At 47.1% G+C, this 144,179-nt stretch overlaps 1 protein-coding gene and 1 long non-coding RNA gene across 2 annotated transcripts; both read right to left on the bottom strand.

The window, feature by feature from the left end:
• Window positions 1–12,863: 12,863 nt before the first annotated feature.
• LOC147737405 (uncharacterized) lies at window positions 12,864–15,162 on the bottom strand. Its single transcript, XM_086928358.1, has one exon. The coding sequence runs from the start codon at window positions 15,160–15,162 to the stop codon at window positions 13,129–13,131; it is 2,034 nt and encodes a 677-aa protein (XP_086784484.1). The 3' UTR covers window positions 12,864–13,128.
• Window positions 15,163–15,776: 614 nt separating this feature from the next.
• LOC147737406 (uncharacterized) lies at window positions 15,777–108,412 on the bottom strand. Its single transcript, XR_015297314.1, has 4 exons — window positions 108,261–108,412; window positions 105,582–105,700; window positions 74,721–74,789; window positions 15,777–16,508 (listed from the first exon to the last, which is right to left on the bottom strand). It is a non-coding gene; the product is annotated as an uncharacterized LOC147737406 (long non-coding RNA).
• Between the last annotated feature and the right edge of the window lie 35,767 nt (window positions 108,413–144,179).

Raw genomic sequence — 144,179 nt, forward strand, 5'->3', positions numbered from 1 at the left:
AAGTACACCAGGCAGAAGTAAATAGTACTGTTGTAAATGAAGAGAGGGGTGTTAATATGTTTAGAAGGATTTATATTAATTTATGGACCTTGTCGATTTACACGAAAGTAATGGATAGATAGACAGAACCCTAACGCTCTAATGAATTGTTGTAGAGCCAAGGGGTAGTGTCAACAATTTCTATAGAGACGATGATCATTCCGTACGCCACTGGTCAATGTGTACGCCAACACGGAAAAGGAGGATATTTATCAAAGAAATCTGCTTTGAGAAAGCACCTATATATTTTATCAGAACACCAAACGCAAAGCATCACGTGTTTGTTAAAAACACGCATCTCGTGTTATAGCGGTAATTATAACACGTTTCTTAATGAGTGTGGGTTGTACTTTAGGGTGAGGCCAAGTTTAAGTTTTAGTCCCTGACAGTAAATGAGACACAACTACAAAACTCACCCTCTTGAAAGAAAAAGCCGGAAGTGGTGATGTGGCCAACGCCCGAGGGGGCGAAATATGGGTGATGAACTTAATTCGCGTAGTTTGATGGTTCCTATAAGTATACATAATATGTATCATAAATGGTAATAAACAGAGACAGTAATGTATATCGTGCCACGAAAACCCCGATGGGGGCTGGTATCCATAGGAAGAAAACGTAGATCAGTAAAAAACGGCGCCGGGAACCACAGGAGGGGGAACGAATCTAGTCAGGTAAATTATCTCGCGTCTCATACCGATCAATTCCCTTCTCTAAAATACACCGAAATAGAAAGAAGGAGGATTACACCACACCCCTTGGTTTGTCTTTACTCCCTCTACAGGTGTATCCGCCTGTCAACCCTAATTTGAGCGCCACAGCTTCAATCTCTTCTCCTCCCTGTTATGGCCTCCTTATGACCACACTAAGGTATGAGTACTGATCTACGTTTTCTTCCTATGGATACCAGCCCCCATCAGGGTTTTCGTGGCACGATATACATTACTGTCTACGCGAATTAAGTTCATCACCCATATTTCGCCCCCTCGGGCGTTGGCCACATCACCACTTCCGGCTTTTTCTTTCAAGAGGGTGAGTTTTGTAGTTGTGTCTCATTTACTGTCAGGGACTAAAACTTAAACTTGGCCTCACCCTAAAGTACAACCCACACTCATTAAGAAACGTGTTATAATTACCGCTATAACACGAAATGCGTGTTTTTAACAAACACGTGATGCTTTGCGTTTGGTGTTCTGATAAAATATATAGGTGCTTTCTCAAAGCAGATTTCTTTGATAAATATCCTCCTTTTCCGTGTTGGCGTACACATTGACCAGTGGCGTACGGAATGATCATCGTCTCTATAGAAATTGTTGACACTACCCCTTGGCTCTACAACAATTCATTAGAGCGTTAGGGTTCTGTCTATCTATCCATTACTTTCGTGTAAATCGACAAGGTCCATAAATTAATATAAATCCTTCTAAACATATTAACACCCCTCTCTTCATTTACAACAGTACTATTTACTTCTGCCTGGTGTACTTTATAAAATTGTCGATATATTCCACAAAAGTTTTTGTAAATATATTTGTTCAAATAAACTCACTAAATAGTCACTACAAGTCACATTGGGGTGTGTACCTGATAAAAAGCACAGACACTTTTTACTCAACTTCGCCACCTTTGTAGTTTTAATTTTAATTTTATCTTCGCACACTGGTCAGTGTGCCTGCATTTAAGAAGTAGCAATACATTAGATTGTTGAAGTTACATCCACGCAAACTGTATACTCACGATAAAAAGATTATCACCATTCACCTACACTGAAGTCACCAGTACAACAGATTTCAAGTCACTCGTGTATGACACAATGTCACTCCATGGCATGCCCGATTTTTTGTCACCAGGGGTTCACCAACCACTTTTCATTTTCACTCATGTAGAACAACCATACAAATGCGTCTTTTGTATCTATACCCAGCTCTGAAGATTCGCAGTCTGTTTCCCTGCGATGAAACACGTGTTGGCCAGAACAAGAGGAACAATAAACTGGTTTTTTATACCAAGGATTCTACTTCATTGAAATTCCTTTCTCGGCACTTTGCAATCTATTGACTTTGAAACACTGTCGATGTGCACATTTTACTGATGTTACCACAACTAGAAATCACTCAGACTCTATTGTAAATTTCCTAGTGCAGGGGCTTTTGTTGTTTTTGTGCAATTTGTGTGGATTTGTGATCCACCTTTGAGCGGTTACGAGGGATTACCGCCCGCCCTTTTGCCTGGAATCTGATACCTTATAACACTACAATACTCTGCGGTTACTCGGTTGCGCGCCTTTCCAATTCTGGAATACCTCAAACCCTCCCAGTAGATCAATAGCTTATTGATTTCCAGTAAAGGCTGCCCCCTGCCTTCTTATTCTTCAAAAATCACATCTTTTCATCAAGCACATCGACTTGGAACCAACCTACAATATCTCTACACCAACATGGATAGAGATAAAATAGCAGCAGATTTGTTCGAAAATCTAGCAAAAGGCATGCCTACTCACACTGCTACGGCGAATGCTGGTCCCCCCCGAGTGGAGGGCCTTAAAGATAAATTCAAAAAATTAGAGAGACTTAAAAAACAAGAGAACTCACGCTGGTGGGACTCTACGACCTTGAAACAATATATGCGTTTAAAACAAATACCGAGAGGCTTGCGCTCCAATACGTTCCCAACATATGATGATCTCGATCTAGATCTAGTGAAAAAATGGGAAGAGTCCGTGACTAATAACTCTTTTGCCCTTATGGACATTCTGATAGAAAGTGCAGATCGCAAGTCCAGTAAACTACTGGGGGAAATTGCGATACTAGAGCAAGAAATTAAAGACCTCAACCTACCTGAACCAACTGTAAAAAATTACACCATTTTGGATGAGGTATTATTTAAACATCAGGAGGAAATAAAAAACAGGAAGGCCAGGCAAATAAAAAGAGATGACGCAGATTACCGTAATGGTCGGATTTTTACTTATGATCGCAAATATGACTCTCTAATTCGACCCAATAACCCCAAAAAAAGTGGCAACATCTCATCCGCCCCAAGTTCTGTCTCATCCAGCAATGCATCCCTAAATTCTGCAGGTGTAAGCGAACCCGAACGGGACTTACAAGATACCAACAGTACCCCTTTTTTAGTGGAGCTAGAACGGATGCGCAAAGGGAACAAGACCCAACCCCAAAGAGATACAACAGATCAAAGACCCACAGAGGCAGTAGGGGTGGCAAACGAAGACTACTGAAAAAAACTGAGGTCAGGAACAGCAAGGAAATAGGGACCGGACACAATGAGGTCCAAGTAGTCAACCTTTCCTCTTTTCCACTAACTCCCGATATGACTAATCTCCTTTCCAAGGGCCTGAATTTCAATCCCTATTCAATAGGAGATACATGCCAAACGAAAATAGACCTCTTTAAATTTGTACGGAGCCTCAAATTAAAAAAGTATTTTGCTGGAAAAACTACCAACACTAGAAATGTTAAAAATATTCCTGATGTATTAACAGACAATGTGACTACAATAAAAGATATACAAGCAATTCACCTATTGTTATCTATTACTGAATGTGAAGACAGCCCCCTAGAGATGGGACAACTTTTAGAGGAATTGAACATAGACACAGATCTGGGGGTTGTTAGTGGTTTGAAAAATAAATCCACTTGGACACCAACACTACCAGGTGGTAACAACATTGACACTTTCTACAAGCGAGTTCTCGATGACATCAACAAAATCAACACGAAAAAACTCAATGAAACATTTACCTTTAAAGATAACCTCACCAAAGGAGAGCGTCTTGCCCTCGCCACACTCACACAGACTTCCACCATTGTGATCCGTGAAGCGGATAAAGGAGGGAACATTGTGATCATGAACGCAGACGATTATAACAACGAAGTACTAAGCCAATTGGCAGATACCTCTTGTTACGAACCGATCACACTTAACCCCATGGGCACCTTAACAACGTCCATTAACGACCACCTACACAAATGGAAAGAAGATGGCCTTCTGAATGAAGAAGAATACCTGTACCTTAAAGTACACAAACCGACATTTCCATGGCTTTACACCCTCCCAAAAATCCACAAAGATCTCCCCTTCCCACCAGGCAGACCCATTGTCTCTGGCATAGGGGGCCCAACTGAGAGACTGGCAGAGTATGTGGATTTGTTTCTAGGCCCACTGGTCAAAAACCTACCCTCATTTATTCAGGACTCCAAACATATACTGAGTGTATTAAGTGACCTGGAATGGCAACCAAATACCACCATAGTGACAATGGATGTGGTTGCCCTGTATACGAGCATTAATCCTGTCCTAGGTATAGAGGCTATAACACGGGTTCTATCCAACAGACCGGCATCCCTGTGGGCACATACCCAAATGTTAACATCCATGATGACCCTAATTCTCAACAACAACTTCTTTATGTTTCAAAAAAACTGGTATCGACAAAAACGCGGAGTAGCCATGGGCTCCAAGTTCTCGCCATCTTTTGCCAATCTGTTCATGGGTGCGTTTGAAACCGACCACATCTGGGGCACAAAAGGCAGCGAATACACCGACTCCATACTATTTTGGGGACGTTATATTGATGACTGTATCTTACTGTGGACAGGCTCAGACGAACTACTCCAAATCTTCTTTGATCACCTTAACCACAACGACTGGGAATTGAACTTTACTATGAAGTCAAGTAAAACCAAAATGGAGTTTCTAGACTTGGAATTCTACGTCCTTGACAACAAATTACACAGTAAACTATACAGGAAGCCCACGTCATGTAATGCCATTCTTCGAGCTGACAGCTATCATCCGCCACACCAGGTCAGATCCATACCTTTTGGTGAATTTCTCAGAGCCAGGAGAAACTGCAGCAAGGACAGCGACCTGGCAGATACCGTACAAGACATGGAACGGAGATTCGAAAGACGTGGATATCCCCAATCCATCCTGTCCACAGCCAAAAAGAGATTAACTAAAATCACGAGACCAGAGACACTAAAATGCAACAACTCTAACAAGGCGAAAGACTCCACAGTGAGGATGATCACTGAATTTAATAGTCTACACAGATCACTTCGCACCAGCATGACCAAACACTGGAGTCTGCTAAAAAATGATTCAGTACTTAAGGATCTAATTCCTCCAATTCCCCAAATAACTTTCCGCAGAGGAAGAACTCTGAGAAACAGACTCAGTCCCACTGTTCCACGAACAGACACAACTCCTGACTGGCTGACACAACGCAGTAAAGGGTTCTTCAAATGCGGCTTTTGTGTAATGTGCAAATGGGCGAAACATAAGACAACGAAATTCAATGGTCCAAATGGAGATACTTATGACATCAGAGTGAATATCAACTGCACTACGAAATATGTAATATACATAATTGAGTGTCAATGCGGTAAACAGTATGTGGGCAGCACAATAAGGTATCTAAAGGACAGGATCTCTGAACACATGAGAGCCATACAAAAACAAGACCCTAAGTATCCTGTTGCCCTACATGTAGCCAAATGTCAATCAACCATTGAAGCTTTCCGCATCAGTTTTTATGGCATTGAAACAGTACCCATCCACATAAGGGGTGGAAACCGTGAGCTGGCTCTAAGACGCAAAGAAGCGACTTGGATTATGCGTCTGCGCAGCATAGAATTCGGTTTGAACTACGACCCTGAGATGCAATATTTCTTAGGCAACTAAACTAGGACAAGTCCATACAGACATGTACAATGCTATAAACCCAACTCCACATTACAACAATAGCAAAAATGTTCTCATAAAGACACAACCCTACTACTATACCACACCATGTCTTTGAAAATATGTGGATACAAACGCCTGTCTTATCGTCTTATTGTTATTTGTTGCTTGTTGAACTGTGTTTACTTAACTATATATACTCACTTGATAACTTTGTTTTACAATCATGTACTTTGTTGTTAAATCGCCTGCTGATTGACACACCAGATAACTCTAAATACCCCTATCCTCAAAACCAGGAATCAACTTAATTAACCTCTGTCTCACCACCGCTCACTGATTCTTGGTTTCCTTATTAACTGCATTCCCTGTCAGAACTCCGACTTGATGACAAACTGGTATTTCTTCCATCAACCCCATCACCAGTTGTTCACTTACTCCTTAAAATGGAGTTTTATAGTATTTCTTCTAAACACAGTCAAGTTTCAACTTGAAGCTTTACACTTCGCCGCTCTAGTTCTTTAAGAACGGAGAGAAGAAAAAAACGGAAGTTAAGCATAAAAGACGTCCCCACTTCCTGTCAGGTGACCGTCTTTGAAAAACGGCGCCGGGAACCACAGGAGGGGGAACGAATCTAGTCAGGTAAATTATCTCGCGTCTCATACCGATCAATTCCCTTCTCTAAAATACACCGAAATAGAAAGAAGAAGGATTACACCACACCCCTTGGTTTGTCTTTACTCCCTCTACAGGTGTATCCGCCTGTCAACCCTAATTTGAGCGCCACAGCTTCAATCTCTTCTCCTCCCGGTTATGGCCTCCTTATGACCACACTAAGGTATGAGTACTGATCTACGTTTTCTTCCTATGGATACCAGCCCCCATCGGGGTTTTCGTGGCACGATATACATTACTGTCTCTGTTTATTACCATTTATGATACATATTATGTATACTTATAGGAACCATCAAACTACGCGAATTAAGTTCATCACCCATATTTCGCCCCCTCGGGCGTTGGCCACATCACCACTTCCGGCTTTTTCTTTCAAGAGGGTGAGTTTTGTAGTTGTGTCTCATTTACTGTCAGGGACTAAAACTTAAACTTGGCCTCACCCTAAAGTACAACCCACACTCATTAAGAAACGTGTTATAATTACGCTATAACACGAAATGCGTGTTTTTAACAAACACGTGATGCTTTGCGTTTGGTGTTCTGATAAAATATATAGGTGCTTTCTCAAAGCAGATTTCTTTGATAAATATCCTCCTTTTCCGTGTTGGCGTACACATTGACCAGTGGCGTACGGAATGATCATCGTCTCTATAGAAATTGTTGACACTACCCCTTGGCTCTACAACAATTCATTAGAGCGTTAGGGTTCTGTCTATCTATCCATTACTTTCGTGTAAATCGACAAGGTCCATAAATTAATATAAATCCTTCTAAACATATTAACACCCCTCTCTTCATTTACAACAGTACTATTTACTTCTGCCTGGTGTACTTTATAAAATTGTCGATATATTCCACAAAAGTTTTTGTAAATATATTTGTTCAAATAAACTCACTAAATAGTCACTACAAGTCACATTGAGGTGTGTACCTGATAACAAGCACAGACACTTTTTACTCAACTTCGCCACCTTTGTAGTTTTAATCTTAATTTTATCTTCGCACACTGGTCAGTGTGCCTGCATTTAAGAAGTAGCAATACTTTAGATTGTTGAAGTTACATCCACGCAAACTGTATACTCACGATAAAAAGATTATCACCATTCACCTACACTGAAGTCACCAGTACAACAGATTTCAAGTCACTCGTGTATGACACAATGTCATTCCATGGCATGCCCGATTTTTTGTCACCAGGGGTTCACCAACCACTTTTCATTTTCACTCATGTAGAACAGCCATACAAATGCGTCTTTTGTATCTATACCCAGCCCTGAAGATTCGCAGTCTGTTTCCCTGCGATGAAACACGTGTTGGCCAGAACAAGAGGAACAATAAACTGGTTTTTTATACCAAGGATTCTACTTCATTGAAATTCCTTTCTCGGCACTTTGCAATCTATTGACTTTGAAACACTGTCGATGTGCACATTTTACTGATGTTACCACAACTAGAAATCACTCAGACTCTATTGTAAATTTCCTAGTGCAGGGGCTTTTGTTGTTTTTGTGCAATTTGTGTGGATTTGTGATCCACCTTTGAGCGGTTACGAGGGATTACCGCCCGCCCTTTTGCCTGGAATCTGATACCTTATAACACTACAATACTCTGCGGTTACTCGGTTGCGCGCCTTTCCAATTCTGGAATACCTCAAACCCTCCCAGTAGATCAATAACCTCCTGCTTTCTTTGTCTGGTGGTGGGCCTGATGTTGTCAGCACAGTTGCCCTTTTTCTAGTAGTTGCCGCAATAATGGAGTCTACTGTGACGGATCCTTGGATGTACGGGGTTCTTTGGAGGCGTGCTTGTACTTCTTCTCCGTCCTTGGCGTGACGGACCTGCATGTTACTGGGTCTTTGAAAGCCTCCCTCCTTTGGTCCACGACACTCTGAAACATGGGGAGGAACTAGCTTCTGGTCTGAGTGGGGAGCAGGGTCTCCAAGAGGAAGTCTGCCTTTGGCTTTTCCTCCTCCAATCTGACTCCAAAACCTGTTGCCGCGTTCCTGATGACCATATTATAGGCTCCAATGTCTTCTGGCGGCGAAGGCCTCGAAGGGCACATGTCCACGGCCTCTTGTGGCCTTTCAGTTGCGAGGTCCTGCCATTCCAGGTCCTGTGTCCCCGAGGATGCCGAGCCGAGGGTTGTCCGCTGGTCATCGTCCAGCTCCTCCTCGTAGTATAGGGCCTCCTCCTCTAGGTGTTCCTTGGGCTTGGGAGTTTTCGGAGGCCCTTCGGCGTCAAACTCCTCTTTTTCTTCTATTTTGACGATCGGCGTCTACGGCTTCGACAAAATCGTGAACCTCTTCATTTTTTTGTCAAACTCTTTTTTCCTTTGCAGGTGCTATCCATTTCGGCCTCGAGCCGTCTCTTCCTCCCCTGGAGCTTGGCGGCCTGTTCGGCGTCGACCGTTTCGGCCGATCTTTTCCTCGCCGCCATCAGCGTCGGCGTCGACCCGGTCTTCGGGTCATTCTCTCTCGACGTCGAGCAGTCCTTTTCGGGGACTTGCTTCGATGACCTTGGCATTTCGCCGGTCTTCGCCGACTGGGAGTCCTTTTCGAAGGATCCATCCGCTGGGCTGTTTGTCCTTGGATGCAGCTGCAGCCGTCGAGATTTTCGGCGCCAGTGCTCCCTTTGAGGACTTAAGACTCTGTTTTTTGAGAGTCTGACTCAGACCTTCAAGGGTCTGTCAGGGGTTTGGGGGTCAATGACTCTCCTACCTCTTTAGAAGTGTTCTTATTGGACTCACCGACCGTGTAGTCATTGGCTTCACCGGTGACGTTATCCTCCTTATTGCTGGAGAGTCCCAGGTCCCGAAGCGACGGCGGTTTGCCCTTGCCTTGCATGTTGTAGTTGGCCCTTCTCTGTCTCTCTCTAACCCGGAGAGTCTTCGGTGAGAAGGCCGAGCAGGCGTTGCAGTCCTTGCTCTCATTGTCGACAGGCAGGCAAGGTTATAAACCAGGTGCTGCTCCTTCTGTGCGTATTTGTGGTAGCAGTTATGGCAGAATTTAAAGGGTGTCTTGTCCATTCCTGTGCTCAGGGGGCCCCCTGTGTGCGCATTCTCCGTTGGACGTCGAAGTTCTCCTTCATCGTCCCGGCTTGGTGGTCTAGTCCCTTGTTGACTTCTCCAAAATTTTCTGTTGAAAATTCGCCTTTTCTGCGTCTTCTTTCCTCCAAAAATTCTGGAGCTCCTAAGAGACGATCCAGACCCAACGGCGGAAAATAGAATCTGAAGATGGCGCCCAAAGGTGGGAGCTTCCGCAGGAAGCAGGCCGGCGTCACAGGAAGTAACACCAGAAGGTGGGACGTCAGCGCCCACCTGGGCTACAAAAAAAAAAAAAAGAAAGAAAAGACTACGATTCCGGACCCAACCACTAGACCGCGGAATAATGCACAGCATAGTGAGTCCAGAAAGATCCACTCTGCAAAAATTGTAGTTACCAGACAGCTCAAGAGCTCTAGAACGAGCCGAATCTACCCTCCAAGACTCTACATAAGAATAAAATGGAGTTAGAATAACCAAGTCCTTTTCCATTCCACCCTACCCCACAGCACTGCCACCAACTCCACCACAATAACCTTGAAAACCATAGCTCCTATCCCCAAAGCACCGTCATCTGTTCCCACAAAACACTGGCCCTTTCTGCTTGTCCTAAAGCTACTCCCCCACACTGCCACCTACCCTCAAAAGAATACATGGCTACACTGTCTGGATAGATGTGTTGCAGCAAAGTTTGTACTATGTTGTGACTTGGACACAGCCAATCGCTTTGGTCAGGCGATTGACATGAGTGTGGAACTTCGATGCATTGCCTGGATTAGGTCTATATGCTTCTCTAAAGATACCCAAGCATCGTTAATGGACAAGCTATTTGATGGCGCTCGCCTTTTAAGCAAGAAAGTGGACTAGGCCCCAGACAGATTCCTTGGGTCTGTCTGCCTCCGCCACGCAATTTCATCACAAATCTCATCCCCTTTTGGCTACAGTAGGGTTTTTCAACTCTGCCAGCGACAGACCCTGCTACAAACCCAACAGGTCTCCCAGTTCTTTCATGGCCATGGCACACAAAGGCAACGTCCAAGACATCATGCAACTGAGTGACCTGCTGCTACAACTGGTGCAGCTGCAAAACCTCTTGGTGTCCTTCCAGACACTGACTCACCCCATTGTAGGCAGTATCCAACATTTTCTCCAGTGAATTAGATTATGCCAGTGGCAGACCCCTCTCCCTATTCCACTCAGACTTAACAGTGGTGACGGATGTATCAATTCTGGGTTGGGAAGGTCATATGGGAGACAGAGATTAGGGAACTCTCGTCACCGACAGAGCCCCAACTCCACATCAAGCTGTTGGAGTAGGGAGAATTTCACTTGGCGATGCAGGTCTTCTGGCCCACCATCACAGGAGGGCTGGTGCAGCTTCTCACAGACAAGACTGTCAATGACGATGGTCTCATCAGGAAATGTCACACAAACGTGTTTGACAGCGAGCCGAGGATTCACTGGCTGCCGTTGTTTGGCCCGACGAACGGGCGCTGGAACTGCTTAGTTGAATTTGACTTCCTCCCAGGTACGCTGCCCGAAGATACAGAAGAATCCTTACTCTGTTGTATTGAATATAGTTAAGAAGCATATGGGAGAGACGGCGATCTACCATCCTGATGAGACCATGGTAATTAACTGGAACGGTCGAAACATTGACTATACAGGGATTATGTCTTCTGAGAATCGCCTTTGCTTAACTTGTATTGTACAATGGTAATTTACAGCCCTGCTTTTGTGTACAAAATGTGGATCGGACTGTTTTATCATCATATCACTTTCATCTTGAGCACTGCGCAGTCATCATTCAACAATTTATATATACACTTGCTGCTGAGAATACAATTAGAATTTTGGGAAATGAAAAGGCCTCATCTGAATTCTAATCATGATAAAAAAAGGTGTATTAATATCTGCCCAGGGCCTGCATATGTGATACAGACCTGTGAGATAATGAACTCATAGACCTCTATTGTTGTTCACAGTGCTCTGGGAAGTGCTTTTATGCGTCTACGCTTGTCACTTCTGGAGCACAATGACGTCAACACTGAGCTGCATGATACCTCCTGCGTGCAGCAGGACTGCTTTAAAGTTTGAGGATTCAGTCTGGCGTGTGGGAAATATTCATAAGGTGAGGAATCTGCAGGTAAAGGAGTATCCACCAGAAAGAGCGTTACCGACGGCAAGTAACTGGTTTGTTATGTTTTCCTGCTGTTGTATTTTATCTAATTCCGGGTGGTGAACTCCGCTCGCAGAGATTTCCATACTCCGCGGAGCTTGCGGAGTTCCTAAATAATCCGTACCGTGAAGCGTAGCAAGGTTTTTTTCCACACCCGCGCTCTTCAACGTCATGTACTGGAGTAAGGAAAATCCACCTCCTGATGAGATTTTTCCTTACTCGCGATTGCCAAGGTCTAGTTGGTGAGCAAAAGCATCTTCCTGGCGAGATTCGTCGTCGGATTTCTCAATGCAAGTGGTCGCCGCAGGTCACAACCACTCGCGTTGAGAAACTTTCCTTCGCATTGACAAAGCTGCAGCTCAAGTAGAAGCAGCTGCACCCTCTTGCACTACACATGGTGCCATTCACGATAAATTTTACAGGGCGGGACAAACAATCGGAGATTAAAATCACCACGAACGGCATGACCCTAACGCACTCCGCTGCTCGTAGAACTCCGCATAGTGCGGCGCAGTTTTTTGACACTTCGCAGAGTTCTTCATTGAGGACCACCACCTAGGCTTAATCTTATCATGAAAATCTAGATTTCAGTCATATGTTAAGAAACAAGGGTGAGTAGAAACCTTTTGGGTGGAGAAAATTTAAGACATTTATATTGTGAATGTTTTGGTAATTAGTTGATTTTTGCAAGTACTAACACTTCTCTTTGTAAAATAAATACCTTGAGATTTTTTAAACTTTCAGATACTCAAATTGTGGATTTTGTTGCAATTAAAACATTTTCGAGGCCTGAAATATCTTTGGAGGTTGCATGCTGGCAGCCTAAGTTATCCTGCAAGAGTTGCTTGATTAAACCACAATATGTGCTATCTCATGTAGTCAGGTTGTTAGAAGCTTTTCTGCAACTCAAGATATGCCTTACTTTTTGCCTGGTTTGGATGCATTTCTCATGTTTAGTGAGATTTCCTTTCTGAGTATAACGTTTCCGGCTTTCCCCTCCTGTAGAAGGCTTTAGTCCAGTGTGAATTCTCTCATGTCAAGTGACATTGTATTCATGATTAAACCTTATCTGACATTCAGAACACACATAAGGCTTTTTTCTCCCGTGTGAGTTCGCTCATGACAAGTGAGAAGTAATTTGCAAACAAAACTTTGCTTGCATTTCGAGCACTCATAAGGCTTTTCCCCAGAGTGGGATCTCTCATGAAGCATAACACTGTCTTTCGGATACAAGCTTTTATAGCATAAGGATTCTCTCCAGTGTGGAGTTTCTCATGGTAAGATAGCGTTTTTCTCTGCAGCTTTTCTGTCATTCAGAGCACTCATAAGGTTTTTCATCAGTATGGAGTCGCTTATGGTTAGCGAGGCTGTGCCTATCAAATAGGAATTTCTGGCATTCACAGCGTTGGTAATGTTTTTCCCTGTGTGCGTCTGCTCATGTAGTGTGAGATTGCATTTAAAATTGATGCTTTTCTGGCATTTGGAGCACTAAATTATTTTTGATGGTGAGTTTTCTTATGGTGCATGTAACCATCTCTACCTCTGAATCTTTTCTGACATTTAGAACACTGATAATGTTTTTCCCCAGTGTGGATTCTCACATGTGCAGTGAGATAATATTTTTGGCTGAAACATTTTTGGCATTCGGAGCACTGATAAGGTTTTTCCCCAGTGTGTGTTCTTATATGCTGAATGAGACGTCTTTTTTCACTGAAACATTTCTGGCATTCCAAGCACCTATAAGGTTTTTCCCCAGTGTGGGTTCTTACATGCTGAATGAGACGTCTTTTTTGACTGAAACATATCTGGCATTCAGAGCACCTAAAAGGTTTTTCCCCAGTGTGGGTTCTTATATGGTGATTGAGACTGATTTTTTCACTGAAACATTTGTGGCATTCAGAGCACTGATAAGGTTTTTCTCCAGTGTGGGTTCTTATATGCTGAGTGAGATAGCATTTTTCACTGAAACATTTGTCGCATTCAAAGCACTTATAAGGTTTTTCCCCAGTGTGGGTCCTTGTATGTTTAATGAGTCTTCTTTTCTCAGAGAAACATTTCTGGCATTCAGAGCACTGATAAGGTTTTTCCCCAGTGTGGAATCGCACATGTGCCATTAGAAGTGATTTAACTTTGAAATCTTTTGGGCATTCAGAGCACTGATAAGGTTTTTCCCCAGTGTGGAATCTCACATGTGCATTTAGAAGTGATTTAAGTTTGAAATCTTTTGGGCATTCAGAGCACTGATAAGGTTTTTCCCCAGTGTGGGTTCTTATATGCTGAGTGAGACTGAGTTTGTTTATGAAACATTTCTGACATTCAGAGCATGAATAAGGTTTTTCCCCAGTGTGGGATATTGTATGTCGAGAAAGTCTTCTTTTGTCACGGAAACATTTCTGGCATTCAGAGCACTGATAAGGGTTTTCCCCAGTGTGGTTTTTTATATGCAGCGTGAGATGCCTTTTTTCATTGAAACATTCCTGGCATTCAGAGCACTGATAAGGTTTTTCCCCAGTGTGGGTTCTTATGTGCTGTGTGAGACTACTTTTTACACTGAAACATTTCTGGCATTCAGAGCACTGATAAGGGTGTTCCACAGAATGGGTTATTGCATGTCGAGAAAGACTTTGTTTGTGACAAAACCTTTCTTGGCATTCAGAGCACTGATAAGGTTTTTCCCCAGTGTGGATTCTCACATGTGCAGTTAGAACTGATTTAAATTTGAAATGCTTTGGGCATTCAGAGCACTGATAAGGCTTTTCCCCAGAGTGGATTCTTGTATGTTCAGTGAGTCTGCTTTTGTAAATAAAACATTTCTGGCATTCAGAGCACTGAAAAGGTTTTTCTCCATTGTGGGTTTTTCTATGATGAGTGAGATTGTTTTTGTCAATGAAACATTTCTGGCAATCCGTGCACTGATAAGGTTTATACCCAGTGTGGGTTCTTCTATGCCGAGTGAGACTGCTTTTGTCAATGAAACATTTCTGGCAATCCGTGCACTGATAAGGTTTTTCCCCAGTGTGGGTCCTTGTATGTATAGTAAGTCCTCTTTTGTTACTAAAATATTTCTGGCATTCCGAGCACTGGTAAGGTTTTTCCACAGAGTGGGTTAATACATGTCGAGAAAGATTTTGTTTGTTACAAAACCTTTTCTGGCATTCAGAGCACTGATAAGGTTTTTCCCCAGAGTGGATTCTCATATGGTCAGTGAAATAAGATTTACGGCTGAAACTTTTTTGGCATTCAAAGCACTGGTAAGGGTTTTCCACAGAGTGGGTTAATACATGTCGAGAAAGACTTGGTTTGTTACAAAACCTTTTCTGGCATTCAGAGCACTGATGAGGTTTTTCCCCAGTGTGGATTCTCATATGCTCAGCGAGATAAGATTTACGCCTGAAACTTTTTTGGCATACTTTGCACGGAGAGTTTTTTCCCCCAGTGTGGATTCTCATATGCTCAGTGAGATAAGATTTACGCTTGAAACTTTTTTGGCATACTTTGCACTGAGACAGGTTTTTCCCAGTGTGCATTCTCTCAAATTCAGTGAGATGAGATTTATGGCTGAATCTTTCTTGGCACAGGTAACTTTTTTCCCCAACTTGGGTTATTTTGCTTTGATTGAGGTGGGTTTGAACACTGAATTTGTTCTCACAGCCCGTGTTTTTATAAGGTGTATTCATTGAGTTACATTTAATTTTCTCTTCCTTATATGCCACGGTAAGAGTGAACCCGATTTTAGAGTCAGGCTTGTTTAGATAATGTTCAGTATTTATCTCTAAAAGAAATTGTGTGTTTTACACTTGAATTGAGCAAAATATGTCTGGAAGCAGCCCTGTAACACCTGTCGAAATGTTTCTAGCAGATAATAGTCTTTTGGTTATAGCCTCTCCGGCAGCAACTTATTTTGTGACTGAAGTTTTTCTCAAATCTATTTGTATAGGTTCTTAGCAATACAGTAATAAGGTGTTAGTCTGATATTTAATTATTAAACTGAGAAGTACCTTTTTGCACTGATGTAATGGCAGTAACCGAGAACATTAGAACATGCACAGTACTATTGTGGATCACCAGTCACAGAACATCAGTTCCTTTTACCCTTTCTATGTTTGGTGTAAGGTGTAGTTCTGAAGACGAGGATTTATTTACATTAGCTATAGCGCAACGGTGCTCATTTAATCAGTTTTTACACATCACTCCTGCACAGCAGATAATGTCGAGGCGATTTACATAGAATTACAGAACAGAATACATTAAAAAGGAAACAATCTGAGATGGTTATGAAAACAATAAAGTGGTGGATTTTTAAGGTTTTCGCCAGAGTGAGCAGAGTGGGCCGTGGTGTTCTATCCAGAGGCAGATAGTCTCAAACTTGCGTAACTGGTTAAAAACGGTTGTTGAACAAATGTGATTTTCTAATCTTTTGATTGTTTGCTTGTCAGTTTTGGAGTCTTCTTTCAGCGTCTTTTCTTTGATGGTTTGCAGAAGAAACCTTTTGTTATAACTTTCTTTTATGCAGTGTCTGCTTCCCTCTGGAATTAGATGATGCTTTAGATGAACGTTATTCTGTCATGCTGCAGCAATTTGTCTTTCTGATAATATTTCAGATGAGGATGCTGTGATTGGTCTGGCATTATTTCTGATGCTGTGTGCACAGATATGACTTTGCTCTGGGTTAATGAAATGCAAAATTAGAGACTTCACTTACAGGTATAGTACTTTCCTCAGCTCCCACTTCCTCGCCACACCTAGGTTTTGGAAATTGTTTAAACTTAGAATGCTGGATGTCCTTCAGTTTTTCAGAATAATCCTTCTTATGGCACTAACATTCAGTTGCCCGGTGCTAAATCTTGCTTTCTTCATGCGTAATTTCAATCACCTATAGTATTAAAATTAAATAGTTAATACATGTAGATTTTCCCAAAAATAATTTACAAGCCATATCAATGCAGAATTGCAGAATTTTGAAAATGTTGAGCTGTTCTTCAGACAGAGCAGAGTATAGTATGGTAGCCTGAGAGTACTTGGATGTGTGAGGATTTGTAGAATGTATTAAGCTCACAAAGGATACATGTACCCTATGGACTTGTAACATTGAATCCCAAAGGCAGACATTAAAGTCATATGGACTGGCACCAAACAGATATTTGAAAAAGAATACTATTAATTAATTTTTAATGTAGATTTCTGGGATGGAAATTTCTCCTCCACGGACAACAGGCATTTGCCTCTGCCCTGAGTTACCACCTACTTGTATCTGATATCCTGACTTTTGAGTTCTGTCCTCTGCCGCACGCAAATCTATTGTGTATTGCGAGGACTATGCCTAGACCTATCCCTCAACTATGGTCCTTAGTATGAATCAAGGGCAATGAAATTAAGGCGTACTTTCATGTGTTCATTTTATTCCACCTGATTATCAGTTGTTAGGTTTTTCTGCACCTGAATGTACCGGGTGCAGAAAAAATAGGACACCCTTTTTTTCCAGACAGAACATTTTTACTGAAATGACCCACAAGACTCTGGGTGCAGCAGAAGCAGCCAAGACTTATGCTGTTTTTTTACTAACTGGGGGAAACACACAATTCTTGCCTCTGTTAGAAAATGCTTTCCTCTTCCCTCCCCTGCTTCACCCATCTCCCCCCAACCAACCACATGCATTTATCTACCACCTGCTTAAAACAAGTGGTAAATAAAAGTAGAAAAACACTATGAAATAGTGAATGGCATGTGGTTTGACAGGCAGAAGAATCTGTTCCTCGTGGCAACTGCCCAGTCCATGGCGTCAAACTTGTAACTGCACGTTACTGGGATAAATCTACCACAAAACAATTACATGAGATTTTTCTGCCACTCCAGTACTGTGCAACTTCTAACAAGGGACTATGAGAGGTCTTGGACAGGTCCTGTGACCTGGAGGGTCACACCAAGTGTGCCCTCATTTAAGGCAGAGGACTGTCAAGGGTTTACCAGCTAGAGCGGTGGTGGCAATGCACCCTGTTGTAAGGATCAATAGCCTTATGATATCTTTGCATCATGGTCAGTGGAGTGGCGTCCTGCTGACACACTTATGTAATGCTCCATTTCTATGCCTGTGCTCAGACTTTGCACTAACATCAAGTGTGTGTTTAGGGTGTTGGTGTGCGTTGAATAAATGCAATGTGAGAGTGCGACAGGGTAAACCGCATCTCCTGCCTGCCAGTTGTGTATACAAGTGGGACCATCTATCCCTCTTTTATACCCTAGTTCAAAGTCCTCTGTTACCAAGGAATAATGTGCTCTACAAAGTACTCAGGTGCCTGCTGTGACACCAGGGATGGTGTCAGCCTGACAGTTTATCTAAGTTGAGGGGACATCACCTGCAGGCTGAATTACTTAATGGAGAAGCTGGGTACCTGTCCTGAAGAGCCTAGAAGTCTGCCTAGAAGCTTGCCTGTCTGGTGAGAAAGGGAAGGGAGTTTGACTATCCAGCAGGGGGACAAGGCTGTCCTGGAAAAAGCAAGGTCCGACACATCCCCGTTATCTGTAGGGCGGGCCGGAACGCCATCCAGCAGGACCAGCTAGTTTGAGGGACCCCCTCCTCCCCCGCCAAGACTCTCCCAACAGTTCAAGGCAGAAAATAAAAGTCTACGACAACATGATTGTTGAGGCCCAGTAGGACGATTGTGTGCTGCCAACAGGCCCGTTCAAGGTTTCACTTGTCAAATTCCTAACACAACAGGGTCTGAATCTATTCACTTCCTGTAGAGCCTGTGTTGGGCTTTTAGCTGCTGGATTTCTGAATACTCTGTGTCAGAGGCCCATGAGGAACTACAAATACTCCAGTGTCGAACACCATGTCTGAGCTTACGCCTGTGGTCAAAGCGGCCACAGTGTGGGCTCAATTGTTGATGGTCGGGCCTCCAGAGGGGCTGCACTTACCGACAGGCCAGGTGTGACTGCTACCTTGGAACTGCTTATCTTCAGCAACTGCAAAGAAAAGACAGAGTGGGTGCCCTACTGAATGCAGTCCTACATCCAGGACAAAAGCACTCCACAAAAGCCTGCTGGTGGGTCACTGCCCTCTCGAGTCTTCGGGCGTGCCATTCAAGTGTCAGGAAACAGGAAAGAGACCCAGACAAGACTGACATCCTGTGAAAGGGTAAGAAGCTTACGACAGGGCATACAAGCATCGGGGTGACTGGAGTGACAGACCTGCACCTATACTATATTCATGATACTCCTAAATGCCCCAGAGGGCAAGAGGGTATCAGAACCGGAGGCACCTGTCTGCAGCACATGGTAGTCTGGCATGCCTGCACTATCTTTTCACCCTGACTGTCCATAAAGATGATTTCAGAGCCGCTACGCACATAGCAGTGGGAATCACAGACCATTCGCTGGTGGAGGTGCAACTCGATAGTCCGGTTGTGGACTTCATGCTACCCTCAAGGGTTGATCCATGATATTTAAAAGACAAGACGTTCAAAGCTCGTATGAGAGATCGAGCAGACTTCTATTTTAAGGGGAACAGGCAGCTTGTTGAATCAGCTTGCGTGCTATAGGATGAATTCAAGCCAGTGATCCTTGAGGACACTGACAACAAGGGGACGGAAATACTGGGAGAGACTTCCTGAAAGACCTGACCCTGCCAATGCTAACAAATAAGGACGGAGACGCACTAGACCAAGACCTGACAGTAGACTAAATAAATAAGACAATAGGAACCTTGCAAACAGGGCACGCGACGGGCCTAATGAGCTTCCCTTAAAATTATATAAAAGCATGATGGATAAAATCAGGGAGTGCCTCCAGAAGAGGTTTCAGACTTCCTGAAAATAAGGGTGTCTCCCAGAGGACCAAAGAACGTCTGAGGTGGTGGTCATCCCAAAAAAGGACAAACCAGTAACTGAGTTTGGGTCTCATAGACCTACCTCCCTGCTTAATTTTGAGACTAAGGTCCTTGCGAACGCCCTGGAGATCTGCATGCGGACAGTAGCTTTATGCCACACGAGGGAACGCGCTTAAATCTCCGACACCTTAATGGAGTACCACATGCAACAGGGAATTCCTTTGCTGAACCAGTGGTGCTGCTGTCAAGCTCTTGTATGTGGCCCCTCTAGCATGCATGCGCGTCAATAATACAGTCTCCCGAGTCTTTGCCGTCCGACAGGGATGTTCCTTGTCTCCTCTGCTCTTCACACATGCGTAGGTTCACCAGGACCTCTCATATGGGGTATTCCAGTTGATCAAGAGTGGGATGAGAAAATCTCCCTCTACGCTGATGATTTGGTGTAGGATACGTAATCAGCCTTCTCGAGTGAACGAATCCTACAAATATTTCACATATTTGGAGATTATTAAGAATATATGATCAATTGGAAGACGTCCTTAATATTCCTGCTGGTGGCAGGGACCCTGCGGCTGGACTCTACGTGCACAGTTCAAGTGGCACTACATGGCTTTAAATATTTAGGCGTGTTCATTACAAGAGAGCCACAGGCAGGAACATACTCCTGAAATTAGACCGGCTTCGCTGGGATGCCCCACACTTGTGGGCGCTCCCGCTCTCCTTACTGGGCCGAGTGGCCCTATTTAAAGTGATGACCCTCCAGGGTTTCCTGTACATCTTGCAAAAAACGTCCTTTAAGATCCCACCAGACATTTTCTTTTAAAAGGTAGACTGAGAACTTCGCCTCCTGTTGTGGGATGGTGGCTCTTCAAGCTGAGTAAGGTGCAGAGGGGAGTTCAAGGTGGACCAGCAGTCCGGAGCATTCGCAAGTATTACTGGGCCACGCAGCTGGTGACATTCAACAACTGGGTTTTTGCGGACCGTGAGGATCCTGCTTACCGGGTAGATAGATTGGCCATGGGCAAGAGAGGTTACCCCACCCCGGTGCTGTATCGAAGAAAGTATGAGTGCACCCTACCTACTCATACCCAAACTTTGGTAAGGGTGTGGAGAGAGGCTACCAAGTGTTTAGGCTGAGAAGGTAAGCTGACTGAAATTACTCCACTGTATGATGGTGATCTTTTAAGTGCAGTGGGAGGATTGCAGGGCTTTACAAAATAGGGATTGATTAGCTTAGAACGCCGGGCGATGTGTGGAGGAGACAGGCGCTTGTGTCCTTCACAATCCTACAACAAAGGTATATTAGGTGACTAAAGACGGTTCTGACATTTGCAGAGCGTGACATTTGCAGGTGGGTCACGCTCTGCAAATGTAAATGTAAATGTCAAGGTATTTGTAGAGCGCGCTGCCACCAAGCGGTTTCCTGGCGCTATTACTCATACCGCTGTGGAACCCCTCCTGGATTTCCCTGTGAAGTGTCCACTCCTGGGCACCCCCAGGGTGAAGCCAGGCATCCTAGCGCTGTTGGGGCCGGTGGGGGCCGGTGTAAAGGTTAAGCAAGCTATTGCCCAGAGTTGCAGCGAGGGACCCATGATTAGACAAGGCACCGAGGCGAGAATTGTCAGGTCTGAGGAAATTGAGCCCAAAACCCGCGGAGGCGGGAATTGAACCCTGGTCCCGGGCCAGAACTCTGCATCAGGGTCTGCCGCTCTAACCATTGAGCCACACTCCTCCGAAAAAGCGATCTCAACCATCTATAGGAAGTTTATCTACAATTCTCTGGATCCCTTGGGGATGTTTCAGGCGGCCATTCACCAACTTTTGTGTTTTTCAAAAACAAGCTTTCAGAGCTGGAGTTGATTTTTAAAAACCAATAACTAATCACCCTCACACCCTTGGAACTTTCTCCCTGATTAATTTTCTCCCAGGAAGTGGGTTTCATTTAAAAACAAATTCTCATCACGACTGCCAGGTATTCCCTGGTGGTCCTGAATAAGAGAAAAATACATCAGACTGCTTGATCTAAAAAGGAATGGTCGTACGATGTATTTACAGGCAGACCATCCGTTTTTTGGACAGGGTACTCCACCACGCTTGTGAAGGAGTACCCTGCTCACCAAACTATAAATCAAGACCTTTATCTTGTCTGTGCTATGCATGTATCTCTAGGTCTGCTTCCTTATGTCCATCAGTCTTTGTATTAGTTACCTGTTATTGAGGCTTGTGTGTTTAGTACAGCGTAATCTTACGGTGTGTGTGTTGGTTTATAGGAACCCTGCGGTTTAATCTGCACCTGTTGTTTATGCGGTGTTATCACACCCTTGTAATTATAAAAAGTATGTTACAGGCGGCCAGGTGTCTCTTGCCCGTGACTTCTGCGGAAGTAATGGTGCACAGTTAACAGCAGCAACATTGCAAAGTGTCAAGAGCCTGATTTAGAGTTCGCTGGCAGGGTTAGTCAGACACAAACGTGACGGATATCCTGGCCGCCACTGAATATAATATATGAGAGCCTCATTTCTTTCTTTCGTACTTTCTATTTCCCTTGTTTTTATCATCTTTACTAGCTGTACCCGGCCACGCGTTGCTGTGGCTCAGTCTGGTTAAATGGAAAAGAAAGAAAAGGACAAGCGCACGTTTCTAATATGTTTAATTTCACAATGCTTGTGGGTATACAATATTTTTTGTTGTTCCATTGTCTGTGCAGATGTAGAGATTGTCTGGTTTGCCGACTCTAGAACACGCAACATATAATTTTTTTTTTAAACTTTATTTTTGTTGCAGGTACATACACATTTAGACTCCGCCCGTGGGCTGCCCTTCCATAGTAGCAATCGTGTGCTGACCGAGTATATAGTTATGGATACGGCCCATCAGCCCACATCCCGGAGGCCGGGCGGCGCAACTGTAGTCAGTCAATCAGACATTACATAGCCATCATCAGTGCGTATCATCCATGTCGAGTCGGTACCTTGCATTTTTCATATAATAACCCCCCCCCTCCCTCAACTATGTTCAGTGCGTCTGAACAACGCACCCCCAACAAGTTTGTTGCCTCTTCATTTCCTTTGCCGCAGAACCATTGGTGTAATTTCCCTACCGCAACAATTGTACCCTCCACCACCTCCCCCCATCCTCACACTACCCACCCGCACAGCACCATTTCAGTCTTTGCTTCTAAAGTGTCGCCATGACGTTGCAGACCTCCCCACTCGTGCCTTTGCAGTTACGGGATCAATCCCACTCCTATTGTGGGCCCCCCATGTCCTGACCCAGCACACCTCACTGCCCTCCCTCCAAACCATGATACTGTCTCCATTTCACCCAGACCCTGTGAAACTTCTTGGGGCACCCCCTTGCCTTATACGTCACCCTTTCTGCCGCCATGTAGAGATCCAGGCCCCTTCTCCATTCCTCTATGTCCGGCGTCTCCGCGGCCCCCCAGTATTTTGCGATGTCCCTTTTGGCCACCACTAGCGCCAGGACCAAAAATATAAGGTGGTTGCGTGGTAAATCAACGTCGTTGGTCATGCCCAGCAACGCCAGTTTCGGGTCGCGCTCCAATTCTATTCCTAGGACCTCCCCCAGTTCCGCGAAAATGTGTGTCCAGTATATGCTTATGTTATCACATGACCATATTGTGTGGTAGAAGTCACCTGGGTATTGTTGGCATCTAAGACATCGGGGGTCCGTTATTTTCCCTGTTTTGAGGAGACGCACTCTGTCGAAGTAAGTCCTGTGGAGTACGTTCAGCTGAATGAGTCGCAACCTTGACTTAATAGCTACTTCTCGTGGGTGCATCAAGACCATTTCCCAATCCAAGTCCTCCATCCCGCCTACCTCCGCCTCCCATACTCTTCTAAGTTTCGTTAGGTCCCCCAGCATATTGTTAGTGAGTGTCTTGTATGTGAGCGAGACCGCCTGGTGAGTTATCTGTTCCTGCAGGAGCCTACCTTCCAGCGGAGCGTATTCTGGCAAATCTGCGGGTATGATGTTTTGGGTTCTCCATGCATGGGCTAATTGTGCATGTTTAAATAGTTGCGATCGGTGTAGTCCATACTCCATTTGTAGCCTGTCAAACGACTTCAGTTCCCCCCTGTATACGACATCGCCGATATGTGAAATACCTATATCGTCCCATCGTTGGAAACCTTTCAGTTTTTTAAGTTCAGGCAGCCAATGGCATTGCCATAACGGCGTCTGTCTGGTCGGTCTCTTATCCCACCCCATACGCTTTGTCACTCTTGTCCACGCCTGTAGCGTGAGCAGTGTTGCCGGTAGAAGCGACCTTCGTGTCTTACCGCCGTACAGATAGTGATATACACTGTGGGGTGACAATTTCTGTCGTTCCAGTGTGTATGTCGGGTGGTCGGCCGGGGCATGGATCCACTCGTTGATTGGCGTCAGGTGCTCCGCCCAGTAGTACGCTTCTAGATTAGGCAAGGAAATCCCCCCACTGTACTGTTGCCGCTGGAGCGTCTGAAGTGCAATGCGTGGTTGTTTCCCCAACCACAGAAAAGAGCGCAGTTCTGCGTGGACTCTAGGGAGCGTGGCAGCCGGTAGCGGGTAATATTCGTTTTGGAGGGCATAGAGGAACTTGGGGAGGGTAATCATTTTGTACATTGCGGCCCTCCCTAACAGGGTGAGTGGCAATTGTCTCCATCTATTCATGACCTCTACCGCCTCCGTCATGACTCGTTCTATATTTCTGCGGAACGAGAGCGCCTTGTCCAGAGTGATATATACTCCCAGGTATTGAAACCCCTCAGCAGTGGTAAGCAGTTGGTCAGGTAGGGTCCCCCACGTATCCGCTCCCCGTGGGTCATAGTGTATGGATTTATTCCACTTTATTGTATGTCCCGCTCTTGCGCCAAAGCCCTCTAGTTCCCTGAATAACTCCGGGACCGAAGCCTCCGGTTCTGTTATGTATAGCAGCACATCGTCCGCGTACAACGATATTTTTTCCTCCGTTTCCCCGGCCGTTTCCCCAAAGAAGCCGCGTATTTCGGGGTTTTGCCTAATCTTGGCGGCCAGGACCTCGATCGTGAGCGTGAATAGTAAGGGGGACAATGAGCATCCCTGTCTCGTGCCTCTGGACACCCGAAATTCCCTGGACAGTCTGCCGTTGACGCGAACACGTGCTGTCGGGGCTGTATACATTAACTCTATCCATCCCCGAAATTTTGGGCCAAGACCGAACCGTTGCAGTGCTGCCAAGAGGAATGGCCAGTGTACAGCATCGAACGCTTTTTCTGCGTCCAGGGACAAAAACCAGTGGGGTTCTTTTCTGTCTCTGACTTCCTGCAACCAATTGTGCGTGCGTCTCAAATTTAGTTTAGTTGCTCTGTCTGGCAGGAATCCTGACTGGTCTGCGTGAATAAGATCTGGGATTACCGACCGCAGGCGCGTCGCCAGTATTGTAGCCAGGATCTTCACCTCAATATTAAGGAGGGAAATGGGGCGGTATGAAGCACAGTCGTCAGGGGGTTTGCCCTGTTTGTGGATTGGTACTATGGTGCCATGGCGAGGTCGGTTGGGAGTCGTCCTTCCTGATACGACTCAGTATAGAGGGCCTTCAGATGGCGCGTCAACAAATCTGCTGTATGTTAAAAAAATTCCGCGGGGAAACCGTTGGGACCCGGCGTTTTCCCTGTTTTGAGCTTAAATATGGCCTCGGAGATCCCATCTAACGAGATATCTGCCTCCAGAGCCGAACTGGGCTCAGCGGCTAGCGCCGGCAGGTCTACACCCTCCATATATTGCAGTGCGTCTCCCACCGTCCCGAGGTCTCTCGCAGCAAAAAAGTCTGCGTAGTGTGACGCAAAGGTATCAGCAATCCCGTGTTCGGTGCTCACAATGACGCCATCCGTCCGCCTAATCCGTTCCACCCATCTGGCCGCCCTCTCCTTCCTACTAAGCCATGCCAGGAGCTTGCCTTATTTATCGCCCACGTCATAGAGTCGATGTAGGGTGGCTAGCGCCTGCGTCCGCGCCTCATTCAATGCTATTTCTCTATACTCCCGTTGCTTGTCCAGCAAAAGCCGCAGAGTACCGTCCTCCCTACGTGCCTGATATTCTCTCTCTAGTTGTAGTATTTCGGCCTCCAGTCCTACTAACACTGCCTGCTGCTTCCTACGATCCTCCCGCAACCTACTCTGTGCCCTGTCTCTCAGAACCGTTTTCATCGCCTCCCAAAAGGTCACTCCAGAGGCCACCGAGCCTTCATTCTCTGCTATGTAGACTTTAATGTCCGCTCTGAGGCCTCTCATCAGGTCTGGCTCCTGGAGATCCCAGGCTGCCATACGCCACTGTGTGCCAGTCCTACCTCTGTCTGCCCCCACCTTAGCATACAATGGAGAGTGGTCCGAGATCCCGCGAGCCTTATACTCCGCCTCGTCACCAGTGGTGAGATATTGCCTGGCCACAAAAATATAGTCCAGTCTGGAGAACACTTTATGTGCCCCGGAGTAAAAGGAGTAGTCCTTATGCGTGGGGTGTCGGCATCTCCACACGTATGTGAGACCCAGGTTGGCCATGTGTCGTGAAAGTTTTTACCGATATCAATTTGATACATGTTTAAATCACATCACATCAGTTAATATAACAGAAACAAACAGTACAGATGGTAGCTTTTGGACGCATCCTTAATATATAACATGTAACAGAACCGCAGGTCGCAGTTGCATCCTGTTCTTTTAAATTATGTTGCAAACTGAACCAACTCCTCCCCCCTTCCTCCACCCACTTCACGGTCTGCCATCCTGACACCAACTGTCCATCCTAATATATGTAGATTATTGTCTCTATGCGTCCCTTGTAGTTGTTGCGCATCAACCAAATCAATAGGGTCTGTTCGGGCCTTCGATTAAAAACACGCACGTATTCGACACACGTGTATTTGAATCCAACGTTGTGTATATAAAAACACACACGTTTTCAAATCCAACGTTGTGTCAAAATTTCAAAGCAATCGGTGGAGTACTCTCGGAGATTTTAGATTTTGAACAACGAACAGTTACATTTTTATTTATATAGATAGATTTTACTTTTTTTGTCCTCTTTCTTATTTCTTTTTCTGTTTCTCTCTATTCTTGGCTTATCTCTCATTCATTTCTTAATTTAAGAATGCTTAGCCTCCTAAAGCATTTTATTAATTCATTTGCATTTCTTCTTTCCTGTCATGGGGATGACTGCACAGATATCCTTACAAGTAGGATCTTTTGAATTCTGCATGAACCTGTTTACTAATGGTCCTAGTCGAAAGTGTCATTTAGAAGTTAATTATATGTTTCTTATGTGAGGGAGGGTGGGTATGTGTGAGAATGTGTGTGAGTGAGAGAGCGTGTGTGTCTGTGTGTCTATGTTATGTTATCTTATTTGTACTTGTAAAGCGCACTGCTACCCTAGGGTGTCCTGCCGCTGAGTACTGGTGACCTGGGGAGCATCAGCTGTTTAGTGGGAGGAGAATCATGTTTTCAAACCCTTGCGAAAAGAAAAAAGGTTTAGCGCATTTCTGAGATGGAATGGAAGTTCATTCCATGCTTTGGAGGCACAGTGGAGAAAACTTCTGCCTCCCCAATTAGTTTTCTTAAAGGTGGAGGTTTTGACTAATTTGGATCCGGAGGAACGTAGGAACATACCATGTAAGTCTGGTTTTAAGAAACTCCGGACCAATCCCATTAACCGCCTTAAAGATGACACAAAGTGCCTTGAAGCGTGATCTAAGTGGAACTGGGAGCCAATGCAGTTTCTTAAGTTCTCCTTTGACCGAAGCAAACCTACGGGTTCCCGTCAGCATTCTCGCTGCCGCGTTCTGGATCAGTTGCAACTTGTTCATATGTTGTTTCTGAACATTAAGATAGAGGCTGTTGCAATAGTCCAGATGGAACATAATGAGTGCAGTGACAACCGTCCTTAGGTTGTCTGCCGATAGGAAGAACTTGATTTTTTTGCTGAAGTTACCTGATTCACTAGGTACCCCATGGTGAGTTTGTTATCCACCATGACTCCCAAATTCTTAGCTTTCCTAGAGAGTGTAGGGCACGATCCCAGATCCTCCGGCCACCAGTCTGGGGTCCAGACCCAGGGATTATTGCCAAATTTTAACACCTCAATTTTAGCTGAGTTTTAAACAGTTGGACGACATCCAGGTGGAAATACAGCTCATGCAATTATAGAACCTCTCCCCCGCCTCCCTTTCCGCACCCTCCATCAGTGATAGCACAATTTGTGTGTCATCAGCGTAGGAGGTGAGCTGGACACCAAACGACTTGATGGCACTGGCCAGGGGTACCACTTAGATGTTAAAAAGCGTAGGGCTCAACGCCGAGCCCTGTGGCACCCCGCAGGGAAGTGAGAAGGGTTCCTAAGTGTTGCCATCTAAATCTACTGTCTGAGCTCTGTAGGACAGGAAGGAATGTAGCAGTTTCCATACTGAGCCCTTCACACCAATATCAGAGAGCCTGTTCAGAAGGACCTTATGGTGGACCGCATCAAAGGCCGCGGATAGGTCCAGGAGGATTAAGATGGCATTACCTCCCCTATCCACGGCTTCTCTGATTTCCTCGGTTGGTTTTATTAAAGCCAGTTCCGTTCTGTGAAAAGCTCTAAACCCATATTGCGATGGGTCCAAGGAGTTATTGGCAGAGATAAAGTTGCTGATTTGGCTATTTATTTCTTTTTCCAGTAATTTGGCAGGTAGTGGAAGCCTAGAGATAGGACGATATTTATTCGGGTCCTTAGGGTCAAGAGATTACTTCTTTAGAAGAGGAAGCAAAGAGCCTTTTTCTAATTTTTGCGAAAAATTGCGGACTGTAAAACTGCATTAAGCAGGGGTGTGAGAGCCGTTCCAAACGTTTCCGGAATTTGCTTAGCAATTCCAGCAGGACACGGATCACTAGGGCCACCCGATTTTAGCATAGACACCAATTTGACCAAATCTGCTTTCTCAATCGGGGTGAAATGCTCCAGTAGTTCTGCCGGGGCACCTAAGCTTCATGATTCTGTTAGATTGAAATCAGCGTGAGTATCATTGATTAGACCATTGAGTGAGGTAAAAATTGTTTCTACTTTGGTTTTAAAAAAGCCAGCTATTTTATTACAAAATTCTGCATCCCCCGGTTTCTTTGGAGCGGCAGGGCTACCTAGTTTAGAAAAATCATTCCACTTTTAAAAAAGCCTTCAATTCAATTCAATTCAAATGATCTTTATTCGGAATTTAAAACATCCATAAAAGTACATACAGAATGAAGCATTAAAAACACATAAAAACATGTATAAAAATTAAAAGCAAGATACCAATTGGGTGTGAGCAACATATATGGCATAAAGTGCATAATACAAAAATAGGAAGACATTAATCTATTAACAAATGTAGTCATAGGTTTCAGTTTATCCAATCATATAGATCCAAACGTACCTATAGTTGATTCTCTGTACAATTTATATCAGGAAGTTAAAGTGCAATGTGCATTCAGTGGCCATTACACATGTTCCATACTTGCCCTTGATCTCACACAGGCTTTTATAAAGCAACTTACAGTGTATATAACCTCGTCTGTTAATAGCATTTGTAAAAATCTCAGTGCCAGATTAAAGTCCCTTAGGTTATATTTTCTGAAAATCGGCATTAGATATTGACGGGTATACAATTTATAGTGGCCACAGAAGAGAAAATAATGCAACAAACTTTGTTTCCCTCCTTCAGAGCAAGGGCAATCCAGCTCCTTTATGTTATAACCAAGGGGGATACTTAGTAAATTGACAATACTTCCATCCCGGAACCTGAACAAAAGGCTCCGGTTCCATCTTCCTATGGGGATTGACAGGTATCTACAGGGCTTGTTTGGGTTATTATTACCTGAATCAGTTAGTGGAAAATATTTAAAAATAGCTGGTTTCGTCAATTTAGGTCTCATTCGTTCCTCCTTATATTTGTCAAACAATGCCCGTTTTACACTGTTCTTGTGGGCGAGGACAATGGTATTTGGAGAACTGAACAGAGAGTCATGTCCCACGCTCAACAGGCTATTCTTGACAGCATTTAGCCAAGGTATATGGTGGGATCTTTCATGCAATAGGCAATCTGAGATTATGCTGCGCGTTAAGGAAGCCGCTGGATTTGTCCATATTTTTATCCAAAAAAGAGCGGGCCTTGACCTAATAAAATCAGCTATATAAGGCAACCTGAGTTCATGGTGACAAATAAATGTGGGCGCACAGGAAATTCCCCCCAGCACCTTCCTACAAAATCTATTTTCCTCCAACTGCAGGGACGTGCTGTTACAGTACCCCCACACTTCTGCTCCATATGTCCCCGTTGGTTGGCATTGGGTGCGATAAATGTTGAGCAGGGGGGTAATAACATCGGCCAGTTTCGGTTGACGGAGAGATAAAATTGAGTTGATTGACTTGCCCATTTTATTTCTCGCGTAGGCAGCATGAGGCTGCCATGAGCCAGTGTTAGAGAATAGTAACCCTAGATAAGGGAAAGTGCTAGTGCATTTTAATACATTGTCACCTGATTTAATTGAGGTAGTGTTATACCTTTTAGGTCCACAATTCATGATAAAAGATTTTTTAAAATTGGTATTTAAACCCAGATCGGACATGAAAGCAACAAACCCTGTGATTAACGAACGTAAAGCATTTGGGGTGCGCCCCATTAATACTGCGTCATCCGCATAAAGTAGGGTAGTAATGGGGGAACCATTTATAATTGGCACATCCTTAGTGTTCTTGCTCAAGGTGGAGCTCAACCCATTAATATATAGGATAAAAAGCAGTGGGGCGAGTACGCAGCCCTGTCTAACTCCTCTGCTAATAAAAATATCATCGGATAATTCGCCATCATTATTAATTCGTACTCTTGCCTTAAGATCCCTATGTAAATATGAAAGAAAATATACCAATGAGTCATCCAAACCATAATCAAGCAAAAGTGACCATAACCTAGAAGGATTAACAAAATCAAAAGCGGAACTCAGATCCATGAAACCTAAATAAAGCGGGGACTTTTTAACGATAATGTATTTGGCCATAATCAAATTCAAATTAAGACACTGTTCGACAGTGCCCACATGGCTTCTAAATCCCAGTTGACTGCAGTGTAGCACATTATTATCCTCAGCCCAATTCCTTATCCTTTTAAAAATTACCCTACCAAGGACTTTTAGCGTGTTGTCGATCAGTGAGATCGGGCGGTAGCAGGCAGGGTCCGACCTGTCACCTTTCTTGAATATCGGTACGATGACACTGTTCGACCAGGATGTGGGGATTGAGCTGTCAGTCAAATTGTTAAATAAGTTATTTATTTATTTTTTTTTTTTTTTTAAGACCTTTATTGTGTCGATAGGAGTGGTACACAGCCTGTGTGCCTACAACCTGTAGCGTACAGGCCGGCAGCGCTTTCAAAGAGTATCACAGTCAAGCAAGAACATTCTATCAGAGGAGAGTTTAGGTAACACAGCATGTCGCCTACAACCCCACAGGGCCGGCCGCGTGGAAACGTATCACAAGCTGGTAGGACTGTCGGTCACTGCAATTTCTATTATGTAGAGAGAGTAAACAGGTGACCTATGAGGTCTCATTTTACAATAACTCATAAATCAGAACAATAACTCGGGGATCAGTGTAACCCTCCCATTCATCAGCAGTCCCACCACACGTAGTATAAGGTGAGGAGTATCAAGCAGCCCCTAGTGTCTCTGCGCTGCATGTCTTGCATATGGTTCCACCTAACGTGGGTGAGTGCCTGCCGTTGCCGGGCGAAGAGTTGAGTTTAGTGGAGGAGGGAGACTCTAACGTGGTTTGCATTATGGTTTATGAAGACATCCGATATGAAGTGTCACATATCAGTCAGATGGCGACTGGGAAGTGGTTAATGAGAGGGGCGCGATAAGCAAAAGGCGGAGGGGCGTGTCAACTGGGGTCCGTGTTGGTTAGCAGAATGTGGCTATCCTACAATGTGGATGGCAGTCATGTAAGGGTAAAGCAACGGATTGAGGGCGCGGCTAGTGTGTTGAGTAACTCAGAGGCGCGCCTTGTTTATGAACCCGTATCAGGCCGTTCTTGGTGTGTTGCATTGTTTGTTGTGTGGTCGGGCATCATGCGTGGGTCCGATTCTGGATCAGCCTCGGTCTGGTGTCGGAGTAAGTACTCTGCGAACGGGCCCCAAAGGTCCTTAGGACGTGATGTGTGTGGTAACAGTTCTGCATAATTATGTAAATGATCCTGCCAGGTGGACATAGAGGTAAGCCAGGTTTTAAACTTGGGGGCGCGGCCACGGCCCCATCTGCAGGCAAGCAGTCGTTTCGCTAAGAGAAGCCCCAGTGCAAAAAATTTTCGATTGTTCTTCAGCTCGGGGGGAGTGAGTCCCAGCAGGGCGATTCTCGGACACGGTGGGATTGCAGTATCCACCATGTCCGACATGGCCTCAAACACCTCCACCCAGTAGGAAGCGACTGTAGAGCAAGTCCACGCTAGGTGCATGAAATGGGCACCCGGGCGGTTGCAGCGGAGGCATCTGTCATCATCGCGTAAACCAAAGTGGTGTAGTTTAGCGGGAGTGTGATAGAGGCGGTGCAGGAATTTAAAATGCAGTATTCTGAGGCGGGCATTGCCTGTCACTGAGTTGGTATGGGAGCAGCTCAATTCCCACTGGTCATCCGTAAGTGGTACATCCAGGTCCCCATCCCATTCAGCGCGCGCCCGAAGGGTAGGAGGCGCTGCGGCCGAGTACGCATACTTATATAACATAGAGACGACATGTTTCGGGGCTGTAGTCTGAAGTAGTGCATGTAACGGCACCATAATTTCAGGCTCGTTCGGGAAGTCGGGAGTGACTGCCTTGACGCCGTGCCGCAGTCGTGCGTAAAGGAACGTGTCCATGGTCGAGGGGATCTGGTCTCCAAATAGGTGGGCAGAGGATCGGAATTTCCCTTCCACATACAAATCACCCCACTTATGAAGTGCTAGTCTGATAAGCATTTTGCAACCTAGTTCCTCGCAGGCGATACTCAGTCTGGGGTCGTGTGCGATGGGCATAAGCGGGGAGTAGAGAAAGGCAATGTTCGCCCGGGTCGCAATCCTATGCCAGGCCAACACCGTACAATCCACGGTGGTGGGATCACGCTCGGTCACACGGGGTTCCGTGTAGAGATATCCCGATGGCTTAGTAGGCCTCATATACCCATCCTCCACGGCTAGATGCGCCATGAAGGGCGGGGGTCGGAGCCAGTAGGCCGCAAAGTGAGCCTGTGCACAATCGAAGTAGAGGCTGAAGTTAGGGACCTCGAACCCGCCCTGGTAGTAAGGCAGTTTCAGCGTCGATAATGCTATCCTAGCCTGTTTACCGCCCCAGATCAATCTGGACAGTTGGGAATCTAGGGAGCGGAAAAAATGTGCCCAGGGCTGTAGGGGATGTTCGTGAATAGGTACAGTAGTTTGGGGAGTATGACCATTTTGATCAGGGAAATACGCCCCGCCATGGAGAGAGGGAGATGAATCCATTTAGTGATAGTGTCCGTTAGTTTGTCCAGGACGGTGCCATAATTCGCCCTAATGAGGGTATCGCGGTTCCTGGTGATTGTTATGCCCAGGTATTTAATCTCGTCCCCTTCCCACACCAGGGGGTAATCGAGAGGGAACTGTGTGGTTTTATCTGTAAGGGGGAATAAGGCTGATTTTGACCAGTTGATTTGGACTCCGGCGATAGCTCCGTATTTAGTGATCTCCCGTAGGAGAGGGTTCAGATTGTCCTTCGGCTTATGGATATATAGGGTCATGTCGTCAGCATATAGCGAGACGAGTATCTGCCTTTCGGGGTAATTCAAGGAGCGCTGGTTGTGGTGTTGTCGGAGTTTTGCGGCTAGGGGTTCGATAGCAATCGCAAAGAGGACCGGGGATAAGGGGCATCCTTGCCGGGTGCCTCTTGTATTTCGAAGTTGTCGGATCTAGAACCATTCAGCAGGACCGCCGCATTAGGTTTATTATAGAGAAGTTTAATCCAGGCTATAAAACTGTAGGGAGTACCCATGCGCTCCAGCAATGCAAACAGATAGTCCCATTCCAGGGAGTCAAAAGCTTTGGTAGCATCTAGGAAGACTACCGCAGCTTCACATCTGGGGGTGATGTCCTGTAAGATTGCCTGTAGCGTGCGTAAATTATGAGAGGTAGCGCGATTCGGGACAAAGCCTGCCTGGTCCGGGAGGACCAAGCGCTCCATAAGGAGGTTGAGGCGGGTAGCCAATACTTTAGCCAAAATCTTAACGTCTGTATTTAGTAGGGAGAGGGGTCTATACGAATCGCAGCGTTCGGGGGGTTTACCTGGTTTCAATAGGGAGGTGATGAGGGCTTGTCTCATGCTAAATGGCAATGTACCCTCCTCGAAGGCGGTATAGTACACTTGTTGCAGAATAGGAGCTAAAGTGTGGATGTAGGCTTTGTAAAAATCTATAGGTAGGCCGTCCGAGCCAGGGGCCTTGCCCGATTTCATACTCATTATAGCGTCCTTGATTTCGTCCAGTTCTAACGTATGGTGGAGGAATTTTTGTTGGGTCGGGCCTAGCCAGGCTATAGCTGTGTCCGTGAGGTAGGAGCCCAGATCGAGTTCCTCTCGTCGATGTGAGGAATAAAGCGTCTTGTAGTGGTTGGTGAGGACATTGAGTTGGCTGGGGAGGTCCCTATGTGGGATGTCATCCTCGTCTATCAGGGTGGTAATATAATTGTGGTGCCTCAGTGGTCTTACGGCTGAGGCGAGCGCCCTGCCTGGCCTGTCACCCTCCCCATATATACGCGCTATGTATGGTTTCCCTAGAAATTTGCATTCCTTCTCAGCTTCAACGGCATATTCGTCAATTTTGTGTCGAAGTCGCGCCCTAGCTGCATTATCTTGCCCGCTGCGGCCCAACTCACGTTCCAGTTCCTTGATCTCAAGTTCAAGGCGTCGTAATGAGCCTCTAAGTGCTTTAAGGACCCCTCCACCTTTTGACAGGCACCACCCTCGGACAGTGACTTTAAATGCCTCCCAGACCGTGGCCATGCTAGCGACAGAGTTGATATTGCGGTCGAAAAAGTCTGTGATGTCCTGCTCCAATTCCGCTTTAAAAGCGGTGTCCGTGAGGTGTGCGGGGTTCAGCCGCCAGGATAGGTATGGGGAGATTAAAAGGGGGATACGCAGGGAGAGGAGGACCGGAGAATGGTCAGATAGCGTGCGCGCAAGATGCAGGGATTTCACAATCCAAGGAGCAATGCCAGGAGTTAGGAAAATGTAGTCCAACCTGGCCCACGTGGAGTGTACTGCTGAGAAGTGTGTGCCCTGTTTCAGGGAGGGGTTTAGGTGCCGCCAAGAGTCTATTAACTGATGGTCGTCTACTATGCCCTGTAGGGTGCGCTGAGTGTGGGTGTAGTGCGTTGGTTGCGGATGCGACCTATCTAGCCCTGGCAGTAGAGCGGTGTTAAAATCTCCTCCCAACACTACGCGGGAGATGTCTAGCGATTGGATCTTACCCCACATATTGAGAAGCGTCTCTGGGTCATCAATATTGGGGCCATAGTAACAGGCAAAGAGTATACGATGAGTATGTAATGTACCCCAGACCATGCAGTACCTCCCTCCCGAATCCACCTCCGACCCCTCTGGAGTGAATCCCAATCCTTTCTTCACCAGTATAGCCACTCCTCTGGAATAGGTAGAGTAGGACGCAAACACCCTGTGAGTAGCCCATCTCGAGGCAAAGAGGGGAAGCCCAGTGGGGGGGAGGTGTGTTTCCTGCAACAAGGCGATGGAGATTCCGTGCCTGTCTAGGTAGCCTAGTATCTGCCTTTTCTTTCTAGGGTCATTCAGCCCCCTAACATTCCACGACACCAGGTGAAAGTCAAGTGCGGGGAGTCTAGCATTCATGTCTTCCATCTAACCCATGATAATAGAGCATGGCAAGTATATGCGACAAATGCGATCAGACATTCAGAGTTAAGATCACAAACCATTGCAATTCGTAAATTCGTCCCCTCTACCCCGCCCCTTTCTCGGGACAATGCAATAACTGCGGCATCAGAGCATGGGTAAGACATAACCAATCCCAAACAATAAAACCCTTTTTCACGCCTAGACCCAGTGTAATTTGTCATGCACGGTAGTCCAGATAGCATGCAGCTGGTAGCGTCTTCAAACACTGCGGCGTGACATTCCCGCCCTCCCCCACCCACTACGGCATCCCAAACCAGCCGAGAAGAAGTATCCCTCCCCCTCCCACAACATCCCAAGAAATTTAAAACAATAAGCATTAACAACCCTCCTCCCAACCTCAGAAGGGGAGAAGTCTGCAGGGGATCACCCATTGGGGGTTTAAACTAGGGGGCACCAGACCAGCCTCCCACCTCCCTACTTTCACCCGCCCAAAGGAGCGGGACGGAGGTGGGTGATCGAGCACACAGGTTTACATTTGACCAAAATACATAAGCCTCATAACTAGCATCTCACCGGCACAAGTAGCAGGTGTGTCGTCCTTGAATCATCTCCAGCTGCTCAAGGGGTTGGCAGTCCAGGATGCAATGTAGGGAGTAGTTCAAAAATTCGGAGGCCTCTGTTCATCTCACGTGACTTCCGGCTGCAAAGAGTCAAAGAGCCAGTGGTGGCAGGAGCTGTAGGTGAAACATCCATGAGTAGAGTCAGTCTTGTTGTGACAGTGGGGATTGCGACCTGGAGCGCTGTCGCACCTCATCTTCGCGGGGTCGTTCCTTCCTTAGTTGCTTCAAAAAATCCTCCACTTGTTGCGGGTTCTGGAAAAGATGTTGCTTTCCATGTAGGGATACTTTTAGTTTGGCTGGATAAAGCATGGCGTAGGGGAGGTCCAGAGATTGTAGCTTCTTTTTGACTCCAGCGAATTTACGTCTGGCTTCTTGGACCAACGGGGTAAAGTCGGGGAAGAAGGACAGGGTAGTGTTGCCATATTTTACTGGGCCCTGCTCTCTGGCACATCGCAGCACGGCATCACGGTCCCTGTAATTTAGGAATCTTGCTATAATCGGTCTCGGTTGGGCTCCCGGGGGAGGCCGCGCGGCGAGGGACCTGTGCGCGCGCTCAACAATTAGGTGTGGGGAGAAGGCCTCCCTACCGAACAGTTCGATCACTAGGTTCTCCATAAAGACCTCCATCTTCCCCGCGTTCGTGGATTCCGCAAGGCCTACGACGCGGACGTTGTTGCGTCGGGACCTCGCCTCCAAATCCTCGTTTTTGTCGGCGATTATTTTGAGGAGTTTGTCCATTTGGGTAGCCTGTTTGGAGCTGGTTGCGGCGCCGTCTTCCAAAGTAGATATTCTTTCCTCTGCCTCCTGGATGCGTGTGTCGTGGCGCTCTAGTTTGGAGACTACGCTATCAATGCGGGAGTTAATAGCGTCCATTTTAGAGTCGATGGACGTAAGGCTCTGCTTCATGCCTAATAAGATGGTTTTCCAGTCGTCATCCTGCGGCTCTGGCGGCGGGGGACTCCTCTCCGCAACAGCTGGTGATTTGGGCGTTTTCTTGGCCTCGAAGGGGATCTTCGACTGCCTGGTGTCGGTACGGCCCATAGCTCCCCTCGGTGGTGGCAGCGCTGTAGGGGAGGCAGTAGCCAGAGCGCGGGGCAGCGTGAACCAGGGTTAGAGAGTCTTGGGGGGTTGTCAGGCTCGGATATTCACAGAGCGCAGCAAAGCCTGAGATGCCCACCCAAGGTAGCGCCAGCGCCCGACCACTTCCCGCGCCAGCACCGTCAGGCCCCAGAACCTCCACTGCGGTTCAAGTATGGGCGTGCGACCTCTTGGGCCGGGGGGGGGGGGGGGGGGCAGGGACCAGTTAGGCGGGTAGGTATTAGGCCCCGCTGGGAATCCAAGCAGGATCGGTACAATAGACAGTAAACCGTTGAAAGGGAGTCGATGGATCAGGTCGCAGCAGGCAAGATGGCAATTTGGCGCCCAGCACAGATGAGACCTAGTGGGGCTCGGCGTCCCAGAGGAGTCAGTCGCACCCACAGGCGGCGAGTCCTCACACAGCAATGGATGGTGGCCGTTCCTCGAGCCTCTTAACTAGCAGAGCCGCAGCGAGGTGGGGCGAGGCTGGGCAAGCATGCGGCACTAACGTGCAGTGTGGGGACAGAGTTTATCAGGGCTCGCCAATCTGAAACTGCAGCCCGCCTGCAAGGCACCTCGGTGGGAAGAGCAGCCTCGTTCCGTCCCCCAGGCCCCGGACATCAAGATGGGCTGTCACAGCAGGTATTCTGGCCCCGATCCAGTCCAGCAGCTCGGGGGGGGGGGGGGTCTCACCCACCTCTGTGGCGCCGCCGGATCAGCCCAGGCGTAGGCCGAGAAGACGTGACACTCAGCTGGGATCCAAGTGTCGGGGCGGGGGGGGGGGGGGGCTACAACCGCAGGCGGGCGGGTGGCTGCCGATCCCGGAATGGGGTATGCTCCACCGCCGAGTCCCACCTCCCGCAGAACCTTATCCTGGATCGGGTGGCAGGACAGCGGCTATTGTCCCAGCCAGGCCGCGTGGAAGGCCGCGGCTGCTCAGCGAAGCTCAGTGGTGTTCCTGGAGCGTGCCGGTTCTCACCTCACTAGGCAGCGGGGGTCTCCACCAGCGCGGCGAGGATGCCGACGATCCCGGATCTCCAGCACACTGCTCCCGTGGTGAGGGGTGCGATTCCGACCAGGCCTCAGAGCCGCGGTCCTTCTTGGCGGTCCGTCCCCGCCGGGCAGTGATCGCGAGGCAGCCTGGCAGTCCGCCCTCCGGTTTTTAGGCGATATCTCGTCCGTTGGTTGGGCTATTGCGGCGTTCCAGGCACCGCTGTGTGCGGGGGAATGTCGCGGATGACACAGTGTGTCTTTCAGGCGGTATATGCTGGTCAGGATGGTCTTTTGGATGATGAAAGTGCTCAATCAGGCGAGAGCCTCACGGCAGTGCGGCCATCTTGGTTTGGCGCCACCTAGCGCCCCCAAATTGTTAAATAAGTTACATAATAAAGGGGCCCAAAAATTAATTTCTGATTTAATCTGATCAATAGATAGGCCATCCGGGCCAGGAGCTTTATTACTAGCGCTCTCCAATATAGCATCCTCCACCTCAGATAATGAGAAGTTCAGTTGTTCAGCATTATTTAATAAGGAGGCAGAATTTAAAGAAATGGGTGGTATAGCATAAATTTTGGAAAAATGCTCGACCCACGCCTCGCCAGTTATATTACAGTTAATTGGTTGGATGTTAGAACCAAGGGATCTGAGGGACTTGACTTCTCTCCAGAAACCTGTCGTGTCTTTTAATGAGGCAGTACGCGTGAGAGATTCCCAATGATTAATCACTAGGGCCTCAGATCTAGTCCGTAAGGCGGATTTGTATTTTAATCTTAATTCTCTCACGAGGTGAGTGTCCCTTGGATTTAATTTTAAGGCCGCCCTCAGTTCCCTATTGGCCTTAGAGCAGGCGGAGTCAAACCAGCGGGGGCCATGGTCTAGATTTGGCCTGGCTGATTTAGAAGATTCTCTTTTAATAGCCCCGCAAAGATTACCAAATGCAACAACCACTTCATCGCCAGAGCTATTAAACGACAGACAAGTCTCTACTAACATGGGATGTTTTTTAATTACTCTGGCTAGGATATCCTTATTGTCCACCCCTTTCCATATTAATCTTAGTCTATCAGTGGATAATGCCAGATTTTGAGCCCCAGTCTCTACTCTCAGTACAGCCTTCATGGTCTGTGGATTGTCTAAGTATATTCTAAGCGGATAATGGTCACTATATGCGGAGCAGATAACTTCTGCTCTTAGAATTATATCACTCAAGGACGAACAAAGAAATATATAATCTATCGTGGAAGCACAGCCCTGACCTATATATGTAGGTATAGATATATTGTTTGCACTGGGACCAGCAATTTCTATAGCATTTACTAGATCACGGGAGGCTAGATGGTTTTTCAACTCTTCACCGTTTCTACATGGAGCACTAGTGCGGTACATATGAGCATTAAAATCCCCTCCGATGCAAATGCCATCAAAGGACCCATACTTCTGCCCCTCCACGATATCATCAATAAAATTAAACAATAACAAAAAAATGTCATTGGGACGGATAGCAAAATCATTATTATAAAAGTTAATTATGCATAAATTCATCCTGTTAATGTACTTCATAGCCATAAAACATTTGCCTGGTGTAGGGATCTGTTTGGTTTGTACCCCGGATTTTATTTTAGTCCAAATGGATAAACCCCCACTGGGGCGACCCATAGGTGAGGGAGAAGCCTTTAAATGATAGCAACAGAAACCCTCCATTATGGGAGTGGTTGTGCACCAAGTCTCTTGAAGCAACAATATGTCGCAGTTGTTATTGACCCAGTCAGACCATTCTTTAATTTTCAGTTTAGAATTAAGACCCGCTATGTTCCAACTTACAAGAGATAGTTCAGAATCCAGAGGCAATAGACTTTTGTTCGTGGATTTACCTCTTACTGCAGTCCCTGTCAAGGGTTGTAGAACTTCCTGAGTTTCAGTGATTAAAGCCAGTGATGGATCATCTGGATTAATCGAAGAGGGTCAATCTAGCATGTCCAAATCTGACTAAGGTGCAAATCGATTGAATGTATTAAGTGGAAATGTAGCTGGCTGGAATTGCATAGGGGGTGGCTGAAAATGCATGGGTGGTGGTTGAAATTGCATTAAGGGTGGTCGGAATTGCATAGGGGTGGCTGAAAATGCATGGGTGGCGGTTGAAATTGCATTAAGGGTGGTCGGAATTGCATAGGGGGTGGCTGAAAATGCATGGGTGGCGGTTGAAATTGCATTAAGGGTGGTCGGAATTGCATTGGAGGTTGTCTGTAAAAGTAACTCAAAGGTAACATGGTTGCAACCGTAGAGATAGCGGAACAGTTACTATTTCTATTGAGTAGGTGTCTTACAGTTCCAGGGTTTTTGAAATTGAGAACTATGCAGTCACCATCCTGGTCTTTGAGTGATGGTCCAACCCAAGACACCCTGCGAGCCGATATGATTTCTCTAGAGATGTCGTATCCGACGCCCTTGTGCTTCGTTAGCCAGTCTATACATTTGTTCCGCAGTTGCACCCATGACTCCCCCTGATCCTCCCTCAATGGTGGTACTCCTGCAAGGACCAGGACAAAAGGACAGGCATCCGGTGGCAAATGTAAGGCAGGCCCTTGATGTTTAAAAGGCCTTCTTGACCCTGCTTGTCCAGTGCCTTTATTGTTAGCAGCAGTTGATATTATTGCTGTTGTGGGTTGAGTAGAGCCATTATTATGATTGGTGACATTTGTGTTAATAGTAGCTGGAGGGGCAGTTTTTCTAGGTGCAGGTGTTGGAGTAGATTTGGAAGATGAATTGGGTTTTGCCAACTTCACCCCAACATTAGCAGATCGGGGTTGAATTGTAGGTTGTACAATTAACGGTGGTAATATTCCAGGGTTACTCGTACCCCCACCCAATACGGTGCGAGCTTCCTGTTCCTTTAGTGTCAGAGTGTTGCTTAGGGATTCAAGTTCTTTTAAGAGACGGTCGGCTCTGATTTGGTCCAGGATAACAGTCCCCTTCCTTTTTACTTCTTCATTTTTAACCAGGTTATCTAGTCTATCAAGTCTTTTAAAAACGTTATTAAACTGGTTGATCATTTGCTTCTCTAGTCGATTAAAAATAGTGTCAACTATGGTTTCAATAAGGTTCCCATTTTGTTTCGAGAGATGGTAGTTATCTCCCATTAATGTTGTTTGGGTCCATATCGTGTTTGAAATCCTAATTGAGTCAGTAGTGGTTCCGGCTGAAATATCATCATCCATAACCGCAGGATCTTTGTCCACAACATGAACGATTTGTGGCCCAGTTGGTTTTTGTCTATTCCACAAGCTCTGAGGCGTGGGCTGGTTCTTACTAGTTAAAGGTTGTTTTCTTTTGTTGGCACTTGGCTTAGCAATGCCTCTTTTGCGTTTTTCCCCTCCCTGTTTGTTACTAGTTTCCAAAGGTCCCGGGATAGTAGCATCATCCTGGGAAGCTATTGTAATAATAGGAGCAGTTTCAGACAACAGGGGTACGGGGGGTGTTAATACTAGTGCCTGTTTTGTAATAACAACAGCTGGTGAAAGTGGGATACCAGGAATATTTGACAATGGTATCGGCTGTATAATGTTGTTAGTACGGCTCATGGACATTCTTCTTTCGGTGTCAGCTATTTCATTTGATACCAAGTTCAATGCATTTTCAAGTAGGGATTCGAATGTGGCAGGGGGAAAAGGAAAGTCATCCTGTGTAGCAACAACATTGGCGGATTCCATATTGGGACAGGAGAGTGGACTCACCGCCAGCGGGTAAACGATGTTGGAGGGGTGGCCCGCCCGACCACTGCTGACCACTGACGGCCACAGACGGCCCGCCCTCTGCCCGGCGTCGCCCGCGCGCGTCCCGCGACGCGGAGGGGTTGTCCCGCCTTTGTAGCGCCTCCGGGCACGAAGACAGCGGGAAACAGGAAGTCCACGCAAAGCCCGCTGGGAGCTGTAGTCTCCAGCCGCGTTGGGATGGTGATGGCGGCGAGACCTACAGCGTTCCAGACCCAGGGGCAAAGGCTGCGTGTGGCGTGCTGTCCAGAAGGTAAGTGTGCTACCAGTAAACCCCCGCTCCACCGAGGGGTTGTCCCGCCTTTGTAGCGCCTCCGGGCGCGAAGACAGCGGGAAACAGAAAGTCCATGCAAAGCCCGCTGGGAGCTGTAGTCTCCAGCCGCGTTGGGATGGTGATGGCGGCGAGACCTACAGCGTTCCAGACCCAGGGGCAAAGGCTGCGTGTGGCGTGCTGTCCAGAAGGTAAGTGTGCTGCCAGTAAACACCCGCTCCACCGAGGGGTTGTCCCGCCTTTGTAGCGCCTCCGGGCGCGAAGACAGCGGGAAACAGGAAGTCCACGCAAAGCCCGCTGGGAGCTGTAGTCTCCAGCCGCGTTGGGATGGTGATGGCGGCGAGACCTACAGCGTTCCAGACCTAGGGGCAAAGGCTGCGTGTGGCGTGCTGTCCAGAAGGTAAGTGTGCTGCCAGTAAACCCCTGCTCCACCGAGGGGTTGTCCCGCCTTTGTAGCGCCTCTGGGCGCGAAGACAGCGGGAAGCAGGAAGTCCACGCAAAGCCCGCTGGGAGCTGTAGTCTCAAGCCTTCCTTGGAGTCATCAGACCCGAATAACTTTCGTCTAATTTCCCAGCTTCCATTTCTGGCTAAGGTTACTGAGGCATATGTGAAGTCAGTCCTGGCACAATCTGTCGAGCATTTCAAGTGGTGGCACCACCGTTTCATTCTCACACACATGCTATTAAACACGGGGTTCCTCAGGGCTCTATATTGAGCCCTGCACTTTTTAACATCTTTGTACAGCCCCTAGTCCTGCTGGCAAAAAGCAAAGGGTTGTCATTGGTTTCATACGCCGATGACACCCAGCTAGTCATCACTTTTTTCGAGGAACTGCCAAGACAATCTCATCACATTGAAAGAGGACTTGGTAGCTATCTCTGACTGGATGGCAGCTAGTTGTTTACAGCTGAATGCTGCCAAGTCAGAAATTCTAGTGCTGGGTAGAGACAGCTCCCTCTGGTCAGAACAGTGGTGGCCTGTCAAACTTAAACCTGCACCCCAGCCAAAGAAGGCTGTAAAATATTTGGGCTTTTCGATCGATAGCGAACTTTCATTTGATGTGCAATCCAAGGCCCTGTCTGGATCCTGCTTTGGTCTCCTAAAGTTCGCCAAATCATCCTTCAGGCTACAATTTTGTCAAGGCTGGACTATGGGAACTCCTAATATTTAGGCGTCAACAAGTCCTGTATTGTCCGCCTGCAGAGAATCCAGAACCCAGCAGCTCGCGCCCTGCTAGCTTTGCCCAGATCTTACTCAGTCTCGCACCTTCTGCCTAAATTGCACTGGCTACCGATAGCGAAAAGAATCCAGTTTAAGTCTTTGTGTGTGGCTCATAAAATATTGACCTACCAAGGACCGCGGATTTTGGCGAATCTGCTGGCCCATTATGTAAAGAACCGCCTTTTGCTTTCGGCTAATGCGGGCTTGGCTTGCACTTCCCGTTTTCTCAGAGCTAGAGCGGGCAGTCGATCATTTAAAGTTCAGGCGGCACTCCTCTGGAACTCTCTTCCTACATCTATCAGAGGACTCCAGAACCATCTGGCCTTTCGTAAGGCGTTAAAGACCTGGCTCTTTCCAGCTTAGGCTCTTCTTTTTCCTTTGAAGTGTTTCAGCCATGGCTTAGTTAGCGCTGGGACACCCCGTCACTGGGGCAGCTATGCGCTTTATAAAACTTAAAAACATTAAAAATAGTTCTAAACAATGCTTTGGAATTGGATTCGGCCATGGTATTTTGTAACGAGAAGTACTCTTTTTTTAGCTTCCAAAAGAGCTTGCTTGTAACTGAAAATACAAGTTTTGTAATTCTCCTTCTCTGCTTTGTCATAAAATTTCCGCCAATTCACCTCTGCAGGGGAGGCCCGTTTGGGAGTCCATTTTTTGTGAGAAACAAGCTGATCACAGGCATCCAAAAGCCAATTATTATAAATGGTCGTGGCCTCCCCACATCCAGCGGGAGCAGGTACATTGAGTTTTCCAAGACATTTCCCAGTCCCTCCACATCCAGCTTGTCTGAGTGTGAGTCTCAATATAGTATGCAAAAACAACAATTGATGGACAGAATGCAGAACAATGTCATACATTCACCCCAGTACAGAGATCTGGGCCTAAATCCATCGTTTTTTTGCACTCCACATCACCCCAGTTCAGACATGGCCATATGCAAATCGGTTTGACCCTGTGCCTCATGGGAACAGTCCAGCCCGAACTGCCAAGCCATGCCTTCCCTGGACCGGAAACAAGCTTCCGAGGACCGGTTTCTGGCATTTCAGCCGTCTTCAGCCAGGATAGCTTGACTACAGTGGTGTGGAGAGCATGGGACTCACGTCTGAGCATACCCATCCCTCTCGGGGTGACAAATGCAAATCTCAATATAGTATACCATAGTGTGCAGAGAGTCCAGTGGATCCCCAGAGATTTTACAGAGGTTAAAGTAGATAATACTAATGCTCTTTTGTGGTAGTGTGGGGGAGCAGTTAGATGTATCCGGGGGTACTGTTAAGCATTTGTTGTACACACAGTGGCAATAATGACACACACTGTTGTACACACACCGGTAATAAATGACACACACTCAATGAATAAATCTGATAACAATTTATAAAATGATACTTGGTTAGATTTATTTTGCAGAACCACAGAATTTCATCTTAAATAAATATGTTTTGCAATAGAAGTACTGTCCAATATAAAAAGTGGATAATTCGTGCAATTTTCAGACTTTGCAATGTTAACCTATGGGGTGAAGAAAACATTCAACATACGTATAGGCAACATCCACTTACAAGACCATTCTTCGGAAGTTAAGGTCAGTATTGGGCAAGGTTCAGTTCAGAACCAACAGTGCACCACCAGCGGCACGTGGGTGCCGGGGTGCAGTTGCAAGTTCAAGGTTGGAAACCCAATACAAGGGGACTAGGGCAATCGGACAGAGGCTGCTTACAGGTAAGTAACAGCGGCTTGGGGGAACTAGGTGGTCAGGAACTGAAGTTCATGGACTGGGGATGCCACCTAAAAACTTGATTTAAGGGCGTTACAAGGGAGTGACAGGTGTTGTCCAATGGGCCCTTTGCCTGGGGTGTCTACGCACTCTAACATGCCCACCTTCTGTGAGATCCGACTTAGCGGATGGGTGCAGGTTTGAGTGTTTGTTCTTTGGATTTGCCGTGGCTCTGCTCACTGAGATTGTTTCCAGAAGGAGCTGAATGAAGTATAGACTTGCCCCGTGTGAACTGGCATACGCAATTTGGGACATTTGAGTGGACACCCTCATTTTTGAGGACGTGTACACCAGTACCCGTGTCCTGATGAAGCCTAAAGAAATATTTGGCGGAAGCGCGACCGCGACTGCGTCAACACCATTCTAAGGAGTCCCCTTATATTGATTTATTGTGTTTCGTTTCTGGCGCCTTCTTCTCTATATTTTTGTGTATAAAGAATTTACAACTTAGGCACGGAGAGGATTTCCTTTATAGCTTTATATCACTTAAGGTTATAGTGAATACTGTTTATCCTAATTATTTTTCTTTCCTTTTGTAGGGTACACATTGTTTGTTTATATGTAATGTATATAATGTATTTGTATGATGTATATATATATATATATATATATTGTAAATATGTATAATCTATATATTATTTTTGCTGTTGTGCCACCTTGTCCTGTGATGCGTATATCTGTGTTTGTAAATTTGTGAAATCATATGCTTTACAAATATTTGTACATTACAAGGTAATTAAATATATCTTGTGTATAAAGTTTGTTGTCGAATTGATCCCTCTATACCCCCTTTGTTCTACTTTTTCATCCTTGTGACGTACCTAGCCCAGGTTTGGGAGGGTTATTTGGGCAGAACCCCTGCATAATTTTTTCACCTTCTGTGAGAGGACACAGTCCTAGCCCTAACTGGATAAGTCCCATCATCTTCAAGATGGTGGGCACTGAAAAGTGTACTTGACCCAGCCTCCAGCACCCGAGGGGTGGAGTTGGCAGAGGGGGGCACATCTCCTCTTCTATCAAAGGTTTCCCACCTGCCCTGCTGCCAAAAAGGGGTGAGGACAGGATGGAGGCCAGCTCCTTCGAACAGGAGAGGCTGGGGTCGCATTACAAAGGAGGCAAGACCTCTGAAGCTCCCCACCACGGATGGCTCTTCCTGACCAGGGGGGATGTGAACACCTCCACCCAGGAAAGGCATTGTTCTCAGTCTCAGAATGCACAGGCACTCTCCCCTGAGGTCAGAACACAGTCTGGTGGTAGCAGGCTGGCTCGGGCCAGTCAATGACCACACTAAGGATTGGTAGGTTTCAGGGGACCCGTCTAAGGGGCCCTCTGTGTGCAATTTATAGTAAAATCGACACTGGAATCAGCACAAGTTTATTATGTTGAGATACTTGGTGCCAAACATCACATATTTCAGTGAGGCCATCATGGAGCTGGCGAACTCATAACGACGAGTGTCCAGCCTATGTACTTACTATGACTTCCCTGGTCACTTACAATATCCAGGAATCGACTAGGATATTGCAGGGGCATCAGGGGCATTTCATGCAGATATGCCCTCACAGGGGGGAGAGGATGTGGTGCAGCAGCAAGAGCTGCAGACTCGGGAAATGGGGTTCCGGGCTCAAGTCTCTGCTTCAGCGCAACATCCTGTGATTCTGGGCAAATCACTGTATCTCCCGGTGCCCATAGACAGCGCCTGTAAACCCTCACAGGTGATGAGCTGCAATATATAAATCTGTGAACTTTAACTCCCTGCCTGAGATATAGGTAAGACACCCCTCTAGCAGTGTTCATGGGTATGGCACACAGGTTAGCTCTTCAGTTTTGTCTGCACCAAGACTCTCAGGCTGCTGTGGCAGTGTGCATGTGCTAGGTGAGGGGCCCCTTAGGGTGGCATAATTTGTGCTGCAGCCCTTAGGGACCCTCTTTAACCACACGGCACTTGGTACCAGGGGTACCTTTTACAAAGAACTTATATGTGAGCTAAAGGGGTGCCAATGTGGAAATGACGGGAACAGTTTAGGGAAGGAGATCTGGCACAAGGGACCTGGTTGGCAGGGAACTCTGTGCACTTCCAGTCGAAACCACAATATTTTCCAGGCAACACGTGGGGGCTTACTATGTCCAAAAGAGGCACGTGTATTCATGACACCCTCCCCCCACAAATGAAAGAGGATGAGACTAACCTTCCTCTATAGAGCCTTCATCGCCCTCTTAGTGGATAATGTGAGTAATGCAGGGATACAGGGTCTGGCCCTTAAGAGGCTTACGTCTTTCCAAGAGGATCGCACTCAAGCTGTACGCTTTGCCCAATTCTCTACCTCTAAAGTCAAATTGACTTGTGGGGTGCCGCAGGGCTCCTCCCTGTCACCGCACCTTTTTAATCTGTATCTGTATCCTCTAATTCAATCCTTAGGCTAAAGAAAGGTATGCACTTTCAACTACGCTGACGATCATCAACTGATCTTGGAAATCGACAAGTCTGCAGCCTCTGTTAGTAACTTTCAAACTACGATGTGACATATTGGTAGCTGGATGAACAGTAACCACCTGCATTTAAACCCAGACAAAACTGGCCCTGGAACTCTAAGGTTTGTCCGACTGAGTTGGGAAACCCACCCCTACCATCTAGATCAAGTAAAAGACTTGGCATCACAATTGCTGCGATCTGTCTATGAAATCCCAGATTGGGACGGTGGTCTCTTTTTTCAGCTCCGGAAGATCAGGAAGATGAACAGAAGTTACTTACCTGTAAACCGTGGTTCTCCAGTATTGCTATCTTTTATAGATTCACATGCTTGAATCATTCCCCGTCGCTGAAGTGGGAGTCTTACGGTACATAGAATAAATAGCAATATAGCAATAGCATAGCGAAAGCATAGCTGAAAGAGCAGTAGGAAGTATTGTAACATAGAAGTTAATAGGAAAAAACGTGTCACTTTAATAACTTGTCCAAGTCATTAGATATGGTCCAAACTCCAGCCAATCAGGCAACAGCACCCTCTGGAACCTTCTCCTCAGAGGCTCAGGTTCTCCGATTTCTGAGCACAAGTGTGGCAAGGAGAAGAGGGGAGCCTCTGAGGGGAGGTGGGAGGGTCACTGGGTATGAGTGTCTTGATTAATTCAGATATTCTGTCCATCACCACCCCCTTTTCTGAATCGTTTTTGGCCACTACAGGTGTGGCAGGGTATGCTCAGACATGAGTCCCTTGCTCACTGCATCACCAGGATTCAAGCAAGCCGGGCAGACGACGGCTGAAATGCCAGAAACCAGTCCCCGGAAGCTTGTCTCTTTTCCAGTGAAGAATTGGCTTGGTAGTTTGGTCTGCCCTGTTCCCATGAGGCATGGGGTCAGACTAATTTGCATATAGCCAGGTTCTGAACTGGGGTGATGCAGTGAGCTAAAAAACGGTGATGGATCAAGCCCTGATCTATTGACTGGGTATGAGTGTCTTGATTAATTCAGATATTCTGTCCATCACCACCCCCTTTTCTGAATCGTTTTTGGCCACTACAGGTGTGGCAGGGTATGCTCAGACATGAGTCCCTTGCTCACTGCATCACCAGGATTCAAGCAAGCCGGGCCGACTACGGCTGAAATGCTAGAAACCGGTCCCCGGAAGCTTGTCTCCTTTCCAGTGAAGAATTGGCTTGGTAGTTTGGTCTGCCCTGTTCCCATGAGTCATGGGGTCAGACTAATTTGCATATAGCCAGGTTCTGAACTGGGGTGATGCAGTGAGCTAAAAAACGGTGATGGATCAAGCCCTGATCTATTGACTGGGTATGAGTGTCTTGATTAATTCAGATATTCTATCCATCACCACCCCCTTTTCTGAATCGTTTTTGGCCACTACAGGTGTGGCAGGGTATGCTCAGACATGAGTCCCTTGCTCACTGCATCACCAGGATTTAAGCAAGCCGGGCCGACGACGGCTGAAATGCCAGAAACCGGTCCAATGAAGCTTGTCTCCTTTCCAGTGCAGAATTGGCTTGGTAGTTTGGTCTGCCCTGTTCCCATGAGGCATGGGGTCAGACTAATTTGCATATAGCCAGGTTCTGAACTGGGGTGATGCAGTGAGCTAAAAAACGGTGATGGATCAAGCCCTGATCTATTGACTGGGTATGAGTGTCTTGATTAATTCAGATATTCTGTCCATCACCACCCCCTTTTCTGAATCGTTTTTGGCCACTACAGGTGTGGCAGGGTATGCTCAGACATGAGTCCCTTGCTCACTGCATCACCAGGATTCAAGCAAGCCTGGCCGACGACGGCTGAAATGCCAGAAACCGGTCCCCGGAAGCTTGTCTCCTTTCCAGTGAAGAATCGGCTTGGTAGTTTGGTCTGCCCTGTTCCCATGAGGCATGGGGTCAGACTAATTTGCATATAGCCAGGTTCTGAACTGGGGTGATGCAGTGAGCTAAAAAACGGTGATGGATCAAGCCCTGATCTATTGACTGGGTATGAGTGTCTTGATTAATTCAGATATTCTGTCCATCACCACCCCCTTTTCTGAATCGTTTTTGGCCACTACAGGTGTGGCAGGGTATGCTCAGACATGAGTCCCTTGCTCACTACATCACCAGGATTCAAGCAAGCCGGGCCGACGACGGCTGAAATGCCAGGAACCGGTCCCCGGAAGCTTGTCTCCTTTCCAGTGAAGAATTGGCTTGGTAGTTTGGTATGCCCTGTTCCCATGAGGCATGATGTCAGACTAATTTGCATATAGCCAGGTTCTGAACTGGGGTGATGCAGTGAGCTAAAAAACGGTGATGGATCAAACCCTGATCTATTGACTGGGTATGAGTGTCTTGATTAATTCAGATATTCTGTCCATCACCACCCCCTTTTTTGAATCGTTTTTGGCCACTACAGGTGTGGCAGGGTATGCTCAGACATGAGTCCCTTGCTCACTGCATCACCAGGATTCAAGCAAGCCGGGCCGACGACGGCTGAAATGCCAGAAACCGGTCCCCGGAAGCTTGTCTCCTTTCCAGTGAAGAATTGGCTTGGTATTTTGGTCTGCCCTGTTCCAATGAGGCATGGGGTCAGACTGATTTGCATATAGCCAGGTTCTGAACTGGGGTGATGCAGTGAGCTAAAAAACGGTGATGGATCAAGCCCTGATCTATTGACTGGGTATGAGTGTCTTGATTAATTCAGATATTCTGTCCATCACCACCCCCTTTTTTGAATCGTTTTTGGCCACTACAGGTGTGGCAGGGTATGCTCAGACATGAGTCCCTTGCTCACTGCATCACCAGGATTCAAGCAAGCCGGGCCGATGACTGCTGAAATGCCAGAAACCGGTCCCCGGAAGCTTGTCTCCTTTCCAGTGAAGAATTGGCTTGGTAGTTTGGTCTGCCCTGTTCCCATGAGGCATGGGGTCAGACTGATTTGCATATAGCCAGGTTCTGAACTGGGGTGATGCAGTGAGCTAAGAAACGGTGATGGATCAAGCCCTGATCTATTGACTGGGTATGAGTGTCTTGATTAATTCAGATATTCTGTCCATCACCACCCCCTTTTTTGAATCGTTTTTGGCCACTACAGGTGTGGCAGGGTATGCTCAGACACGAGTCCCTTGCTCACTGCATCACCAGGATTCAAGCAAGCCGGGCCGACGACGGCTGAAATGCCAGAAACCGGTCCCCGGAAGCTTGTCTCCTTTCCAGTGAAGAATTGGCCTGGTAGTTTGGTCTGCCCTGTTCCCATGAGGCATGGGGTCAGACTGATTTGCATATAGCCAGGTTCTGAACTGGGGTGATGCAGTGAGCTAAAAAACGGTGATGGATCAAGCCCTGATCTATTGGCTGGATATGAGTGTCTTGATTAATTCAGATATTCTGTCCATCACCACCCCCTTTTTTGAATCGTTTTTGGCCACTACAGGTGTGGCAGGGTATGCTCAGACATGAGTCCCTTGCTCACTGCATCACCAGGATTCAAACAAGCCGGGCCGACGACGGCTGAAATGCCAGAAACCGGTCCCGGGAAGCTTGTCTCCTTTCCAGTGAAGAATTGGCTTGGTAGTTTGGTCTGCCCTGTTCCCATGAGGCATGGGGTCAGACTGATTTGCATATAGCCAGGTTCTGAACTGGGGTGATGCAGTGAGCTAAAAAACGGTGATGGATTAAGCCCTGATCTATTGACTGGGTATGAGTGTCTTGATTAATTCAGATATTCTGTCCATCACCACCCCCTTTTCTGAATTGCTCTAGTAGAGTGCGCTTTAATCGTTGCATGAAGTGTCTTGCCTGCTTGCTGATGGCAAAAGGACATTTCTCTAGATATCCAACGTGCAATAGTCTGTTTAGAAACTGGAGGTTCTTTACGCATCCTGCCGTAGGCTATGAAGAGCTGATCAGTTTTACGGATACTGGTTGTTCTTTGCAAATAAAATTTCAAACAACTCTTAACATCTAGAGAATGTAAAGTCTTTTCCACTGGCAACTGTGGATTAGGGAAAAAAGTCTTTAAGATGACAGGCTCATTCAGGTGGAAATCAGATGGAACTTTAGGAATTAAGGCCTGATTAGTGCGCAGCACCACAGAGTCTTTGGTGAATTGAAGAAAAGGTGGTTTGATAGTAAAAGCTTGTATCTCGCTGACTCGAAGTAGGAGCTAAAAGCAGCGATGTCTTCAAGGAGATGAATTTAAGATCAACCCTACGAATGGGCTCAAATGGGAACTTCATGAGTTGTGCCAACAAAAGGTCCAGATGCCAAGGAGGAGGCGTGCGTCGAATTTTAGGGAACATCTGAAATAAGCCTTTGAAAAATTGTTTAATAATTCTTGAAGAATAAAGAGAATTGGCGCCATCCTGCCAGAATCTGGAAATTGCAGCCAGAAAAACCTTCAGGGTAAAGTGAGAGAGTCCGGATTTTGCTAATTGTAATAAAAAAGGCAGAAGCTGCTCTAGCATAGAATGAACAGGGTGAACATTTATTTATTTATTTTATTTATCATGATTTGTAAAGCGCAACTGACACTCTACGGGTAACCTGGCGCTGTGATTCAGGCGGTTAGCTTAGGGCCGAGAGACTGTGTCCCCTGCCAGGAAGGAGTTAGCAGGATGCCAAGGAGCATACTCGAGGGTAGAGCCAGATTTTTAACCTTTTTCTAAACTGCAGGATGTTGTCTATTTGTCTCGTATCAAATGGAAGAGTATTCCAAAGGCGGGACGCTGCCGCACTGAAGGCCCTACCTCCTGATTTGACTTTCCTAACTCTAGGCACCCTCACCAGATTAGCCGATGAGGAGCGCAGCGCAGCGCTCGTGGAGGGACATACCATGTCAGTTTCTCCTGCAGAGATTTAGGCCCGTGACCATGTGGAGCCTTAAATACTATAGATAGTGTCTTAAATCGTATCCTCTGCGAGACTGGCAGCCAGTGTAAATCTGAGAGTGCCTGGGAGGCGGAGGAGCGGCGTGGTTGCACTAGAACCAATTTGGGCGCCATGGTCTGTACTCTCTGCAATCTCTCAATCAGCTATTGCGGGGATTCTAGTAATATTACAATAGTCCCGCTTACTGAGGATGGTGCTCCGGACTATCAGCACTCTGTTCTGTTAAAAGAACATCGGAAGGATTTTCCAAAATGCTCTGATCAGAGTAAAACAACTTCCAGCTGTTTTGTTGACATAGTTTTCTAATGTCCATTTCTTATCAACCATGACTCCCAGATTACGTACCACGATACTGGGAGCCAATGGAGTAGCAGGGGATGTTGGCCAAAACTCAAGCGAAAGTTTAAGAGGGATTTTACCTACTGCATCTCTGTCTGAGTTAAACTGAAGAATTTGAATTTGAAGCTTCACATCAAAGATAGAACCGTTTCCACTTGAGTTTGTAAGTTTTGATAGTGGAGGGTGCTCTAGCGTTAGTGAGGACCTCCCTGCAGTCCGGAGGAATAATCAAATTAGCAAACTCATAGTGCTCAGGCGCCAGGCTGCCAATCGCAGAGAAGTTGGATCCGGATGGCAGATCAGGCCGTGGTTCATAGTAAGAAGATTCGAAATTGGGCGCAGCCAAATTGGATTGCACTCCGACAGAAGGAGAAGCTCCGTAAACCAGAACTGGCGAGGCCATCTGGTGGCTATGAGAAGAATGCAGCAGGGTTCTTTCGCATTTTCCAAAGTACCCTTGCGACTAGAGGAATCAGTGGAAAAGCGTGAGCATATATTTTTGACGCATTCCCGCACGATTCTAGGTGGGGAAGCCAACTTGCATAGAATGTGCATTTGCGGTTCAGGTTGGTCGTGAATAAATCCAGATTGGGGTGTCCGCAAAGCTGAAAGATGCGGTTCAGTGTCGGCTGATGAAGTTCCCACTAGTGGTTTGACGAGACCGACCTGCTCAGGGAGTCCGCTAGAAGGTTGGACACCCCCGGAACATGTACTGCTGTTAAAGTGATCTGATGTTGAATCGCCCAATCCCAAATTTGCTGAGCTTGTAGGGATAGCAAAGTGGATCTTGTGCCCCCTTGTTTGTTCACATAATGCATGCTTGTTGTGTTGTCCGTTTCGGACCAACACTGAAGCTCCTTGAATGAGGGTGCAAGAGGACTTCAAAGCCAGGAATATTGCCAGTAACTCAAAAAGGTTTATGTGCCAAGTTCATAGGTGGGTGTCCAATTTCCCCTTGACTGCGAGGGCTTAAAGATTCGCTACCCACCCTTCGAGGGAGGCGTCTGTCGTGAGGATGAAACTTGGAGTGTCCACTACAAACGAACTGCTGAGATGTTTGGTATGAGAGTCCACCATAGCAATGCTCTTCGTATCTGAGATGTGATGTTGATGACATCGTCAAAGGACCCTGAGACTTGTTGGAATTGATCGTCGAGTTCCTCCAGTCGGGTCCCATTTTGAGTCGACAGTTGGGAATTAGGGGAATACCGGAAGACAGCATCCCCAGAAGCGATTTGAACTGTCGAACAGAAACATAATTTTATGTGCCCAGGAGAGTTGCCAGTTTGGAAATCCGCTGTTGTCTTTCGTTTGAGACAAAAGCCCTTGTTTGCTGTGTGTCTGTGATGGCCCCCAAGAAGTCGTCACTTGAGAGGGGGTGAACTGAGACTGCTCCAGATTGATGGAAAGACACAGAGACAGGCATGACTGAGTGTGTCTGGTTGCGACTGCGAACGACTGCGCCTTTATAAGGCAGTCGTCGAGTTAGCAAAATATTTGGACACCATTTTGACCAAGATGTGCTGCCAACGGTGCCAAGACTTTGGTGAACATTCGGGTGCAGAGCGAAGGCCAGATGGAAGGACTTGGAATTGGAAATCTCTGCCAGCCGCTCTGAAGCGCAGGAATTTTCTGAGTCTGGGTAGAATAGGGACATGAAAATAGGCCTCTTGAAGGTCCAGCGTTGGCTTGTAATCCCCTTGAGACAGTAATTGAAGCACTTCTAGAAGAGACAACATCCGGAAAGTTTGCTTCTTGAGGAACTTTTTGAGGGAACGAAGGTCCAGAATAGAATCTTGAATAGAAGCCTGCATCCCTTTGAAGATTCGGGACAGTTTGATCGCTCCTTTCTTTAACATGAGATTGATTTGGCATAAAAGTTACTCAGACGGGCAGGAGGAGGACCTCTGGGGGGAGAATTTCGAGGGAATTTCACAAATTCCAGAGTGTAGCCTCTGGACACCATGTCCAAAACCCATCGATCTGTAGTTATTGAGGACCAATTGGAGAAGAAATGGGAGATCCGCCCTCCAACTTTGGTCGGATCGATGGGAAGAGCGGTTGGCAGTTGGCAGTTGGCACTGCTTTTTTGAGGAATCTCTACCTCAGCAAGAGGATTTCCCTCTCTACTGCTTGTAAGAGGCAGCCTGGAGCTGTCAAAACGACTGCTGTTGCAGGGAGGAGGAGTAACGCGGTTGGTCCTGATAGGGATGGTACTGCTGGTATTGGTTGTAACCTCCCCGAAAGGAAGAGGTGGAGCCACGACCCCTCGCACCCCCAAAGGGCTGCCTTTTAAACTGTACAGTAGACACTACACACTACACACGGACCCGAGAGGCCTGGAATTTAGACTTTGACATTCCAATGGAAGATCAAGCCTGGCAGCGGGCCTGTGAACTAACATGCATGGTTTCTAGTAATGCCCATTTTCGACTGATACATTATAATTTTCGGCGAAGAACCTACTTAACGCCACAAGACCTTTATCGAATGGTCGTGTCTTGCCCAGATATATGCCTGTGCTGCAACACTGTGAGGGCTGATTTCTTACATTAACCATGGCCCTGCGATGCAATACACTCCTTCTGGCAACTAGCTGTAGAAGAAATGGTGCATGCCACACAACTAAGTATTGAGCTGACACCCAAATGATGTTTATATTGGTATTATATGTCTATGTATACTCTGAATGCCAGGTTGTATGTTGACAAAATTAATATAAAGTTCTAAAAAACAAAAGCCATTACATTGTGGGTGGTAGAGGGTAGTGAACCGGTAATTCACGCCACACTCCTTCGATATGTGTTTCAAGTAGCCAGACATGAAGGTGGTACCTCGGTATGACACCACCTCCTTAGGGAAGCCCACCCTGGTAAAGATGCTAATGAGGGCTCTAGCCACTGCAGCAGCAGTGGTAGTCCTGAGGGGAATAGCCTCATAATACCTGGAGGCATGATCTACTACCAGCAGAACTGTTCCCTGATGCTGTAGGGGGTCAAGGGGACCAACAATGTCAATCATTGCCCTTTCAAAGGGAACGCCAACAACTGGAAGCGGGATTAAGAGGGCCTTTGGGTGCCCACCTGTCGTGCCACTGGCTTGACAGATGGGACCGGAGTTACAAATCTACTTCACCTTCTGGCCAAGGTGTCCAGCTACGGGGATGCAGGTGGACCAGAGGTATGTTTCTTGTTTTTACAGCCAGAGTCTCAAGGTCAGTGCCCAAGTGACCTACAGCCATGGCACCAAGCCTTCTTAGGATCCCAGTTCTTACCCTGGTACCCACCCTTTGGCAGGTTTTTGGGGGCCTGAAGTAGAATCTTTCTTTTTCGGGTTACCCCATTTCCCTAGGGTCGCTTTCTGGCCTCTTTCTTTTGGTCTCCCCCAACCAGCAGGAGTCTTGGTCACCCTAGTTTTGACCCAGTGGTTTGCCTTCTTCCCCAACTCTTGAGGAGAAAGTGGACCAAGGTCTACCAGGAATTGATGTAGCTTCCCTTGGTAACAATTACTTAAAAGATGCTCCTTCATTATCAAATGATAAAGCCCTTCAAAAGCAGTGGCGGCTGGTGGCATTTGAAAGTGGTGAGGCGTAAAACAATTGTCGTACCTCACTGCTGCGAGAGTGCGTAGCGTGCAGCATTTACAGAGGGTTCGGGGGGTTTACCCCCAAAGAAAAATTTGAAAAAAGAGTAGGCAAATGGTCTATTTTCAAGCAAATTTGAGAGTGTGATACAATCCCAGAAGTGCTGCAGGCTGTGCTCAAAATATATATGTATCAAATATATAATTGACCTTGTATTGAACGCCCATCCCCCAGCAGGCTCCTGCGTAATGCCCCTGCTGCCTCAAGGCGCCATTTAAAGTATTGCTATGCTCCTGAGAAGTGGCTTGTCAGCTAGGCCTTGTTTCAAGTTTGCCATGCAAACCCTTCAAGCCATTACGGTGCTACACAACCTGTGCATCTATTTTGACAAAATGAAGCGCACAGTAGCATATCATCACGTAAGGAAAAGCCACACAGTATAATAAAAAAGATTTGTAATATAAAGCAATGTAATTTACAAAACATAGTGCATTTGAACAAGCCATTGCATAGCACACTACACCTGCTTTCTTGCTCAGGCAGTTTCGGCAATATTTCCTAATTTTTTCAGGAAGGAGGAAAGAATTATCTGGATTTCGAGTACAGTTTTGAAAACCCATGTCCACCTGCCTGCCTGTCGAGGCCTACCAGTTTCTGGAAATGAATATTTCTCATCAGAATCTCACGTGCTCCTGCTTCATCTTGTTAAAATTCCCTTTTTAGGATTGAAACAATATTTTCCTTGCTTAGGGAACACCTTGCATCAGGCATGTGTCGATCGAGTAACCTGAGGTTTCAATTCCAAGGTCGACTCAGTTTTTTTAAGCCTTTCTCAAACATTCGCAGTAAGGGCAGTAAAATACAGAAACTATTAATAAAATGATTTCCTCCCCTTATTGGAATATAAGGGTGCTGCAGAGGTCTAAATAACTGTTGTTACTACTGTGTTCGGACCCACTTTTTCTGAGACTCACCACGGACACCTGTTCAGGCCAAGATGAGAATGAGAGGCTCAGTCGAGCTCTTGAATGAAGTGCTTGTCAGATGTCTGTTGAGACTGCTGGTGACTGTCCTGCTTTTCCCCTACAGTGCTGGGAATGCCTCAGGCAGCAGCCCTCTCCACGTGCCTCAGTTTTTGCAAGAAAGAGTCCCATTTTTCAAACAGTTGACGGAGTCACTATTCCCGGTCAAAACTGAAGTCACGTTTTTCACAACTTTTGTCATATGCTTTCAGCAAGTATTGTCTCTGATTTAATTCTCATTCTACAATTCAGAGGTCCTTTTTTTAATTCAATGCATATTTCAAGTATTTTTTTAATTAGTGTCACATACTAGTACATAGATCATTGCATATCATTCTTGTGATGCGGGTAATGCCTCCTTTAAATACAGTACAGATCTAATTTAACCTTTGGAAATAGGTTTTGGTTAAAGCAACTAGTATGGCGTTTATAGGAATGCATGGGTGCACATGAAAAATAAATGTGTACAAGAACCAATAAAACACTTCATATTCAGAAAATGCAACCAAACAATAACAGGACAACACCATTTTCAGAGAATACGGTTATGGTTTCATTAGAAATTATTGGCAGCCCTCACCGAATAGGACTCCATTTAGATAGCAGTAGGTGCCAAGACAGATAATAAGCCTCGGTGAAGGTAGTATGTAACCCAAGCCATGGAACACGACATGAGACCACGCAGAAATACGAAGTAAATAGGTGTTCCTCGGAGCACCCAGCACCTCCCACCACCACCAGTCAAGGAAACACTAAATAACTGCTCGTAGGCAGGATGCATACTGTAATACTGATAACGGTTCTGTAATTGTTGTGAAGGCTGAGCATGATTTATGCAGAAATATAAATCATAGTACACAGAATTCTGCATGTGGCTGTAGATGGTAAGTATATTGTACGTAAACAGCTAAACAGTATGAATTTTTATGATGGCAGAGTAACCCGATGTGAAGCATGACTCTTAGGTTGGTGGGCGAGGGTTTGCCTCCATTTTTTGTGCAACCCACACCTTATCCGGAATATCCAGACAAACTTTCTACTCCAGCATGTGACTTGTTCACTTTTATTTGGCAGAACTTTTAAGATGACATGCAAAAGGTTCAGACAAGTAAACCTGGATGTGAATTACTCTTTTTTTTATATTTACTGACATGCACAACACTATCAAGTTTTCTCCAATCACACATCAGGCAAATAAACGTCATTTCAGTACTTGCTCTGTCCTCGTTATGTCACAACATGACAAACGAAAACTGAGCCAAGACAGTTATACGTTTTAGATTTTCTTTAATTAAAAAAATGACATCTCTTTGGCTGGGCCTTACCTGATCTGTTGCTGAACTGCTCCCGAGTTCACAGAGTCCTCCGCTCTGGCTCCAACTCTCCCGAGTCCGACATGACACAAGAGCAGTCACTACTGTGCACAGCGCCGAGGCAAGCAACTATCAGGCACTGCACTGCAGCTGACGACTCGGAAGGCCTCTGGCTCCAAACACGCATGCAGTCTGATTATTTTCTTAAAATGGCACCACCGTCTTCAACGTCGAATTGCCACTGCTGCAGAGACTTGCGCGGGAAGCAGACTGCGCAGACTCAATTCCTCATTTCCACCTGCCACACCCATTCCCAACTCGTCACAGGGTGGGGTCCCACCCACGCCCTGTAACAAGTTGGGAAAGAGTGTGGTGCCAATGCTCTCCACTCTCTGATTGACGTGGAGGCTTAGAGATGCCGGGCTTGTATTTCAAACGCCCAGGGCTAACTTTGCCTCCACGCTATAAGGGGGTGGAGACTCGGCCCTGAAGCGAGGTCTTTGCCGAGCTGATGACATCACAGCCTTCAGGGCTGTGAGGTTCTCAGCCGGCAAACACCTAGGCTTCTTTGGACCTGCCCGGGGAGCAGCAAGCATTGCAGTCACGTGACACTGGTGAGTGACCATTTGCTTTATGTTGTGCAGCCGTGAGTTGGGCAGACAGTGCCTGTCAAAAATAAAACGGGGAATTTTTCTGTAAAGCTTTTTGGTATAATCATTTTGATTTATGAGCAGAGCAGCATTGTGTGAATCTAACGGGGCGGAGCCCCGACGCCCTCCTGCAGAAACCGCCACTGTTCAAAAGGCATGCACATTCTTACCTACTAACCAACCTCCTACTGATTTCAGTGAATAGTCTACAAAATCTACCCAGGTCAGGCTTTGGGTTTTTCGAGCCTCCCTGAAACTGGTGCTATACTCCGTACTGAATCCAAAGCCCTCACTTAGGGTACCCTTCATGAGGTCATAGGATTCAGCCTCTTTCTCACTGAGTGTCAGGAGTCTATCACTGCACTTTTCTGAGAATATTTCCCACAGGATGGCACTCCACAGCTTCCTGAGGACCTGCCTGCTACGACAGGCCCGCTCAAAAGCAATGAACCACTTGGTGATATTATCACCCTCAAATAATGTTGGGCAAATCCCTTTGGGGTTTTTAGGGTCAAAGGAATCTACTTTCTCCTTATTTATGATTGTGATGCCACCAAAGATGGGTCCTAGGCCAAACTCCTTTCTCTCTCTTCTGTAGCTAGGAGTTGGGCTTCTAGAGCTGCCCTCCTGGCTAGTCTTTGAAGAGCACGCTCTTCGTCTGAAGAGGCTTCTTTGTCTTGGGGTGTCACACGGTCACTCCTACTGTCAGTATTTAGATCTGTAAGATCAGAGTCATCCTCTGGATGCTCTTTGTCATATTCCGCCAAAAGATCCTGGAGCTTTGCTTTGGTAGGGTTTGACCCAGTCCTGAGCCTATAGGTTTTACCCAAGCCTCTGAGCTATTTTATATTTAAAGACATAAGGTGTGAGGTGGATTCCCTCCACCTGTATCAGCTCTTCTGAGTGACTACTTCTAGCACTCAGTGTCTTTAAAAAGTTTGGAACCTTTTTGGAAAGGAAAAAACCCTAATACTGGTTTCCTAACTACAGCAAGAGTTTGACTTTTGAAACAGCTGTACTCAAGGGGACCGAACCAGGGCCCTGACATATTTCAAAATTTGGAAAAATAGTCAATTTGCAAAACTACAATTTAACGAAAGGCAATTTCTGGATTGAATCAAGTCAAGTCAAGTCAAGTCAAGAGATTTATATAGCGCGCTACATACCCAGAGGGTCTCAAGGCGCTTTAAGAAGGGTGGGGAATTACTTCTCGAATATCCACGTTTTAAGTTGCTTTCTGAATGCTAGGTGGTTCTGAGTAAGGCGAAGGTGAGTGGGAAGTGAATTCCAGGTTTTAGCTGCCAGGTAGGAGAAGGATCTCCCTCCCATGGTGGTTTTGTTGATGCGAGGTACAGTGGCAAGGGCTTGGTTTGAGGATCGTAGCTGGCGGGAGGGGGTGTAGAAGGACAGTCGTGTGTTGAGGCATTCGGGTCCAATTTCGTAAAGTGCTTTGTGTGCGTGGGTTAGGAGACGGAAAGTAATCCTCTTATTGATGGGGAGCCAGTGGAGGTTTTTCAGGTGCCCAGAGATGTGTTCTTTACGCGGGATGTCTAATATGAGCCTGGCTGAAGCGTTCTGGATGCGTTGGAGTTTTTTCTGGAGTTTTGCGGTGGTACCGGCGTATAGGGTGTTTCCGTAGTCCAGGCGGCTCGTGACCAGTGCGTGGGTGACTGTTTTTCTAGTTTCGGTGGGGATCCAACGAAATGTTTTTTTGAGCATGCGAAGAATGTTGAAGCAAGATGAAGAAACGGCGTTGACTTGTCTGTTCATCGAGAGTGAGGAATCTAGGATGACTCCCAGGTTCCGTGCGTGGTCCGTCGGGATGGGTGCTTTTCCAAGGGCCTCCGGCCACCAAGAGTCATCCCAGGCGGAGGGGGAGGTGCCTAGGATGAGGACTTCTGTTTTGTCTGAGTTCAGTTTCAGACGGCTGTGCTTCATCCATTCGGCTACTTCTTTCATTCCTTCATGCAGGTTGGTTTTGGCAGTGTTAGGGTGTCTGGTGAGAGATAGGATCAGTTGAGTGTCATCGGCGTAGGAGATGATGTTGAGGTTGTGTTGGCGTGCGATGGTCGCGAGGGGGCTCATGTATACGTTGAAGAGGGTGGGGCTGAGTGAAGATCCTTGTGGTACGCCGCGGATGACTTCAGAGGCCTCTGATTTGAATGGTGGAAGGCGGACTCTCTGGGTTCTTCCAGTGAGGAACGAGGTGATCCATTCCAGTGCTTTTCCTTGGATTCCGACGTTTTTGAGGCGCTGTAGAAGGGTGCTATGACAGACTGTGTCGAAGGCAGCGGAAAGGTCGAGGAGGATGAGGGCGACTGTGTCTCCATTGTCCAGTAGAGTTCGAATGTTGTCTGTTGCTGCGATGAGGGCGGTTTCAGTGCTGTGTTTGGCTCGGAAGCCGGATTGTGAGGAGTCGAGGGATTTGTTGGTTTCGAGGAAGGCGGCGAGCTGGTTGTTGACCGCTTTCTCGATGACTTTGGCCGGGAATGGAAGGAGCGAGATAGGGCGGTAGTTTTTGAGTTCGGTGGGGTCAGCTGTGGGTTTCTTCAGAAGGGCGCTGAGTTCGGCGTGTTTCCAACTTTCCGGGAAGGTTGCGGAGTTGAGGGAGCAATTGATGACGTCTCGGAGGTGTGGTGCTATAATGGAGTCTGCTTTGTTAAAGATGTGGTGAGGGCATGGGTCTGTGGGGGATCCTGAGTGGATAGAGTTCATCAGACGGATGGTGTCTTCAGTGGAGATAGGGTTCCAGTCATTGAGGGTGTTCAAGGGGGGTGGGGGTCCTGCGGAAGGTTGGGTGGGTTGGTCTTCGGGTTGGTTGTCGAAGCTGTTGTGGATGTCTGCAATTTTGTTGTGGAAGAATGAGGCTAGGGAGTCGCAGAGGGCTTGAGAGGGGGTGATGTCGTTGGAGTTGGCTGAGGGGTTGGTAAATTCCTTGACGATGTTGAATAATTCCTTGCTGTTGTGGGCGTTGTTATCTAGTCGGTCCTTGAAAGCGGCTTTCTTGGCATTCCGGATCAGTTGGTGGTGTATGCGGGTGGCGTTTTTGAAGGCGTTTTTGGTGCTGGTGTTTGGGTCTTTTTTCCAGGCCTTCTCAAGGGAGCGACAGAGTTTCTTGGATTTCTTAAGATCATCGTTGAACCAGGAGGCCTTCTTGCTGCCTAGTTTGATTTGTCGTTTTTTCAGTGGTGCTAGGATGTCGGCACTGTTGGATAACCATTGGGTGAAGTTAGTGGCTGCTTGGTCGGGGTTTGAGGAGTGGGCGGGGGGGTATTGAAGAAGCGATGAGGAGATCTGGTCGATGGTGACTTTGTTCCAGTTTCTTCGCAGAATGGGTTGGGGATGGTTGTTGAATGTGGACTTGTTGTAGGTAAAGTGAACGCAGCTGTGGTCAGTCCAGAGGAGAGCTGTGGTGTGGCTGAAGGAGACATGTTTGCTGGAGGTGAAGATAGGGTCGAGTGTGTGACCTGCGATGTGGGTGGGGGTAGTGACAAGTTGTTTAAGTCCGAGGTTGTCCAAGAGGGAGATGGTGTTGCGGTCGTTGTTCTTTTCAAGGTGAAAGTTGAGGTCTCCCAAAAGGATGTAATCCTCGGAGGGGAGCGCGTGTGGAGTGATGAAGTCCGTGATGTCTTCACTAAATTGTGCGCGGGGTCCTGGTGGCCTGTAGAAGAGGGTGCCTCTGAGTGTGGTCTTGGGGTCGATGTGGATCTGGAAGTGAAGGTGTTCAGTGTTGGCGAGATTGACATCTGAGCTGGTTGAGATGCGGATGGATTTCTTATGGACGATAGCGATGCCTCCTCCTGTTTGGTCGGTCCGGTCCTTACGGATGATTTTATAGCCTTCCGGGATGGCAATGGTGATGTCTGGGGCTGAGGAGGCGTTCATCCATGTTTCTGTTAGGAAGGCGACGTCCGGAGAGATGGTGTCTAGTAGATTCCAGAGGTCGATGGCGTGCCTGTGGACTGAGCGGGTGTTGAGCAGGATGCATTTTAGGTGGTTGGGGTCGGATATCTGTTGTGTGTTCGTAGATGAGGAGTTGTTCTTGGTGCCGTCGAACTTGCAGGAGTTGCAAGAGAAGGGTCCATGGGTGTGTCCAGGAGCGGCTTGGACGCAGTTGGGGGAACGGCCGGGGTTAAGGGCTAGGAGGGTGGTGGCATCATAAGTAATGCGGGAGGGGTGGGTGGTACGGGGGCCAGGGGGTTTGGCGCTGGGCGCGGTCCAGGCGCGGACGGGCGTAGACGGGCTTACCTTTGGCGCACCTTCGGCGCGGCCGTAGCGCGTGGACGCTGCGCGTTGGGACTTCAGTCTTAAATGGAAGGTGGAGGGGGAGGGGCGGGGGAGGGACAGCTGGGAGGCCGAGGGCGGGGTGTATGTCCGAGCAGGGAGGCGCCACAACAAACGTGACGAAGCAAATGGCTGCTAGCAGAGTAGCAGAGTAACCAGGTTGGAATGGGCAGTACTACTGAAAGCAATGCGAGGCACAAACTTAAGATGCAGGCGCTACGATGTCAGATCACTAGAGGTGGCACAGTTACAATATATGAGCAATGCGAGGCACAAACAATTGATTAATGCAGGCGCTGCGATGCCAGAGCGCTACAAGCAGCACAGTTACAGCTAATGAGCAACGCGAGGCACAAATCAGTCTGCAGCCCAAGCGCTACGATACCACTGCAGGCGGGTGAGGAGCTGCGTGGGGGAGCGGCCGTCTCAGGAGGAATCCGGACGGTCACAGAGGAGATGGCGGAGGGTCGGGGCGGAACACTCAGTGGGGGGGAGGGACAGCTGGGAGGCCGAGGGCGGGGTGTATGTCCGAGCAGGGAGGCGCCACAACAAACGTGACGAAGCAAATGGCTGCTAGCAGAGTAACCAGGTTGGAATGGGCAGTACTACTGAAAGCAATGCGAGGCACAAACTTAAGATGCAGGCGCTACGGTGTCAGATCACTAGAGGTGGCACAGTTACAATATATGAGCAATGCGAGGCAGGCAGAGTGTGTCGTGTACCCTACCGCTGCGCCACCAGTGTAGGAAGCTGGCTCTCTATATACTATACCAAAAAGAGGTAGAGTGTGCAGAGAGTCCGGTGGATCCCCAAAGGCTTTACAGAGGCTCAAGTAGATATTACTAATGCTCTCTTTTGTAGTAGTGTGAAAGAGCAGTTAGGCTTATCCAAGGGTAGTCGTAAGCATTTGTTGTACACACCGTGGCAATAAAAGAGACACACACTCAATGATTAAATCTGAGACCAATTCATAACAAGCATTTGCAATGCAATAGGTCTCGCATTAGGAAAGTTTGAGCTATTGGTATTGTAAATGACAATTTTTGTATTTATGGGTTGGTTTTGAAAATAGCGAAATTAATAGCTTTGTCATTTACAATGCCAATAGTTATAACTTTGGCAAATGTGACACCTATAGCTATATATGTTTTGTATTTACGTGACTTAGATGTATTGATATTACAAATAACAATGGTTTTTATTTTTTTAAAAATAATTAATAATTAAATAAAAGTTAGTGTAATTTATAATGGCAATAATGTAAACTTTTGTAAATACTTTTTTTTTGGAAAGATTATGTTCAGTGTATTTTATTATGACGAAAATCCAAGAAAAGAAGTGAAAAATTAACATATTTTTGTGACATTTGTAATAAAGCTTGAAACATTGATAGAACATATTTGAACCAGTTGTTGTTGAATGGTTGCACAGATTGATGCTGTGGTAGCGCATAGTGATGCTGTGGTGCCCCTAAGTGATGCTGGGGTGCCCCTGAGTGATGCTGTGGTGCCCCTGAGTGATGCTGAGTTGATGCGATAGATAGATAGATAGAGTGAGTGCGATAGATAGAATGAGGGCGATAGATAGAGGGCTGGCGATAGATAAAGGGTGATAGATAGAGTGAGGGCGATAGGTAGAGGCAGCGTGATAGGTAGAGGGTGATAGATAGAGGGCGATAGATAGAGTGAGGGCGATAGATAGAGGGAGGGTGATAGGTAGAGGGCGATAGATAGAGTGAGGGAGATAGATAGAGGGAGGGTGATAGATAGAGGGAGGCTGATAGATAAAGTGAGGGTGATAGATAGATAGAGTGAGGGCGATAGACAGACAGATAGAGTGAGGGCGATAGATAGAGTGAGTGCGATAGATAGACAGATAGAGTGAGGGCGATAGATAGAGTGAGTGCGATAGATAGACAGATAGAGTGAGGGCGATAGAGTGAAGGTGATAGATTGATAGGTAGAGGGCGATAGAGTGAGAGCGATAGATAGAGTGAGGGCGATAGATAAGATAGATTGATAGTGAGGGGCGATAGATAGATTGATAGAGTGAGGGTATAGATAGAGTGAGGGCGATAGATAGAGGGAGGGTGAGAGATAGAGGGAGGGTGAGAGATAAAGTGAGGGTGATAGATAGATAGAGTGAGGGCGATAGACAGACAGATAGAGTGAGGGCGATAGATAGAGTGAGTGCGATAGATAGACAGATAGAGTGAGGGCGATAGATTGATAGATAGAGGGCGATAGAGTGAGGGCGATAGATAAGATAGATTGATAGTGAGGGCGATAGATAGATAGATTGATAGAGTGAGGGTATAGATAGAGTGAGGGCGATAGATAGAGTGAGGGTGCTAGATAAATGGATAGAGTTATTATTTGGTGTGCAATTATGTGGCACTGAATGGTATTTGGAGTGTATGTTGCATTGAGCGCAGTGTAAATATGTAGCATATAATTATGTGGTATTTGGAGTGTATGGGACGCTCCCGAGCCGCCATGCGCTTTATAAATCCTTTTTCATTTCATTTCATTTCATTCATGTTGCATTGAGTGCAGTGTAATTATGTGGCGTGTAATTGTGTTGCACTTAGTGATATTTGGAGTGAATGTTGCATTGAGTGCAGTGTAATTATGTGGTGTGTGATTATGTGGCACTGAGTGGTATTTGGAGTGTAGGTTGCATTGAGTGCAATGTAATTATGTGACGTGTAATTATGTGGCACTGAGTGGTATTTGGAGTGAATGTTGCATTGAGCGCAGTGTAATTATGTGGCGTGTAATTATGTGGCACTGAGTGGTATTTAGAGTGAATGTTGCATTGAGTTCAGTGTAATTATGTGGCGTGTAATTATGTGGCACTGAGTGGTATTTGGAGTGAATGTTGCATTGAGCGCAGTGTAATTATGTGGCGTGTAATTATGTGGCACTGAGTGGTATTTAGAGTGAATGTTGCATTGAGTTCAGTGTAATTATGTGGCGTGTAATTATGTGGCACTGAGTGGTATTTGGAGTGTATGTTGCATTGAGTGCAGTGTAATTATGTGGCGTGTAATTATGTGGCACTGAGTGGTATTTGGAGTGTATGTTGCATTGAGTGCAGTGTAATTACGAGGCATGCAATTATGTGGCACTGAGTGGTAGTTGGAGTGTATGTTGCATTGAGGGTGCAGAGTGTGTGAGGGTGCAAAGTGTGTGAGGGGGCAGAGTGTGTGGCCTAAAGTAGTGTGTGGGCACAGTGTGTGTGCCCAAAGTAGTGTGTGGGCGCAGTGTGCATGGCCTAAAGTAGTGTGTAGGCGCAGTGTGTGTGGCCTAAAGTAGTGTGTAGGCGCAGTGTGTGTGGCCTAAGGTAGTGTGTGGGCACATTGTGCGTGGCCTAAAGTAGTGTGTGGGCGCAGTGTGAGTGGCCTAAAGTAGTGGGTGGGCGCAGTGTGTGTGGCTGCATTGTGTGGGCGCAGGGTGTGTGGCCTGAAGTAGTGTGTGGGTGCAGTGTGTGTGGCCTAAAGTAGGGTGTGGGCACAGTGTGTGTGGCCTAAAGTAGTGTGGGGCGCAGTGTGTGTGGCATAAAGTAGTGTGTGGGCGCAGTGTGTGTGGCCTAAAGTAGTGTGGGCACAGTGTGAGTGGCCTAAAGTAGTGTGTCGGCGCAGTGTAAGTGGCCTAAAGTAGTGTGTGAGCGCAGTGTGTGTGGCCTAAAGTAGTGTGTGGGGGCAGTGTGTGTGGCAGAAAGTAGTGTGTGGGCGTAGTGTTTGTGGCCTAAATTAGTGTGTGGGCGCAGTGTGTGTGGCCTAAAGTAGTGTGTGGGCGCAGTGTACTAAAGTAGTGTGTCGCCTCATTTTTCAGCAGCGAGCGCAGATGCTCTTCGAGGGTCTTTGCTTACTTTTCACACAGTCTAAAACACAAGTCTACCCTTACTTGAAAGCAGAAAAAGGGTGCGTTCCTGAGTTGTGAACAGCTAATGTGAACATGAGCTTAGAGAGCGAAGTGGGGTGCTGTAGGGGCAGCCTGAGAAGATCACCATGAAACTACATGTCACCAAGAACGCACTTTAGTCCTGGATATTACTGTGCATTCTGGGGACTGTAATTCTAGTTCACTTCTCTTGCTCTAACGTGAAAACAATGATTTCTATATGAGACAAGTTTAACCTATTAGCATTGTAAATGACAATGCGTTTCATTTATGTTTCAAAAACAAACACATAAATAAAAGGCATTGTTATTTACAATGCCAATAGCTCAAACTCGGGTAAATGCGAGACCTGTTGCAATGCAATAGGTCTCGCATTTATGAGAGTTTAAGCTATTGGCATTGTAAATAACAATGCCTTTTATTTAAGTTTTTAAAAAGCAAAACAAAATAAAAAGGCATTGTTGTTTAGAATGCCAATAGCTCAAACTCGCCTAATTGTGAGACCTATTGCATTGCAAATCCTTGTTTTATTTGTTATGTTGGCAGTTCTGGGGCCTATACGTTTGAGTGCCGTTAAAAAGATGCTGCTGGCAACGCTCCAGCGTTGGATAAGTTATCATCATGAAACCAAATTGTGAGTTTGTGTAGAACAGCAGTAACATTGACCTGTTGTGACCTGTACACAGTTGCTCAAGTGTGTCTTGGCACTTCCTGATGTTATTGTTTCCCATGTCCACCATATGAAGTTTAGAGATCTCAGAAGGTGGAAGGCCACGAATCTGCTTTAACATTTCTCAAGAATTCTCTGTCCAGTATTATCACCCGAGTCATTCCCCCAGTATTTTAAACCTGTACAAAGATTTTGAGCAATAATCGGCAGAAATAATTACCTACTATTGAAAAAAGAGTCCAGCTGGAGAAGTGATTGTCATTTCTTTGAAGTCAGAGCGATTCATTCGTGCAGCATTACCGTCACAGCGCCTGATAATTTTTAGAAAGATTTGTATTGCGCAGGAAGGTTAAACTTCACCTGTAAATGTGTTGCCATTACCCCCACCCTCTCCCAACCCCCCTCTTGAACATTACTGGGAGTGTTAAAATAAACTCCAGATTGGCCTGTTGGGAGTCAAACCTGTAACCAGCGAATTGCATAAGATCGCTGGCACAGTGGATTCCTTTCACGCTGAGCTGTCACCGGCAGCCGCACAGAAATTGGAATAATTTTAGGATTGATTTTTGTCTAACAACATGACATTCTGTTTTTTTAGCACGTAATGCGTTTGCAGCCTCAAATTTAAAAACACCCTAAATTCTGTGTTTACTCTAGTACTAGCATCTGAAGATTTTAATCTCTATGACTTTTAGACTGGAAATATGTAAACATGTATGTAAATGCTTGTAGCAAAATGGATCAAGCGCTTAGAGACCCCTGGGTTATAGAGCGCTATACAAATCGAAATAAATAAATAAATAAATAAATAAATTTAGTCGTGCACGATGCCCAGAGAACACGTGACAAGTTGTATGATGGAAATCCATAAAGGCAGTGGATGCAAGAGAATAGACAAAGATCTGCGAGTTTTAAAGGCGCTCTGAACAACTTTATTATGCGATAATGTTTTTATTTTTGTTACCAGCTGTCATGCTGATACAAAAAATATTGTTTACTTAGGCTCAGTGATCTCAGAAACGACTAGCCATTGCTTCAGGCAATAAAGCAAGCAAATTTCTTCCCTGTAACGCATTTCTACCCCCCAGCTTGTCGGACGCCAACAATAATAAGCTCAACCGGACTAATATCATTTTTTTAGTAGATGCGGAGGCCGAGAACAAAAAAACACTAAAGTCAGCCACATCACCTAACTAAAACAAGAATGAAACGAACTGCTGCACGCGCACCAGCGCGAGACACCGCAAAAACGATCCCGTTCCCCAGGTTCAGGCGTGAGTAGTGCACGAGGTTGGAGAGCTCGAGACGCCGCCGTGAGCGTGCACGTAAGCAGGGGAGGATCGCCGGAGAAGACATGGAGCCTGATGCCGATGCCGAGACTGACCTGCTGCGGAGGGAGAGTGACACGCGGAAAGAGCCAGGTGAGTGGGAGTGTGTGGTATTGGTGGGGGAATGTGTGTGTGCATGTGTCTGAGTGTGCCGCTTAGTTGTGTGGGGTGGGGGTGGGTTCTGTGCGCTCCTGTGTGTGTGTGTGTGTGTGTGCGCGTGATTGAGAGGCTGCCTTGCTGTGCACAGTTGGAGCAAGAGATGTGCACGGCTGGGGGGGGCGGGGCCAGGGGGCGCGTCCACGAGGTGTAATCGGCGCTCGTGGCCAGATCTAGGTCGCTTGACAAGGAACTCGGTAACAATAGGTCTAGCGAGACCTAAAAATGACACTTGGTTGGATTTATTTTGCAGAACCACAGAACTTTGTCTTAGGTAAATACATTTCGCGATATAAATAATAATATACATAATTTTCAATATAAAAAGTGGACACACTGCAATTTTCAGACTTTGCAATGTTAAGCAATGGGAGGAAAAAAACATTAAACATATGTATACGCAACATTGACTTACAAGACAGTCTTCGGAAGTTAAGGTCAGTACAGGGCAAGGTTCAGTCCAGCGCCAACAGTGCACCACAAGCGACAAAGGGGTGGGCAGGTACATGGTGAAAGTTCAAGGTCAGTCACTGAATACAAATTAAAGGGGACTGGGGAAATCAGACAGAGGGTGCTTACAGGTAAGAAGCAGCGGCTTGGAGGAACAGTTTTCGGGGCTGAGGCTAAAACTGAGCAGGGGCCAAAACAGCACCAACACTACAACACCAGCGGCACAGGGGCGGCTGGATGCAGGGTGCCAACACAGCATCGGGTGCCCAATGAAAAGCAATGGAAAATCTGAAAAAGGCTGCAGGCTCCAGCCAGGAGGTCGATCGAAGGAAACCAAAAGCCATTGAGGTAAATTATGATGCTCAGGAACGTAGGAACACCTTTTGTCCTCTTCAGCAAGGCCCAGGATGGACGGGTGAAGGGGTGCCTTTTGGTGTCAGAAATGGCTAACCAGTGCACATCGCGGTTGAGGGGTCTTCTTGCAGAAGCTGCAGGCAACTTCTAGGAGTCCAGGAGAGGTCAGCTCATGGTGGAGTTGGGCTCTTGAGAGCAGGGGAACCTTGCTGAACAGGTGGGCCACTTGGACTCGGGCTGGTGGCATTGGGTGCAGAGGTAAAACCGGGGGGCAGGCTGCGCAGTTCTTCAGGTCACAGAGTCTTTACTTTAAAGAGGGTTGCTTTGTGAATAGGTCTGCTTTTCTCTGGAGACCTTGGTCTTTATCGAAGGCATGCAATCCTCCCAAGGTTCTGGAGGTCGCTGGGCTGCAAGACAAGTTGACTTTTGGTTCAGGATCATCCAGGGATGCAGACAGGCCAGTAGGGCTGGGACCATGTCCGTAGTTCTCTACAGAGCCTCACCAGCAGAGAAGGCTGCAGTGCCCGGCTCTTCTTAGGTCGCCAGGAATTGAAATTCAGGTTCTGAGGATGCCACCTAAAATCTTGATTTAAGGGTGTTACAAGGGAGTAAAAGGTAGTGGCCAATGGGCCACTTTCCAGGGGTGTCTACACCTTCTTATCATTCCCACCTCCTGTGGGAATGGGGACATAGTTCTAGCCCTGATCTTCAAGATGGTGGGCACTACAAAGTGTACTTCACCTCGCCTCCAGCACCTGAGGGGTGGAGTTGGCAAAGGGGACGGGGTGGGGTGGGGCAACCTCCTATTCTATCTAAGGTTTTCCACCTGTCTTCGCGCCAAAAAGGGGGTGAGGACAGGAAGATCGTTTGCTCCCTCTAACAGGAGAGTCTGGGGTCGCATTACAAAGGCGGCAAGTCCTTTGAAAATCCCTGCCACAGGTAGCTCTTCCTGACTAGGGGAGGAGTGAACACCTCCACCCAGGAAAGGCATTGTGGAGAAGTGTGGCTCACTGGTTAGAGCAGGCAGACCCTGAAGCTGAGGTCAGACCTGGGACCAGGGTTCAATTCCTGACGCGGCAGGGTCTTGAGCTCAAAATGTCCACGGACTCGATAATTCTCACTTCGGTGCCTGACCTAATCATGGGTTCACACTCTGCAACTCTGGGCATTAAGCTTGCTTAATCTCCACAACGGCCCCCCGCGGCGGGATGCCTGGCTTTCACCTTGGGGATGCCCTGTAGGGGCTATCTCACAGGGAAAAAGCCAGGACGGGTTCCCAAGGCAAGCGCTTAGAGACCCCTGGGTGATAAGCGCTATATAAATCCAATATGCAATACAATACAATACAATACAATTGTTCTCGACCTCAGAGTGCACAGGCATTCTACCCATGTGGTCAGAACACTGTCTGGTGGTAGCAGGCTGGCTTAGGCCAGTCGATAATCACACTAAGGATTGGTAGATCTTGGGGGACCCCTCTAAGGGGCACTCTGTGTGCAATTTTTAATAAATCGGACACTGCAATCGGCACAGGTTTATTATGCTGAGATGTTTGGTAGAAAATATCCCATATTTCAGTGAAACCTTCATGGAGCTGTGGAACTCGTAATGACAAGTGTGAAGCCAATGTACTTACTATAGAGCTTCCCTGGTCACTTGCAATATCCCGAAATCGACAAGGATATTGCAGGGGCATATCTGTTCAAGCGGATATGCCCTCACAGGAGATATCCCTAAAGCAGCCTGTACTATAAGGCCTGCTTGAGGGGTGTCTTACCTATATCTCAGACAGTCCCTATGGGCATCGCATACAGGGATGTGTGCCATGTCGACTTTTCATTTTTGTCTGCACAAAGACACACTGCTACAGAGGCAGTATGTATGTATGTATGTGCTTGGTGAGGGGTCCCTTAGGGTGGCATAATTTGTGCTGCAGCCTTTAGAGACCCTCTTCAACAACAGAGGAATCTTTTACTAGGGACTTATATGTGATCTAATGGGGTGACAATCGTGGAAATGACTGGTACACTTCAGGGAAGGAGATCGGCTCAGGGGACCTGGTTGGCAGGGACCCTGTGCACTTCCAGTCAAAACGATATCATTTTCCAGGTAAAAAGTGAAGGCTAACCATGTCCAAAACAGGCCCTTTCCTACATTGAGACATATTTCCTAGGACAGCGAAAACTCTACAGCAGGTCTTGCTTACAGTCCTTATACTGTGACTGCCACTACTGAACATGAATCTTGAATTGTTAAAGCAGGGCCAGGATCTGGACAGGAGCCAATGAACAGTAGAGCAACTCACCAGATAATAAAACTATTCTGTCTTCACACTCACTCAGAGAGAACAATGCCATCCCATGTATTGCAGGAGAAAGAGGCCACAACCCTCAGTGAAACACTCACTGCTCAGATGTGAGTCGTTAATAAGAATAAAATTAACATAACGCGTCCCTGGGGACCCCACAGACACCGTTCCTACCAGGACCATAAATGCTTGGGGTTCCGCAGGTAAACCTAACAGTGCTACAAAGTCTTAGGGCCCTACAGGTAAACCTTTCCTAACCCAGTGCTACAAATGCTATGTGCTCACTGTAGCAGGACTGGGCGCTCTAGGGCAGCAATTAAGTTGCTTGGCATTCATCTACCCTTAGCTAAGCCACGTGATAAAGGCAGTAGATCAGGATGATTCTCTTCGACCAGAAGTAGCTCTCACTATCGAAAAGGTGAAGGTCCTGGTATAACACAAACGCAGACATGCGGTTAGGCTCTACCAGGACATGTTGTAAACTAATAATGTATGTATCTGTAGGATTAGATTGCATTGCAATTTTATTCTTATGTCACTATTTTCCGCATACTACATATAATATAGATTCCTCACATGCATACCCTGATGAAGGGAGAACCCCCAAAATCAATTGGGTAGACTGAATTTAAATTTACTTGCGGATCAGTGGATTTTGAAACTGATTCTATGAGAATAAATATGCTTAAACTGGAATACAAGTGGATTTGCTTCCAAGGGAAGGAGACATTGATGCACTTTTACGGATACAAGCTGTGGAGCAGGAGACACAGACCAGATCTAGTCGGGCCCTATATAAACAACTGTAGCCACACACATCTCCCTTCTGGCACGCGATGAGTGGATTTCATAAATACTACAATAATGAATGAAAAATACACGGCATGAATAGACAAGGTTTGCTATGTAACCTCTGGACTCCTGTAAACCTAAACAAACACCAGTAATCAGACACTAGGGACATCACCTGAAGCTCCTAAGTTTTTCCTGTTGTTTGGTATCTTGTTTTTGGAAGGTGGGTTTTTAGGATAAGCTATTTTTAGGTATGTCTTCTTTTATTCCAGGATGGGCACTAGTTTTAGCATTGTTATCTCTTATACTCTGCATACCAAGTTGCTGACTTTCTTTCACGCATTCCTCATTTCCCCGAACAGGAAACGTCTGGGGGTGGGGTGTGTCAGGTAGCCCTTGTGGTAGACGATGGGATAGAGGATAAGGAGTGCCATGCCATCCCTTCATATATTTCTCCCCTCCTATATTCACAGTCCCCTTTTACCAGTTGTCTGCTTTGCTGTCATCAAGAAGTGGAGAGAGGGGAATCGGCAGGCGGCCCCTTTAAGCCACAGCTGAGGACGGACATCAGAGGATACAGGCTTAAAGAAGGCGGGTGGAGAGCGCGTCAGGTTGGTCAGTAGTTGATCCAGCTGCACGCAGCACAGGAACGCGAGGCGGAGAAACCAGCGGGGGAAGACCGGAAAGACAGAGAAGGCCTAACAGCCTTCTGAGAGAGAGAACTGGAGCCCAGGGGAGGTCACAGTTTGTCGGCGAGCGTAAAACCCGAACCTGGCAGAGGAGGGAAAGCCGAAACAGAAGACCAGACCTCACTGAAAGACGTGGAGTCACCACACCACGGCCCCGGACTGACGTGACTCTTCAAGGTGCGTGGGCGTCTACGGGGCTTTTGGAAAGGGGCTGAGTCAGAGAGGGACGGGAGGGGAGGCTGAGGGTTGAAAGGGACCCATGGAAAAGGAAATAAGTGAGACAGAAAAGAAAGACAAGCGCAGAAATCAACGGCTACTCTTTTTCCTTTGGTTGCTCCAACCTCTACCCCCTCCCTTGATATTTATGCATAGCTATTATTTATCCCTCAAATCCTCCCTTGATTAAACCCTAAAGCAAGAACACTTACCTGAGTCTTTTCCTTCTGTCCGAGGGACGACGGCCGCCGAGGCTCACCTAAGGGACTGAAGTGGAAGACCTTGTGAGAAAGAAGAATATAACAGAGACAATCAATCATTGTGATTTCCTATAATACTAATAAAAAGTGCATACAAGAAATTATTCAATGCAGTGTGTTCCCTCTTGACCGACTCTTCTACAACGGGGAGCTACATACTCTCCCTACAGGGAATGGGAGAAAGAAACACAGAGACCAACAGACACATACACACGGGAAAGCATAGTAGGAAAACGCATACATAGTTGTTCTATGCGTGCATATGTACATTGTTTTAGAAAGATGGTGGAACTATTTATTTTGTTCAATGTGCTTATACTGCTAATTACTTTTATCTGATTCTATTATCATTGCAGCACATAAATTCTATACAAGAATTACGACGGTTCAATAAATAATGAAAATGCTAATGTTATGTTATTTTAATTTGATATCGCACATGAATTACCCCTAAGCAGAAACTACTTCAAGGAGAAATTTAGGATTGGTACGTAGAACCACTCTATCTTAGTGAAGTTGAAAGAAAGGCTCTTGTATAGGTAATGCCTGAAGTTCTTCAACTCTACGGACACTTGTGCATTGGTTCAAAAGTCGGGCCCATTAGCCTTGTAAGGACGGTTTAAGTTCCACTCTGGCGCAGGGGTAATACTTGGCGGTATAACCCTTTTTAATCCTTCCATGAAGGCTTTAATCACTGGTACTCTGAAGAGAGATATTTGTTGTCTATTTTGCAAGTGTGCAGCTACGACTCCCAGGTGTAAACAAATGGATGTGTAAGTGAATCCACATTGCTGTAAATGCAACAGTTAACAAATGATTCTGCACAAACGCATCAAGATGATTGAGGATGTTGTTGTTACAAAAGGCAACACAACGTTTCCATTTGCTGCATAACATGCTCTAGTAGTCGGCTTTCTAGCTTCCTTGAGAATATTCATACAGTCTGGTTATAGTTGTAAATAACCAAACTCTATGACTTCAGGAGCCAAATCGTTAGGTTGAGTTCTCTGGGAATTGGATGTCCGACTTCCCCATGGATCTGAGTGAGGATACAAGGTGTGAGATGTAGCTTTTGATGTGGAACCACTGAGAGTTCTAACAGGGAGGTGTACCAAGGTTGCGAGCCTATGTGGGGGCTATTAAGATCTGTGTGAGGGACGTTTGTCTGAGTTTACGAACAAGTAATGGAATTAGCAGGAGAGGCGGAAAAGCGTAAGCAAATATAACTGACCAAATCGTCCATAGGGCATTGGCTTTGGATGCTGGTTGTGGGAACCTAGATGCAACGTTTGGGTATTTTGCGTTGTGCACTGTGGCAAACAGATCTATTTGTAGAAAAGCCCATTTTTGAAAGTAGGGAAGAAGAACTTGGGGATGAAGTTCCCACTCGTGGACTTGCTGCCTGTGTCTGCTGAGCAGGTCTGCAATCTGAAGGCCTACCCCTGGGAGGTGTTCTGCTAGGAGATAGATTTTCTGGTGAATCCCCTAAACCCAAATGCTTTGTGCAAGGCACGACAGCTGGAAAGAGTGAGTCCCTCCCTGTTTCTGTAGGTAGTACATTGCTGTCATGTTGTCAGTGTGAACTAAGACAGTCTTGCCTACAAGTTGGGTGAGAAAAGCTAAGGAACACTGCTAGAGGTTCCAGGTAGTTGATGTGGAGACGTTTGTGCCTGTCCGACCGCAGCCCCTGGACTTTGTAATGTAGAAGATGGGCACCCAAACCGGTTAACGATGTGTCTGTGGAATCGGGTCTATGAAAGGCCGCCCTTTTGCTAAGTTTTGAGGGTTCCACCACTGCAGCGAGCGATGGTTGTGGCGGTCTACCAACACTAGATCGGTTAATAGACCCTGGGCCATATGTACAACCCTTTCATTTTGCGCCTCGCAATTTGCGACTCATTGTGAGACACCAATTGCGAGGCGCTAAATGAAATGTACAGTAGTTGTTATTACACTGATTTGCAATTCCCAATGGGCTCGCAAATTGCGAGGCTCATTAATATTAATGAGCCTCTCGCAATTTACGAGCCCATTGGGAATGCCAGCCCTACCAGGGATGGTGGACTGCTGGACTCAGCAGACCACCATGTCTGGGACTGCTTTTTAATAAAGTAGCTTTTTTTTTTCCTTTTTTTTTTAACATCAATGATCACACCACTGATGATATACTTCATGTGATAATACAATGCACCTCCTTACACTCTAATATAACCTCTGTTACACCTAGTGTAAAATACAGAGTATCATTTTTGAAACTATTGACACACCAATACCATTTACTACATACGCACTCAATTATTCCTACGTCTACATGCACATTCATTCATTCACCCATAAGGTCACTCGTACATACAGTCACTCATCATTACAACACTATCATATGCACTCATACACCTATGCAGACACTCACACACTGCCACTCATCCATGGAGTTACTCACACACCTAGTCAGTCCTGTAAATAATCAATCACACTTTGATTTCTTCATCTATACAGTTAAACACAGAACAGCTTACATTTCCACAGATATACTAACACATACTTACTCACTTATACAATCAAATCCTTCATCCATACTCTTATACATCCTCTCATTCTTCAATATGTAAAACATATTTAAACTTTACAAAAACACACAGACACTGGATGATGTCATCAGTGATGTCATTTGAGATGTCATCAGTGATGTCATCAGTGATGTCACTGACCATGTCGTGAATGATGTAATATGTGACATCATCAGCATTGGATTGCGGATGCGCGAAATATATGGTTAGTGCAACTACCTATATGTGGAATTTCATTGGTTTTATATCAATAAAATGTCCAGCTAACTATATAGGAGGAATTTCAATGGTTTTTTATATGTTAATTCCTAACTATATAAGGCCTAAAACCTATATCAACTAACTATATATGGAATTTCATTGGTTTTATGTCAATAAAATGTCCAGCTAACTATATATGGTCTCTAACCTATGGTTTTTTCAGTGAATTTTCAAGGTTTTGTAAATGCAAATTCCTAACTATATATGGTCTATAACCTATGTTTTTTTAAGTGAATTTCATTGGTTTTTTAAAAGCTAATATCTATAGCTGTAAAATATATTCTTTATTACGTGACGTATCACGTAGCCACGTGAGCACCTCATGACGCGTCGCATAACCGTGAGGTATCAGCTCTGCAGCGCAAACAAAACCCGTAACGTAGAAAATCTGATCACATCACAGGCAAACTGTGACACTTTCTGATTACAGCCTCCATTACCGATAGAAGGACAGTTAAGGAGGTCGAAAGTCTGCTGCAGTGATATGTTTGTAACCTATGTGCCATAGATAGATATGAGTATGGTAGTTTGGTGGGCTTTTGGGCCTACTACCACATACAAAGTAAAGAGACACCTGCAGCACCCCTGCTCCGATCCCACTGGATTAGATCCACAGGCTGAATTTTTCTTCAGTGATCTGTTTGCAATGTTCCCGTCTCAGGCTCCAGAGCCAGTATGCTAGTTTGATGAGAGAGACAGAGTGTGAGAGAGAGAGAAAGAGTGTGAGAGAGAGAGACAGAGTGTGAGAGAGAGACAGAGTGTGAGAGAGAGAGACAAAGTGTGAGAGAGAGAGACAGAGTGTGAGAAAGAGAGACAGAGTGTGAGAGAGAGAGACAGAGTGTGAGAGAGAGACAGAGTGTGAGAGAGAGAGACAGAGTGTGAGAGAGAGAGACAGAGTGTGAGAGAGACAGAGTGTGAGAGAGACAGAGTGACACACACAGAGAGACACTAGTGAGCGTGTATTAGTGCAAGGAAGTGTGGAGTTGTTGGTATCTTTATTGCATGCTTAGTAGTTGATATAGTCTAACTTAACTCCCAGAAAAGATTAGAGACATTTTTATAACAGCAGGAACACGCTAACATGAGGTACTTTAGCAAAAAACAAATTATGTGCGTGGAGACTGAAGAGGTTGCGAGGACTATAGTTAGTCGGGCATTACTGGGTTGTGCTCTCATGTGCAGTTCGTGTTGATATTTTTCAGTTAGTTCATGACATACACAGTCTGAGAAACAGGGAGCAAGAGAGAGGGTCGTTTTAGAGCAGAATATAACTGAGGTGTGCAGGTTACAAGACTGAAAGGAATACATTTCTCTATGATAAAGTACCGGAGTTCGGCTGCTGCGAGGCGATTGGTGACTGAGAGCTCATGGACACGCTACTACAGAGTGCCGGGGTGTCTTTTTGCAAACGCTGCATGGCTCCTGTGCAGCCAGGTGCGTGTTGGGGGTAATTGGCCAATTTCAAATTCTATAAATTCCACCAGTTTCTTCGTAGCTTGTAAATAAACACAATAGTTACAACTGACGTTAGAGCAGTAGTGGGAAATGCTTTTCTTTGTGGTCTTCTGGAAGAAAGCGGACAATGTGTGCCCTCGAACGCGCAACATGTAATGTACCAAAGGGGCGTCCTCTGATTGAACTGATGTGGTTTGACCCATACAGTTAAACTGCAAGGAATGAGGTGCAAGAAATATTTTAGGAGGGGCTTTGGGGAGTAAGAGACGGGGCTGAGGCGCTTGCAGCACGTGGCTGCACGAAGCACTCACAATCCAAGCAATTGTTTAATAATGTTGTTACACAAGCACATATTCTGAAAAATAGCAGGAAAGAGAGCATGTAACATGGGCGCGTGAGAGAAAAATAAGGCGAAACTAATACTGTTAACTCGTGTCACGTTGTGTTCAATGTGAAGCGCCCACCAATTAATGAGTGTTTGCGATAGGTGACTGATTCTGGACACTGGAATTTCTACATCTCTTCGTCTTTACATATATTATGCAACAACACACAGCAGCTCACTGTTCACCACCTCAGTTCTCATCCGGGCAAAAATTAGACGACTTCGATCAGGCACTTTGCAGGAAATAGATAACAGATTCTGTCGCACTGTTATAAAGGAATTTAATACAAATCATATTTCTGCCAACCACTTTTAAAATCCACCGGCTTTCACAGGCAATACGCGGTAAAACAAACATATTGCTTGTGTGCTCTAATGCTATTGTGTGGTGATACGGAACTCGTGAATTTTTAATGTTTATGCCCCAGTACAATTCTTTAACGCTACATTTAGTATAACATGCGTTACCGTGTAGCTGAGCTCCACTTAAAAAAACAGTCAGCTCCAAACCCCAAGTTAGCGCGCTCTGTTTTCTATTGTGGAATCTGAACTGGGCACTCGATAATGCAGTTATTTTTACTGAAATTCGCTGAGCTCGCAGGATGTTTGCATTGCCTCTTCCCTTCGCAAGCACCGAGAATAAACTTAACTATATTCCTACGCCCCTTATGCCGCAAGCTCACTTGTCATTAGCCTGGTAACATTAATGCCTCTCTGCCTCCTCACCCCGTTTCAGGTCGCACCACCATCAGCGAGATATTTGTGCTATCCTCTTTTGTTAAAATGGGGACAGCTTCCGCATGGTTCTACACGTCCACCCCATTGATCTTGAGGAACCAAGACACCCGATTGCTGAGATTGCCGCTTGTTGCGACTGAAGTTTCAGTTCCCCAGCCAATCACTGGCTAGAACCCAGTCATGGCCTGCTAGCCAATCCGAGGCCTCAAAAGCGTATGCAGCTCCCTGCCAACCATTCTGATTGGCTGTGAGACCCAGAGTGTCCACAGCCTGTATCATGTACACGATTTAATGGCTATTTGTCCGTGGGACAAAATAGACATTACATCTTCTTGCCATTATCCGGTCTCCCCCTTGGCACGGGAGACCGGCAGGCACATGAAAGGCTTCCCCCAGGCAGGGGGAAGCGGAAACCACGTCCTCCCGGCCCCGCCCACAACCAGGCGGCGGCGGCCATCTTGAGGCGGCTCGGGCCGCGGCGGTGATCTCGGGAGTAAAACGAGGGGTGGGCACCCTCGAAATTAAAATAAAACACAATAAAATATAAGACAGAAGCCCCCCAAGCCCCCCCCCCAAAAAATCCAAAAATTCGCGGGGGAGCGCGCACGCGGGGGTGCGCGCACGCGTGCGCGCTTATAGATATATAATTTGCTTCTCTTTTACTTTTCTCAGGAACCACTGGAGGGATTTACACTATTTTACCAAAAGCGTGATCTGCGTACCAGACACTACCATTTTGACACGTTTGGTGTAATTCCCTTCAGCGGTTCAAGCTGTAGCCGAGTCTAAAGGTCCTATGGAAATTAACATGGGGAAAACACGTTTTGGGACCCCCCTTTTTTCTCAGCCCCCACTTGACGAATCCCCCCAAACTTTCAGGGAAGGAGCGGAGCGGAGCGAGCCATCTTTTTTGAGAAATTTGCGAAGATTCATCAACCAGCGCCAAAGTTATTCCCAATAGAATGTTGGCGATTTCCTATGGAAACTAGGTCCTAACTATATATACCTACTGGCTACTGCCAGTAGGTAATATATGTATATGATTGCTCAGCTTTCCCAAGAATAATCCCAGCCGGGTTTGGAAAAAGATACAGCACTCTCGGGGTTCCTGTTACTCAGCAGCAAGGATTTATTAGTCCAAACAGACGCGTTTCGGGAGAATCTCCCTTCGTCAGTGTTTACATGAAAACGCGCGAAGCGGCAACATGATATCACATTTTTTCATTGGTAACGGACATAAACATAAACATAGGACTGACGTGAGTATTTTTGTCAGCGCCATCTTGTAATGTGTAATGTCCTATATGCCAGTGTGGATGTTGATATTACATCAGCCTGCATTTACCTTGATGGAAAATGTTCGCAATTGTTTTGTGAGCATGGATATGGTGCATCTGGTACTCCACAATTTTATGGGGGAAATTCCTTTAATTTAAAGCACAGAAGATTGTGCATATCAACTTGAAGACCAAACGGTCTACTCGTCGTGATCTTGCCGTGGATCGGCGATTGCAGCCAATGAGGCTGCTAGTTACCAAAGAATACATCATATCCATGGACCTTCACATAATCACATCATTAAGGCTAGCTCCAAACACCCATCCAGACAATTTCAAATCCCCTCATCCAGTACATTATTTCTCCAGATTCAGTTAAATAAAGTTCAAAATAGCAGAAACCAAAAATACAAAGGTCATGCAAGTACAATTACACGGAAACCCACAAATAACGTTCAGCCCAGGTGAGATGATAATTCTTCCCCCATATTCAGCCCTCCAGGGGCCTTAGTCTCCAAGTCTATAATATATCGGGATTCTAATCTCCTGAGCATCTGTAACTTGTTGCCTCCTCGTGGATTTTCGGGTATACAGTCCACACAGAAAAACCTCAACAGGTCCCTGTTGCTATTGTGCTTTATGGCAAAATGCCGAGCGACCGGATAAGAGAAATCCCTATTTGCGATCGCTCGCATGTGCTCAAGCACTCTTAGTTTTACCGGATTGATTGTGCTGCCAATATATCTCATTTGGCAAGGACACATCAAACAGTAAATCGCATAGTCTGTGTGGCATGACATAAATTTATTTATCCTCTTTCCACCCTTACAGCCTCTCACCTCGAATGATAATGTTCGTTTACTAGATGCGCAGGCCTTACATCTCCCGCAAGGGAAGAAGCCCTTTGCATCATTCAATGTGCCCTGATTCTTGCGTGTGGGGTTTAGGTGGCTCTGAACCATGTAGTCACGCAAGCTTCTGGCCTTGCTAAAGGTAATTAGTGGAACAGTTGGCATATCTGGACCAATAATGTGGTCAGTCTTTAGAATATGCCAATGTTTTTGCATTATAGATCTCAGTTTCCATGAGTTGGCCGAGTAGGGAGTAATCATGCAGAATTGACCATCAATATTTTGGCGTGATTATTTCTCAAAGAGAGAGTGTCTCGGAAGTTTTCTTACTCTATTGAGGGCATTGTTCAAGAGGTTACGTTTATATCCTCTCTCAGAGAATCTGTCCATACTTTCCCTAGCTGCCTGTTCAAAATCTTTCTCCAAGGTACAGTTACGTCTTAACCTGAGTAGTTCTCCGTAAGGAATGCTGTTAATGAGTTTTTTGGGGTGACTACTAGTAGCGTGCAACACGCTGTTTCCCGCAGTTGGCTTGCGGTACAGTGAGGTACATATCTTATCGTCTCTCACGGTAACTTGGAGGTCTAAGTAGTTGACCTGCTCTTGACTGATATCCCCCGTAAATCTCAGATTACAATCATTGTTGTTCAATAATTGAATGTACTGTTTTGCCTCTTCAACCGACCCATCCCAGATTAGGAATAGGTCGTCGATATACCTATACCAGGCAACCACCTTGTTGTTAAATGTTTCATGTTCCGGGGCCCAGGCTACCTGCTCCTCCCACCAGCCTACGAACAAGTTCGCATAACTGGGGGCGAAGCAGGACCCCATCGCTGTACCAGACAGTTGTTTATATATTTGATCCTGAAATAAAAAGATGTTATAATATAAACAAAATTGGATCAACTCCAGCAGCATTTTGTTGTGCATAGCAAATTTCAATGGTTTCTTATCCAAGAAATATTTCACAGCATATAGGCCCTTCTCGTGTTCGATACACGTATAAAGACTCGTGATGTCTAATGTCAAGAGTACATAGGTGGGATGCCATTGTAGGTTCTCAATTTTTTCAATGAAGTCGGATGTGTCCCTTATATATGACTTCAGAGAGAGCACAAATTCGAACAAGTAGTGGTCTAGAAATTTGGACAAGTTCTCAGTTAAGCCCCCTATAGATGAAATGATCGGTCTTCCAGGTGGGTTGTTAATGTTCTTATGGACCTTGGGGAGGTGATAGAAGGTTGGTAAGGTGGGATGCATAGTTTTTAAAAACAAATATTCCTCCAATTCTATCATTTGCTTCCCATGGCACTTCTTCAAAAGGTCATGCAGCATGTCCACGCTTCCATGTCGAACCGCCACAACCAATGCACATCAACCTACCTGGTAATATACATTAACTGGTTGGTGGGCGTTTTCTTTAAGCAAGCTGAGGAAGGAATCTTCGCCGAAACGCGTTCTTGCAATAAAGAAGCTTTGAAAGGGGCTCCTGCGTGTGCAGTGTTTCTTCATTGGAACCGGAGCGTGAATATATATATATGTAGGTATGTTATAGTTAGAACCTAGTTTCCACAGGCAAAACATTTTTTGATTTGCAAATAACTTTGGCGTCGTTTGACGAATCTTCCTGAAACTTTCCCAAAAAGATGTCTATCCAGGTCAGCTCCTATCCTGAAAGTTTGGGGGTGATTCGTCAAGCAGGGGCCGAGAAAAAAGCGGGGTCCCAAAACGTGTTTTCTCCATGTTCATTTCCATAGGAAATTTTGCGACAGGCTACAGCCTGAACTGCTGAACGGAATTACCCGAAATTTGGCAAAAAGGTAAAGCTTGGTTCAGAACGCGACCTTTTTTTAAATGGTGTAAATCCGTTCAGTAGTTTTTGAGAAAATAAAAAAATAAGAGTAAAAAAATCAATTTCCCATAGGAAAATTTGTGCAAGGCTACAGCCAAAACTACAGAACGGAATTACCCCAAATTTGGCAAAAAGGTAGTGCTTGGGTCAGAAAGCAACCTTTTTAGGTCTCACCTGAGCCAGCGCATGCCCTGCACTGGCGAGACTTTTAGTAAGTGGGCTTCAGAAAATTCTACCACTGTGGCCTAGAGCTTGCGGTTACGCGCTCGGGCGCGCTCTCACGAGCAGAGGAGCTATCTGGCTTTCCTCTCAACTCATGGGTCATCAGCTTTCAAAATACGAGAGCTTTCTTTCACATTCCTGAAGTGGATAGATTCCTTTTCATTTGCCTATATATCCCTACCTCTCTTCTACCCCTCTACCTCTACTCTAACTCTCTTATACCCCTCTACCTCTCTTCTACCCATCTACTTCTCTTCTACCGCTCTACCTCTCTTCATCCCTCTACCTCTCTTCTATCCCGCCACCTCTCCTCTACCCCTCTACCTCTCTTCTACCCCTCTACCTCTCTTCTACCCCTCTACCTCTCTTCTATCCCTCTACCTGTCTTCTAGCCCTCTACCTCTCCTCTACCCCTCTACCTCTCTTCTACTCTTCTATCCCTCTACCTCTCTTCTAGCCCTCTACCTCTCCTCTACTCCTCTACCTCTCTCTACCCTTCTACCTCTACTCTACCTCTCTTCTACCCCTCTACCTCTCTTCTACCCCTCTACCTCTCTTCTACCCCTCTAACCCTCTTCTACCCTCTAACCCGCTTCTACCCCTCTACACCTCTACTACCCCTCTACCCCTCTAATATCCCTCTTCTACCCCTCTACACCTCTTGTACCCCTCTACTACCCCTCTACCCTACTACCCCTCTAACCTACTATCCCTCTATTACCCCTCTACCTCCCCTCTACCTTTTCTACCCCTCTACCTCTACTCTACCTCTCTTCTACCCCTCTACCTCTCTTCTACCCCTCTACATTTACTCTACCTCTCTTCTACCCCTCTACCTCTCTTCTATCCCTCTACCTCTACTCTACCTCTCTTCTACCCCTCTACCTCTCTTCTACCCCTCTACTACACCTCTACCCCTCTTCTATCCTTCTACCCCTCTACCTCTCTTCTACCGCTCTAGCTCTACTCTACCTCTCTTCTATACCTCGACCTCTCTTCTACCCATCTACCCCTCTACATCTCTATCCCTCTTATACCCCTCTACAACGCCACCCTTTTTCTACCCCTCTACTACCCTTCTACCCCTCTTCTACCCCTTTTACCCCTCTACCCCTCTTCTACAGCTCTACCCCTCTTCTACCCCTCTACCCCTGTTCTACCCCTCAAACCCTCTAATAACCCTCTACCCCTTTTCTACTCTTCTACCCCTCCTCTATAGCTCTACTACCCCTCTTCTACCTCTACACTACCTCTCTTCTACCCCTCAACCTTTACTCTACCTCTCTTCTACCCCTCTACCTCTCTTCTACCCCTCTACCTCTACTCAATCTCTCTTCTAACCCTCTACCCCTCTTCTACCCCTCTACCCTTCTTCTACCCCTCTCCGACCCCTCTACCCCTCGTATACCCCTCTACTATACCTCAACCCCTCTACTACCCCTCTACCACTGCTCTCCTACCATTCTACCGCTCTACTACCCCTCTTCTACCACTCTACCCCTTTTCTACCCCACTACCCAATCTCTACCACTCTACCCCACTATTACCCCTCGTCTACCCCTCTACTACTCCCCACTACCCGCAACCCCTCTACTACTGCTCTACAACCCTCTACTACCCTTCTGATGCCCCTCTACCTCTCTTCTACCCCCTACCCTCTACTACCCCTCTTCTATCCCTCTACCCCTCTTACACCCCTCTACTATACCTTAACCCTTCTACATCCCCCTCTACCACTGCTTGCCTACCCCTCTACTACCTCTCTTCTACCGCTCTTTTACCCCTCTACTTCTTGTACCCCTCTACTTCTCTTCTACCCCACCCCTCTACCCCTCTTCTACGCCTATACCTCTCTTCTACCCCTCTACCTCTCTACCCCTCTTCTACCCCTTACAACTCCCACCTCTACTATCCCTCAAACCTACTACCCCTGTAACCTACTACCCCTCTACCTCTCGTCTACCCCTCTACCTCTTCTACCCCTCTACCTCTATTCTACCTCTCTTCTACCACTCTATCTCTCTTCTATCCCTCTACCTTTCTTCTACCCCTCTACATTTCTTCTATACCTCTACCTCTCTTCTATCCCTCAACATCTCCTACTTTTCATCCCCTCTACCACCCCTCTTCCCTTCTACTACCCCTCTTCTACCCCTCTTCTAACCTTCTACCCCTCTACTACCCTTCTACCTCTCTACCATCCCTCTTCTACCCCTCTACCACTCCTCTACCCCTAACCCTCTTTTATCCCTCTACTTCTCTTTTACCCCTCTACTTCTCTTCTACTCCTCTTCTACCCCACTACCTCTCTTCTACCACACTACCTCTCTTCTACCCCTCTACCTCTACTCTATCTCTCATCTACCCCTCTACCTCTCTTCTATGCCTCTACCTCTCTTCTACCCCTCTACCTCTACACTACCTCTCTTCTGCCCCTCTACCTCTCTTCTACCCCTCTTCTATACCTCTACCCCTCTTCTACCCCTCTACACCTCTTCTACCCCTCTACAACTGCTCTATCCCTCTACTACCCCTATACCCCTCTTCTAACCCTCTACACCTCTTTCCTTTCTTCTACCCCTCTACTCCTCTATTACCCTCTACTACCCCTCTACCTCTCTACTACCCTTCAACACCTCTTCTACCTGATTCTATTAGGGCCCAGAACCATTTTACTTAGTGATGTCCATCTGCACACTTTCCTGCATCTTGTAGTAAATTGAATATTGACAAACAGAAGTGTTATTTCCAGAAACAGTGAGTTATGCAGCTTGTCTGTGTATCTTTTATCTGCACCTCACAGACTCCTCACATTCCTCTCGAGAGAAGATCATGCCTCTTACTCATTAGTGTCGTTTCAGTAACTGTTTCTATCATGTGTTCATGTTTCATTGACTTGTATTAGGAGAAAAGTGTGTAAAAATACATTGTGTAGCATTAGCATTATATACTCAAATTGCTTTAGGGTGGATGCTCTCGTCCATTGCAAAGTCAATTGTCACTTGTTAGTTTGCTTGGCCTTTTTCTATTTTTGCATTAAATGTATTCAATGTAATCTGCCTGTTACTAAATGACTGACTTGAATTGTATCTTGCTGATGTGAGCTGCGGAATTGCTCGGTGTATTGTGTCTGCCATGATTTTGTTCCTCAATAAATGTTTTTGAAAACATTTTAAAAAAAGAAAAAATATTTTTTTTTCCATTAAATGTATGATAGATTTGTTGGCCTCCCGGTGTGCTGTGTTTTATTTTACATATCACAAGAGATGACGAGGAAAATGACAGTCCAATATACACATTTTTCATATAAATCAACTCACAGTATACTGTTCTGGAGGTTCAGCCCCACAGACATTATCTCTAACTGAACGCAGGCACCCTAGGAAGCATGTGCTTTTCAAACCAGTTGCCCTCTGATGCGGCACTATTGGATAAGTCAAAATGTCCTGAATTTTAGGAGGGTTACCGTATCTAGTGCACTCTGTTAGACAGTGCTCACCTGTGGTAGTAAGATGGTAATAGGCACCTTATCACCTATGCACCGTGCAGGGCTTTGAGTTACAAAGCTCCTCACGCTGTGGAGAAGATTAGGTCACATTTACCCATTTTCCCATATTTGGTCCTGATGAAATGCCAACAGATTGATCCATGACTACACAAGGCATGAACAAAGTTGACCTGAAGTATAGACCCCAGCTTACCAGCAGGTCCATAGGTGATCGACACTTTCACAAAGTGATAGGGGCCATTAGTTCCTCATTTTCTCTGCCACTGTTTTTAATCTCAACATGGACCAGGAAGATCACATGAACTATATTGCTGCAACTGGCCGATAGTTGATCTTATATTCATACTTTCACCAATCTCACATCTTATGACACAACATCCTCTGTCCTACTATGCTCATCCCGAGTACTTAATAAAAGATCTCCGACAAAGTGTCCTCTTGTGGTGCCCGCCAGGCATTGTAGCGCCGGCCTGGTGAGGAGTATAGCCCATTGATGAAGCATGTCACCTTCAAGTGAGTGAACGCAATTGTCTTAAAAACACATGCTTCCTAGGGTGTCTGCGTTCAGTTACAGATAATGTCTCTGGGACTGAACCTCTGGAACAGTATACTGTGATTTGATTACCCCTCTGACCTACCGGTCATTTCCGCCTGCCCTTTGCTGCTCTGTGCTGTCCAGTGACCTGCTTGTTGTTTGTGGCTGCCTTCTTTGACGGACTTCGCCCCATCCACATTGCGGAGCGCTGGACTGTCGGGACTCCAGTTCCCAGGAGGCAGTGTGCTCTCACGACATTTCCATCGGGCCAACAAGTATAAATTAGCGTTGGGGCTCCTGTGGCGCAGGACGAGGGCGGGCCCGTCAAAGGCCGGAGGAGGCCGGGTAGCGCCACCCCCATTGAGTCTGAAACAGGACACCTCCCATAGGGACGGACGCTAGAGCCAGAGTGGCAGTAAGTAAACGGCCGGATACACATTGTGGACACGTCCTCGAGTGAATGAGTGGAAGTAATAGCTGATTACATCAGTTTTAGCAGTTAGGGAGGCAGCGCCTTGTGCTTTGTGGACTCCATTTAATTTTTAGTGCCTTTCGTATTGTATGTAACGTAGGACATGACCATAGTTCTATAGCACATCTGCGCTGTAACTGGTGGGAGTATCGAACACCACTCAGTAAGCGGAAGGTGATTCCTGGGGTAGGGGCGGGGTTAAGGGGACCCTTGATGCATTTCTTCAAAGAGCAGAATCACTGTTAGTCCACGAAATTCAGCTCACAGAAAAAAGATTGTCGCTAGATACACTGCTAGAACATAAGCGATCATCAATGGACCCCATAGCAAGGTCTAAAACACCAAGTAAAAGTATCCTTCAAGGTCAATCAAAGCAGGATAGAGGCAGCATCACTAGTGCTATGGTTCATGTTCCCCATATGACACAGGAGGGTGCCTCACTTATGTACACTGATGACCCACTGTTAGACCTGTCTGGCTTTTTGCGTAGTCCCTCTAAATTATTATTTATTTTGTCCCCTTTTTGCCCCTCATTCCCTTAATAATTTTTGTCCACTGACTTTTTCTAGGTGTTGGTCAAGGGGATAGGTGTTCTTTTCCCCCTCATAGTTTTTCACCTCAGGCCCAGAGGCCTGTTCTGACAGGAATAGTTGGAACCACACAAAATGGTGGCTACCAACTGCCCTAACTGCCAAATCCCAGAACTTGCCCATAGACTAGTATAGGGCATTCTAGAACCTTCTGGTCCCTTCTGGACCACTGAGGGTCAGCCTATATAAGGCGGAATGCTGGGCAGCCATTTTGTCTACCTGAGAGAGTCAGCTGGAGGACAGGCTGTAGCTAAGGGTGGGAAGAGGCTAGACATAGGGTTGACCTCCTGGACTGGGAAGCGGCCTTACTGATTCACCACACTGCCCCCTTTGGGTTACTTGTCCTGACCCCGCTGTTGAGGGTTACTGGAGACCCTGGGCGCCTAGCTTGCCCCTTGTCTAAATCATACAAGGGAAGTCTACAGGAGAAGGAGACTGCAGCGCTGCGGAGCGCAGTCCTCTGCCCAGTAAAGGAACTTAAGGGAAGTGATCCCCAGGATACCATTACAGTGGCTGTGGTGATTGTGAGCTGGTGAGGAGTCTATCGCCACGTATCACAGGTTATTCCCCCCTTTTCCCTGTACCTGGGGCTGCCCTTGTCCAAGTGAACTCCTAGTGACTGAAGCGGGGCTGGGAGTGTGTTCTCCTCGAGGTGCTTCGCAGCGCTCTGATTATTTGATCAGGCCGCCTGTGTGCCTGTGTCCGGTGATAGCAGCGGACGCTGGAGTGTGTTCTCCTCGAGGTGCTTCGCAGCGCGCTGATTATTTGATCAGGCCGCCTGTGTGCCTGTGTCCGGTGATAGCAGCGGACGCTGTGGGGAAGGATCGTTTCCTGCCCTGTGTCCTGTCAGCGCTAACCCGGCATAGGAGCAAGTGAGCCGGTGTTTGAGGGCGGGGCTGGAGGAAGCAGAACCGAGCAGACTCCAGTTGAAGCCACTGCTCGCTCGCGCATGCCCGGTCGCGCCGCTTCTCGACAGGAAGGCGGAGGCGGGACCAGGCGGGGAGGTGCCGAGCAGAGGTTTAGGTGTGTGGTAACGTCTTCCCCCGCTCGAGCGCCTCACGAAGGAGCTGGCGCGAGCGGGAGGGGGGAACTGAGGAGCCTGGCAGAGGCTCAGAGGAACCGGCGGAAAACTCCCTTTCCCTGCTCAGAAGCCACACGGAGGAGCTGGCTCGAGAAGGAAGGGGGAAGCTGAGGGGCCCTGGAGATCGGCGAGCCTCCTCAGCATTCAGCTCCTTTGCCCTGCCTCTGGTGAGGCCAAATTACAAGTAAGGAGGATTAAACAGGGGAAGTTAGAGGCTGAGAAGTGTCTCTCATAAGAGCAGAGACTGCCGATTGATTGGACTAGGACCAGGCTGGTGCTAGGGAGCGCCCTCTGGTCCTAAAAAGTTACAGTGAAATTTATAACATTGAAGGTGGAGTGTTCATTCAAATATGAGCTAATATTCTGATTTAAATGTCTCTAATGTTAGCATAATTGATAATAATTGTTGATAATTCAACTGCAAGGAGTTAGAGCAGAGGGAGGCTAATTAATCCTTCTATGAACCAAGGTGGGGAGAGAGTTAAGGTTTAGGTGGGTCAGAGAAGACCACCTCTTCAGAGTAATGAGTTTAATGTAAAACACTGTTAATGCTGTGTATTGATTTGATTTAACAACTCCAACAGTAGGGTGATTTATGACCTGACATTCTGCAGTGTATTTAGTGGTGAATTCTGAAAGTAAAGAGCAAAGATATTATTTTTATAAACCAGTACATATTTTCATAACAAATTGGTGTAGTGTCCTTTTTAAGTGTATTGCGTGGATTTACTGCTGGGTGGTCTGCAACCTTCACACTTGTGCCTCTAGAATTGCATGTCTTACCCCTAGGCCAGGCTACCCTAGGTGACCTGACATCCCAGGTTCTAACAGATTGGTGTCTAGCGGTGGGATCCTGACTGTGGTTGCAGCTACTCAATAGTAATTCAACGCAATACACTGACCTACACCAGGAGTTTTCTCCTTGCGGCCCTCCTAATTTGCCTTTTTATTTTTCCAAATTTGTTTCTGGTGGTGGGTGGAGGTTAACCTCAGGTCACTTCTTGGTTTTCTCCTGTGTGTTAATTTTATTCCATAGTGAAAAATGGAATTAAATTTAGAGGAGCTAGAATCCTACACCGTGACCCAACTCAAGGAATGGTGTCAGCAACAGGGGGTATTCTTTAAAAAAGGTGCCAGGAAAGGCGAGTTGCTGACAAGCATAAGGGCATGGGTGGAGGCTCATTCCGGGGAGGAACCGGACCCAGAAGGGAGTGACAGGGACACTGTCCTTGAGACTGCAATGTTGTACCAAGCTGGAGGGGGGAATCTACTGACAGGTCCCAGGACATCTTCAAGGGTGGGCAGCAGCGTCTCAGAGAGGGGTTTAACTGACGCCGAGCTAGAGGATAGGAGGGAGGAGAGGAGAATGAGGTTGGAACTAGCTAGAATGGATATGGAAAGGGAGGACAAGAGGTTAGCCCATGAGCGAACCATTAAAGAGATGGACCCACAAGCTTTAACCCTAAGGTCTTCCAATTCAGATAATGGTGGCAGCGAAACTAAGGTGAATACCAGGGAACCCAGACCCTATCTACCCAAGGATGTCATCGCCAGTTACACTACAGGCGATGACATTGCCAAATGGTTGGCCGCCTACGAAGTTTCATTAAGGGCTCACGGGATCCTAGAAACTCACTGGGGGGGTGGGCTGTATAAATACATGCCACCTGCTGGCAGAGACACCTTGTTGGCTCTGGAGCAGGAGGAGCAAACTCACTACCCTACAATGAAGGTGGCACTGGTGAAGAAGTTTGGACTTACCCCTGAAAGATACAGACAGAAATTCAGGGGAAGTCACAAACTGAGTACCCAGAATTGGGTAGACTTCTTGGATTACGCCAAGAAAGCTTTGGAGGGTTGGGTCCAGGGCAGCGAGGTGAAGGATTATGAGGGGCTGTACAATCTCTTTTTGAAAGAACACCTCCTCGAGAAATGTTTTCCCGAGCTGCGCCAACACCTGGTGGACAGCAAGCTGACCAATCCCCGGAAGCTTGCAGAGGAGGCGGATACCTGGGCAAGTACCCGGGTGTCCTCAAAGGGGACTGGAGGGGATTCTCAAAAAGCCGGACAGGGCGCCCCCCAGAAGAAGGAGGGGGGAGATAAAAAGAAGGAGTTCTCCAAAGGTCCCCAAAATAATTTCCAAGGAAAGGGAGCAGGTTTCACCCCCAAGGCAAACCCGCCCAGAAACCCTAATCCTGGCCAAAGCCAGCAGCCAAGGGTTCTCCACTGTTTTGAATGTGGTGGTGTTGGACATTATAAGGGAGATGTCAGATGCCCAAAGAGACCACCCCCTCCCACCGGAGGAAAGTCACCGGGAGTAGCTAGTGTAGCGCTCGGGGAGGAGTTGCCCTTAGATAAGGGGGGTGAGTGGGCGGGTGCCACCTTAGTGTCCCTGGGAGAGCGGGAGATGGTTCCAAAGATCCAGGTGCCCCCAAATACTACAAAGTATGGGCAATGGGTCACCATCAATGGCCAGAGAGGGGAGGCTCTGAGAGATACAGGAGCCAGTATGACTATGGTGAGAAGTCAACTGGTGTCTCCAGAGCAGGTGGTTCCTAATGTACTCCACCCCGCCGCGATGGCTGATGGCAGAATGGGCCACTATCCAGTGGCTGAGGTTCCCTTTGAGTGGGAGGGGTTTGCAGGTTCACTTCGAGTTGCCGTAAGCCCTGCCGTGCCAGTCGATTGTCTGTTGGGGAATGACATGGAACACAACACTTGGAGAGAGGTAGAATACCGGACGCATTCTGCAATGCTGGGTACACCTGACTGGGCCTGTGCAAGCACACGGTCTGCGACTGCCCGGAGAGGGAGTTCGCCTGGGTTGGAGCCTGGAACAATGGCCCAACCCGCTGCTAAAAAGGGACAGACCCGGGGACAGGGAAAGCCTGCTCCGGCTTCCACACCCCATGTGACAGATCGGCCACCTGCGGTGGTGGACCAGGAGTCCGTGGAGGGGGAAGTAGACTCTCTGGAGGATTTACCCATCCCTGCTGAGTGGCATGTGGAGGGAGGTCCTACCAGAGAGGAATTCTTTAAGGGGCAGAGGGAGTGCCCCACCCTTGAGGGACTGAGGCGACAGGCTGAAGCCCAAGCAGCAGGTGATGTTACGGGACACTACCATATTTACTGGGAGGATGGACTCCTCTACAGTGAACCCAAGGTACCCTTGCCTGGTTCGTCAAGGGCCTTGGTAGTCCTGCAACAATACCGAGCCTTTCTTTTGGAATTGGCTCATGCTATACCCCTGGCAGGACACTTAGGCCAGGACAAGACCTTTGCACGGCTTGTCCTCCACTTTTACTGGCCTCAGATGAAAGTGGCGTCCAACACTTACTGTCGGACATGTGTAACCTGCCAGGCCAGTGGGAAAACAGGGGTGAAGCTAAAGGCTCCCCTGGAACCACTTCCAGTCGTTAGCACACCCTTTGAGAGGGTGGGCATCGACATTGTAGGGCCTTTAGATCCACCAACAACAGCTGGTCACAGGTTTATCCTGGTTCTGGTGGATCATGCCACACGGTACCCAGAGGCAATTCCTCTGAGGACAGTCACTGCACCTGTAGTGGCTAGAGCCCTAATGGGGATCTTTACCCGAGTGGGATTCCCCAAGGAAGTTGTGTCCGACAGGGGGACCAACTTCATGTCAGCTTACATGCGGGCAATGTGGAAGGAGTGTGGAGTGACCTACCGGTTCACCACTCCTTATCACCCCCAGTCAAATGGACTGGTTGAGAGGTTTAATAAGACCTTGAAGGGCATGATCAGAAGTCTGCCCGAAAGCCTGCGGAGGAAATGGGACGTCCTCCTACCCTGTTTGCTCTTTTCTTACAGGGAAGTGCCACAGAAGGGAGTGGGCTTCAGCCCCTTTGAGCTTCTGTATGGGCACCCTGTACGCGGTCCTCTCAGCCTGGTGAAGGATGGTTGGGAGAAATCTCCCAGGAAACCCCCCCAGGATGTGGTGAGCTACATGCTGGCCTTCAGGAGCCAAATGGCAAAGTTGTGGAAGCAGGCTTCCGACAACTTGGAGGCCAGCCAGGCAGTCATGAAAGAGTGATATGACCACAATGCTCACCAGGTGGAATTGGAGCCTGGCCAGAAAGTGTGGGTGATGGAGCCTGGAGAGCTTAGTGCCCTCCAGGATCGCTGGACAGGCCCCTTTGAAGTGTTGGAGAAGAAGGGTAAGGCCACATACCTGGTGGACCTTAAGACCCCTCGACAGCCCCTACGGGTGCTGCATGCCAACCGTCTCAAACCCCACCATGAGAGGCCCGAAGTCATGTTGATGATGGTGACTGACGGGGAAGAGGAAGCGGAAAGCGAACCTCTCCCAGATCTATTCTCGTCTCAAGAGAAGGATGGGTCAGTGGAGGGAGTGATTCTCTCTCCCACTCTAACTCCTGAGCAACGGGAGGACTGCCGCCAGATCCTGGAGCAGTTCTCTACGTTGTTCTCCCTTGTCCCGGGAAGGACTCACCTGTGTACCCATGATGTGGACACAGGGGACAGCCCACCAGTGAAGTCGAAGACCTACCGGCTGTCCGACAAGGTGAAGGCTAGCATCCATGGAGAGGTTGCCAAGATGCTAGAGCTGGGAGTTATTGAACCTTCCAACAGCCCTTGGTCCAGTCCGGTGGTGCTCGTGCCAAAAGCCGCACCACCAGGCACCACACCCGAACTGAGGTTCTGTGTGGATTACCGAGGACTGAACTCAGTGACAAAAACTGATGCTCATCCGATCCCTAGGGCGGATGAATTAATTGACCGGCTAGGAGCTGCCCAATATCTGAGTACCTTTGACCTCACTTTGGGGTACTGGCAGATCTCCTTGACAGATGGAGCAAGGGAAAGGTCAGCCTTCTCCACGCCTGAGGGACACTTCCAGTTCTGTGTGATGCCCTTCGGGCTCAAGAATGCCCCTGCCACATTTCAGCGGCTGGTGAACCAGGTCCTCTCTGGAATGGAGAGTTTCTCTGCTGCTTACCTGGATGACATTGCTGTCTTCAGTAGCAGTTGGGAGGACCATTTGCAGCATTTGCAAGCAGTTCTCCAGGCCCTGAAACAGGCTGGATTGACAATCAAGGCCAGCAAATGCCAGATTGGGCAGGGGTCGGTTGTGTACCTTGGACACTTGGTGGGTAGGGGGACTGTGCAGCCCCTGCAGGCGAAGTTTGAGGCAATCATGGCCTGGGAACCCCCCAAGACACAGACTGAGGTCCGAGCTTTCCTGGGCCTCACAGGCTACTACCGTCGCTTTGTGAAGGGGTATGGCACTATTGTAGCGCCCCTCACAGAGCTCACCTCAAAGAAACAACCTCGACGGGTAGTTTGGACGGAAGCTTGTCAGCAAGCTTTTGAGAAATTGAAGCAGGCGATGTGTGCGGCACCGGTCCTGAAGGCCCCAGACTTCTCCAAGGAGTTCATTGTCCAAACAGATGCATCAGAACATGGCATTGGGGCAGTGTTATCGCAACTAAATGAAGAGGGCCAGTACATATTTTCATAACAAATTGGTGTAGTGTCCTTTTTAAGTGTATTGCGTGGATTTACTGCTGGGTGGTCTGCAACCTTCACACTTGTGCCTCTAGAATTGCATGTCTTACCCCTAGGCCAGGCTACCCTAGGTGACCTGACATCCCAGGTTCTAACACCCACTTATAACGGATTCTGACCCTGACCGGTCTCACATTAGTTTTGAAGAGGTGGAGAAGAATTCCAGCGCGTCCACTCCAGTGACTGACAGGCCAGAACAAGGGCCATCAGAGTTGGTAGCCTCTAGGGCCAACTCAGGTATAGGAACCATAGTAAGGGGGGCGTAGAAGTGATCACAAAATCAAAAGGTGCAATAAAAGACACATCTACTAGGCAGTTGGTATCACCTCTAGCTGACACAAAGACCCGGGGCACACGATCGGGCGGAGGGGGCCGAATGTTTCAAAGCCAAAATCAAACCAGAAGGGTGCCGTAAAGATCAGCAGAGTGAACACTGCCGTGAGACCCATTTGTAGCACGCAATGTTCAAACTGTGGGAAGATGGGGAGCGGACAAGGAATGGAAGATCTATTAAAGGTCAAACGTAGAGCTCCTTTTTTCCACCCATTTGGGACCGGTGCTCGAGAGAATTAAGGTTATTGAGGAAAAACCATCTCGGCTATGCGATCAGGGGAATAGTGTGCCAGGTAAAATTAGGGGACCGGAGGAGGAGGGACCAGAAGCCTCATCAGACTCAAAGCCCACAACTAGTTATGAGGGTCAAGGAGGGGGGCACAGCGAAGGCGGGCGATTGGGCAAAGACAGTGAGGGCACCAACAAGGGTGCCTTGGCGAGTAAAACGAACGGGACTACCCTAAGCATAAACAGAATGGGGCCACCTAATACGGTTTGTCCTGACACAGCCCAGAGGGGCTCGGAGGGAAGAAGGGCAATAGTCAGTGAAGAGGAGTTAACAATAGCGGACGCTGTGCAGAGCACTAGAGGTTTACCGACATTGGATCTCCCCCCAGCCTCAAGCCCCTACACAGTGGTTCTTGTAGGGGTTCCTACTAACGGGGATGAGAGGGAGGAATCCCTGCGCACTCTAATTAACAAAACAGCACATTGGCTAGTCAAAAACACGGCTTTCAATATCACACAACACAGACATATTCTGATGGCAAGGAGGGTGGCTTGGATCGGAAGTAGCAGAAAGAGCTTTGCGGGTGATTGTGTGATTTTGAATTTCAGATATCCAGAGTTAGTCAATGAGCTCCTCCATAGTCAATCCAGGGGTCAATACCAAGGGGATGGAGGGTCCAGTATCAGACTGCTCCCCTTGGCTTCTTTCTATAGGGATATGGCCCATAGGAATATGCAAGGTGACCATAGGAGGATTAGGATTGCATCAGATGGGGGGGACCAGCTAGTTTCACTCATTAACCGATTTGCACCTCTCCACTGTGCTTCAGCCCTAAATGAAATAGATTGACTGGTGGGGGGGTTGAAAGACGAGAATAGCGCGCGGGGGGAGGAGTCACCCATAATAGGAGACAATGAAGGTCCAGGGCGCACACAGTCAGATGATTCCAATGCCAATGTGAGAGTTATAGAGCCCGGTGGAAGTGGGTATCGTAGCGCTATCCCTACGCTGCTTTGCTCTGTGCCTGCTTTCATCCTAAACTTTATCACTGCGCCGCATTGGGATTTAATTGTGCTCTGACCTTAGCGCTGCTTTGTAATTGATTTGCACTGTACTAAAATCGTAGCGCCGCTTTCTACCCTTCACGTGCTCTGCTCATAGCGCTGCTTTGTGCTGCCCATCATAGCGTCCTCCACTCAGCATTATTATTTTTTAATTCCATTTTGCAGTAATAGCGCTCCACTGCTCGCCCCAACCTCCCCCTGCTTAAAGTTGTTATTGTTGCAGCCATTTGCTTAGTGTGACGTCCAAGCCCGTCCCTCCAATCACGCTCCCGCCTCCCAGCTGAGCCTGCCTCCCACTGATAGAACAGGTCGAACCCACCCCCCCTGAGAGCTGTGACCGTCCTGACTCGTGCAGATCCGGTTGCTCCCCTCGGTCCTCCTGGGTATCGTAGCGCTATCCCTACGCTGCTTTGCTCTGTGCTCTGTGCCTGCTTTCATCCTAAACTTTATCACTGCGCCGCATTGGGATTTAATTGTGCTCTGACCTTAGCGCTGCTTTGTAATTGATTTGCACTGTACTAAAATCGTAGCGCCGCTTTCTACCCTTCACGTGCTCTGCTCATAGCGCTGCTTTGTGCTGCCCATCATAGCGTCCTCCACTCAGCATTATTATTTTTTAATTCCATTTTGCAGTAATAGCGCTCCACTGCTAGCCCCAACCTCCCCCTGCTTAAAGTTGTTATTGTTGCAGCCATTTGCTTAGTGTGACGTCCAAGCCCGTCCCTCCAATCACGCTCCCGCCTCCCAGCTGAGCCTGCCTCGCCCCTCCCCCTCCACTATCCATTTATGACAGTTGCTCCCGCGCGCAGCGTCCACGCGCAGCGACCGCGCCCAATCCGCGCCGAAGGTGCGCCAAAGGTAAGCCCGTCTACGCCCGTCCGCGCCTGGACCGCGCCCAGCGCCAGACCCCCTGCCCCTCGCGCTGCCCAGCCCCCCCGCGTTACCTACGATGCCGCCACCCTCCTAGCCCTTAACCCCGGTCGCGCCCCCAACTGCGTCCAAGCCGCTCCTGGACGCACCCATGGACCGTTCTCCTGCTTCTCCTGCAAATTTAGCGGCACCGACAACATCTCCGCTACGACCACACCACAGATTCCCGACCCCAACCACCTAGAATGCATCCTTCTCAACACCCGCTCGGTCCACAGGCACGCCATTGACCTTTGGAACCTACTAGACACCATCTCTCCTGACGTCGCCTTCCTAACGGAAACATGGATGAACGCTTCCTCCGCCCCTGACATCGCCATCGCTATCCCTGATGATTATAAGATCACACGCAAGGACCGCACCGACCATACAGGAGGTGGAATCGCTATCGTCCATAAGAAAACAATCCGCATCTCAACCAGCTCTGATGCCAACCTCGCCAACTCCGAACACCTTCACTTCCAGATCCACATCGACCCCAAGACCACACTCAGAGGCACCCTCCTCTACAGACCACCAGGACCACGCACAAAATTCAGTGAAGACATCACGGACTTCATCACCCCACACGCGCTCCCCTCCAAAGACTACATCCTTCTGGGAGACCTCAACTTCCACCTTGAAAAGATCAACGACCGCAACACCGCCACCCTCTTAGACAACCTCGCCAACCTCGGACTTAAACAACTGGTCACTTCCCCCACCCACATCGCAGGTCACACTCTCGACCCCATCTTCACCTCCAGCAACCATGTCTCCTTCAGCCACACTACAGATCTCCTCTGGACTGACCACAGCTGCGTTCACTTCACCTACAACAAGCCGAAACCCATCATCCACCTCCAACCAACTCTACAAAGAAACTGGAACAAAATCACCACAGAGCAGATCTCCACATCACTCCTTCAAACCTCCCCAGCCCTCTCTTCTAACGCCAACGAAGCCGCCTCCAACCTCACCCTTTGGTTATCCAACACCGCCGACACCTTACCACCACTGAAAAAACGTCAACACAAACTTGGCATCAAGAAGGCCTCATGGTTCAACGACGACCTCAAGAAATCCAAGAAACTGTGCCGCTCCCTTGAAAAGGCCTGGAAAAAAGACCCATCCACCAGCAACAAGGACGCCTTCAAAAGCGCCATCCGCACTCACCACCAACTGATCCGAAAAGCCAAGAAAACAGCATTCAAAGATCGACTTGACAACAACGCCCACAACAGCAAGGAACTTTTCAACATCGTCAAGGAATTTTCCAACCCCTCGGCCAACTCCAACGACATCACCCCCTCTCAAACCCTCTGCGATTCCCTAGCCTCTTTTTTCCACAACAAGATTGCTGACATCCACAACAGCTTTGACAACCAACCCGGAAACCAACCCACCCTACCATCAACTGACCATCTTCCCCCCGTTAACACCCTTAACACCTGGAACCCAATCTCCACTGAGGACACCATCCGCCTGATGAATTCCATCCACTCTGGATCCCCCACAGACCCATGCCCCCACCACATCTTCAACAAAGCAGACTCCGTCATAGCTCCGCACCTCCGAGACGTCATCAACTGCTCCTTCAACTCCGCTACCTTCCCAGAAGATTGGAAACACGCTGAACTCACCGCCCTTCTGAAAAAACCAACAGCAGACCCCACCGAACTCAAAAACTACCGCCCCATCTCGCTTCTTCCATTCCCGGCCAAAGTCATCGAGAAAGCTGTCAACAACCAGCTCGCCGCCTTCCTCGAAGCCAACAAATCACTCGACCCCTCACAATCTGGCTTCCGAGCCAAACACAGCACTGAGACCGCCCTCATCGCAGCAACAGACGACATTCGAACTCTACTGGACAATGGAGACACAGTCGCCCTCATCCTCCTCGACCTCTCTGCAGCCTTCGACACAGTCTGCCACAGCACCCTTTTACAACGCCTCAGAAACATCGGAATCCAAGGAAAGGCACTGGAGTGGATCACCTCGTTCCTCACCGGAAGAACCCAGAGAGTCCGCCTACCACCATTCAAGTCCGAGGCCTCTGAAATCATCTGCGGCGTACCACAAGGATCCTCACTCAGTCCCACCCTCTTCAACGTATACATGAGCCCCCTCGCGGCCATCGCCCGCCAACACAACCTCAACATCATCTCTTACGCGGATGACACTCAACTGATCCTATCTCTCACCAAGGACCCCAGCACCGCTAAAACTAACCTACACGAAGGAATGAAAGAAGTCGCCGAATGGATGAAACAAAGCCGTCTGAAACTGAACTCAGACAAAACAGAAGTCCTCATCTTAGGTAAATCCCCCTCTGCATGGGACGACTCCTGGTGGCCGGAAGCCCTCGGAAATGCACCCATCCCGACAGACCACGCACGGAACCTTGGCGTCATCCTGGATTCTTCACTCTCAATGAACAGACAAGTCAGCGCCGTATCCTCTTCCTGCTTTAACATTCTTCGCATGCTCAGAAAAACATTTCGCTGGATCCCCTCCGAAACAAGGAAAACAGTCACCCACGCTCTAGTCACGAGCCGACTGGACTACGGAAACACCCTCTACGCAGGTACCACCGCTAAACTCCAGAAGAAACTACAACGAATCCAAAACGCCTCAGCCAGGCTCATATTAGACATCCCACGCAACGAACACATCTCTGGTCACCTTAAAGACCTCCACTGGCTACCCGTCAATAAGAGGATCACTTTCCGACTGCTTACCCACGCACACAAATCACTCTACGACATCGGACCAGATTGCCTCAACTCCCGACTGTCCTTCTACACCCCCTCCCGCCAACTTCGCTCTTCCAGCCAAGCCTTCGCCACTGTACCTCGCATCAACAAGACCACCATGGGAGGCAGATCCTTCTCATACCTGGCTGCCAAAACATGGAACTCTCTCCCCGCTTACCTTCGCCTCACCCAGAATCACCTAGCGTTCAGAAAGCAGCTTAAAACGTGGATATTTGACAAATAATCCACCTCCCCTTCCTAAGCGCCTTGAAACCCTCTGGGTATGTAGTGCGCTATATAAATGTTTTGACTTGACTTGATTTGGGTGAAGTTCCTGTAATGCCCACTAACCCTACAACAGTCACTGCAGGCAGTCAAATAGTGGGAGAGATTAAGATCATATCCTGGAATGTAGTGGGCTTAGCCTCAAAAATCAAAAATCACAACTGGCTAATGTATATTAAGAAACATCAAATAATCCTCCTACAAGAAACATGGGAGGTACATAGTAAAACCCAGGCAATAGAAGGCTACAAAATGTTTTTCGTCCCAGCACGCAAGTCAGCGCCGGGGGGGGCAAGGGGGGACTGCACACTGGGACTCACATATGGTAATAAGTGTTTTAATTTAACTGTTGTAAATTTCTATAATGCCATTACTCCAGGACAAACTCTCCAAAGCCTAAATGAATTAGGGGCTCGGCTGGCAGGCATGGAGGAGGAAGGGGCACTGTGCTCCCAGCTAGTATTAGCAGGGGCGTTCAATTGTCACCCACGCCCCTTCCTAAGAATGAATGAGGGGAACTGGTCGGCTTGCCGATTGTAGAGGGGTGGCACCTGAATCACCCAAGGGAAGGAGGAGCGCTGAAGAAGATCCTGGGCAGGCATGCCCTAACATATACCATGGATTTTAATGGTGGGGAGGGCAATAGCACGGTCACCCCTACTTTCAAAGGTAGGGCGAAGGGCACTATAATTGATTTTATTTTCGTTACACCCATGTTAAAGTGTCAGGTTACAAAGTTTGAGATAGAGGTTAGCATTTTCAGCGACCATAACCTACTTCTCCTGTGCATCATAGATCCAAATGCTGTACTTCTACCACAACGTAGGAGGTCCGGAGGTTTGATTAAAGCCACTGACCAAGGTAGGAGACTAAGGTGGGTCAGCACGGACAGTGGGGCATTTTACAGAATCTTACTGACACAGGCCGAGTCCAATGCTTGGAAGTGTTTGGACTTGGAGGTTGAGGGCGCAGACCTGATCAAGGCATTTGAGGGAGCGGCTAAACAAATAGATGGCTTACTTAGTAGCAGGTAGATCAACAAGGAACACAGTGCACCAAGGTGGTTCGATCATGACTGCACCCTCGCCTTGAGGGATCTGAACTCGGCTCTGAAATGCGTACCTAGGGACAGAGGGAAGGTATCAAGCTGCAGGGCTAGGTCCAATAAAACACTAAGATGCTGCAGAACCGTATTGTAGAACCAAGAATGGGAAAACTTTAGAGAAGCGGCAGAGACAAAGGACTCGACTGCTTTTTGGAGAGTTGTTAATGAACCATGCTTTCAGGATTCAAATAAACCCAAGCTGGCCTGCCACATCCTCCCAGAAACCTGGCTTGAGCATTACATTGACTGATTTGCATATAGCCAGGTTCTGAGCTGGGATGGGGCAGTGAGATAAATAACGGTGATGGATCAAGCCCTGATCTTTGGACTGGGTAAGAGTGGTCTGTTTAACTCAGACACTCTATTCATCACCACCCCCTTTTCTAAATCGTTGAGCATTACAAGGGCCTGTATAACCATGGTAGCATTGAGAACTGGAAAGTGTGAACCCACCCCAGATTACCTTTTCCTTGGGAGAAATATAGGCGGGGATTGAGAGGCTAACCCGTAATAAGGTGCCAGGACCTGATGGGATTCCACCAGATCTCCTCTTAAGCCAGAAAGAACTCTGGGTGCCCATACTCACCAGAGTAATAAATACCGCAGTGCAAACAAAGATGCCAATATCCTGGTCTACGGCCACAATAGTCCCTATATTTAAAAAAGGGGACAGAAATAGCCCTCAATGCTATAGGCCTATTTCATTAATTGATGTTACTGTGAAAGTGCTAGGTAGGGCCATTCTTAACCGATTGACTGATTGGGCGGAGGAAGATAAGATCATTACGGATACCCAGTATGGGTTTAGGTACGGCCGCGCCACAACAGATCAATGCCTTAATTTATATCTCCTGGCAGCCAAGTACACCGTAGCCAGTGAGGGGACGGAGTACATTGCTTTCATGCACCTCACTGCGGCATTTGATCGAGTAAATCGGAAGAAATGGTGGGGACTATTGGGGGCCTTGGGAGTTGACCGTGGTCTGGTAAATATATTACGGACACTGCCTCAGAATACTTCTGCCCAGGTCAGATATGATAAGGAGGGAAAAGTCACAGACCACGTCCCATGCTCAAGGGGAGTGAGGCAGGGATGTATTTTGGCCCCCTTCCTCTTTACTTTATATATAAATGGTTTGACCCAGGCGCTGGTAGCTCTAGGGGTGGACTGCCCGCAGATAGGTAGGAGAGGGATACCGGTGTTACTGTATGCAGATGACGCGGTACTCTTGGCCCGCACTGCGCGTGGACTGCAGCGCCTCATAGATGACTTTGTCCATTTTATGGATAGCTTAGATTTGTCACCGAACGTCACCAAATCATATGTTATGGAGGTAGGGTAAGGACCAGCCAGCAAAACTAAGTATACAATAGGCACTCAGGGACTGGAAAAGGTCAAGTCATTTTCATATCTGGGGATCATGTTCGACAGTCGCCTTAGTTTTAAAGCCCTTGTGGAGGAGAAATGCAATAAACTAATTAACTCAACAGGGGCAACTATGAATTTTGCAAAGAGGCTAGGGCGATGGTCTCCGGAACAAATCCTGAACCTCTACAGTTCTGTAAGCTGTGCAAAGTTTTATATGGGAGTGAGGTCTGGGGCTTTATAGACCCGCTTAAGTTACAAATAGAAGGAAACGAATATTTGAGGCGGGTACTGAAAGTCCCACAAAGCATTTCCTCCAACATGGTTCATGAGGAACTGGGTATAAACCGTCTGTGCGATAGGCTGCAATGGAAGCCCCTCGCCTGCTGGATTATGGTATAGACAAACCCAGAGGCGGCGTTAAGTCAACAAACAATATCAGACTGCATTGCACGAGCACGGGGTTACAATATTCCTTGGATTAGACACATCAAGGAAAACCTGTTAGCCATGGGTTGTGATGAATATTTTACCCACCCGACCAAATTGCTATCTAAGGATAAGGGCCGTATTTATTCAGAATGTTTAAACAGAGCCAAGTCAAATAGGGAAGCAAGAGAGCGGACTAAGCCATCAGTAAGAACTCATCAGTTAACAAAGTCGTGCCTGGGCATGGAACCTTATTTGTGTCTTATTTACAATCCTCAAGACAGATTTCTCATGACCCGTTTCAGGCTAGATTTGTTACACCATACTTTGGCGGTTCCAGCAGGGTATACACAGCATTTGGAGAGTAAGGGCTCCTGTGGCTGCGACCAACGGTCTCCACAGGATACGCTCCATTTGGTCCTACTATGCCCATTTTACGCTCACCCTAGGCGACTATTTTTAAAAGGTATTTTAAGGAAGGCCAAGTTCAAACAAGTTAAGGGGGTCCTACTGTTTCTGAAATTGTCATTAGAACCTTTAAAAACTTTTCTGTGAAGTACATTTTCTAAGATTAGCGATGAAACTCAGAACCAGTAGAGGGGAGGAATAATGGTCCTGTGTGTTCAATATTTGCTCAGATTTGCACTATACTATGGATGAAACATTTTTAACTGGGTACCTCCTTGTCATTTCTATAAGATGATCCCCCTGCCGAATCATTTATATTTTATGTATTGATGTTAAACAGGTTTTTAGTATGGTTTTTATAATGTATGAGATATTGTTTTTTAACACTGTACTTTTATGGTATTGCTTTATGCCGAATAAAGTATATTTTGAATTGACTTGATTGTGTTTTATTTTAACGAATGTACATAGCAGATATTGGTGCTTGCTTGTTTCACAAAAATGATCGGATACCTGCCTCGGAGCGCACTTCTTACAGACGAGTATGGGGGTATCATGTTGCTGCTACAAGGTCCTTACCTGTGTGAGTTATCGGGAATGATGCAGGAGGCAGACCCAAACCAGCCACACATGGAGATCAATGACAAATACTGAAGAATGAACAGAGCTTCCAAGCTGGTGACCATTACTTAATTGACCTTGAAAATAAAAGACACAGTTTTAGTATCCTGGTGACTCATGACCATAAAAAACAAAGATTATAACTTCAATATTGTGCCAAATACTTAAAAAATGGAACTGGATGTGCTGAATCCGATGTTGTCCTAGGTCATGCGTGACACCTTCCACCACTATTGCTTATGGGACTTGTAGTTTTGTTTCCCTCATTAAAAGGATGGTCTCTAAAGTCCCAGTGTTCTAAACGATGTTGGTTAAAATCAGAGGCCTGAGTGAGGGTGAAGCATGACATGGCTCTGCTTAGCAGTGAGATGACTGACAGTTCCCCAGCCCTTCCATTCTTTGACAGACAAAGGCTCGTCAGCCGTTCATATTTTTTTGCAACGACAAAGAAACTTTAATTGTAGCTTCTGTCAACTGAAGAGATAAAACCCCTGGGCACGTTTAATTAACTACTGACAAACATGAACAATCAAGAACATGAGTTTCTGGAAAACTATCAAGCACCCAATCAGAATCAGCTGCCCTTCACACCCAGGAATTCTTAAGGCTTGGCTTTGGGGAGGATGAATTGCACGTGGTATAAGCAGTGGCGGTTGGTGCATAGGGGCGAATGGGGCGTTGCCCCACTAGCCTCGGGAGTCGGGACGGGGAGGAAGACAAGAGAGACACGTACCACACACACGCAATGCAGCGGCGTCAAATCAGTGAACTGCTCACTTCCCCGTGTGTCACAAATTAAATTCAGTCAGTCTGACTCTGACTGTTTTGTTATTTTTCATCAAGGGACGGACGATGACGAGGGCACAGCAGGTCAGAGACCTCCTGCGCATGTGCTGGCCGGGGCGAGGAATATTGCTCACCCTGGAAGCACATGCAGAAAGAGTGATGTCACCATGAAGGGAGTGGCATAATATCGGGGAAAATGCCTGGTTTCAAATGGGTACAAAAGGGGGTGGTGATGGACGGAGCATCTGAACCAATCAAACACTCACACCCAGTCAACAGATCTCGGTTTAATCCATCACCGTTCTTTAGCCCACTCTGCCACCCCAGTTCAGACATGGCCATATGCAAATCCGTCTGACCCTGTGCCTCATGGGAACAGTCCAGCCCGAACTGCCAAGCCATGACTTCCCTGGACCGGAAACAAGCTTCCTAGGACCGGTTTCTGGCATTTCAGCTGAACAAAGCGGTCCATCGCCACCCCCTTTTGTACCGCTTTGTTCGCCATAAGTTGGCAGGGTATGCTCGGATGCGAGTCCCTTGCTCACTTTGCCACTGGATTCCAGCAAGCCTGGCTGAAGACGGCTGAAATGCCAGAAACCGGTCCTAGGAAGCTTGTATCTGGAGCGGAGACACCCGCGAGCAGCAGGTTAAGAGCAGCAGCATGTGAGTACTTCTCTTCTGCTGCATTGTTTTCCTGCCCCGAGGAAAGGGATGGCTTACTTAATTTAACTACAGTAGATGCGGCTTCATTTTGCATACGTTATGCCACTTGATTGGTAAAAGAAAGAAATGAAATACCGCTATTTCAAATGTTGGCAGGTGTAGCTGTGACGTTAAATGGGAGCTGTGTTGATGTGTCGGACTGTATTTGTATCAATACATCTGTCTCCCATTCCATGTTTGCATTGAGTAAAAGACAGCCTGTTTCTGTTTACCAATCTATGTACAAGCATTTGTAATGCAATAGGTCTCGCAATTACACGAGTTTAAGCTATTTGTATTGTAAATGACAATGCCTTTATTTATGTTTTAAAAACGAATCAAAAATAAAAGGCATTGTTATTTGTAATGTCAATAGCTCAAACTTGTGTAAATGCGAGACCTATTGCATTGCAAATGATTGTTTTATAAAAGCGCCCCATACTGCTCTTTCACTTTAATGGCGACCCACCCCTTTCTTTAGAGACGGCTCGTCTAAGAAAAGGGACCCGGCCAACATTAAAGTTAATGCGCTGCATGGGCGTTTTTACAAACAGGCATTTGCAATGCAATAGGTGTCGCATTTACGAAACTCTGCTAAATGTGAGACCTATTGCATTGCAAATGCTAGTTTCAATTTACCATGAGCAATATCGACCTTTTTAAAACAAACTCTTTTCCATGTGCACCTGTTGCATTTTCGTGCTAAAGCAATACATATATTTTTGATAAAACAAAGAGGGTGGCACATAACTCAGCAGGCCACAGGTTGGTCATTTAGACTCAAATGTGCAAATGGCAGGTCAATACACATGTCCAGCGCTTACAAATCCAAGGGCGTGAACACACATCTTTCTCTGGGTTGGGGCAATGCATCAGTGAGAAAAGACCAGGTGGAATGTACTACTTTTCAGAGTTCTCCCATTAGAATCGAAATAATGTTGATATCTATGCAGTGTAAGCATCTTGTAGAGTTAAGCACTTAAAGGAAATAGGCCCCAGAGCTGTGAACATTTCACAACTAATGTGCTTGCACCATTTGCTTTGTGGAAACATCGAGCTGTAAGAAATAACACTGGAATCAGTTCCTATTGTAAACATTTTGTTACATTGAGAAGAAAAAATGAGAAGACCGAATGCACTCAACTATACCTCGAACAAGAAGCCAGGGGCTTTGAAATTCCGTTTAACTGTATCCACTCTTCAAACACCCGCCATGGGGCCCCCTGAGCAACTAGAAACTGAGACCCCTTGTCCCAGACCCACCTGGACACCCAGTGACCTGTCAATGGCGCCTGTGCCACAACATATCAGTGCGGGCTAGAGGCTTTGCATTAACTGCGCATGCGCGGGTGACAGATACGACTGAAGATTGCATTTTGATTTACAACTGCGCCTGCGCGGAGGACTGAGACTGCATTCCCACTGCGCAGCACCCGAGCGAGGGTTGGGGGGGGGGGGGGGGGGGGGGGGGGTCTGTTGGGTGACCAACTGCGCATGCGCAGCGGACAGGTACTGCTCTCTGGCCTAGTATCAACAACGGCGCATGCGCGTAGGACAGACACTGCCCCCTGTACCGGAGCACGAGCAGTCATCGAATGAAGTGCATTGGAAGAAATAAATATCAGACATTCCTATATTTTGAACAACGAGAAGCTCTAAACATATTTTGAAAATAATGGGAACGACTGAAATGAAAGGTCACTAACCTACAACCTCTTTGTAATATAACTACAATTTTAAACTAATTGCGGCAAAGAGGACACATGAGAAGGAAGTTTGATGGGGCTGAGAGACACTTGCTTAGCTTGACAAGACCTCACTCATGGGTCAACACTGTGCAGCAGACAAAAAGGAAGTTTTAGAGGCCAGTGCGTCAAGAAATATAGACGCGCCAGTTAGTCTGAATCACTTTTGAAATGTGCGCTCTGTACAATTATACAAATCTCAATCTCAGCTGCACAGAGAGTGTTATTATTGGTGCAGAAAAGAATGATGCTTCATTTCAACCGCGCTATTCTAAATCACAGACTCTTATTTCCTCTGCAAACTGCGTAATAATTAATTGCCCGTTAATTGTCAAGGTACGAAATTGTGGCTAACATGAGGCTTTACCAAAAATGACATTGCCATGAAGTATAGGCTAAGTAAGGGATTTTTGCACATAGGTCAGGTGGGCTGAGGGATTTCCTAACGCTTTAAATCACAGACGGGCAAAGTTAGTTTATGCGATTGTTATTTACGAGTGGGAGGCCGGGGGGGGGGGGGGGGGGGGGAGTCGAAAGCACCTCTGCTGTGTGACTGTGTGTAAGTGTCTAAGTAGAGTAAGTGAGGAGGGAGCGTGCTGGATGCGGAGGGCCGGGCGGCAGCGTTTAAACAGCAATCACGTAACTGCCTCCAGATGCTATTGTTTGTGAAATAATTTTTTCTGTTGATCAGACTCGTGCCGCTCCGCAGCTGTACTGACACAAAAGTCCAATAATAATACAGTTCTAAGTCATTCACGGCTCTGCCTGACGTGCAGCACTGTGCCCGTTGGGCTGATGTAACTTAAGTAACACTTACTTGGACTAGACGAGTTCAGACTGCTGTCTCTTCCCGGTCCGTGACCGTCTGGTCAGCAGTGCACCCAGACTAGTTATGCCACACAATGCACATGAAGGACAGGTTGCCGATGAGGCCCACGGCGAAGATGATCGATGAGAGCAGCATCACGGCATAAGCGCTATACGAGTTCTCCGTCATGGGGTAGAGTGGGTTCTAGACTTGCGCGTGCTTCTGGTCGGTCGTGGTTCGGTTCCCCAGGGTTCCCGCTCTCAACCCTGTCTGTCTCCGAGGCCCCGCCATGCCTGACTTTGGACGGGTCTGTGATTGATGTGAGTAGTGGCTTGGTAGGCCTCAGGTGGCTCATACTGCTGCACAGCCTTACATCTGAAGTCCCAGGTCTTTACAGGTATAAATGCTTGTTTGTGTGAAATGTATTCACTGCTGGAGGCGGCGGTTCCGTCAGTGGCCACTAGAGGGTGCTCCTCGCCTGCTGATGAAACCCACCGAGCTGCACATTGGATGAAAGGGAGAAGGCCTGCTCATCCGGATCAGCGGCGGCAGAGACAACACCAGCAGCGGTGCTGACATCACTCCCGGCCTCTCCTGGTGTGTTCAGCCTGCTGCAGAGGAGGAAGGAGCCGTGTCTGGTGAGCAGTTACCTTCATCTTTCGACCCTCACAGACTCCCCCCCAAGACACCAGATCTGCCCAGCCCCAGGGAGAGGAGAGAACCTGGACATATCTGTGCAGGTCTCTGCTCAGGTAGGAGATTGTCTGCACCTTGTAAATGTAAATTGATGCTTGTATATGTTATGTTATCCGGATTTGTAGAGCGCACAGATGCACCAGCAAAGGGGCGTCCTGGCGCTAACAGGACAGAAAACCGGACCAAAGCAATACCAGGGACAAAAACACAACAACACTAGGAATCCAAAGGAAAGAGGAAAGTTTTAACAGCCTTCCTGAAAGCCAAGAGTCCGTCAATCGCACGGATATGGACGGGAAGAGAGTTCCATAGCCTAGCAGCAAGCACTCTAAAGGAGCGGCCGCCAGTCCTAGACCTCTTGAAGCGCGGGACTGAAGCCAGGTGTAATCCTGAGGACCTCAGAGACCGCGTAGGCGCATATGGAGAGATGAGATGCTCCAGAATCGGAGGAGAAGAGTGTTTCAAGGTTTTAAACGAGAGGCAAAGAGACTTAAACTTAATTCTCTGAGCAACAGGAAGCCAATGGAGCTTATGAATAGTTTTTTTGGCCGAACAGAATCTTGGTAAGCCTACCAGAGCCCTGGCGGCAGCGTTCTGAACGCGTTGAAGTCTAGAAATTTCAGCCTGATTAGCTCCAAGCAAAAGAGAGCTCGCGTAATCCAACCTAGACAAAATTGTAGCTTGTACTATAAGCTGTCTGGTAGGAGCATCAAAGAATTTAAAAATGGATCTGAGCTTGCGAAGAGTCCCGAAACACGTAGCGGCAACTTTTTTAGTATGAGTGGCAAAACTAAAATTAGAATCAAGCCAGACCCCTAGATTTTTAACCTCGGTAGCAGGGAAGGGAATCGGACCGAGCCCTGATGGCCACCAATTGTCACCCCAGAGATGACTCTGCTTTCCAACGATGAGCACCTCTGTTTTTTGGCGTTCAATTGAAGGTAGTTATCTGTCATCCAGCGGGCCACTGAGATAAATCCCTCACGGAACTTAGCTGCCTCAAGGTCGGAGGCCCCACTTATTGCAACCGCCAGCTGCGTGTCGTCAGCGTAGGATACCATAGTCAGGTTCCAACGCTTGGCGCCAGCAGTCAGCGGCTGCACATAGAGGTTGAATAATGTGGGGCTAAGAGCCGAGCCCTGCGGAACTCCCTGGGCAATAGGATAAGGTTTAGATTCAAAAGGTGGAGTGGCAACCTTGAAGGTACGACCAGATAGAAAAGATAGAAACCATTCAAGTGCCACGTTGTCGACACCTGCCTCAACCAAACGCTGTAATAAAATAGCGTGGGAGACCGTGTCAAACGCGGCACTGAGATCAAGAAGGACCAGTGCCGCAGTATGACCAGAATCTACCAATGTTCGTAGATGTTCAACCATTGAGAGTAACGCAGTCTCGGTACTGTGGCCGGGCCAAAACCCATTCTGCGAAGGATCTAATATATTGGCAGAGTGGAGATGATTAGATAAGATGGTATTGACATGGGCCTCGGTCAGTTTAGCTACCCACGGGAGAAGGGAGACGGGACGATAATTCTCCAATTTCAGTGGGTCCAGGGCAGGTTTTTTTAAGATGGGAATCACCTGAGCCTGTTTCCAGGCACCCGGGACAGAGCCTGAAGACAAAGATAGATTAATAAGGTCACGTAAAGGAGGGAGGCAGAAAGGAGCAGATTCTCTGAATTGGGCAGGTCGTAGAGGATCCATTGAAGAACCTGATTTAACTTTCACTACAAGTTTGTTAAATTCCTCCATCGAAAGCTCTGGGAGATAAGTCAAGGACATGGTTGTTTTCGAAGCAGATTCCCGTTTCTCCAATGACACGGTAAAATCGGGAAAGGAGCGGTAAATGGCCTCCACCTTTTCAAGAAAAAAAGCGGCCAAATCCTCACAATGGGAGGAGGAGCAGATCTCAGCAACTGGGGCTCTACTGGCTGTGAGATCCTTAAGCACCTTGAATATTAGTTTAGTCGGGTTAGTGCTGGTACTAAATTCAAAAGAGAAGTAGGCAGCACGTGCCTTGCAGATCGCTCTATGGTACTTCTTAATCATAGCAAGGTACTGAGTTTTCCTTTCAGGCTGATGACTTACGCCAGGCTCTTTCAGCTTGTTTACAAGATTTTTTTAGGAGCCGAAGCGAGTCATCGTACCAGGGGCTGGATTTGGCGCGCCGATGCTTACTTTCAGCAATAGGAATCAACCTGTCTAGGGCTTTAATCAGCCAATTACAAAATAGATCGTAGCCAGACTCCACATCAGTAAAGGGGCGCAGAGGATAAAGACTAAGAAGGTGATGAAAATCGGCCAATTTCAGTTTTTTCCAAGGACGTCTGAGAGTGGCGGGAATAGAAGCTCTAAGGGGGGAATCATTAAGCGTAAGGTGCAGCTCTATTAAATGGTGATCAGTCCAGGCCATAGGCCTCGGGGGCAACACCTTAGCCATAGTTACGTTTGTAAAAATAGGGTCCAGAATATGACCACCAACATGGGTAGGGTGATTAACTAGTTGGAATAGCTGGAGAGCCTCCAAAACGGCGAGAGTACTACTAGTCACAGGGGAGCGGGGGGAATCAAAGTGGAGATTTAAATCACTCACAATACTAAAATTGGCAGCTCTTAAAGCCAGTGAGCTGACTGCATCAGGAAGAGCTGCCCTAAAGGCAGCGTCCGGACCCGGAGGCCGGTAGATAAGCAGGCCAGAGAAGGTGAAATGGTGGCTAACAGAGACACAGAAATGGGCGCTTTCGCAACCAACTATGTCCATAGCCTTCCATACACATGGGTAGCAAGATTTAACAGCAGCCGCAATGCCACCACCTCTAGAGTTACGGTTGAGAGCGAATATCGAATACTCTGAAGGGAGTGCCAAATTAACTGCCGCCAAAGCTTCCTCGTGTAACCATGTCTCTGACATAAAAAGAATGTCAGGAGTCTCCTCCGTTAGTAGATTATAGCTGTCCAGATGGTGCTTAACCATTGATCTCACATTGAGATGGCACACCTTGAAGTTATAAAGGCCCTGAGAATTCACCTTAGGGGAACCAGTAGTATCTTGAGCTCACTATAGCACACTACTCACCTGCAAGGGTCTCAAGGCGCTTGTACGAATACCGCTGTGGAACCCATCCTGGCTTTCCCTGTAAGGTGTCCACTCCTGGGCACCCTCAAGGTGGAGGCCAGGCATCCTTAGCGTTGTGGGGGGCGTTGTGGAGATTAAGCAAACTATTGCCCAGAGTTGCAGAGTGGGACTCCATGATTGGAATAGGCATCGAGGCGAGAATTATCAAGTCCGTGGAATTTTTTGAGCCCAAGACCCGCCGAGGCGGGGAATTGAACCCTGGTCCCGGGCTAGACATCTGCATCAGGGTCTGCCGCTCTAACCCTTGAGCCACACCTTCTGCTGTGTTTTTAGAAATAGACTGAATCATCCTGGAGGGATTCTCTGCAGGTTTGCTTTGTGTGACATTTTCATAATTTTAGTGTAATTGTGAGTGACATTTCAAGGACTAAGAGTGACACTTTCTCGCGAGCAAAAATCAAGAAATTAAACATATAAACATAAAATTAGGAATTACACCCATTTGACCAACAAGAAACTCTTGCATGGTTTTAAACCTACAGCAAAGCACCAGAAATTGAAAAATGTGTGTGCCCTTGTAACCACCAGATCATAGTGTTAAACGAATGAGTAACCATGATATTAAACACGTTTTTCAGAAGCAGTTATGTATTAAAGTTCTGTGCACATACGGTAGACATACACCAAGGTTGGGCAGGAGAACAGGCTGAGGCAGGAAAACATCGAAGCTGGGCCGCTAGAGCCTGGTTGGAATGATTGATGTGTTAGCAGACAGATCGACAGAAAAGCCAATCACCAACAGATTGCCATAGCCAGGCTTTGCCGACTAGGCCCCTGACTCCTCCCTGGCTATTAATGGTGGGCAGTTGCAGACCATCACAGTGTGGACTCCAGGGCCTCTCTGTCCCATGGGGACCCGGCCCAAACAGGATGCAGGGCCCCAACAAAAGTCTCATCTCAGCCCTCAGTAGTGTTGCAGGATGGGCAGAAGAAAAACAACTTGATTCCTCCCTCAGCCCGCCTTTGCCCACTGGGCCCCCACTGGATCCCCTCAGGGAATCAATCAAATCCCTCTAATACCCTAATAAGAGTAAGCCTCAATTTACCAACTATATGTAATGTTTGTCCTCCGTGTCAGTAAGTCAGTATGTGTCATATATGTTTGGAATGGCAGTCCGAGCACTATCAATAGATATAACCTCGCCTCACTAATAGGTATGCGAGATAGGATCACGGCACACCAATTTACGGTAAGCGCGTGATCTCACAAGAAATAAAAGATCACTCAGCACGCACAAATTGATAAGCATGCAAGTTGTGGTAGCATCAACCGCCCGTATACGGCCATGTATAAACACGAGTACTCGCACTTTAAACAGGCCACCACGCCCATAACTCACGGCGCTGGACTGTTTTACCATCCTAATGGGGTTGACAGCATGCAGACACGATAATGAGACACTGCACATCGTAACAGGCATATATAAGTTCATAATTTGACATTTGTTTGTTATTTCTTTCCTTCCTTCCTCACAGGTATTTTGACCTTTTTAACTACGCTTACCCAGTGTGGTTCAAGCTGACACCACAGGCACAATTTTGCCTCATTTGTTGCAAGGGGGTAGGATTGGGTGCGTCTTTTAGGGGACACAGACCGTCCACTCACCTTGTTTTTTGGTCCTGAAGAAAACCTGGTTCATTTACCTTTATGGTTGAAACATGTAGACCAGACACACATAGAGATACACGGGATCATAATTACCCTCACATTATCTCGCTATTGTTTTTAACATTGTCCGGTTGCTTGAAAATAAAATTTTTATTTCTCCCAAGTTAAACCAGGACAATTTTTAACACACCCTTTTTTTGTTTATACACCTTCACTCACAACCTGCTCCACTGTAATCAGATGTTGTAGCACACCCTGATGGTGCTAGGTCATTAGGGTGGGCCCCGATGATGAAGCATGTCACCACTAGGTGGTGAGTGAGGGTTTTTTTAACAAAAGGAGCATCCCTTTCCTTTTGTTTACCCAAACACCCCATTAGGAACTTTCAATTCCATTTGGTGGTACTCCTTCTTTTGTTCATATGATTAATTAGCCAGGGGTACAGGAGCACCCCCCGTTCACTGACTGTGAACATAATCCCTTGCTCTCTCCATTGTTAATTCAAAACAAAAGCGCCGCCAAAAAAGTAAACGCCCACCTCTGAAAAAAGGGGCGGGCTTCAAAAAAAGCAAGAAACGCCCACAAATCTGCTCAAGCCGGGGACAGAACTGAGTGACACACATCTCTTCCAATGGCTAGCTTTCATTTATGAAGCTAGCCAATGGAAGAGAAGGCGGGTTCAAGCCCCAGTACTAGGGAAACATAAGATCTCGGCTGCGCGACACTGCTGCGCAGTGTATGCTAGGCCGAGGCCTAAAAAGCGGGTTTTAGGCATGTGAGACCAGCTCTTATCTTTTTACAACTCCTCTCTTATGATACTGTTTGGCATATGCTATACTTTTTACGGGTCGCTGTTAGACTCAGGTCAAGCTGTGATTAACTTCTGTACTGTAATTCATGAATTTGAATTTTATGTTTTGATTAACTTGGACATATTATATTTGTCAATCTGCAACTTGGAAGATGTTTTATCATTTTATACATGACTTTTATGGTTTTCCTTTATAAAACCGAATAAAGTTTGTTGATAATAATCACTAGGGGATTCATTTACAGGGTAGCATAGTATCCCTCACAATAACTTCAGGAGTCACAGTTCACACAATGTACATGCTTTGTTCCCCCCTACTTCCAACCTTACATGTATCCCCAATCACCTGACCAAACCCCCCCCTGATGATGCCAATGTGGTCCTCCGACAACCCACAGACCATATTTGTGGCCCCTTTGAAACTGCCCATACAATAAAAATGCTGCAGTTGTAAATACATATCAACTACCATTTGTTGTGTTTGAAACATTTTATTGAATAATAAAACCTAATAAACATAATCTGATTATTAAAGCAAAACAGAACATCAGTTGCCATACACATAAGAGACAAAAACTGTAGTTAAAAATCAACATACTGTAACACTGCAAAGTTATGTAGAGCACAAATCCTAATTTCGGGCAATCTTTAAAGTTCAACCATAGAAACGTTCATAAAGAACAGGAAAGGAAAGAAAGAAGGTGGGATACAGTAATTTCATTAATGTAATGCTTCCTACATATAGAAAAACAAAATTAATTATTTTCCTTTTTTTAAATTATTTTTATTGATGAAATCACAGTTACAGACACGTATTCAGTATAATTACAGTGATACATATTAATTATTTTCCTTGAGCAATAATGTCTGCACACTAAAATACTAAGAGAAATATATTGAACAATGAACATTTCATGTGTAATTTGAATTCAATTTGAATATTTTAACCTCCTCAGCATTATTTGACTCATGATTACAACCTGAATGCTTTCTGGAAAGGAACCGCCTCATGGGATTCAAAATCACATCTTTTCCAACAATAGGATTACAATGATAAACTTGAATTTCAATTCCATGAATATATACAAAATCCATACACTTTTGTAGAACTGTCACCTAAACTTGAATTCAATCCACCTTTTGATTAAACACTTCCAATTCCAGCAAGCATCACAGGACCACTTGTTGTTATCTTCTCAATTAGTGATAATGTTTCAGATGGCAACAACAATAAATATGTTTAGAATTTTACCTCCGAAAGGAAAAACATGCCATTTCTGAATCATGGTACACAATCAAATGTAGGAACAGAAGGGCATCTTTTGGTGTAGCATTCATTAAGGTTTGACCAGGCTTGAAACTAGAGTTCCTGAACTTTTGGACATTTAAATGTCATATTTTAAAAGAGTTAAAACAGACCCAGCACGAGCACCGCGAAAAAGTGAAGATGAGTGAATTGTAATCTATTGATGTAAAATACAGTGGTCAGGCAATGCTTGTGGATCTAATCTATTCAGATTTTAACTCCATAGTGTGTTCAATAAATTGACAAGGCATAATACTTGATGGTCCATCTCTCAGATCAGTTCTATTACAGTTTTATTTGCAATAACACTAAAAGAGATCAATGAAAAATAGATTTTAAAAGCCATGGGTAGAATTGATCCTTGGTCTAAATCTAGATTATTGTCTGCAATAGAAACCAGTACAACAGATCAAATCTAAAAGGATTGAATATGTTTACTATAGTGGTTTAGAGTAAACCCAGAAGATACACATTGGTCCTAAAACTCAGAAAATGTATCTAAAGATTATGATTACATCCAATTTATGTCCAGAGACCGCGTTAGATGCTTTCCTGTTTAAGTGACAACATTTGCAAATATACTTAACAAAACATTAAAGCTGGATGTCAGAAATTCTGTCTTTAAGTATTGTGTAAGAGTTATGTGTGATGATTTTTATTCAATATGAAGCAACACTATCACAAAATAGGTATGTGCACAGGTTATCATTCAACTAACATTATTAGCAAACTTAATTTGGAGGGAATTGAGAAAAATTGCCTCATGTACCAAGGGTTTTATTGTTCAAAAATCCACTGGTTCGGTAACTCACAGAGTTTGCAAATGCTAAACCCCTTTTTGAAATGTACTAAGCCCATTTTAGCCAAGTTTAGAGAGAGCCTGGTAGAGAGTCTTACCGAGGCAACGTTACGTAGGGACAAATTTCTTTTACTGGGAGATTTGAATTTACACCTTAATAGCCCAGAGGACAAAGGAGCGGAGGAGTTTTGTAGGGACATCCAAGCACTTCAGCTTGAGCTCAAGCTCTCTAGTCCCATGCATCGCCAAGGCCATTTACTGGATCCGGTGTTTGCTAACTGGGGAGGGGTGCAAGTCTCTACAATTGAGCCGATTCCCTGGACAGACCACTCTCTGGTGGCATTCTCGATAAATAACACAAAACCGATAAAGTGTAGTCAGGCACCCCTGAACTATTCTCGTAGGAAGTGGGCAAAATTCTCTTTGGAGGATTTTAATCTAGCACTAACAAGGGAAGGTCAGCCTGGAGGTGCGGACGTTGAATCTGCTGTTTTTAACCTGAATAGGCGCATCACCGAGGCGTTAGATCAGACAGCGCCACTCTGCCGTACATCTGAGGGCGGCCGCAAGGAAAGATCTGCTCCTTGGTTTAATGGAGAGCTGCGGCGGACAAAGGCAGAGTGCAAGCGTGCTGAACGAGCCTGGAGGGTATCTTATGATGCTCAAGCCAGGGAATCGTTTTTAGCGAAGAGGCGGCTGCATCACAGACTGATCAAAAAGTCGAAGGCTGCCTTTTACGCAGGGAAAATTCTAGGGGCAAAAAACTCTGCTAAGGAGCTCTTCTGTATCTACAAGTCACTGACCACAATCGACTCGTCCGCTGACCCGAAGAACTGTTCGATTGAAACCTGTGACCGCATCGCCAACTATTTTTCCACCAAAGTCGAGAAAATCTACTCGACCTTCCCCAATCCTCCTCCCATGGGGGCTGAGTTTGAAGCTACGGCAGTGGGGATGGAGATTCTGGGATCCCTCACAAATTTCATCACGCCACCTCCTGAGGAGCTGGTCAGGACGTGCCTTTCGGTAAAATCTGGCTCCCCTATGGACCCGGTGTCTCCTAAGCGGTTGGGGGACAGCCTGAGTGTCCTGGAGCCTTACATAAGGCACGTCTTGGTTATCTCCTTTAAATCGGGCACGCTTCCTGAGGGGTGGAAACAGGCGGTGGTACTCCCCCTTCGAAAGAAGTCTCACATTGGTTTTGAGGTGTTGGAAAATCTGAGGCCCATCTCACTCCTACCTTTTCTGTCCAAAGTGGCTGAGAAGGTAGTGAACACCCAAATCATGAAGCATGTAGAGGAGGTGGGTTTGCTCCACGATACGCAGTTCGGTTTCAGACCGCGTCATTCCACAGAGTCCGCCCTTCTCATGGCAACCGAACATCTGAGACAGGGCGTAGACGAGGGGCAAACCATGGCCTTGATCCTGCTTGACCTCAGCGCGGCGTTCGACACTGTAGCACATTCCACCTTGCTGCAGTGTCTGAGCAAAGGTGGCATCGCCGGTACCGCGCTGAGGTAGGAGCTTTCAAGTGAGGCAGGGTGACCATTACTCTAAAGGGGTACCTTTGGGCCAGGGCGTGCCTCAGGGCTCGTCCCTGAGCCCGACCCTTTTTAACTTGTATGTGGCACCTGTTGCATCGATTGTGGAGAGCCATGGCCTCCAACTGGTAACCTACGCTGACGACACGCAGCTGGTCATCTCCCTGTCGCACGCGCCCTGTCTTGCTGCAGATGGCTTCCAATCGTGCATGAAAGACCTTGCCGATTGGATGGCCATGAATTGTTTGAAGCTAAACGGCAGCAAGACAGAGGTGCTGGTGGTAGGGAGGGCCCAGTCAGCATGGTCGTCAGCCTGGTGGCCATCCTGTCTTGGACCAACTCCTGCCCCTTGTCAGGAGGCCAAAAACCTGGGCGTTTGGTTCGATGCGGCCTTGACCTTCGGGCCTCAGATCAATCGGGTGGTAGGAGTTTGCTTTGGGGTCCTGAAGAGACTAAGGAAAGTTCTAGACCTTCTGCCATTGGAAGCCCGCCAAACTTTGGTGCATGCCCTGGTGACCGCAAGGCTTGACTATGGGAACCTGCTGTACCTCGGGGCACCGATTAAAAACGTGGCACGCCTTCAGGTGCTGCAGAATGCGGCGGCACGCCTGATTCTTAGGCTGCCCAAAAGGGCGCCCTCGAAGCTGGCACTCCAAAAATTACACTGGCTTCCAGTAAAGAGCAGAGTTGAGTACAAAGCCCTCTGCACATGTCATCGGATTTTGCATGGTAGGGCGCCCCGACCTCTGCAGAAACTGATTGAAGCCTATGAACCTTCTAGAGCGCTCAGATCTGTGGGCGGAGGACTGCTGAGGACTCCCAGGATAAAGAAAGCTCGTATGGGAGGTAGGTCCTTCAGACACCAGGCCCCCAACCACTGGAACAAACTCCCAGTGGACCTTCGCCTGGAGCCAGCAGAAATGAAGTTTCGAGCTAAGCTAAAAACTTACCTCTTTACTAGATAATCCTGACCTGTCAGCACTGTTTTCCCTGTCTTATGTTTTTCTTACTGTCAGCGCGGGGACACGCCGGTGCGCGTAACTCAGCGCTCTACAAATGCCCCTATTATTATTATTATTATTATTATTTAACAATTCAGAATTTGGAAGGGGATTGTTAATAGTGTCCCTTCTCAATAGGTAATACATCCTTAAGGTATGTATTAAGCTTTGAAACCATATGTGGCCTGAAAAACAGTAACAGGAGGTAGTAACCCAAGGGGACATTTGTGAATCTGAAAGTAAAATGGGGTGCATTAAAAATGCCTTTATTTAAAAGCCATCACAGACACAGTAGTGTGCTGACTCCACAAGCAACCCGTTTTACCAAATGGATTATTAATACATGAACCTCAGTATTTCCAATATATTATTGAAATGTAGTCTCTAATATTTTTGTCATGTGGTGTAAATATTTGTTTCTATTATTTTATTTCCCATTTCAATATTGTCATGAAATGTACCTATTCTTTTTGTCAAACATATTGAAATATCTTTATCACAATTTTTGGGGCATTCTAAAAAGTGTTTTCACTCTCTCGCCTAAAGCTTCCTAAGAAAAATACAGATGCGTAGTCCTGGTTTCACCTAGATCATTTAGCTTTCTCACTAAAACAAGCACAATATTGCTTTGAGAGAGGTGGTTATTGTAGTCATATGCACTGGGGTTAGTTTAGAAAAGACCAATATAGAACTTCCTTTATCTTTAGAAATAATACTTGCAAACATTTATATTAAATCATTTCAGATAATTTACTGATAAAGATATCAGATAAAGATCCCCTAATTTATTATACCTTGTGGTATCAAAAGCCTGCTAAAATTAACAGACTTCTCTTCTAGATAAATCCAGGTATGAGAAGGTATTAACTGCGATTATCAACTTTCCGTTATTTTAACACATTTTCTCAGTGCATAGAGTATTTTTCCTACATTAATCACAACATTTCAAGCAATGGTCTGTGCTTAAAGGTACAATGAAGGGGTAAAAATGTATTTCTACCACAATCAAGAAACCCTTGGGTCTCTGAGGATTACTGTTGCAAATTAAGACCTAGCTAAAATGAAATATCCCTTTAAAAGGAAGATTTCCCTCACCCACCATAGTTGGCATGCCTCCTCATTCGGAATCTCCTCGCACAGTTATACTTAGTCACGGTACAGGGTACAACCCCCTCACAGAGAGGGAGGAGTTCAGGCATGGTTTGTTATAGAGAAAGCTATACTAAATACCACAATAATGAGCTCTGGGTAGTGAGGGCAGCAGAATGAAAGTTAAAACTTGCTAAAGGGTATGTGCTTTCCATTATTTGTACTCCCATGGGCCACGATTAAAAACAGGGCACTGTGGTAGAAAAATATATGCACTGTTAGAGTCAATAAGAGGTCAACATGTTTCAGCCTATTAATCCTTCAAAGAAGTGTTTGCGGCTTTCTTCAGGACCTAATCAAAAGTGCTGCTGCTCATTGTACTCAATCAATAACAAGCATTGGCATAGCCAATAGGTCTCGCCTTTGGGACCTTATAAGTGTTTAGCAATGCAGATCCAGTAACAATGTGAAATAATTTCTATTAAAAAAAAAAGGAGACTATAAACTAACTAAGCTAGACGTGACGTTATAACTGGTTAATCAAACATTTCTGGATGTTTAGTATATAACAACTCCTTTTTTATATGGTGTGTCATATAAAATTGATGCTCTGGTAAGAGTACACAATGTCAACAAATTCAATACTGCTTTTATATCAATTTACTTTTGAAAGCTTGAAGTGAAAGACAATTCTAAATGTCAAGTCAAGTCAAGTCAGCGAATTTATATAGCGCGCTCCATACCCAGAGGGTCTCAAGGCGCTTGAGGAGGGGTGGGGAATTACTTGTCAAATATCCACGTTTTAAGTTGCTTTCTGAATGCTAGGTGGTTCTGGGTAAGGCGAAGGTAAGTGGGAAGTGAGTTCCAGGTTTTAGCTGCCAGGTAGGAGAAGGATCTACCTCCCATGGTGGTTTTGTTGATGCGAGGTACAGTGGCAAGGGCTTGGTTGGATGATCGTAGCTGGCGGGAGGGGGTGTAGAAGGACAGTCGTGTGTTGAGGCATTCTGGTCCGATTTCGTAGAGTGCTTTGTGTGCGTGGGTTAGGAGCCGGAAAGTGATCCTCTTATTGACGGGAAGCCAGTGGAGGTTTTTCAGGTGACCAGAGATATGTTCTTTACGCGGGATGTCTAATATGAGCCTGGCTGAGGCGTTTTGGATTCGTTGGAGTTTTTTCTGGAGTTTAGCGGTAGTACCGGCGTAGAGGGTGTTTCCATAGTCCAGTCGGCTCGTGACCAGAGCGTGGGTGACCGTTTTCCTAGTTTCGGTGGGGATCCAACGAAATGTTTTTTTGAGCATGCGAAGAATGTTGAAGCAGGATGAAGAGACGGCGTTGACTTGTCTGTTCATCGAAAGTGAGGAATCCAGGATGACGCCCAGGTTCCGTGCGTGGTCTGTCGGGATGGGTGCTTTTCCAAGGGCTTCTGGCCACCAAGAGTCGTCCCATGCAGAGGGGGAGGTACCTAAGATGAGGACTTCTGTTTTATCTGAGTTCAGTTTCAGACCGCTGTGTTTCATCCATTCGGCTATTTCTTTCATTCCTTCGTGTAGGTTAGTTTTGGCGGTGCTAGGGTCATTGGTGAGTGATAGGATCAGTTGAGTGTCATCCGCGTAGGAGATGATGTTGAGGTTGTGATGGCGGGCGATGGCCGCGAGGGGGCTCATGTATACGTTGAAAAGGGTGGGGCTGAGTGAAGATCCTTGTGGTACGCCGCAGATGACTTCAGTGGCCGGCGGACTCTCTGTGTTCTTCCGGTGAGGAACGAGGTGATCCATTCTAGTGCTTTTCCTTGGATTCCGATGTTTCTGAGGCGCTGTAGAAGGGTGCTATGGCAGACTGTGTCGAAGGCTGCGGAGAGGTCGAGGAGGATAAGGGCGACTGTGTCTCCATTGTCCAGTAGAGTTCGAATGTCGTCTGTTGCTGCGATGAGGGCGGTCTCAGTGCTGTGTTTTGCTCGGAAGCCGGACTGTGAGGAGTCGAGGGATTTGTTGGCTTCGAGGAAGGCGGCGAGCTGGTTGTTGACAGCTTTCTCGATGACTTTGGCCGGGAATGGAAGGAGCGAGATGGGGCGGTAGTTTTTGAGTTCGGTGGGGTCCGGTGTGGGTTTTTTCAGAAGGGCGCTGAGTTCAGCGTGTTTCCAGCTTTCCGGGAAGGTGGCGGAGTTGAAGGAGCTGTTGATGACGTCTCGGAGGTGCGGAGCTATGATGGAGTCTGCTTTGTTGAAGATGTGGTGAGGGCATGGGTCTGTGGGGGATCCTGAGTGGATGGAGTTCATCAGGCGGATGGTGTCCTCAGTGGAGATTGGGTTCCAGTCATTAAGGATGTTCGAGGGGGGTGAAGGTCCAGCAGATGGTTGGGTGGGTTGGTCTCCGGGTTGGTTGTCAAAGCTGTTGTGGATGTCTGCAATTTTGTTGTGGAAGAATGAGGCTAGGGAGTCGCAGAGGGCTTGAGAGGGGGTGATGTCGTTAGAGTTGGCCGAGGGATTGGTAAATTCCTTGACGATGTTGAAAAGTTCCTTGCTGTTGTGGGCGTTGTTATCTAGTCGGTCCTTGAAGGCGGTTTTCTTGGCCTTTCGGATCAGTTGGTGGTGTATGCGGGTGGCGTTTTTGAAGGCGTCCTTGGTGCTGGTGGTTGGGTCTTTTTTCCAGGCCTTCTCAAGGGAGCGGCAGAGTTTCTTGGATTTCTTAAGATCATCGTTGAACCAGGAGGCCTTCTTGCTGCCAAGTTTGCTTTGTCGTTTTTTCAGTGGTGCAAGGATGTCGGCGCTGTTGGATAACCATAGGGTGAGGTTGGTGGCGGCTTGGTCGGGGTTTGAGGAGAGGGCGGGGGGGTTTAGAAGAAGCGATGAGGAGATCTGGTCGATGGTGATTTTGTTCCAGTTTCTTTGCAGAGTTGGTTGGGGGTGGTTGTTGGGTTTGGGCTTGTTGTAGGTAAAGTGAACGCAGCTGTGGTCAGTCCAGAGGAGAGCCGTAGTGTGGCTGAAGGAGACATGATTGCTGGAGGTGAAGATAGGGTCGAGTGTGTGACCTGCGATGTGGGTGGGGGAAGTGACTAGTTGTTTAAGTCCGAGGTTGGCGAGGTTGTCCAAAAGGGTGGTGGAGTTGTGGTCATTGTTCTTTTCAAGTTGAAAATTGAGGTCTCCCAGAAGGATGTAATCTTTGGAGGGGAGCGCGTGTGGAGTGATGAAGTCCGTGATGTCCTCACTAAATTGTGCGCGGGGTCCTGGGGGTCTGTAAAGGAGGGTGCCTCTGAGTGTGGTCTTGGGGTCGATGTGGATCTGGAAGTGAAGGTGTTCAGAGTTGGCGAGATTGACGTCAGAGCTGGTTGAGATGTGGATGGATTTCTTATGGACGATAGCGATTCCTCCTCCTGTGTGGCCGGTACGGTCCTTGCGTATGATTTTATAATCTTCTGGGATGGCAATGGTGATGTCTGGGGCGGAGGAGGCGTTCATCCATGTTTCTGTTAGGAAGGCGACGTCCGGAGAGATGGTGTCTAGTAGATTCCAGAGGTCGATGGCGTGCCTGTGGACCGATCGGGTGTTGAGCAAGATGCATTGTAGGTGGTTGGGGTCGGGAATCTGTGGTGTGATCGTAGCGGAGTTGTTGTCGGTGCCGATGAATTTGCAGGAGTAGCATGAGAAAGGTCCATGGGTGTGTCCAGGAGCGGCTTGGACGCAGTTGGGGAAGCGGCCGGGGTTCAGGGCTAGGAGGGTGGTGGCATCGTAGGTAATGCGGGAGGGCTGGGCGATGCGAGGACCAGGGGGTCTGGCGCTGGGCGCGGTCCAGGCGCGGACGGGCGTAGACGGGCTTACCTTTGGCGCACCTTCGGCGCGAATGGGGCGCGGTCGCTGCGCGTGGACGCTGCACGTTGGGTCATAGGTCATATATGGATGGTGGGGGGGCGGAGCGTGGGAGGGGCAGCAGCTGGGAGGCGGTGGCGGGAGGAGGGGCTGACCAGGGGAAAACAACAATCCAAAATGGAGGGTCAAAGGCGAGCACAGCCAGGGGCAGAAAATCAATCAATCAATCAATCAGTGACACTTATAAAGCGCGCTACATACCCGTAGGGTCTCAAGGCGCTGGGGGGGTGGGGGGGTGCCGCTACTGCTCGAACAGCCAGGTCTTCAGCTTCTTCCTGAAGGAGAGGTGGTCTTGGGTCAGGCGCAGGTCGGGAGGGAGGGAGTTCCAGGTCTTGGCGGCCAGGTAGGAGAAGGACCTTCCTCCTGTAGTCGCTCTTCGGATGCGGGGGACGGCGGCGAGGGCGTGGTTGGCTGATCGGAGGTGGCGTTTGGGAGCGTAGAAGTTGAGTCGGCTGTTGAGGTAGCTTGGGCCTTGGTCGTGTAGGGCTTTGTGTGCGTGGGTGAGGAGGCGGAAGGTGATTCTTTTGTTGATGGGGAGCCAGTAAAGGTCTCTCAGATGTCCGGAGATGTGGCTGGTTCGTGGGATGTCGAGGATGAGTCTGGCTGAGGCGTTCTGGATCCGCTGGAGTCTCTTCTGGAGCTTGGCGGTGGTACCGGCGTAGAGGGCGTTGCCGTAGTCCAGCCGGCTGGTGACGAGGGCCTGGGTGACGGTCTTCCTGGTCTCGGTGGGGATCCACCAGAAGATCTTCCGTAGCATGCGTAGGATGTTGAAGCACGCCGAGGAGACGTTGTTGACTTGCCTGGTCATGGAGAGGGAGGAGTCCAGGATGAAGCCCAGGTTGCGTGCGTGGTCTGTCGGTTTGGGTGCGGTGCCCAGGGCGGGAGGCCACCAGGAGTCGTCCCAGGCGGAGGGCGAGGAGCCCAGGATGAGGACCTCCGTCTTGTCCGAGTTCAGTTTCAGGCGGCTGGTCGTCATTCACTCGGCCACCTCTTTCATCCCTTCGTGCAGGTTGGCTCTGGCGGCGGCGGGGTCGTTGGTCAGGGAGAGGATCAGCTGGGTGTCGTCGGCGTAGGAGATTATGCTGAGGTTGTGTTTGCGTACGATGGCCGCGAGGGGGCTCATGTAGACGTTGAAGAGGGTGGGGCTCAGAGATGATCCTTGAGGGACGCCGCAGATGACTTCGGAGGCCTCTGACTTGAACGGTGGTAGGCGGACTCTCTGTGTTCTTCCGTCGAGGAAGGAGATGATCCATTCCAGCGCCTTGTCCTGGATTCCGATGTTGCTGAGGCGCCGTACTAGGGTGCGGTGGCAGACCGTGTCGAATGCCGCGGAGAGGTCTAGGAGGATGAGGGCCACTGTTTCTCCATTGTCCATCAGGGCTCGGATGTCATCGGTGGCGGTGATGAGGGCGGTCTCAGTGCTGTGATTGGCTCGGAAGCCGGACTGTGAGGGGTCGAGGGATCCATTCGTCTCGAGGAAGGAGGCCATCTGCTTGTTGACGGTCTTCTCGATGACTTTAGCTGGAAACGGGAGGAGCGAGATGGGGCGGTAGTTCTTGAGGTCGGTGGGGTCTGCTGTTGGTTTCTTGAGTAGAGCGCTGAGTTCGGCGTGTTTCCAGCTCTCAGGGAAGATGGTGGTGTCGAAGGATGTGTTGATGATGTCTCGCAAGTGGGGTGCGATGACAGCGTCGGCCTTCTTGAAGACGTGGTGAGGGCAGGGGTCGGTCGGTGATCCGGAGTGGATGGAGTTCATCGTGCGGATGGTGTCTTCGGTGCTGATCGGGGTCCAGGCGTGGAGGGTGGTGGTGGGGGGTGGTTGTTCGGTCATGGTGTGCGTTGGTTGGTTGTTGAAGCTGTTGTGTATGTCCGCGATCTTGTTGTGGAAGTATGAGGCGAGGGAGTTGCAGAGGTCTTGCGATGGGGTGATGTCGTTGTTTCCTGCGCTGGGGTTGGAAAGCTCTTTCACGATGTTGAAGAGTTCCTTGCAGTTGTGTGCGTTGTTGTCCAACCGGTCCTTGAAAGCTGTTTTCTTGGCGGCGCGGATCAGCTGGTGGTGTTTCCGGGTGGCAAGTTTTAAGGAGGTCCTGTTGTCCGGTGTCGGTTCCCTTCTCCAGACTTTCTCGAGGGCTCGGCAGTTCTTCTTGGAGCTCTTGAGTTCGTCGGTGAACCATGGGGCCTTCTTGCTGCCGGGTCTGCTAGGCGGGGTCTTCAGTGGGGCGAGTTCGTCCGCGCAGTTGCTTATCCACTTCGTGAGGTTGTCGGCGGCCTGGCTGGGGTTCGCTGAGCTGGCAGGAGGGTGCTGGCTCAGGGAGGTGGCGAGCTGGTCTGCTGTGATCTTGTTCCAGCTTCTGCGGGCGGCCTGTTGCTGGTGTTGGTGGGTCGTCGTTCTCTTGAAGGTGAAGTGGACGCAGCTGTGGTCCGTCCATTGAAGCTCTGTGGCGTGGCTGAAGTCGATGTCTGTGCTGGAAGAGAAGACTGCGTCGAGTGTGTGTCCGGCGAGGTGGGTGGGGGTGGACACCAGTTGCTTGAGTCCAAGGTTGGCGAGGTTGTCGAGCAGGGTGCTGGTGTTGCGGTCGTTGTTGTTCTCCAGATGGAAGTTGAGGTCTCCCAGGAGGATGTAGTCAGCGGAGGGGAGGGCATGCGGGCTGACGAAGTCGGCGATGTCCTTGCTGAATTGAGTGCGTGGTCCCGGAGGTCGGTAGATCAGTGTGCCTCTGAGGGTGGTGTTCGGGTTGGTGTGGATCTGGAAATGCAGGTGTTCGGCGCTGGTCAGGGTGTTGTCGGTGCTGGTCGTGAGACGGATGGTGTTCCTGTGGATGATGGCGATGCCTCCTCCCATCTGGTTGGCGTTTCGGTCCCTCCGGACGATCTTGTCGCCCTCTGGGATAGCGATGGCGATGTCGGGAGCTGAAGAGGCGTTCATCCAGGTCTCCGTGAGGAAGGCAACGTCAGGGGCTGTGGTGTCTAGAAGGTTCCAGAGTTCGATGGCGTGTCTGTGGACGGAGCGGGTGTTGAGCAGGATGCACTTGAGGTGGGTGCTGCTGGTGTTCGACTTGGCGGGTGCTGGTGCGAGGCTGGTCCGGATGCAGGAGAACTTGCAGGCGTGGCAGCTGAAAGGTCCGTGGGTGCGTCGTGGTGTGGCCTGGTGGCATTCTGGGAGTCGGCCGGTGTTGAGTGCGATGAGGGTGGCGGCGGAGTACGTCAGGCGGGTCGGTCGGGGTCTTCGTGGGCCAGGGGTCCTGGCGCTGGTCGCGATCCGGTCGCGGACGGGCGCAGACGGGCTTACCTTTGGCGCGCCTTCGGCGCACAATCGGCGCGCCCGCTGCGCGTGACCACTGCGCGTGACCGCTGCGCGTGACCGCTGCGCGTTCGCACGGTCGCCATTTAAGGCGAAGTGCGCGGGTGGGCGGAGCAGCTGGGAGGCGGGAGCGGGGAGGGAACAGAAGAGAAAAGGGGCGGGGCTAATGGCGGTGGCGGGAAGCGGGAGCGGGGAGGGAGAGCGGAGGGCGGCGAGGTAGGCGGGCAATCAGGAAGGATGAGGAAATATAATTTTTGATCGAGTAGTGTTCCCCAGCGAGTACCCCACCGTCTCCATGTACTAGCTTGCAGTGCATGTTATCTCCCTCCTGTGCCAGCTACGAAGACGCAAATACATTTGCGTCCATCTTTAACTTGTCCTCTTTCAGATCCGCCATGAACGGATTGAATATTCAGTTCCTATATATGTCGTGCCACCGTCTTTTTGTGGTACACTTTACACGTTTTTCAGCTCTGGCGAAGTAGGCCCAGAATATGCCATTGAGTTTTTTCGAGTTCTCTTCTGCTTTCTGACTCCGAGGGCCTCAGCCCAGGCCACCTCTGTGCCAGTGGCCCCCACCTTACTTCCTTGCGCGGCTCCGGCGCATAGCCTAACCTCTGCCTGCCAAGACCGTCTTCAACCTTCGAATTATCTGCTCCACTCCTCGAAAAACACATTCCTGTCTCGTAGTTCAAGTAAACATCCTCCCAGCTGCAGGAGCAGAGGGCCCGGTTCTTCTGTCTTCGTGCAAGTAATTCATAGACTCCGTTGCCATGGTAGGTCCATGCCCCCTCACCCTGCATGCCAACACGTAGACGCATATACACGCAGACAGTATAGACAGTATAGAGTAGTCTCTGCCCGAGAGACCTTCCTTCCAGACACTACTGTTCCTTACACATACGATACCAGATACGATTTGGGATTAGGTTGATCTGACATCCCAGACTTATGTCTACACTTATGTCTACACTTGTAGTGCTAAGTGTCAAGTCCCCTTCACCCTCCAGTTACACGTCAGAGTCACGTCAATCTGCTGCGCGCGCATCTTTGCTATGAATTTCTGCTGACATTGCAAGATTCTCTTATGTATCCACCCATTTTGTGACCTCATGATTAATGACGTTTCTAGTACACGCCTTCATGCACGCCTATTATACCGCCTTTTTAATGACGTTTAATGACGTTTCCATGTTTTATCTCTACTTTTCCAGCTGTTACGCCTACTATATGCTCATACATTGTAATGCATTGACTATATATATGTGTTTCTGTAAACAATATGTTGTCTGTCTTCCCTTCCTGAACCCTGTGTGGTGATGGAATGGTTATGCCACCTTGGCTCGAGCCAATAACCCAATTCCTTTTACAGGAATAAAACCCTTTTGAGTTTACCTCAATATCCCGGATTTTGCCTCTTATTTTTCTGAGTTATTCTTATTGATTATTGATAGCAAATTAAGTATAGGTAATCGATTTTACCACAGTTTCTGGCGCCCGAACAGGGACCCCTCCCCACCCCACGCGCCGGTGGTGCGTTGCAGGCCTAGCCCCCTGCCACAGCCGGACGGACAACTACGCGTATCCGCAGGATTTCCTGTATCTCCCTCAGGCCAACGGAGGTGACTGAGGCTGCGATCGACACCCAGACGAGGCGGTGAGGAGTGCGGAGGATCCCAACCCGAGCCTAGCTGAGAGAGCAAGATCCGAGGTATACAGAGGCCCACCAGATTCCGAAGTTTCCGAAGTATCTGCGTCGAGTCCGAGCCCGAATCCAGTCCGTGTCGAGTCCAGTCCAGAGTTTCCGAGGCCTTCTGTTTCCGTGCTTCCTGGTGAGTACCGTTGCTAGGGACGCATCCTGACGTGCGCATTAGTTTGTGCCGGTCAAGACAGGTTCGGGTGCACGAGCCTGGTCTGCACTGTTTAGCAGTGTATCTATACTGTTTAGCAGTATATCTAGTTTTGCACCCGCACAGGGTGTATCTGTGCCGTTTAGCGGTACATCCTGTTACACGTCATTGTACTCAATTAATGTGGTTTGTTCTTGAAATGTTTTAATGTGTCATTCAAATGTCGTGGTATGAGTGAATGTTCGATTTTCATTGTTGTGCTTAGACGTGTCTTATGTATAGTGTGCTCATATCTGATTAAGAATCAAGTAGCCAGATTTCAGAATGCCGTTGTTCTCCAAACTAAGACAAATAAAAACCCGCAAAGGGGTTCTAGAAGAAGCCGTTCCCATTCCACCTAGGGACACTCCAGGGTACTTTATGTACCATAAACACGGCTTAGATGCTGTTTTATTTCTCGATTTATGGGTGGATTATACTAAAGAACTGTCCGAGAATCAGAGATGGCCCACTGCAGGGACATGGGATGCAGATTGCATCATGAGAGTAGAAGAAGCATTATGGAAAAAGAAAGCCAGACAGTCACAGAAAGATGCCATCGAGTTATGGCGTAAAGAATCGCATAGGCGTACAGAAAAAGCTCACAGACTAGAAGAAAAGAGTAAGGAAGAACCCGACAAGGTCCGAGAAAACGCATTAGTTGAGGAAGGTATCAGAGTAAAATCAGAACAAGTAGACAGACAGCGAAATACACTTATGAATGGCATGTTCCCCATCCTGTCCAAAGGCCTGCCAAAGGCCTCTCCAGAAGTACCGAAGGACCTACCACCCCCATTGCTCCCGATTAAAACGCACCCGAGGACAGCAAAGGACGTTTTCCTTTCTTCCTACTTAGATGATGTTGCTCCTACCTATGTTAATACCCCATTACCTGCCCCCTTGCCTGCGCCAGTGCCTGTGCCTAACGGTCAGAACCCTTATGCTCTTCCTCCCCCACAAGCTACTCCTCCCCAGAATCCTCCTCCTACTTCCCTTGATACAGATCCGACTAACCCTTTCGGAACCGGTGCCTCAGGAGGCGCGTCCGGAGGGGCTGGTTACCAGACTCCGCCACCAAACCATCGCCTGAGTCTTAGAGAAATAGCGCAACAGCGTACACCTAGAACAGATATTACATTTTATGGAGATCGCCTTGCAGATTGTAGATATGATCCTGTACCTGGTAAAAAGAATGATGTAGACATGTTACTTGCATCAGTACGTTTACGACGAGTCACGAACTTCCTAATGTCACTACCTGAAATGACAGAACATATGGATCGAATATATAAGTTTGTACAGACAGGAGTAGGGCCTGAAAGCATTAAAGAGGCCATGGATCATCAGAAAGTGGATACTAAAGCCAAGCTATTACGGTTTCTTATAAACTGTTTTATTCGAGAAGCAGATAGGCCGGGTGCGAACCCGGAAGATTTGAAAGCACTCCACAAGTGGGGCCGACATATAGCCGATGGACAGCATGACAAAGAAGCTAGTATAGAGAACATGTACCGAAGAATCAGAACTTCAATAACTAAGATGCACGAGAAAAGACAGGCTGCACTAGAAGCAGATGCAGATAAACATGAATCCACAGAGGAGGAGGCAGAGGAAGAACCAGAGACACTAGCACAAGCACAGTTGCCAGTCAGAGAAATGGTCGCGTATGTAGGTAAGGGTAGACCGTTTAATAATTCGATGCGCCCAGTGCGCCCGGAATGTAAAAGAATATATCAGGAAGCCATGTGTAATCCTAAAACACCCGAACACTTATTCCAAGCCACCGACCGAGTACTTCAAGAGCGCATGGGGTATCATGCACTTGACTCTATGGATGAACAAGAATTAGCCAGGTCAGCCGTGCAATGGGCTGACAACTCTGAGAAATATGGTGATGACGTATTAGCGCATACGTTCCTGAACTTGACACCGAGTGAGCAGCGTTTAGCTGGTATGTACATGATACAACATCTGCTCTTGTTATATAAAAGCCAGCATTCCGATCCAGGTCCCCTGCGTGATATACTAATAGAACTGGTCACGAACAGATGGAAAGGTCTAAGTACTGACCTGATTAAAGCAATTTTAGAACACCGCCACAAGTATAGTACATTCTTATGTCCACAGATTAACGCAGCACCCGTTATGGAACGAAAGACCATGTATTACATGGATAGACAGAATCCGTTGCGAGAAGTACACCCCGTACAGAACGCAGACCACACGCTTAGACGCGTGTTTGTGTATACTCCTGTAACTAAAATGGAATTATTGGAAATGAAGAAATTAGTACCCAGTCACGATAAAGACCCTGCAGGTTTTCACCGCGAAATAAAGGATATGTTATTAATGGGCGATTACACTTATCCCGACCTCATGAAAATACTGAAAGTGTTACTACCTCCAGGAATATACGAGAAACTCAAAGAAAAAGAGTGGGAGGTGGGTGATGCAAAGATTGATTGGGCTGCATTACAAGATGAAGAAAATACCCGAGTGCCAGGCCTAGGGCTTGGAGACAAAGTTAAAGCGTTACCAGGTTTATTAGTACAAGTGTTGCCACGTTTATTGAGTACGAAAAAGGAAGATTGGGGTGCAATTTCAGCATGCAAACAGAAACCTGATGAAGACACTAGTGATTTTTATACACGATTTGAGAAATGTTTTGGTATTAACAGTGGTCTGAAAGCAAGTAGCGAGTCATATCCACATCTTTTTGTAACGAAATTAGTCGAGAATTCCCTACCCCAGGTTAAGAATAGAGTACTGAAAGTAGAAAGCACTTGGCAAGCTAATACTCCTTCGCAAATGTTACAAATGTTACAGTATCACCAGAATAGACTTAGAGAAGAACAAGAACATGAACAGAGACGTATGAAAGATACGAAAATGAAAATGTTAGTTGCTCAGTCAGTTCCTGCTGATGGTCAGAAGAAGGGTGCGAACCAATCTAGTAATTCGTCAGTTCCCGTAAAAGGTGTATGTAATTATTGCAAGCAGCCAGGTCATTATATAAACGAGTGTGCAGTCTTGAAGCATAATATTGCCACGGGCAAAACAAAAGAGAGACCGCGTCCTCCTAGACAAGATCAGACTTCACAACAAGTACCCCAGAATACACAGCAGATCGCACCCATGCCAGCTCCTTCACAGACAGTAGCGATACCTCAGCAACAGCCCATTGCTGCAACGCAAACCACGACACAGCAAATGTATCAGTATGCACAGAACGATTACCCTGATTACCAACGATACACATGAGACAGCCTAGAGAGTGAATTCCGCTTGCCCCTTATTGAAGTTCCTGTAGATCAGAATGGTCCTTATATACATAGTCAAGTTTTAGGGAAAGACAGAAAGTTTCTCATTGACACAGGGGCAAGCAGAACCACGATAAGTCACAGTGAGGTACCAGGGGCACCCCTCTCAGGCTCACAGAACGTGTCCCTCGGATTTTCAGGAAAACCGATTATCAACGAAGTATCACAACCCCTCCCTCTTGCAGTAGGTCCTCTGACACGGACTACAGACTTATTGCTCACGAAATCCTGTCCAGAAAATCTATTGGGCATTAAAACACTGAAAGCTCTAGGAGCTATTATTTGTTGTTCTCCCGAGGGAGTACGATTATTTTTGCGAGATTTCAAAGGCCATTATGTATTGAGAGACATGGATCCCCGATTACAGACGGTCCCTGCCCACCTGTGGGCGCGGGGCCCCACTGATGTAGGTTGCATGCACATTACCCCGTATCGAGTCACGCTTAAAGCAGGAGTGGTACTACCACGAATTCGACAATACAAGTTACCTCCAGATGCTGTAGTGGCTTTACTGAGAATCATTGACGAGCTAATCGCACAAGGTGTGGTCGTGGAAACCGACTCTAATGTGTGTAATTCCCCTATCATTCCTGTTCTCAAACGTACTGACCAAAATTCCCCACCTGTTTATCGATTGGTTATTGATCTGCGCGAATTGAACAAATGCATTGTACCACAGTATCCTGTGGTCCCAGATATCTCCTCGTTACTGACAGCCATTGATTCCGAAGCAGCGTTCTTTACTGTAATCGATCTCAAGAATGCTTTCTTCAGTGTCCCTATTGATCCGGAAAGCCAATATTTGTTCGGATTCAGTTTAAATGGACGATCTTTTAAATTTGCCCGTGCACCTCAAGGATTCACAGAAAGCCCCAGCATCTATAGCCAAGCATTGAAAAAACAACTAGACAGTATCCACATGCCAGTTCACACTGCTCTGCTTCAGTATGTCGATGATCTGCTGATCACCGCTCGAAGCGAACCCGAATGTGAAAATGCGTCTCTGATTGTTTTGAATTTCCTGGCTGACAAGGGACACAAGGTGTCTCCTTCGAAGCTACAATTCTGTGTTCAGCAAGTTGTGTACCTGGGTCACTTGCTGTCCAAAGTGGGGAGACAGCTCACACCTGATCGCATTCAGTTAATTGTTAACATGTCACCACCCAGAACACAAAAGGAGGTACGGGCCTTTATAGGCCTCACCTCGTACTGTAGACAATGGATTCCCCAATATGCATTTCTAGCAAAGCCACTCATCCAGTTAACAACACAGGAGGCAGCGACTTCGTCTGTCCTCCCCTGGACTCCGGAGCATACACAAGCTTTTGAGGACTTAAAGAAAGCCTTATGTCAAGCACCTGTTTTAGCAACACCATGTTACGGTAAGCCTTTTACACTTTTTGTTACAGAACGTGAAGGTACTGCATTGTCAGTCCTCACCCAGGAACAAGCAGGTTCACATAAGCCTTGTGCTTATTTTTCCAGTACATTAGACCCAGTCGCACAAGCCCTTCCAGCATGTTTGAAATCAGTTGCAGCTACAGCTTTAGCAATCAGACAGAGTGATTCTATTGTGTTAGGACATCCATTGACAGTACAGGTTCCACATTCTGTAGAAGTCCTCTTGAATCGAACTCAGACCCAACACCTAACCATAGCAAGACTGACAGGTTATGAATTGACATTGTTTCAGCCACACATTGAAATCAGACGCTGCAGCACATTGAATCCTGCCACGTTATTGCCGGTAAATGGAGTAGATCCATTGGCACATGATTGCATTGAAGTTATTACTATCACAACAAAACCCAGACAAGACTTGACAGATGTTCCGTTACCAGATCCAGACCTGACACTTTATGTGGATGGTTCATGTATGAGAACAAAGACAGGTGAATTAGTGGCAGCTTACGCCGTCACGACAGACACGGAAGTCATTGAAACCAATTGTATTGACACTTTGTCAGCCCAAGCAGCAGAGCTTATTGCTCTGACACAAGCATGTATACAAGCTAGGAATAAGAGAGTTAACATATATACTGATTCACGTTATGCATTCGGAGTCGTTCACGACTTTGGAGTCCTCTGGCGAGAGAGAGGTTACTTAACTTCTCACGGTGCCAACATCCAGCATGGTCCCCTCATTCAAGCTCTGTTAGATGCAATACATCTACCTACTGCAATCTCTATCATGAAATGCAAGGCACACACTAAGATTACTGATGTCATTTCCCAGGGTAACGACCTGGCAGACCGAACAGCAAAGCAAACTGCTCAGAACCGAACTCATGTAACTGATCAGACACAAATAGAGGTACCAGCACACTGCATGACAGTTAGGGATCCCGCACATGATGTGATCGACATACAGTCACATGCAACACCAGATGAAATTAAGGAATGGACTAGACTAGGAGGGGTCCAAACAGACCAGGGATGGATGACGAAGGGAAAATCTACATGGTTTCTCCCCGATTCTATGGTACAAGTCATCATTAATACAATACATAGTCCTGCACACCTTGGTGAGAAAGCAATGCTAGACAGTATTCAACACATATGGTCCAATAAAAACTTACGGGCAGCAGCCAAACAGAAAGTACGTACTTGCATGATTTGTGGTCAGTTCAATCCAGGTAAAAGCATCCCCGTAGAGCAAGGTGGATTCCAGCCTCCCGATCACCCTTTTGAAGTCCTCCAGATGGATTATATCCAGATGGAACGGTGTCGAGGATTCAAGTATGTTCTCGTAGTCGTGTGTGCTCTTTCCCGATGGATAGAGGCATACCCAGTCCCCGACTACACTGCTCCGACCACTGCCAAGCAGTTGGTTCGTGAATACTTCCCGCGGTATGGTTTGCCCCGTATCGTGTACTCAGATAATGGTCAGCCATTCTCATCCGAACTTGTGAAACACATTACACTTCTGTTAGGTTACCAGTGGAAGTTCCATTGTGTCCGGCATCCCGAGGCAGCAGGTCTCGTGGAGCGTCATAATCAAACATTGAAAATCCGACTTTCCAAGATCTGTAGAGATAAAGGTATAGACTGGATAGTTGCCTTGCCGGTCGCCCTCTTCTATATGAGGATGGTGGCCCATTCCCGTTCTGGACTATCCCCGTATGAAGTGGTCTTCGGTAGGCCACCGAATATGTGGGGGACGCCCATCCCGCGTAAAATAACTGATGTTGATTGTCTTATGCTGACAGATTACCTTGCCTCCTTGATGTCTGCACTACAATCTTGTCGTTCACAGGTAGCTGCAGCCTTTCCCGACAATACTGAGACGAAGCCCCATGAAGTGGTGCCTGGCGATTTCGTATACGTGAGGAATTTTGATCGGAAGAGTCCACTGGAGCCCCGCTGGCAATCGCCGAAGTTGGTTTTGCTGACAACGAGGACCGCGGTTAAGATAGAGGGCAGGAAGGGATGGCTGCATTCCAGCCATATTAAAAAATACTTTGGACTTCCTTCGGACTTGGACACTAAGCCCTGCCCTCCTCCACAAACTGATACGAAACTCCCTTTGGTTGAGAAAACTGCTTCAGAAATTTACAGACAAAAGTTACGATCTAGCAAGTCAGACAGTTTAATTGTTTAAGTCCTCCCCTAGGTGAATCGGTTAAATCAGTTTCTGACATGTATCCCCTAGATCGAGATAGAGAGACAGATAGACAAAGACAACATAAGAAAAAGGCGTATTGCAAATCACTTCGTAGTCGCTGTATAGTGACACTACTTGTTATGTTTTTTCTATGTTTACTGATTATCACTGCTGGTATTCTACTGCATATATACTACCCTATATTCAAGCGTGCTGCTTATAATGTTACTACTGAACATTCTTTTAGTGACTTACCGCCTCATGAATTATCATATAGACTTGCGCTGCGCAACAACACTTTCATTAGTATGTTACATCACTCCCATCAGGCTACCAATGCTACTAATTGTTGGATATGTGGTCGGCTCCCTCCTTACCAAGAAAACAAGGGTGTTTTGCCCCTTTTTCCGTACCCGTTCACTCACAATGGCACATGTGGTGCATGGTTTAAAATGCTCAATTCCCTAGTTTCTACTGCTGCTATTTATGAAGGTAACTGGGTTTGGGGTGACCTGAACTTAGTCTTGCTTAAGGTATGCTACCCTGACGAGGAGGGACTCCCCGTTGATACTGGAACTGATCTAGAAAACGAAGTATATGGGTTAGGAAATTACACAGTCACTTTCATGATTTTATCTGTCGAATCCGAAGCTGCTCCTGTTCTACCTGCTATGGCAGTATTGCCTGTTACTGGTGAACTATGTGTCCGCAAGAATGGTTCTGTACATGTAGGTCATAGTAAATGTACCACTGTAGTCGAATTTACTGATCATGGTAGATCCACGTTCAGGGCTCTACGTCATTCCTATTTTGTTTGTGGTCATACCGCATATGTCCGTTTGCCTTTAGACTGGGATGGCACTTGTTATATTGCATTCCTTCTGCCACCTGTTTTTCTAGCCCCTCCCGACTATCATAGAAACACCAATTTGGTTAAGCATAGATACAAGAGAGATCTCCCGCTTGTCAATTATAAAGAAACTACATGGGAACAATATACTGATTTCAATAAAGGTTTCTTCCCCTACCTAGGTACTGTTTCAAATAGTAAACTTATCCGTAGATTAACCAGAACCCTCGAAGCAGTGGTGCTTGAGACCGCTTCAGCTCTAGGTAACTTAACGGAGGAGCAGTCCGCTATGCGGGTTGTTGTTCTTCAAAATCGTCTTGTTATTGACGTCATCTTGGCAGATAGGGGTGGAGCTTGTAAGGTCATCGGGTCAAGCTGCTGTATTTTCATCCCTAATAACGCGCCAACCGTGTACAAAGCTATTACACGTCTCCATAAGATTGCAAGTTTAATTCATCAGACTCCAGGCACCTGGACTTGGTCCGGTTGGTTCTGGACAACGTTGTCTGCCTGGGGGTGGAAGATCCTATCCCTCCTAGGTATTGGTTTTCTTGTAGTATTCAGTTGTTGCCTGTGTATCCAATGTGGACCGGCAATTTGCGGCCTGTGTGCCACTTCATGTGTCCCACGTTCAAGTTCTCATTCAAAGCACCTAAAGAAAGAAGAGCAAATGATGTTAAGTGAACAAGTCGATCAATTAATGAGAATCGATGTATCATGAAGGGTCCGTGGGGAACAAGGAGGGAATGAGGAAATATAATTTTTGATCGAGTAGTGTTCCCCAGCGAGTACCCCACCGTCTCCATGTACTAGCTTGCAGTGCATGTTATCTCCCTCCTGTGCCAGCTACGAAGACGCAAATACATTTGCGTCCATCTTTAACTTGTCCTCTTTCAGATCCGCCATGAACGGATTGAATATTCAGTTCCTATATATGTCGTGCCACCGTCTTTTTGTGGTACACTTTACACGTTTTTCAGCTCTGGCGAAGTAGGCCCAGAATATGCCATTGAGTTTTTTCGAGTTCTCTTCTGCTTTCTGACTCCGAGGGCCTCAGCCCAGGCCACCTCTGTGCCAGTGGCCCCCACCTTACTTCCTTGCGCGGCTCCGGCGCATAGCCTAACCTCTGCCTGCCAAGACCGTCTTCAACCTTCGAATTATCTGCTCCACTCCTCGAAAAACACATTCCTGTCTCGTAGTTCAAGTAAACATCCTCCCAGCTGCAGGAGCAGAGGGCCCGGTTCTTCTGTCTTCGTGCAAGTAATTCATAGACTCCGTTGCCATGGTAGGTCCATGCCCCCTCACCCTGCATGCCAACACGTAGACGCATATACACGCAGACAGTATAGACAGTATAGAGTAGTCTCTGCCCGAGAGACCTTCCTTCCAGACACTACTGTTCCTTACACATACGATACCAGATACGATTTGGGATTAGGTTGATCTGACATCCCAGACTTATGTCTACACTTATGTCTACACTTGTAGTGCTAAGTGTCAAGTCCCCTTCACCCTCCAGTTACACGTCAGAGTCACGTCAATCTGCTGCGCGCGCATCTTTGCTATGAATTTCTGCTGACATTGCAAGATTCTCTTATGTATCCACCCATTTTGTGACCTCATGATTAATGACGTTTCTAGTACACGCCTTCATGCACGCCTATTATACCGCCTTTTTAATGACGTTTAATGACGTTTCCATGTTTTATCTCTACTTTTCCAGCTGTTACGCCTACTATATGCTCATACATTGTAATGCATTGACTATATATATGTGTTTCTGTAAACAATATGTTGTCTGTCTTCCCTTCCTGAACCCTGTGTGGTGATGGAATGGTTATGCCACCTTGGCTCGAGCCAATAACCCAATTCCTTTTACAGGAATAAAACCCTTTTGAGTTTACCTCAATATCCCGGATTTTGCCTCTTATTTTTCTGAGTTATTCTTATTGATTATTGATAGCAAATTAAGTATAGGTAATCGATTTTACCACAAGGAGACAAGCACCAATACACAAATGGAGGGCAAAACACGAGGCAAAACGGCACAATAAAATACAGGCACAAATGCAGGTCAAAACGGGGGAAAAACAGTTAAACAGCGATGTTATGTTATGTTTGTTATGTTACCCCTTTGTTGAAGCGCAAACAGCTGCCCCAGCAACGGAGCGTCCCGGCGCTAACCTATCATACGGCATACACAGCAAACAAGCACAAATTTCGGTCAAAAACCGGCGAAAACCAAGGGGAGCGCTCAAGGCAGCAGCGAGGCCAGCGCTGAGGCAGAAAGCAGGCACAGGGGCACACGCAGCAGCTGGTGGCCGTGCGGCGCGAATGGGGCGCGGTCGCTGCGTGTGGACGCTGCGCGTTGGGTCATAGGTCATATATGGATGGTGGGGGGGGCGGAGCGTGGGAGGGGCAGCAGCTGGGAGGCGGTGGCGGGAGGAGGGGCTGACCAGGGGAAAACAACAATCCAAAATGGAGGGTCAAAGGCGAGCACAGCCAGGGGCAGAAAATGCACAGCGTGTAATAATAAAGAGCCTAAAGCGCACAAATCAGTATCAGTGTAGCGGCAATCACTGTTACAGACTCGGCGAGGACGCGCTACAAATTAATAAATAATTATTCGACAGTGCAGCGCGAGTAAATCAATGGAGCGACAATGCAGTGCTGTAATTAAATAAATAAATAGTTGCGTGCAGCGCTAGGCGTTCAGAGAGCTTCACAGATGCAGGGCAGGAGATCAAAAAAGATACCAGCGTGATAGGAGACAGGAGCGTGGAGGAGCAACCGGACTGAAGAAGGGTCCAGGCGGTCATTTGCTTATGAATAGGCGCTAATGACTATTTCCGGATGACACTGTAGTTAGCATTTTTTTGTATAAGATGTGTTAGAAGTATGGGTAGGGAAAATTCCTATTTTGGCCAAAGGCTCCCCTTTTTTTTATTCATGCTAGTTTTCATTTGTACACAGAATCACATTTTTTTTTTAAGTGGTACACTGTAATGTTAGATGAATCTGTTTTACCCTTTTGATAAGCAAGGGATGACAATGAACCTTTTTTCATCCCTGGTTTTAAACTGATTCAGGTTGGAACAATCAAGGTGTTTGCTGACTTTGCCTCAGAAATGGTTGTTTCCTGCTTGCTGCTTTCATGCAACTTAAATCCGTTCAGTGAAAGAGGTGGCTGCATGACTGCAGAAAGGGCCAGATCAGTACTTGGCTGTTTCAGTTCACCAGTGGGGCTAGAATAGAAGCTGTTAAGGACAGAGGCTTAGCTTCCCATTGGTGCAGCAGGTGCAGTAGCACCAGGTCCCAGATGCCTTAAAGAAGCACTTAACTCTGAAAGCTGCTGTTTGTCACAGTTCAGAGATCTGAGGGACCCACAGAACAATGACTATTGCTGTTTTCCACAGTCCAAACAGAGGGCATGTGTCACATTTCCCTTCTTGCCTTAGGGCCCAGGGCACACCAGCTAGGCCACTGGTTAAGGATGCAGTGGGGAAGAGGTGGGGAGACAGGTGGATATTTAAACAGCTCGACGATGACTTCATGCCTGGGTATTAAAGTATTCATTGCAATTAAGGACTGAAGCAGGAATAGATCTCATAATATAGGGAGGCCTATGTACTAATGCAGCTCGATTAGCGGCTGCCTTTTAACATCTCACTTATCACCTCTCCGAATGTACAGTTTTATTTTCGATGCAGACTTAAATCGTGACCTATGAATATGTTTATCTATCTTTAGGTTCCAAATGACCCATCTTTTCCATATGCAAGTATCAGACAGGTCGGGAACACCCAATGGCTTTTAACTTCATAAATCCACATTAATCACTTGTCTTGAAATGCAAATGGCAGCATTCGGAACTCAGAGGTGTAGTCTAAGTATTCTCATTATGTTCAGGGTACGGGTGGTGTTGAGGGCATAAACACTTTGACAAAAACATTGCTGCCACCGTAGAAATTCAATCTTCCTTGTCCTACCTTAGTACCACATTCTTTGTATACCTGAATTAAATCGGCACACAAAATAGTACCGTATTTAAAGGCCCAGTTCAAAATTACAGGGAAGGTGCCAGACTACACAACGGTGCAGTCTTCAGTGGGTGCTGTCATGCCACACAGGGGGAGTACACCAAAATATGCTGGAAAAAGCATGTGGTGCCCCAACGTAGGTACAGTTATAAACCACCAGTCTGCTCACAAAGAAAAGCGTCTGGCAGCTAGAAATGAGGTGGCACATGTCCCCTGCAGGTGGTTGGGGTCTGTCACCATCCTGTCAGGTGGTGGTATACAATCAGTGCGCCTCCTAACTGCTTGTTTTCTCTTTCGCCTGTGTCAATAATACAGTGCAGTCGCAAGACAAAAGGTTTTCCCACATTTGAATGTGGCCATGCCCAATACAAAGGAAAGCATGCCCGCTTAGAATCTCTCTTACGTGATCCACACTACATAAAGGGCTATGGAAGTGTCTGCAGCCTCTTCTGTAGAACAAAAGCCAAAATGCCCATGGGACAAAGAAAGAGGGTGCACACTGATGCTTCATCATGTACGAAGCCTTTGGCGTTCGTCTGTACTAAGCTAGTGACAGAGTGGAGTGATTATTGCCCTCTATGTCACTCTACTTCCAAGCACCTACTAAAGCTTGTACAGTGGTTACTGTCATCTGTACACCTACATTATGCTTAATATAAATAGTGCATAATTTTGGCGTTTGTGTCTGCTTACAATGTGGACCTGATACAAATAGCAGTACCTACAAGGTGGATGGTACAATTCAACAAGAGTCTAAAATACTTCAGCACCACTGACTTTGCATCAATATTACGGGGCATCAGTCTAGATGGCAAGCCAACTTTGTATACATTATTATCAGAGACTATACTTGCCTCTTGGATACAACTTTACAACAGAATTTTATAAATTTTCGTACAGTTGTATTTATATAATAAAACAACCTACCCACAATAATTGATCTATCTATTCATCTTTTTGGGTTCTGGAGTAGCATGCTACTCGCTGAAAAGCGCTTCAACACTTCATCAGGGGTAGTAAGCGCTATATAAATGCAAAACCTTCCCTCTTCTATCCCTCCACTCTCTTTTTCAACCGAACTAACAGACCAACATGTCCAGCTCTCAAATTAATTTTATATTTCCCTACACTAATTCACCACTAATAATTTTTGGATTCTGGAGTAGCGTACTACTCGCCGAAAAAGCGCCTCAATGTTCGTCAGGAGCAGTAAGCGTTATATAAATGCAAATACATTACAATTACTATTTACATCGGGCTGCACTAACACAAGGATAGAAGTAGAATGGGGCTTAGAGTTGATCTACCCAGAATGAAGCATACTACAGAAAGTCTGTGAACAGTCTATATGTTGTGCGCCTGGCAGAGAAAAACACAGCAAACAATATCTATCGAAGAGTCTATTGGCTGAGTCAAGGCTTGTATTTTTAATAGAATTCATGTTCGCAAGCACAAGGATAGGAAGAAAGCTTTCTAAATATACAAAATAAAATTGGATGACTTAGAAAAACGTTCCAGCCCACATCCATCTCCCATGTGGCAGGAAGGATACACTGTGAATGCGATATCCTCTGTGGAAATGCGTGCCTCTACAGGAGTTACATTTGAATTATCAAAAACATACCTCCTCCCAAAAAGAAAATGTTACTGGGCAAACTGGAAAG

The sequence above is a fragment of the Lissotriton vulgaris genome, chromosome 1_1 (assembly GCF_964263255.1).
Source record: "Lissotriton vulgaris chromosome 1_1, aLisVul1.2, whole genome shotgun sequence".
NCBI classification, from domain to species: Eukaryota; Metazoa; Chordata; class Amphibia; order Caudata; family Salamandridae; genus Lissotriton; species Lissotriton vulgaris.

What these genes read in the sequence shown, in the direction of transcription:
- LOC147737405 (XM_086928358.1), bottom strand. Translation starts at nt 15,162, where the DNA reads ATGCACACTGGGAAAAACCTGTCTCAGTGCAAAGTATGCCAAAAAAGT.